This window comes from Cavia porcellus, unplaced genomic scaffold, assembly GCF_034190915.1.
Source record: "Cavia porcellus strain 051 isolate PalLab524CR breed Dunkin Hartley unplaced genomic scaffold, mCavPor4.1 scaffold_13, whole genome shotgun sequence".
NCBI lineage: Eukaryota > Metazoa > Chordata > Mammalia > Rodentia > Caviidae > Cavia > Cavia porcellus.
The window spans coordinates 10,508,106-10,621,827 of record NW_026947496.1 but is presented as its reverse complement, the minus strand read 5'-3'; the positions used below and the strand labels follow the sequence as shown (position 1 = coordinate 10,621,827).

The 113,722-nt window shown below is 46.7% G+C and overlaps 1 long non-coding RNA gene across 1 annotated transcript; it reads left to right on the top strand.

Annotated features, from left to right (window-relative positions):
- The first annotated feature begins 18,271 nt into the window (after nucleotides 1-18,271).
- Nucleotides 18,272-74,821, top strand: LOC134478482 (uncharacterized). Its single transcript, XR_010051117.1, has 3 exons — nucleotides 18,272-18,881; nucleotides 57,130-57,223; nucleotides 58,744-74,821. It is a non-coding gene; the product is annotated as an uncharacterized LOC134478482 (long non-coding RNA).
- Nucleotides 74,822-113,722: the final 38,901 nt, after the last annotated feature.

The following is a 113,722-nucleotide window of genomic DNA, read 5'->3' as shown; positions in this document are numbered from 1 at the left end:
GATGAAAAGAAATCCAAACCAAAAAATCGATTACTATAGCTCTGCGGAGCTAACACGCTGGCTTATTATCCAAACGCTTCTCTCTGAGATCCTTAGCATGGCAATGGTGAGTAAACGCCAGTGTTTTCGAGGTTTATTGCCCAGTGGACCCATAGACCAGCTGTCTCCCCACACAATTCTAACATTGGTGGAGAGCGTTTATTTAAAGAAATATTGTCGTTAACAATGATAAGCTTTGGCCAACTTTGCAGACAAAGGTTACCTTTTAATTTGTCTTTCTTAAATCTCTGTGACTTCAAGTCCTGTAACAGGTATCACCCTCTAAACTCCTCTGTGTATCGTCAATTTGTATTTCTCTTCTGATGAATTGCCTTTCCGTTTGCTTGTTTTCAATTAGTGCCTTTATCTTATTGACTTATGAGTAACTATATATTAAGGCTATTGATTTAGTATTTCAAGAATATTTCCCCACTTGCCTTTCAATTTTGAGGGTTTCTTTTTCATTTTGTGTTGTCAATCAACAGATTTTTCCTTTTATATCTGTGTTTGTATTATTCTGGCTTTATCCCCAGATCATGTTTACCTACATGGCTTTGTGGGTTTTATATGATTTCATAAGGCATGAAATAAAGCTCTTCTTTTGATTTCCCCCCGATTTACCACTTATTTTAGCAATATTTATTTAAAGTTGTGTTTTCCGCCTGGATTCAAGCCTGCTGCTTTTATCTGGACCTGTTTTAGAGTAAAGCTGGTGGACTTCCTGGTTCTGCAGTGTCCTCTAGAGCAGCCGAGCTCATCTTCCTCGGTGAGTTTCTGTTTCTTCATCTGTGAGTTGTACCAGAGAGCGACTGTGTTCTTGCTGCTTGCTCAGTTTTGCAGCCGTGGACGCTGTGACTCATCAATTTCACAGACATTTCTGGGCCTCTGTTGCGGCAGTGATGTGGGCTAGGACCATGGAGACAATGGTAAGAGGCATTCCGCGGTCCTAGACGGGCCTCGGCTATGTGGGCTTGCAAAGGATCTGGGGACCTGCTGTGGAATTTTAATCGTGGTCATTTCCGAGGGTGTGGTCTTGGTCGAATTTTTACTTCTTTTCTTTTTAAACTCTATTCTGCCTGGCTTATTTTTTATGAACACATACATTATTCCTATCATTAAAAAAGAAGAAAGAACACAAATCACAGTTTCACAGAGTTGGCTTTATTGGAATCCTTGGTTTATCATACTTTTTGTAGGTCTCACATTATCTTTGCAAATAGGAGACAAAGAGAAGAAATCCTCATAGGTGACAGCACATGTGAGGGAGACGGGGGTCTGAGAGATCAGGGTGCCCCTCGAGTGGACACTCAGGGAAGCCAGGACCGGCAGGGGGTGGCCTTGAGGCTCTGCAGCCTGAATCAGTCTGACTTTGGGGATCCATGAATAACTCAGCTCGCAAGAAGCTGTGCTCATATACGGGAGTGAGCGTGTGTTCTCTGGTGAGCAGAGAATGTTGGAAATGAGTACTTCTAAGCCTGTGAGAATTTGCACATCTAAGGATCTCATATTCCCAATTAAGCCAGTCTCGAGGGCAGCTTACCACGGTGGGGGATTAGAAATTCCTGCTAATCAAGAAACGTCATTAACTGCTTCTGCCACTGTAAGCCAGAGAACCCTTAAGTGAGGAGAAACAGAACAGTCAAACGCACCTGGACATGGATTATTAGCAGAAGGAGAGCGTCTACAAAATTCTAACCTAACCCGTGTGGCCCAGCACCCTGTTCCTGCCTCCCCACCACCTCCTCACCAGGGTGTACTCCACACCCGACTCCTCTCGGATCCTGGGGGTTGCATGGCTACCACTTGGGTTCTCTGCTCTCCTGGAGAGACAGCGCCAGGCCCACTTCCATCAGGCTATCACTTCCTGAAGCTGTTCTCACCAAGGTTCATGAGAGATCCTCAGCCTTCAGGTCCCATGCTTCATCTCTCCTCTTCACTGTGTTTTTCAGATATGTTGGGATGGCTGTATGTTGGCCATTTCTTCCTTTTGGGAACATTTCTCTCAAGCCACATCCCATCCTATCCCACCCCACTCCATCCATCCCCCTCCATCCATCCCACCCCATCCCACCCCATCCCATCCCATCCACCCCACCCCATCCACCCCATCCCATCCACCCCATCCCACCCCATTCCATCTCATTCCACCTCATCCACCCCATCCCATTCCACCGCATCCCATTCCACTCCATCTACCCTATCCCATCCCATCCCATCCCACTCCATCCCATCCCACCCCATCCCACCCCATCCATCCCATCCCATCCCACTCCATCCATCCCACTCCATCCATCCCACCCCATCCATCCCATCCCATCCACCCCACCGCATCCCACCCCATCCCATTCTACCCCATCCCATCCCACCCCGTCCCACTCCATCCATCCCATCCCATCCCATCCCTCTGGTTTCCCTGCTGCCTCACCAGCCGGTCCTCCTCAGCATCTCTCACTGTGGTTCATTTCTGTGTGTTGGAATATTCTAAGGCCCAACTCCAGATTCTCTCCTTTCTTCTGTTTTCCCTCCCGCCATCCACTATCATCTCTACACAGAAGGCTCGAGCAGCCTGATTGCCCCCAGCCTGCAGCCTGCTACGTCCGCCTGCTGGTCCCCACTCCTGTGGGTGCCTGGGGAGCAGCTCTCAGTTCCCTGCTTAGTAAATGGCATCACTGTCCGCCTCGTCTCTGGAACCTGCAACACAGGGGTCTCTCCTGAGGCTTTTTTTTCTCCTTTTACTCCGTCCAGTTTTCAACAAGTCCTGGAAAATCTGCTTGGAAAATGGATTCCAAAGGCAACCACTTCTCCGTCCTGCACCATCCTCTCTCAGCTCCTCCTGCCCATCTCTGCTGTGTTTATCCTCCTGATTCCTGCTCACCTCTCTGCAGAGGGGAGCCGTTACTGCTGTTGGGTGTTAACCTCCATCTAACAGCTCGGGTGGCTGTCGGAACGGGTCCACACCTCTGAGGCCCTACCAGACGCTTGGTCAGTCCCTACCTGCCTCACTGTCACATTCCACTGTCACAGAACCCGCCTGCCCTCTTCACCTTCTGCTTCCCAGCTCACCAGACTCACGCCGTCCTTAGAGCTCAGGGTTTGAGTAGCCCCTGCCTAAGGTGCTTCCTCTGTGAGCCCACACAGCTGTCTTGACATGCAGGCCGGCTGAGTCACCGTGTCCTCCGAGAGCCCTCCCTGTCACTCATGCTGTCTTTATCACTTGGTCATGTAAAAACATACCTGAAAAGAATTTGTCCTGATCTTTCGCTTTCCCTTGATGCTTGGTTTCCCAACCAGAATAAAAGTTCCAGGAGAGCAGGATCTGTGTCCGACTTGGTTACGGCGTAAGCACTAATTCTTAAGACACTGGCTGGCACTCACCCAGTAAATAAGCCTGTGTTGACCGAAGCTATGCAGCCTCCTCAGGCCACCACCACAGCCTTGGGGGCAGCCGGTCCTGTCTTCAGTGTACTGGGTGGAAAACCAACAGCACAAGGGTTAATGAGTTTGTCCAAGGTCAGTGGCTAAGAGCATGTGTGGGCATTTGATTCCCAAATGTTGAATTTTAATCCTCAAACAGTACATCCTTCTGAATTTATTCCTCTGGAATCAAGGAAGTATTTTACAAAAATGATAAGAGAGTTCTTAAATATCTGTGAGCAGATGAATTAGGAAGCTAAATTTACTAAAGATTTGAAAACGATTATCAGCAGGGCAAGAGGTTTAAACACTTATTCCTTTTTCCCATTTACAATTAACACTTGTGGTTATTATTATTATTATTAATATAAGAGCGAGAAGGTATCTCTAGGTTGCCAAGCCCTAGTCCTGAACTTCTGGGCTCCTCTTCTGCCTTCTGAGCTGGCGGAGCTACAGACATGCATGACATGTCTGACTCAGTTCCTTTTCATTAGTAGAGCTTGCACTTGGCGTGCGGAGCTATTGGGAAGCAGTCTGGCACTGTCTCCTCACAGCAGAGTCCACTCCCCGGTCATCTGTCCGAACGTTCCAGGGGAATGTGTCAGTGAGTGCTTCTGCTGCCCAGAGGCGGCCACGCTTTCCAGAGCCGGGAGCTGTGTATACATGCGTGTGTGTGGTCACCAGGTGCGGCTTCTCCTAGCCCTCCAGAACCCTGGCTCCTGAGACCCTTGAACCATGTGGCCACAGAGCCACACTGTGTCTGCAGTGAGTGCTTGGCTTTGCCGCTGACTTCTGCTCCCTGACTTCTTGGCCTGATCAGGCCACATGTTGCGTCCTGATCAGCTTCAAATTGCTGGGCGGGCCACCTTGGGAGCCACCATTCCCTGAAGCTGTATCTGTCCCTCTGCAGTGACCTCAGCTGTGTCCTCTACCTGCCCAGGTGAGGAGTAGACAGTGCTCCAGGACAGGTGAGCCATGAGAGACACCGTGGCACTGGAGGAGGTGCCATGATCCCGAAGCCAAACCCTGGGCTTGCACTATCAGCTGTCCGAGGGGAGCACAAGGGCCTTGGGGCTGCAGGACCAGGCTGAGACTCGAGCTTCACTGAAGGGACTATGAAGGTGAGGTCTGGCTTGTGATGACCCCACAGAGCCAGGGAAGCGCACAGAGGAGCCCCTTACCTGGGGGACTCGGATGCTAGGTAGTCCCTTGAGTACTAGAGGCCAGCTCTAGCGACTAGCAAGAGGATGTGGCAGAAATGGACGCCGCCTAACTTCTGAATGCACGCTCTCTCTCTCTGTCCTGTATCTCCCTGTCTCTCTTGCTCTGTTGCTCTGTCTCTCTCCCTGTTCCATCTTCTGCCATCACAGGTCTGGTGGGTGCTCCTGTCACAGCCCTGGTTGAAGCCCAGCTGACGGCCAGCACCTGCTCCCCTCCCACCCAGGGAGTGGTCGCCTTGCAGGTGTTTCAGCCCTCAGCCCCTGCAGCCCTTCTGGAAGCGTCCACCACAGTTGAGTCAGGCTGGAGCAGCATCAATGCCGTGGATGATTTGGGGCTGCTCCTTACATAGCAAAAATAGCTGGACACGATAATCATAGTTTTAATGAGAGAGATGGCATTTACTGTGAATTGGGCCCTGACTGTGTGCTCTGGCCCTGCGAGAGGCAATGGTCATGGCTATCACATTTTTTTTTTTTTTTTTTTTTTTGTCTTTTTGAGACAGGGTCTTGCCATGCAGTTCAGGCTGGCCTTGAGCTCACTTTGTAGCCCAGGCTGGTCTTGAACTTGCAATGATCCTCCTGCCTCAGCCTCCCAAGTGCTGGGATTACAGGAATGAGTCATCACGCCCGGCAAATTTTATCTCCCTGACAACTCTGTAAGGGGAACCGAGTGCACTGCGTCAAACCCAGATACTTTGTTTTTTATTATCCAGAGCGACTGGCTGGCAAGGTCGGTGGTGGTCATGCCGGTGTCCTGGGGCCAGCTCCACGGAGGGTCAGCAGGAGGTATCTGTGGTGACCATGTTACCTTGCCTGGTGGCACCCACTACCCCTTATAATTCAGCATCTCTGCCTCATTGCTGGTTCCCGGCCTGTGGGGCCCTCGGCCTGGTCTCTGGTCAGCTTCTGTGTCCTTTGGTCTTCACATTTGTACTTCTCAAAGTCCAGCTCTGTACTGCCTACCACCGGGCAGCCAGGTAAACAGGCAGAGCCCTCTAGGGCCCGCAGAGGGAGCATGTCTGGGGCTGCAACCTGGGAACCGGCAGCTCCCTGGGACTGTCCTACAGAAGAACTCTTTCATTTTTGCGTCCATTGGACATGTCTACAGGACACAGTGCTTATACTGCTTGAGCAAGTCCCTCCGTGGACAGGACACACCCTCATTCCTTTTCCTTCCCACCTTCCCCGTCCTCCCCATCCTGTCCTCTGTCTCTTGATCTCTTCCGTTTTCCTGCAGAAGAAATCATGAGACCTGTGGCTTTGGGACAAATGAGCCCCAAGGGAACCGAGAAGGGAAATGAAAGCCCTCAGCCCGCTCCCCTACTGCCCTGTGAATCGGGAGGTCACCAGGGTGCCTCAGGACCTGCAGCGCTCTCCTTGCATGACAACGAATGGCAGAATTTGCTCCTTAGGACTGATCTAGTGCATCAGAGCCCTATTTTTCGGTGGTGTTAGTGTGTATGTAAAGTCACTCCTGTGGAATTTCCTGGAGTGAGCACTTCCAAAGTGCTGGAATTGTTTTTCCTCGACTCATACCTGACTTTACAGGGCCTTCAAGACAAGGAGAGATTAACCCTAACTCTACCTCGCTCCACAGGAGAATTTAAGCAGCACATTTACCACAGCGGCTAGTCCAGACGGCAGACTCCAGGAGCGCCGAGTGTTTAAGCCAAGAGCCCCTGATGGTCACTGACCCTGCTGGCGATCTCCCAGAGGGGCACACACCGGACAGCATCGCCAGCTGGGATTCCCTTGGTGCAGATAGCGTGGAAGGGCACCAAACACTTCACCGCTCCTCTGCAGTGTCCCTTGATTGTGCCGTGTCCGGAGCCTGGGCCTCCTGGAATTCAGACGGTTAGTACCACAGGGATTCAGCATCTGGGGCCAGGGGACCGGTCGGCCACATGCCAAGGACACAGAGATGCAGCCATCCAGAGCCCCTTGCATCACTCTGCTGCCAGCGCTGAGAGGTACAGGTGTGGGAGATGGGGGACGGCACTCTGTGAGGTGCTGGCGGTCTGGAGGGAGAGATGGGTGGTGTCCATGCCTTGACAAGCAATGCACAGGTGCAGTGGGGGAAGTCAGGAATCTGCCACAGATAAAGGGGTGTAGTAGGGTCTTAGGGAACAAAGAGTGGTGTTGGTGGGTCCTCAGGGAAGGCCCTACGGAGGAGGGAGGTCTTGTGTAGCTGGTGATGGGCAGGTAGACTTTTGTGCTGTACACACACCAGCCCTGCCAGAGATGCTTCCTTGAATTCTGCACCCCAGGGCCACTCTTGCGGTGTCCTGGCCCATGTATTAGGGCTACAGGATGAGCTGGAGGTACTGGCACAGTGGGAGTGCACTCTGGGACTCTTGTGGACATCACAAACCCCATACTGAAGCCTGTGGATACTGTGCTTTCTCCACACACCTGTGATAAAACTTAATTTATAAGTGAGGAATAAAAAGCACAATTACAATGATAGATACACACTGTAAAAATGCACTACTCTGGCGCTTTGAGGCCATTATTAAGTAAAAAAGGGTTAAATGAACATAAGCACTGTGGCAAACCCACGGTCCTCCTGATAACTGGGGTGGCCACTAAGAGAGACGCACACTGTGCCTTGGATGAAAGTCACACACAGATGGACACACTGTGCAGAGGTGGCTCACGTTTCATGTGGGATAGAGGAGGACAGTGTGAGGTTTCATTACTCAGCTTTGCTTTGTTTCTGGAACTTAATATTAATATTTCTGGACCGCAGTTGACCTTGGCTAACTGAAACCACAGGACGCAGTTGGTGATCAAAATGAGGCCGGCTTTTGGTGTTTTGTCCTTTGGAGATGGGCACCCTGCTGGGCTCGTCTTTTTATCAGAAAGCATTTATCTTCTGCTTTCGACCTCTGTCATGGGGCCAGGTGTGGTGTAGACAGACAGGTCCTGGAGAACAGTGCTGGACCCAGGCGCATCCCAGAGCATGTGGGAGCGGGGTTCCAGAAGTCTTATTCATCCCCTGTTAAGACCTCTTTCCCTGCCTCCTTGAGGTGGAGGCTCATGTTGAAGGCTTTGCCCTGCGTGGCAGGGACTGAGCCTGCCCATTCACTGCCTTTCAGACAGAGCAGGTGCTGGACAAACAGCTTCATCCCTCAGAGCAGTGGTCGCAAGAGTGAGCCCTGCAGAGCTTCTCCTCTGGGGAGCACAACTGTCCAGGGCCCCAGCGGTGGCATGAATTCCTTTGCTGGGTTTGGTACTAAATCTCTTCCCAGTTTGTACCCCAGGGCTTCTGACCAAGAAAAGTGGGAAGCTCAGGTGTCTGGGTCTAGGAGACCTGGGACTCCTTTGTCAGTGGACTTGGGCTGAAGGATCCCCTGGCGTTTCCTGGAAGCTCCCTTCGACTGCGTGGTGCACTTGGAGGCCTCTCTCCATCATCGTTTCCTCTGGGGCAAACTTGGACTGCAGTCCAATGGCTTTCAACCTGCCCTGGTCACCTTCTTTTTTCAATTCATGAAAGTGTTTCCTCATACAAAATCCTCATCTGTTTACTTCCATCCTGGCCACTCCTTTTGGGGAGATCTGGGCTAACATAATTTGCAATTGCCTTTTAAAAAGCTCAGAGACTTATAAAGGTCCAGGCAAAGCAGCACTGGTGACTGAAGAGGTCAATCAAGGACCTGCAGGGGACTGGAATACACATGGTGGCCACAGACCCCTCCTGGCAGCCTGGGGCGAGGTGGCCCTCGGCCTGGATGCCGGCATATTTCCGGTTTGTGAGATGCTGGGAGGGAAAGTCGAGGGCGGCTTGGGGGCAGCAAGGAGGCTCTAGGTTGCCTCTCTCACCCCAGAGTCCTCCCAGCTCTGTCCCTGTCATTGGGGTTGGCCATCAAAGTAGGGGTCAAATCCATGGGCACCAGCCCTGGAGGGCTGTGAGATCACTGTGTGAGGCTGGGTCATCAGTGACAGAGAAGTCAGGTGACTCAGGGGCCACTGGGAGAGGCCCACGGAGGCCACTCAGAGCAGGGAAGTGGCAGCCGAGGCTGCGTCATGGACTGCCTCTCTCTTTTTTCTCGTCTGATTCCCACTGGGCAAACACCGTTAAAATCTCACGAATGGGCTTGTGGTCCTGGGCTGAGCCTCTGAGCTCTTTCCCTGGCTGTCTGGGGACATTTCTGTGCTGCCAGGTGCAAAGGCTTCCTGCTGGCATCGGGTCAGCTGGAGCGATGCCCACTGTGAGCGGGAAAACACTGAGATACCTGCTTTACCTTTACGCCGGGAGGGAAGTCATGGGAACCTCAAGATTCAAAGGATCCTGATGGTTTTGGGTTGCTATGTGGGGGCCCAGGGGTTTCTGCATTTAAAATGATGTGCCTGGGAGAACCGCATCCATTGTTTATTATAGCTGAGGCCCAAGGCCAGGGGCTTGGGGAGGTGCATCCCCTGCTGCTACTATGAGACTATTAAACACAATCTGGGCGCTGGGTTCCAAGTACACCACTAGGAAACCGAGGTCTCACACCTTCTCCTGCTCCGGCCTCATCACCCAGCTTTTGGACTCGGAACAGCTTGATTGCTAAGCTCCTGAGCTCACAGGATGGATAACTCATCTTTCACATTGGTGCATTTCAGTACCTCAGCTCCCCGCCCAGCCCAGGGACAGAATCAAGAAGGGTGGGTGGACAGAGTGTTCCGTATCCTTCGGCAAAGCTGGAGTTTTACAAAATCTCTCTGCAGGAAGACACTGAGGTGGGAGGGAAATGCTTTGTAAAGGAGAAAACTACCTTTTGGCACAAGAAAAGCTAACAAAACAGAACAAAACAAAAAAACAAAAACCCAGGAAACGGAAGGCGGATTCTACTTGTACTGAGTATTTCTCATTTCTTCCCCCATGTTTTCATTAGTCAGAAACTTTTTCCATCCTTTGGCAGATTTTCCTTTTTCTCACTCCTCTCCTTTTTCCTCCCTCGGAAACCTTTGCCTCCTCCCACGGTGACTTATTTTGGTAACTTGACTGCCTGTCCTTGAGCTTTCCCATTAGTTGTTTGCCCAGAAATAAATTTGGGGAGAAGATGTGGGCACAGTCGGATTGCAGGGGGGGCTGCTTTTCTCCCCCTGACCTGAGACACGGAGTCCCAGGCTGATTTAGAGTAGGGTGGTCTTAGGGCAGAGGGGCTTCATTCTAGTTCAGAGGAACGTTGGATGCTGAGGAATTCGGGGTGTGCACAACTGTGGCATGGTTATTTTGCGCCAGTCCCGCAGGGGAGAGATCAGGGCTGCACGCAAAGTCTGTTGTCAGGAAGCAAAGCCACCATGCCTTCATCTCCTTTGGGATGCAACGTGTCTCTTTCTTTGGAGTCTGGAGTTCGGAGCCACATGCCTGGGCCCTCTTGCAGGTGTGCCACAGTTTAGATATGTGATGCTGGGCAAATTACTCCGCTCTTCTGGACTTCAATTTCCATATCCATAGAGAACAGTAATACACTCCTGATTGAAGCTAGGGCTTAACAAGGGAGTGCATGTGAAACTGTGTCACACTTGTAAAGCATTGCTCTTGCCATCAGTCCTGCAGAAGAGGGGAGGCCTGGGGGCCATGATGGAAGGGGAGTAGCAGAGGGAGCCAAGTTGGACAGCTAGAATCACCCGCACCAGCTCCTCCCTGAAAAACAACCTCCAAATCCAGTCTCGAACCCACTTACTGTTTGAGTGTCACTTCGGTGCCAAGCACGGCAAGAGGTACTTCTTAGACACTCATCCTTAGAAGAGCATGCAAGCATGGTGGACATGAGTTCCTGCTTCGTAAATACAGAAGCCAGGGCTCAGGAGCCCACAGGCTAATGGGGAGGCAGAGCTGGATAAAAGGTGCTGCTCGTTCCCCAGAGCACACTGTCTTCTGTCCCAGTCCGGGAACCGTGACCAGCCATGAGCGGTTACACCCACAGCCCAGGACTGCCTCCACTCCGGCTACATGTGACTTTGCATAGGCAAAAATAATTGCAGGTTACACAACACCTTTGCTTGGAATGCACCCATGGTGCCTGTGGGGATTAACTCACCGACAAACAGAGTGTGTCCCTTGGATGCCATGGCCACACCACCAGGGGCTGGGGTCAGGAAGCGGGGAAAGACTGCAGTGAGGATGCGATCTTTCCAGAAATTGAAATGAATGTCCCAGTTGTGCTGGAAATAGATGGACTTGCCAAGGGTCTGGAGGGACCCAACGTCCCTGGAGCTGGGCATCTTTTCCTTCTGGTGTCGAGGCAGGGAGTCACCCACACTGCCACTCCCGGGACCCCATTCTTTCTGGGTCCATATTCCCATGTCAGGGACTGTGTGGTTTCTCTTGAAGAGTCCCTGTTATGGATAGTACCCTCATGTCCCCCAATAGCTTTAAGCACACAGAGGTGGTGTTTTTGGAAAGGGGTGGGACTGTGGGGCTTATAGCTGGGCTGCTATTGGGAGGTGGAGCCTGGCTGGAAACGTGGGTCACTGTGGGTGGTGGCCGGCGAAGGGACTGGTATCGCCCTTCTCTGTTCGTCCCTGATCCACTCTCTGCTTCCTGGCTGCCCTGTGGTGGGCAGCCCTCCTCTGCAGTGCTGCCTTGGCATCGGCCAACTGTGGACTGAGTCATGAGCCAAAATAAACCTCTCCTCCCTTACGCTGTGGGTGTCAGTTATTGTGTCTCTGTGAGGAAAAGGGAGCGGAGGCAGCCCGTGACACACGTGTGCGAGCGAGTGTGTACACATGCCTGCGTGTGCACAGAAGGAAAGGGCTGTGACAGCCTTCCCTGATGGGGTGGATCTAGGGAGCAAGTGCCAATGAAAGCACGCGAATGCCAGGTGGCACACGTCCTTTGTGCTGGATCGAAATGCCACACTCTGTGGCCACTGTCCTATTTCATATTCGTGCACTAAAACTGAGCCATTCAGATGCAAATTTAGACAGAAACCAATCCTCTGTTTAATGAATTTAACTGCGACAGAGCTGAGTGTAGAGCCGCCTTTCTGGTAAACACTTACCTGTCTCTCTCTGCAGTCTCTCCACCTCCTCCCATTTTGGGAAAGCTTTTTAATTCCTAAGAAAATTCAAGCCGGAAGCCAAATGTTCCTCTGGACTTAGTAACAGTGTGGACCTCGAATGTCCTTCTATCATGGTCCCTTGGAGTTAGAGTCTTCTCATATGTACCCACAAGAGACCTGTGCAGTACAGCACAAAACATTGGAGAGCAACTGCTATTTTAAAACTATTGACTCACATTATAGTTTGTAAATGTAGCAGGCATGTCTAATTTCTCTATCAGGCATGTTATGAGTTTGTTACACAGAACAATCACAGGGCAGGTTCTACAACCCTCTGCATTCTGCAGGAAGACGATGCAAGGCCAAAGGGGTCAGGGAACTCAGTGAAGTTATGTGGCTAATATTAATATGCCTAATAAGGGATATTAATCCCTCTGGGAGTCTCTCGCTTTGACAGTAAGGGTGATTATCATGTCCTTCACACAGCACTGGAACTTCACCATGTGAGAAGATCTGCCCCAAATTTCTCAGCTGGAGGTGGTGGCACCAGGAGCTAAAGCAGACCTTTGGATTCTGAGGTTTCACCTCATTCTGTCCAGCTCCCACGCCTCACTTGTAAAGGGTGAAGTGCCAGCTGCAGTCGCTGAGGTCCGTAGCTGTGGAGGTGTCCACGAGGCAGGTGGACATTGGGTCTGGAACTTAAGTCCTTGGTGACTCAGAGAAGAAAAGATTTTAGGAGATATTGGTGAGCAAAGAAAAGCCAGTTTGGCTCAGGAAACAAGGAACCAAGAAGCTGTGATGAACTCTGGGGATGTAGGTTGTGAGCTGGGGAAGGGAGGAGCGCAGGAGGAAGGTGTGGGGAGGAGGCATCCGTGGACAGAAGGGTGATCAGATGGGTTCCGGGAGGCAAGAGAAACAGAGAACCGGACATGTGAGGTTGAGTGGAAAAGCTCGTGTCAGGGTTAGAGCAAGTCCACTTAATCCTGGTGTGAACTAAACCAAGTCTCCTAACATCTCAGGACCTCTGTCTGCCCCTCTGCAAACTGGGAGAGTTGGCTCTGTGCCCTGTGAGTCTCACTGTGTAAGAATCACTTCACAAGCCTGTCCTCTGGGCCAGCTCAGAGATGTCCTTGTCTCCTGGTTTTCAGCCTGGCTCGTGTGTCCTCTCCATTGCTTATTAGCATTTTCTTGAAAAAGAAAAAAAAATCAATTATCATGTTAAATAAGCAGCTTGCTTGATTGAGGAACTGTGGGATGCCTGGAGCTGACCTCGCCTGGTTGTCCATGGTGGTCTTGTTTCTCCTTTGAGGGACAAACAAGGATTCTCCATCTGGGTCTCAGAAACCCAGGAGACTTCTCTGCTGATAGCTTCCAGGGACCAGCTGGGGAAATCTTGCTAAAACACAATGAATTTTCTGAACTTTATTCTCAATTGGAAGTGCGTACTTCCCTGTACGATTGCCCTTCCATACCCACAGGTTCCAGATCACTGACTTCATCTGGTGGTGGCTCAAATACATTGAGAAAAATGTCCCAGTGCTTCAGAAAGCAAAACTCAAATGTGCCATGGGAACTGTGCGGAATCCACATGAATGAAGTGGTGTGCAGGCCTTGGGTTAGATGCTCCAAGTAATCTAAAGATGATTTAACGTGTACAGGAGCGATGCATAGCTCATATGAAAATTCCACGCTGTTTACACAGGGTATGAGACATCCTCAGATTGGGGTATCAGAGAGGGATCCTAGCATCAGTTCCCATGGACATGAAGGAACAGCTGTGTCCAGAGATGAGTGGCCTCGGTCTGAGGGCTAGCTGCTGCCTATGTGACACTCCAGGCATATTAATGTGTCTTAATTTTATGTCTATTTGTGTTTCTCAATTTGCTTTACACTTAGTAAACACCTAGAACTTACATACAGGTCCTGGAGAGTCCTTGGCAGATTGTAAACTTTATTCACTTTCTTTGGAATAGAATAATCTCAGTCCTGAATTACAAATATTCGGTGGAGAGAGAAGATATCCCTTGTACATACATTATGTTTCCCAGCATACACTTGAAAGCATAAGTGAGGTCCCCCAATCCATTCCTGGAATGATTTGCAGGAAGGGAACAATGCAGTCTCTCTCATGACAGGAAGACAGATTTCTGCTTACCTCAGCCACCGGGAAGAGAAAGGAAGAACAGAGGCAGAGTACTCGGGAATGCCAATAGGGTCTCTCAGCTGGGAGGTTGCTTCCCACACCTTGGTATTAGTGTGCTAATGCTGTGTAACAAATATCGCAGTCTGAGCAGCTTACACACACAGACCTTTATTTCCTCACAGTTCTAAAGGCTGGAGCCTGAACGTAGTGTGGGCAGGGCTAGCTTTCTCCCCATAGCTTGAAGGTGTGCTCCTCTCTGTGACCTCTGTGTGCTCCAATTTCTTATGAAGACACCAGTCATCTGAATTTCAGGCCCACTCTAATGACTTCATTTTAACTTGATTACCTCTTCAAAGGCCCATCTCCAGATAAGGCCATATTATGAGGTTTTGTATGTGGGGACATCAAACAAATTTTGAGCTAGACGCAGTGCAGCCCATGAGAACCTGCTCCTATTAGAAATTCAGTGGTGTTAATGACAGCTTAGCAGGTGCCTGTCATTCATCCCAGGGACTGAATAACAGTGGTCTTTTGGTATCCATGAGAGATTGACTGGAAGACCCTCCAACCCATGTACACTAAAACACAGAACATCTGTGGATGTTCTTATATAAAATGGTACACTATTTGCATACAGCCTGTGCACTGCCTCCTGCACACTTAACTCAGGTATGTCCACCCTTTTGGCTTGCCTGGCCCACACAGAAGAGGAATTGTTTGGGGTCACATATAAAATATATAATGTAATATATCAGCCATCTCTCTGTTGCTGAGACAAAATACCTGACACTTAAAAGTTGGAGGAGCAGTCATGAGTCTGCTCCAAAGAAGCTGGTTTGGTTGGGTGACATCTAGACATGGAGAAAAACTGAGACCAGAGTGGAGCTTTGGTGGGGTCTGTCTTAGTTACTTTTTACTCGTCACTGAGACAAAGTACCTGAAGCCCAAGTTGGGAAAAGAAAAGTTTATTTCTTACAGTTTTTGGATCCATACTCAGTTTTCAATCCATACTCAGTTGGCTCCAAGGCAGGTGGGCATGGCTGGGCCGCAGTTCATGGAGGATTCAAACAGCAAACAGGAACCAGCAAAAAGCAAGACACATTTCTTCCTGCCATTACATCACATCCTGGCTCCACCCCTTTGTGGGTGGAGCACTGAAACCATCAATCCAAGCACTAGACAATGAACCAATCACAATGCACAATGCAAACACATGAGGCTTGGGGGCCACAGACATAAACCATGACAGGGTCTGTATTCTCAACTTGGTCATCTTCAAGATCATCTGCGCCCTGCCTTTCTTGTGGTTTGGTCTTCTGACTCAATACAATTCAATTCCACTTTAGCTGGGATTTCTGCCTCTTTCAGCCACAGGAGTCCAGACTAATTTGAGTAGAACTTGGGATTGTATAAATCTTGTAAAGAATAGCATGAGAACTGACAGGAGCCGAAAGCTATTTTCTGAGCAGGAAGGATGAGATAGGAATAAGCCCACAGCCTGGGGGAAATGGCACCCTCTGGTACTCGAGGAGAAGCGAAATAGTGTGCATTATTCTTGGCTTTTACTTCCTGAACCAGAATCTTCTTCAGATTGGAAAGGTGAAAGTAAACGTGCCTAGCAGGGAACTAGAACCCAGGAGAAGTGAGGAGACAGAAAGACTAACACTTGAGTAAGTCTGTCCCTGAGCCTGTGGTATCCGGGTAGTGGAACAGGCACGTTTCCCTGCATTTTGAGGGACATGTGCATTTGTAGGGATCGTGACAGTGGGACCACATGTGAAATCCGGTGAGCGTTAGGGTGACTTTCAGGAGCTGGTGGTCATCTAGAGTGGAGTTCTTAGACCCTGAAAGGGAATGTGGTCTCTCAGTTTTAGCAGGGGATTCTTAGAGCTCTTCATAGAGTGTTTGCAACCAAACCAAAGGTCTTAGCCCAACACGGAGAGGGAAGAGCACTGGTTGGTGTGATGGGTAGTGAGACGCAGTGATCAGCAAATGACTTTCGCGTTGCACAGGATATGGTAGGGGTGGCCCTGAGATACCTGTGTGGGCTACGCAGGTGGAAAATCCCATACTGACATCTGATCTCAGAGAAGTCAGAGTGCAGGAGGCAGCTCTGGGGGTCTGAGCAGAAGACAGTAGCCAGAGAGCAACGGAGACCCTCCACTCCCCAATTCCAAGCTTTCTGAGTTACTTTTCTCTCCTTGTTGAGAAAAAACACCCTGGAGCTCAAAATGAAGGAAGGAAAGGTTTATTTAGCTCACAGTTTGTGGAGGTTTCAGGGTCCATAATCAGCTGGCTCCAAGGCAGGGTGGCACTGGGGCAACACTTCAGGTGGCAAAAGACAGCAAAACCAGCAAGAGGAAAAGGTGGGTGGCATGGCGGTGGGGGGCAAGCCTATTTCTTCCTTTATATTGTAAGCAGCCTGCCCAGGGAAGGTGTGCCCTCCTCTTCCATGGGATAAGGATGTTTACCAAATGAGGGGCCTGGCCCTCTGCTGAGCTGCTTAAACTTCTCCAGTTGACACAATGTATCAGCCACTTCTTTCACAAACATAGAGAAAAGAGAACAGGCTCAGAACCAGAACTTTCAGGGTGACATAATTGAGATGGAAAAAGAAGAGAGAGAGGAAAAAAACAGGAGTTCAGAGGGCAGGAAGAAATTTGGGGGAGGTGGTGGTTCAGAGTGGACAGACTCCAGAAAGCAGGGCAGGCAGTGCTCCACAGTGTCAGATGCCGAGGGGGATGGGGCAGTAAGGGACCCCTTCCTTTGCTGTGGGTGAGAGCGTCAGGGTGGATCTTAGGACTCTGCTTCAACCATCTGGAAGTAGCAGTGGAGCAGGAAGGGGAAGTGGATGGTGAGAAACAGCTCGGCCACTTCCTTTCTTCCCCTCTCATCCGTTACAGCTCTGCAGTTCTTTCTTTGGTTCTTTTTATTTATATTTATTTGTTTTTGAGACAGAGTCTTGCTCTGTAATTCAAGCTGGCCTGGAATTCATGGCAATCCTCCTCATAGGTGGGATGACAGGGGTGCACCACCACGTCCGGCTTCCCGTAGTGTCCTAATGGGAGCTCTTCCCACTGGTTCATCTGTCCTATGCTCTTGCTGGCTTCTGCACCACCCCCGGGCTCCTCTTCCCGCTGCACAGCCCTCGGAGGCCTCGGGAAGACCGTGGAGCACCCCCTGGTTGGCTGCTTTAGCTGGAGGAGCGTGACTTTGGGGTTCGTGCTGTTGCACCTGAGGTCTCCCCTCACTCTGGAAACACCCATTGGGAAGCAGAGTCAGGTGGCCTCCTCGCAGGAGAAGCTGGGAGCGCAGTCTGGCGGAGGCACAGAAGGAAACAGACGGTCTCTGGCTGACACAGCGTTCAAAATCCTGCAACACTGGACGTTGCCCACTTCCCCTGACCCTTTTGTCCTGCAGTTTGACCCCATGCAAGACATAGGACTGTATCGCTGAGAATTCCTCTTATACCGGAATATTCCTTCTCCCAGCGCCTACCCACTTCTTGGAGGCCCATTCCTGTTACACGCTAACCAAGAGCTCCACCTCTTCCTCAGACTGACAGTGACTTCTTTCCTTCCTCGTGTAATTTCTTGGCCCCAGACCGCATCCCTCTTGGCCTCGTGCTTCGGTGATAGTTGTAACAGCTACTCAGCTTCCCATATCCCTCTGCAGGGTGAAGTGATCGTCACCTCCGTGCCCCGTGTAATCATGCTGACCAGAGGTCCCAGCATGTCGGGTCAGGCGGGGTGGCCTGAGAGGTCTTTGGGGATGCACGAGGGCATCGAGTGGAGAGAGAGTGGGTGTTGGCCGTCTTCGGGAGATGGATGCTGAGACACAGGAGAAACCGTTGGTCCGGAATCATTCAGTATTACTGTTATCATTGAGTAATAGAGAGAGAGAGAGAGACAGAGAGAGAGAGGAGAGATCTAGGGGGAGTGGATGGAGCCGTTTCCCTGGACACTGGTTTTCCCAGCTCGGCTCCTCGCATCCTGAGTCTTTCCCAGCCAAACAGAAACGCCTTGGTGCTTCCTTGAAAAAGCACAGAAATGAAATGAAGCCGACCCATGCTGTGTCATGCGTGGCACTTTGCGCTCCTGTGTGACCGTTGCAGTGCGGGTGCCGCACAAGTGCTCCTGTCCCGAGATGATGTGACGATGAAGGTTTATCCGGTGTCTATTCTGGTTCCTTCAGCAATGGGAAGCCTGCTCACAGCTCTGCGGCTGAGAGCCCGGGAGCAGTCTGGGGCTTATTTTGTCAACAAGTCAGCGGGAGATGACTGGCTTTAGGTCTGCCTGTTGCATGTGTGTCTGAGTTCCCGTTATGAGGCGTTAGGATGAGAAGACATTATTTTAATAATAAAGATGTTTGTGTCTATCTGCTGCTTTCAGGTCTGAGATTTACTGGGATGCATCTCAGTTGAATCGAGGCTGCCCAGATGGTGGTGGCGGTGGCCGGGCCCCAGCCGAGGCTGCGCAGTGGGAGACAGCCCGGTCGCCTGCCGGCTGGTCTTGCTTCTGCAGGCCCCGGGGAGCCTGGCGTGGGGCCCAGCCCGGGGAGGATTCAGCGAGGATTTCTCACAGCACCCTCCCTCCAGCCCATCCTCTGTGCATCTTTTTCCTGCGTCTCTGTCCAAATGGCAGACGGTCCAGATCAGACCTCTGCGCCTCTGTGCAGATCCTAGGTCTTCTTTCCTGAGTGTTTCTCCTTTCTGCAACCTGTCTGGCCCTGCAGGCTTCCGGAGCACCCTCTAATCCTGTCCGGGGGAGGGAATACCCTTCACTTTGTTGCTTTTCTTCTTCTTTTTAAAATGACTTCAATCAGTTGTGAAAGCTGAGTTTTGGCTCGTCTTTTGGACCGGTAGCTGCTGCTTCCAGCTGCCTCCCAGCTAGGCCAGCTGCTTTCCTGTGCCACCTCTGCAGAGCCCAGAGCTCCATCTGTCTGCTCACCCCGCCTGGCCCTGCTGAGCTTCTGAGCTCCACTGTGGAACAGGAAGCTCCTGGCTCCTGGTGCTGGGCCTGAAAAGCCGAGGGAGGGTCAAGCCTTGGAAGACCCCGTACTGACTATCAGGTGCGTGCGGACTGTCCATGCAAAGCTCGGAACTCAGACCACTGGGGATGGCTGAGGGAGCCTGGGCGGCTTGGTCCTGGGGAACCTGAGTGCCCCTGGGCCTCTCCTGGTACCCCATGCCCGCCTTGGTGGGTGTGTAGAGCTGCGTGTTCCCATGATTGACCTTGGCAGAAGCTCCTGGTGGAGGTGCAGCTGAGGTCTGAGGAGGTGAGAGGGGTGGATGCAATGTCCTTGGGACTTGGTAGCAGGAAGGGCTGTCCCCCGGTGGTCAGGGCTGCTGGAGGAGAGGTGTTATGGCATCTGTCTCCAGAGGTCCCACCACAGGCTTATGCGGTCATAGGTGGGGCTTTTGGGAGTGACTGCTTCATGGGTGTGTGACACTGGATCATGGGTGGGTGGTACTGGCTACGCCTGATGCTTGTGTTAGCCTAGTTCTGGGTGTGGGTGATGGATTTACTGAAGACAGAAGCCCCACCCTTAGTGTGGGGGGCACCAGCCACAGAGGGACAGAAGGAAGTTGAGCAGCTTCCTGCTTACCCTGCCATGGACTGTTTCTCCTCCGCCACCCCCCTCTCGGTGCTGTGCTGAGCTGGACCCAGTGGACTGTGAACTGGAACCTCTCCAGACTGTGAGCTAATATTAACCTCTCCTCCCGGAACTTGTGGGTGTTGGGTGTTTTGTCCAGAAAGCAATTAAAACTGAATGAGCTGCTCACAACAAGGGGTCCAGGCCTGTACGAACTGAGAGGAAGCTCCGCATCCACAAATGACCCTGAATGGTGTCGTGGCTTACATCTGGATGTCCTCTTAAAGCCTCCTGTGCTCGTAGTCAGGGCTTTTTGGAACATGATTGGGCCACAGAGATGTGATGGCTAAATGGGACATGAGGAGGTGGGGCCTGAGCAGAAGAGGTGGGTCACTGGGGCGGGGCCTGGAAGGGTTTCTCTTCCTCTCTGGCTCCTCCCCCGCCTTGTAGCTTCCTGTGGGCCATGCCCTGAGCAGCTCTGCTCTGCCAGACCCTCTGCCATGTCTTCCTGCCTTGGAACCAGCTGACTGTAGACCGAAATGTGAGCTTTTCCTGTTTTAAGTCGCAGGTGCCTCCGTGAGAAGGAAAGTGACAGACATAAGGCCACTGTGAGCGTGGTCACAGCTACCTGGCTTGGCCACAGGCTGCAGGAAGGCTTGGTCATGAGCTGTACAGTGGTATCAAAATGCAAACATCACTGCAACCTAGGGCTTTGCTTTTTTTCATTCTTTTGCTGGTGGAAGTTGCAGCCCTCCTGCGGGGTTAAGGAAGGGACTAGAGGTGGGGTGGGGAGGGGGAGAAGAGGTCGCTTGCTGATGATGCAAACATTTCTGGGAACAAATGACACTGCCTGCTGAGGGTTTGTGGGCTCTGCTTCCCTCTCGGGCCTGCCAGTGAGGTCAGGTGCTTCCCCACCAGCACAGATGGGGCTCGCCCAGGACAAGATCTGCATGTCCACACGGGGTAGGCGTGGGGTGGTGCGTGGGATTGGCACGAGGTGCCCAGTGCATGGGAAAAGACCGGCAGGAAGGCAGCTGGCAGGAGCGCCCCGGGAGAGACTGTTCCTCAGCAGGGCTATTTATAAGCCGGGCACAGCCTGTTCTGCATCCAGGGCTTCAACCTCTCGGGCACAGTGCGACCCAGAGCTCCAGGCTGCATGACAGCCGCTCCGGGCTGGGGTCATCAAGTCCCTTGTCCTGGCCCTGACAGCCACACGGGCTGACAAACAGAGCTGAGTGCCCCAGGGTGAGGGGCCAGGGTTTATCTGGTGTTCAGAGGGGGGATGTGGAGTTCGCATCTTCCCCCATTTGCCCAGAACTTTATCCTGAAAGTATAGTCACAGTGTTGTTGATGGGGAAGCGAGGAGAAGAGCTGCGTTACTGTCAGAGAAATCATAGCTAGAGGCAACCCTAAAATAAGTGGATCCTGCAAACAAACTGCAGAACAAAACTAAAAATGAGAGGGAGAGGGAGGGAGGGAGGAAGAGGAGAGAGAGAGAGAGAGAGAGAGAGAGAGAGAGAGAGACAGAGACAGAGACAGAGACAGAGACAGAGAGACAGAGAGGCAGAGAGACAGAGAGACAGAGAGACAGAGAGACAGAGAGAATGGCTAATGGCCTCACCAGAAGAAACCAAGCAGCAGGATCATAGCAGAGTGGGTGGCAGCCTGGACCCTAGCTTGGAAGACCTGAATTTGGCCCCGTCTTTGCCACTTACTAGCTGTGTGTGCCTGGATCACATGCCTACCCTTTCTGGGCCTTGGGTTTTCCATCCATAGTTTAGTCTGATCACCCCGGTGCCTCTGGCCTCAGGCGGTGCTCTGGTGCATCACTGTCACTGGCTGGCTCTGCGGTGTACCGTTCTGCTTCCTGGGCACTGGGACCCACATCTCCTCCATCATGCCTGTCCATATCATGCCATTGTTGTGTCCCTTCAGATCGCCATTTGGACTAGAATCCAGCCCAAGCTCAGAACATACCAGCCAGATGTTGATTTCCTGTGTTGTCTTCTGAGTCTAGGTCAAGGAATTAATTATCCCTCCATGTTTCCTCCTACCCCCTCACCTACCTGCCCACGTCTTACTCCGTGGGCACTTCTAGAGCCATACTTTACCCCAGGGCCTTTGCACCTCCTGTTTTCTCTCACTGTGCTAATCTTTCCCTACTCAGTTGACTTGGTCTTTCTTACATGTGAGGCTCATCCTGTCTATTCTGTATGGAATGGTGAAACCCACTTCCTTCTCAGTTCCAGGGCTCGGGACCTCATTTTAGAGTCCAGCCTAATGGCACTAACATGGTATTTGGCTTTTTTTTGGTTTATATTTGTCTAACTTGCCATTTTTCAACCCTTAGTTTTTGACCTTTGCCTGTCTTTATGTTTACTGAGTTTCCCTTATAAGTAATACATGTGTGGATTTAAAAAAGTATCCAATGTCATTTACTTAAGTGGTAAATTTTATCCAAATATATTTATTTTAGTGATGTTTGGACTGGTTTTGACTTTCTTTGTTTTGGGTTTTGTTTCTTTTTATTCTTTCTTTACTTTCCCCAAAACAGAGGGCAAAATCCCACTGAATAAGACAAAAGCTTTAGCAATCTCTGTTACCTCCGACCTCTTAGAAGAAGTTGTTCTCCTGGGTTGTGCTGTTGATTTGGCCTCTAAGCAGGTTTTCCTGTAGACACTGACTTGTCCTCTGGTTCCAAAGAAGAAATGCAAATGGCAGATAGTACATGGGGGAACTCTCAGCATCTTTGGCCTTTAGAGAAACACAAATCATGACAACACTGAGATTCTGTCTTCCTCCAGAAAGATGGGTGTCATCAAGAACTTGAAAATGAACAAATGCTGGAGGTTGGGAGAAAGGAAGCCTTCTACACCGTTGGTGGGGATGTAAATCAGTACAATTGCCAAGGAAATCAGTAACAAAAAGCTAAAAACAAATTTCATTAGACCCAGCTCTTCTGGGTATCTTCCTGGAAGAGCTAAAGGCATCATGTGAAAGAGGTCGTGCACAAAATGACGCGCACAACGTGTTTATAGCAGCACAGGTCACGACAGCTAAATGGAAAGCGGCCTGTATTCCCGCCAACAGACACTGGGTAAAGGAAATGTATTTATTCACAGGCGTGTACTATAGCCACGAAGCAGGGTAAATGTGTTATTTGTGGAAAAATGGATGTGCCTAACGCTAAGTGAAATAAATTAGACACAAAGGGTTGAATACTGCATGTTTTCTCTTATGTGAGAAACCCAAAGTACAAATAACTTAAAGAGCAAAATAAAAGATGATGGGAAAGGGAGACACACGTGAGGATGGGAAGCAGTCGGGGGCTGGGAGTGCATGGGAGGCAGGCAGAAGAGGTAGAAAGGATCAAAACATAACATGCATATGGACCAAATTCCTTATGAACGCTATTCCTGTACTTATCAATATATTTAATACATAAAGATATACTAAGAAGTATATCTTTATCTTGAAGACCTGGTGGTTATAAGGCCACAGGAGGAGGGCGTGGCGACAGGGAGCTCAGAGTGGAGGCGTGGCTACAGGGAACTGGGTTGGAAGGCAGGACTTTAGGGAACTGGGAGAGGGCGTGGCTACATAAAGCTGAGGGCGTGGCTAAAGGGAGCCAGGGAGTGGCTACAGGGAGCTGGGGGCGTGGCCATAGAGATCTGGGGGCGTGGCTACCCGAAGCTAGAGAGAGGAAGTGGCTGCAGGTACTCAAGGAGGAGGCGTGGCTACAGGGAGCTGGGGCGTGGTTACAGGGAGTTTAGGGAAGAGGCGTGGTGGCTACAGGGAGCTGGTGGAGGAGGGCTTGGCGAGTTGTCAGGTGCTGAGCTCCTGGTTCTGAAAAACAGCTGAAGTCCGGGCTTGACATTTGCCCTCCAGGGAGGAGGCAGCATTGGGAGCTGCTGTTAGAATGTGATTTCCCAGCCCCACCTAAGGAGTTAGAGGAGGGGGAGGAAACTCTGAGGGTGTTCAGTCCTGAACAATATTTTTTCATTTCCTGATCTACAGTGAACCTCTGCAAGACCAGAGGCTTGGGGCTGGGAGCAGAACCCCGAAGTTTTCTCTCCCTCTTTATCCTTCTGTAGCTGTTTTGCGCGAAGCTGAAGTGGCCTCTTCCTCCAGACCCAGGTCCAGGAAAGCGACCCTGAGCTCCGGGGTTTCTCCAGGGTCTTGGTGCGTCCTCTTCTGAGGTCCTGGTTTCCCCATGTGAGACGGAAGCCTGCGCTGGCGACTGTTAGCCTGTGGGAGTAAATCCCACCGGTCGGTCTCTGCTGTGTGCACCGCTCCTGCAGGCGGATGGCCTCGTCAGGAGCTCTGTCTGCACCTTGGGGCCACCGCGCTCCTGAGACTCTGCTGACAGTTTTTCCGCTCCGCTTCTCTTATCCTCAAAAGTTGCATTCTACTCCAACTCATGACTTATCCTGGAGAGCTTTTTCTTGAATCACAGCCATTCTTGATCTAGCACACCCCAACCTGACCCAGATTCGCACTCCTGCATTTAGGAACGAGGCCGGTGGAGCTGGACAGCCCGCGCCTGCTGTCTTCTGGGTCTTTCAGGGGGCGGAACGGTTTTCTTTAAAATCTGGATTTGATAGGTTTCAAACTTGGGGATGCAGAACACTGTGGAAGGCAAGGATGAGATGAGCATTTCAAAAAAGAAGTATAAGTGAATGTTTGAAAAATTGATGGAAAGACTACCAGCCTGCTTCCCTGCTTGGGTTCTGGGGTTTCCAGCTTGGAACCCCAGAATCAGGGATGCCCCTCCCACCCAAGGGGATGGAAAATTCATCCTTGGAGGAAATGTTAGGCCTCAGAGAAAACACTCTCAGCTGCCTACAGTGCGATCATTTCCTGAAACTGACCAGTTCAACAAGTTCTTCCCGTGCTTCTAGGATGGCTAGTCAATCCAAAAACTTTCATGTTAAAACATGGGCCATTAGCTAAGGGTTATCACTCATCCAAGCACAGGTCTCATCGCAGGATACTGAAACTACCATTCTCTACACACACGACCCTGGAGAAAGAAAAAATTAATTACAGTAATATCCTTGACTAAAAGAATGACCTGGTTATAGGAAGGAACTCACTGAAATTAAAAATATAGAAGCTGAAACAAAAGTTTCAGAAAGACTTGGAAGATAAAGACTTTCTCCTAGAAAGTACAACAAGACAGAGAGACAGCTGTGAGATAAAAATGAGCAAATCAGAGGGTGTGTTTAGGAAGTTTAACATCTTTCCTAAGTTCTAGGAAAAGAGAATAGAGAAAATGGGAGGGATTTAAAAATAAATCATACACAGAAGTTTCCTAGAACTGAAAGACACAAATTTTCCAGCTCGGTTATTCCCCAAAGAGCTAACTTAGTGAAAAGTGTGGATAAAACTGGCAGGTGGGTGGGGGAAGGCCACAAAGTTTCAATAATTAAAATTGAATCAAGGTTTCAGTAGCAATGTTGTGTATTAGACAGCAATAGAATAATGTTTCTAAAAACCTGCATAAGAACAATTTCAGTAAATGCAGGGCTCTAAAGTGATCACAGTAGCGTACATACAAAATAGGAAAATGTGAGCTGATATCTTGTGGGTGTAAAGGATGCTGTCCTTGCTGGGATGATGCAGCATGGCTCTAATGCCAGCACTCAGGAGACCGAAGCAAGAGAACTTCTGTGAGTTCGAGGCCAGCCTGGGCTACATAAGTGAGTTCAAGGCCAGTGTGTACTACATAGTGAGACCCTGTCTCAAAAAACAAAAACAAAACAACCCCAGAAGAATGCTGTCCCAAATGACTTCTTATATTTTAAAAATCAGTTTTACTGAGGCATAATTTAGGACCAATAAACTCATTCATTTCTATAGCACACGTCTGGTGTTTGATGGTTTTTGACCGGTGGTTCTCACCAAAAGCAGATCTAAAACCCTCAGGAGGAACCCGGGATATAGCTCAGTAGCTCGGCGTCTGTCTTGCAAGTGTGAGGTTCTCAGTTTGATTTCTAGTACGAACCCCGCCTCCCCCCCAAGAAACATTCAACAAAATCTGGCAATATCTAGGCCATCGCCGGGGGTGTGTATGGATGCCATCCTTGGACTTGAGGCCTGGGCTGGTACTCAACATCCTTTGGAATGCACAATGGTCTCCTGAAGCAAAGAGCTGCCCTGCTCAGGGTGCCAACAGTGCCAGGCTGGAAAGCCCTGATTTTGAAAAGACATAGCCTGGCAACTTCCCTGAGCACTGCAGCTACCTGAAAATGTTTCACAGGCTCCTTTCCACGAGGCTCAGGTCCCTCTTTCTTCTTCCTGGCCCCTGGCAGCTACCTGTGTGCTTCCAATGGCTGTGGTCTTGCTTTCCCTGTCTGCATAGGTGCGGAATCATGTCGTGTGCCGTCTTTTGTGTCTGGTTTCTTTTGTTCACCATGGTTTCGAGGCTCATCCATGTTACTGCATACATCTGGGATTCATTCTTTGTGTATTGCTTTGTAGAATTTTATTACATGACTGGCTCATAGCTTGTTCATGTATTCAGCTGTTGAAGGAAATTCAGGTAAGTTATTTCTAGTTTGGGGGAATTAAGGATAGAGCTGCCATGAATGTTTGAGAGTATGACTTTATGTGAACACAGTCTAATTTCCTTTGGGTAAATATAGAGGAGTAGAATTGCTAGATCATATAGTAGTTTTGTCTGATGTTATAAGAAGCTGCCAAATATTCTCCAAAATAATCGCACCATCTAAAATATAGAGTTCTAGGTTGATATTTTTGCCAGTATTCGGTCGTATCCCTTTTAGAAATGTTAGCTTATGTATTGAGCTCATTTTGTGTTGCCATAACAAGATGAGTGGTGGACGTGGGGGTTCTCACCTTGTTCCTGATCTTAGGGGAGACGGATGCACACCTGAATCCCAGAACCTGGGAGGCCTAGACAGGAGCATCATTCCAAGTTCGAGAGCACTGTGGACTGCATAGTGAGTTCAAGACTAATGTGGGCTGGGTAGTGAGTTCAAGCCAGGAATACATAATGAGACCTTGACTCAGACCAAACCAAATCAGAGGAAAATAAAAGCATAATTTATATCTTTCATGAACATAAATGTGTAAATCTTTATAAAATATTAACAAAAGAAATCAAATGATATTTCAGAAGGGTGCCAGGTATAAACATGTGGGCACCTATATTGCTGTTGCATGATATTTTTAATTCTTCCAGAAAGATACCCAAAAGGGGAACACCTGGGTCAAATGGAACCTCTAATCCTATTTTTTTGAAGAATCTCCACACTGATTTCCACAGTGGTTACACCAGTCTACACTCCCACTCATAATGGAGAAGAGTTCCTTTCCCCCCACAGCCCCTCCAGTATTTGCTATTGCTTAATTTCTTGATGACAGCCATTCTTTCTGTAGTGAATGAGATGGAATCTCAGTGTTGTTTTAATTTACATTTCTCAAATTACCAGTGGCGTGGAACATTTTTTCAAATGTTTATTTTGTTTGTATTTCTTCATCTGAGAAGCATGTTTTCTATTTCCATTTCTTTTTTACAAGAGGAAATAGCAATGATAGTTTAACTTTTTGCCTCAGCTGCATACAATATTAGTCTAATTTGTAAAGTTAACACAAACTCAAAAATATACAGCTAAAAATCATGTAGTGCCATTTGGATTATTGGAAAGTGGAGAATAGGAAGGAATTGATGAAAACTTTATCCTTATCTTCATAATAGGAAGTCAGTAATTCACTCAAATCATTAATTAGTAAATTGCAGTGTTAATATATTTTCAAATAAAACAGTAAGCACAGGAAAAGCTAAAGGAATAAAAATGGTGTTCAGGACGTGCATCTGGGAAGTTAGTGCAGGCAGCTATTTTTCATTACAAATTTTTTTGTGCTGATGATTTGACTTTTAAAAATATGTGCATATTATATTGATAAAATAACAATTAATTTAGTACATCAATATCCGAACATGAAAAGGCACAGCTGTAAAACAAGGTCAGAGAAGTCACTGTGCTTCAGACCATTCCTGGGTAGAGGAGGTCAGTGAATCAGGGAGGCGGGCAGGGTCAGGGAAGGCGCAGACTCGTCTCCAGGGATGTGCCCTTGACTCTGAATATTGCTAAAAGGTGCTTTTTATTTTCTCCTGGTTAAAACACTTCTGAATGCATTCTTATTCTGAAGGAATCTGTGGGGAACCACTCAGATTGGTTCACAGCTCAGGGGAGTCGGAGGACACCTGAGAATGTGACACTGCTTGTCCAGCACAGGGGCGCAGTGGGACATGGTTGTGTAACCACGACTCAGCGTGGGTGAGCAGGCACGTGCTGGTTTCAGCGCCATGTGGGAATGTAAACGTGTGATAGCAGCCTGTGTGAGAATTACACAAGAAAGACACCTCGGCTCTTGGCGCGTACACCCTTGTGCTCTGCTCTGCTTTGTGTGCCTCTTGTCTTCGTGGATGTTTTGCACATGTGCATGCTTTAACCTGGGGACCTCGCCCTCAAAAACCTCCCTTGGGGCCCCTGAGCAGGTTAACAGTATCATAGAATGAAATTATAAAGCCCCTTCCCCCAAAACCTAATCTCGCCACGCTCAGTAAGACAAGAACTAAGGTTGTATTAGGAATTAAGGACAGCAGCCCCTTAATGAAGTTGAGACACCCAAAATAGAATCTGCTGGACCACCACCCTCAGAGATCTTACAAAATCACCTGCCAGGTGTTCCTCAGCTGTCTGGGATCTCCAGATGTGGGATCAGGCAGGACATTGGCTCATGGACGGGCCTTGGGTGGAAACTGTGTGAACACTGACCCAGTAAGTACGTATTTTGGAGTACAGTAGAAATTATACTGCTTACACAATGACCTGAGCCCCATTCTAGTTTCCTTAAAAACCCCAGACAAGGATCCCTGCGGGGCTCCCTCAGAAACCCTCTCGGCTGGTGGGAGCTTTACTTCCTCTGGACCTCTTTTACTTTCTTGGCTTTACGTCCCTTAAGTCAATTTGTGCACACCCTAGCTTCTCAGTCTGCAGTTTCATATTTGTCATGTGGGAAATGACCCCAGTCCTCTGGCAATATTATGATCACTACATTAATATGTCTTTAATATGTAGATAGCTATAGTTTTCATGGAGCATCTTTATATGCATTGCTTATAGATCTGCACACCCAGCGTTATGATAGATTGTATCTTTACTTTGTAGCTGCATTTCAGTCAAAAGAGGGTCAAAGTCACTTTTGTGTTCATTGCCTGGGGTCAGGGGTAGATTGTAAGATCATTACTTTCACTGATGACTCCATAACATACACTGTCAGATCACAAAAGAATGTTAAACACATCGACCTATTTATCTGCATATTTTCATAACTATAACTTGATTCCTTGAATGGTGGGTTGCAGAATGGAACACATTATCCACTTCACTTTGGATAATTTGAAGTAGACTGTAGTGTAATTGCTTCTGCATGACCTTGGTGACATTAACAGTTTATCTCAGCCTCTTTCTCTACACCTGAAGGATGTTAACATTTTCTCTGTAGTGTTGCCCGTAAGAGTTAACATAATGCAAAATGTTTATGGCAGCATGTATTTAGAAATTAGCATGAACTTCATAGTTGCTTAATATTACACCACTTTTGTTAGCAATATAAATAACTGTAAGATTATTATAATTCATGGTTTTTTTCATATAGGAGAACAGCAATATCAACCCACCAGCAGAATGATAGTGAGTTCCCAGTGAAACAGTTAAAAAATGAGAGCTCACCCTGGGGCACTAAAGCTAAACTGACATTACTTTAAAAATTAATTTACCTTTGAAGGTTACCTTTCTAATAAAGCGAATCACTAAGAATGGACTATGTAGGTAGATATCTTGCTTTTGTAAAGTGATATCCAGAGAAAAATGTGGATTAAATAGGTATTGAACAGTTAACAGTGACTACGACGGGCAGGGCATTGGCATGTTTTATTCATTGTTTTCAATGTATAGTTTTAAAGAAGGGTCTGATACTGTGTTTGTTGACTGAAAAAAGAAGTAAGATTTCAAAAATAATTATGCAAAAACAAGCCTTATGAGAATCACAGCCTTACAGAGAAAAGTTTGCATGCTGTGGTCTAGAACGGCTGCCAGTGGTGACTCCTTGCCAGATGAGTGGACCTTGCTGAGTGGACAGGGGTCAGCTCTGCATCGGTGGAGCTCTTGCACAGTGGGATTTGCATCTGATTTGCACACGGGAGGTGTGAGCCTGAGTCAGAGCACTGCAAGATCCCAGAACTCTGTTCACCTGGCAGAAAAGATTTCATTGCCGCCTTCCCAGCTGGGGCCTGGGACCTGCCCCAGACACCGTGGCCACCAAAGTGACTTTAATTACGCACACTTATATGTGGGAATCGAAAAGGGGCTCCAGCTGCTACCGCACACCCCAAGACGGCATCTGAGTTTTGCTTTTTAGATACTTTGTCACCGTATTTTGCTCTGTCCCTTTCTTCCTGGCTCTCCCTGACTTCCCGAGCTGGAGGGGGCCAGGAGAGCAGCAGACAGGCGGGCTTCCCTCTGCCAGGGCTCAGAGCTGGCTGTGCAGCGCCATGACAGGGTCCGCAGCTGCAAAAGCCTTCAGAGCTCCTCGTATGAAGGCCCACGATGTCGGCGTCCATGGCAGTGTCTCCTGCGGCGCTGACTGGTACTTGTGAGTGTAAACGAAGCCGTGCAGGCTCCCCGTCCTGCGGCACGGTGCGCTTGGCTGCACAGAACCTGCCCCGGGACTGCAGTCCGGCTTTGGCCTCACAAATGCTCGTTAGCTGTTTGGGTGACAGAGCTGTCATCTGTGTCACCTTCACGCTGACCTTCCTGACGCTTGGTTGGAGTCCAGTTTACACCGCCTTGTTCTCTGCAGCCTTAACACTTGTCAGAATGTGAAACTTTAGAAGCAGGGACACCGTGAAGACTGTCCTGTCCTGTCCCGGAGGCCGAGAGACAGACAGCGAGGCATGTCACAGGCCCTGAGATTATGGATGACGCAGGTCCTGAGGGTGAGCTGCACTTTCTGACGTGGATGGGGCCAAACATTGCTGCTCCCAGTCTCCCGGGCCGAGGCCACCACGCAGCTCGTGCAGTGTGGGGATTCGGTGGCGGTGATCAGAGCCGCTTTGAATGAGTCTCTTAGGTAGAGCGGCTGTTGTGGGCAACCTCTGTGACATGAGGAACTGCGGCTCAGGTTTTAAGTGTCTGATCTTTGCATAAAGGCCGTATCTACAAAACAGCAACAGTGCTATACTGAACAGAGAAAAACTGACCTCTTTCCTCTAAGACTTGGGAGAGGACAAGAACGTCCACTTTCACCACATTTTACTGGAAGTGCTCACCAGAGAAGCTGGGCAAGAGAAGGAAGTAAAGATCACCACGTTAGAGGAAGTCAAACTGTGGCTGTTGGCAGATGACATAATCTTATATGTGGGAAACCCCAAAGGCGTCACCAAAAACCTCTTAGAACTAGCAAATGAATTCAGCAAATTTGTAGGATACAAATCAACATACAAGAGTCGGCAGTTTTTGTTTGTTTTGTATGCTAAAGTGAATTGTCTGAACTCTAATCATGAAAGTAATATCATTTACATTAGTCACAAAAAACCCAAAAATATAAAATATATAAAAATATACAATATTCATGAAGAAAGTTAGAGATGATACACACATATACTCATTACCCAAAACATCGCACAGATTCAAAGCAATCTCTAGCAAAGTATCAATAAAATTCTCTACAGGACTAGAAAAAAATTCTAAAATTTGTAATTACAAAAAACTCACAATTGTGAAAGCCATCTGGAGCAAAAACTGCATAGTAGGAAGTTTTATACTAACTGATGTCAAAATATATTACAAAACTATGGTAATCAAAACAGCATGGTATTTCCATAAAAATACAAAGGTCAATAGATAGAATAGAGAACCTAGGAGTAAACTCATGCATCTAAGACAGCTGGTTTTGGGGAAAGGTGCTAAGAAGCAGGGACATGGTAGTTCAGTCTTTTCAGTAAGTGACACTAGGAAGATTGGATTGCTGCACACATGATAATAGACACCTATCTCTCTTCAGTCACAAAAATCAACTCAAAGTGGCTTAAAGACTTAAATGTGAGACTTGTAAGCATGAAACTACTAGAAGAGCACATAAGTAAAATGTTTTAGGACATTGGAATGGGCAAGAATTTTAAAAAATCTCAAAAGGAAACTAAAACAAAAAGCAGACATATGGGAGTAAATCAAACCAAAAAGCTTCTGCTATGCAAAAGAAATAGCAAAGCACAGAGATAACACATAGAATGGGAGGAAATACAACAATACCTTGGTTTACAAATGCTTCTGTTTATCAGTGATTCAATTCACAAAAAGAAGCATTTGATAACGTTTTGCTTCTGATCCTGAACTGCACCTCAGGTGACCAACATGACCACAGCTATCTTCCCCAGAGTCATGGAACAAATTAAGTTCATGAACCAAGGTACCAGTACTGGTAAAATATGTTCAGACCAGGAGTTGATATCCAAAATACGTAGGCATCTCCAGAAAGTCAATTGCAATAGCCAACAACCATCAAAAAAAGCCTGCAGACCTAAATAGGCATTTCTCAAAAGAATGCATAGGTTATCAGAAAAAAAGCTCAATATCATTCATCATCCAGAAAATGCAAATCAAAACCCAGCCCATTGCTGCCTCACCCCAGCAAGACTGCCTGTTGTCAAGAAGACAAAAAACAATAAATGTTGGCTGAGGATATGGAAAAAATAGAAAATTTGATAAATGTTGGCTGAGGATATGGAAAAATAGAAAATTTGAAGGCTATATGTGAGAATAGAAAGTAATATAACCACCATAGGAATCAGTGTGGAGATTCCTCACAGTACTAAAAGTAGAAATTCCATTCCACCCAGCGCTGTCTCTCCTGGTAGATTCCCAATAGAGTTAAAGACTTCCCCACAGGGACACAGACATGCCCTCTTTTTTTTTGAGACAGGGCAGTTCAGGCTGACCTTGAGCTCACTTTGTAGCCCAGGCTTGTCTTGAATTCCCAACGATCCTCCTGCCTCGGCCTCCCGAGTGCTGGGATTACAGTTGTGAGCCCTCACACCTGGTTTGCACGCCCCTCTTTATAGTGGTGAAATTCACATACCTCAGCTCTGGAAAAGGGCTGGAATCCCGGAGTTCCCAGTGAGAGCGTGCACAGCAGCATGTTTGAATTGCTTTCTTAATGGCTAAAGATGATGAACACTTTTTGTACTTCCTCTTTTTAGAAGCATCTGTTCAGTTCATTTGCCTTTTGTTTATTGGTCATTTGTTTTGGGGTGGTTATCTTTCAAGTTCTTTATATATTCTAGGTAATAGATAATAGTCCTCTATCAGAAAAGCAACTGGCAATTTTTTAAACCATTCAGTGGGTTGATTTGTCACTCTGTTGATTGTTTACTTTGCTGTGCAGAAGCTTTCTAATCTGACGTGATTTCATCTGTTGCTTCTCAGTATTATTTCATGTGTTATTGGAATCCTGTTCATGAAGTCCTTGCCTGTGGCTACAGCCTCAAGTGTTCCTTGGTGTCGTTTTTATAATTTTTTCTTTTCTTTTTTAATTTTAAAAAGCAAAACAGATAAAAAGCATAGAAATGATACAGAATTTCAAAAAATAGAAAATCAACATTAGTTAATATATTGCTTGTTACCTTAGGTGTAGTTATTCAGGTTACAAGATCCAGGCTTAAAAAATGATCAAACAGTCAAACAGTGACAGCATGAGCTATTCTTTCCAGTGAACTAGCAGAGGTTGGTAGTGTAGTTATCTATCTTGCATACATGTGTATGTGTATATCTGTACCCCTGCTGTCATTTTTGAGCAGTTTCATAGTTTCTGCTTTTATTTCTAGGTTTGCTCCATTTTGATTTGATTTTAGTACATGGCAAATGATATGGACCTTGTTTTAATCTTCTGCAAGTAGATAACCAGTTTTCCCTATGCCATTTATTAAAGAAGCTGTCTTTTCTCCAATGTATGCCTTTGGTCTTTTTGTCAAAAACCAGATGGCTGAAAGTGCACAGGGCTGGTTTTGTGCCTTCTGTTCTATTCCATTGGTCTACACATCTTTGCCAATGCCATGCTGTTTTTGTTATTATGATTTTTGAGTATAACTTAAAATCTGAAATTATGATACTTTCTGGTTTGCTCTTTTTGCCCTGGATTGCTTTGGTTGTTTTGGGTCTCTTCTGGTTCCATATAAATTTTAGGATTTTTCCCTAGTTCTTGAAGAATGTTGTTGATATTTTAATACAAACAGTAAATCTGCAAGTTACTTTCTATAAATGGCCATTTTATAATAATATTTCTGCCTTTTAAGAACAAGGGATACTCTTCCATTTTCTCAAGTTCTTTTCAGTTTGTTCTTCAGAGTGCTGTATTTCTCATTAGAGAGGTTTTCCCCTGCCTTGATTAGGTTGATTTTTAGGTATTCAACTTTTTGAACTATTGTGAATGGAATTGTGTCCTAATTTATTCCTAAGTGGGTTCACTATTGGTATACAGAAATATTATTGATTTTTGTATGTTGATGTTGTATCATGAGTTTTAATTTTTATATATTAGTTAAAGTAAATATAAAAGAAATACTCATAAAATAAAATTCAGTAAAACAAACAATGAAGGAACACAACAGAAAAAACTGGGACAATTCAAACATCAAAATAATTATTGTAATAAATTGTATACCAGAATAAACAGAAATCCAAGTTGGGATAGATACAGATAAATGGGAGGAATTGCCAAATTATATGCAAAGAGTAACAAATGCAGTGGAATTTAAAAATCACCACTGATAACCATGCTACATAGTGTTAGTTATTTAATTTAATTTATTTTCAAACCCATTTTATTCATAAATAAAAAGAAAGAAAGAAAGAAAAGAAGGAGGAGGAGGAGAAGAAGAAGAAGACCACAACAAAATTATAAAACACATCAATCAGGGGTAACAATGGTACGTATATTGCACGTTGTCAAGTGATAGTTATTTTAAAACACCAGTGCTTCTGAAACAAATGGACACAGTTTTGCTGAGACATAGGATATCCACAAAGGCTCAGAGTATCTCTCCATAAAATTATGTACTGAACCGAGAGGGTCAAAATCAACTTTGTAGAGGCCAAGTCTGGTAGATACCATCTTCTTCACGTTGTCTACGGGAATGCCAGTTTGACGGGACAAACTGACATCATGTCCCCCATGGGACACCATGAGAAAGACACAGCAGCACGTCTGCATTTCTTCCAAAAGCTGTGTGCCCTAAGTAGAGAATCATCTCACAGGCGTTGACGAGCATTCCACAAAAACTACCGAGTAGCCTTAAGGAATACACGGCTTACTGTTAGCCTGCTATCTGGTGCTGTGATCGAATACCCGAGAAAAGCAATTTAAAGGAGGGAAGCTTTATTTTGCTTACAGTTCCGGAGGTTTCAGTCCAGGGGCAACCGCTGCTTCCAGGTTTGTGGCAAGGCGTAGCATCATGGTGGAGGGCAGCCATGGACAATGCTCACCTCGTGGTGGCCAGGAAGTGGAGGGGCAGGGAAAGAGCCAGAGAGGAAGTGTCTGGGGCCAACACAGAGTCTCCACGGTTCGGACACCATGATCTCCTGTCTTCATCCAGACCCTGTCTCCCAGTCTCTATTGCTTCCCAGTAAATCCACCAATTTATGAGTCCCTGAGTGCATTAATCTAATGGTGAAATCAGAGCCCTCGTGACCACCCTCCAAAACTCCCACCTCTGAACAGGTGGGTCTTTCGGGAGATGTCCTAGTTTGAAACCATAACGATCACGAAGATCAAGGAAGAAAATGTTCGGATTGAAGGAGGAGAGCTAATTGCAACTCTGTGCCATGCCAACGGACCGTTTTACTCTGACGAAGTTACAGGGACAATTGCAAAACTTTAAAAGAGTTCATTTTTAGGGATTATTTGAATTGTGTGTGGTGGTGGGGTAGCAGGAGCTCCCTGTACCATTCCTGCAACTTTTCTGTAAGTTAATTATGAAACCATTTTGAGTTTCATCAGGGAATGCATGAAAAAATTTTTTTTACAATGAAAGCAGTAATACATTAGTGAAAATACACTGTAGGGTACAAATAAATTTACAGGGTTCGAGGTGGTTATGCAATGCTTGTAGACACGCTGTGATGATAAGATCAGGATAGTTAACATTTCCATATCCTTAAACATTATCATTTCTTGGTTTTGGGAAACTGCAAATCTCAGTCTTCTAGTTATTTTGAAATATACAACAAATCATTCTCACTGTAATCACCCTGCCGTGGTACAAGCACTAGAACTTACTTCTCTTGTTTAACAGGAGCTTGGGACCTGCTATGCAGCTTCCTCTGTCATCCCTTCCTTCTGTCCTCTGTTAACCACTGTGCTACTCTCCACTTCTGGGAGACGGACTTTGTAGTGTTCCACACATACGTGAGAACATGTGTCACTTATCTTTCTGTGCATGATATCTTCATGTAATATAATGTCTTCAATGATGCCACAGTAGCAGAATTCCATTCTTTTTAAGGGCTGAATAGTATTCCACTGTGTAACACATTTCTCTTATTAATTTATCCACTGATGGATACTTAGGTTAATTCCACATTTTGACTTTTGTGTAGAACACGGAATAAACTTGCAATAAACATGGAAACATAGATGTCTCTTTGACAAACCAATTTTATTTCCTTTGGGTATACACTCAGCAGCAGAATTGCTGGATCAGCTAGTAGTTCTATTTTTCATTTTTTTTTGGTTTATTTATCTATCTATTTTTGAGGAATGTCTACACTGCTTTCCAGAATGTCTGTATTAGTTTACAGCTTCACGGGCTGTGTATGAATGTTCCTATATCTCTCCATTTCACTTACGTTTGTTACTTTTGTCTTTCTGATGGGAGCCACGCTAGCTGGAGTTAACTAAGAGTTAATTTTTGTAGCACGATTATAACCTGGATGTCTCTGTTTGAATGTCTGGAGTGTGTGAGTCCCCCAGCAACCAGCCAAGGGTCCTCACCCTCTGACAAAGGTGTAAATCCTGGTGGGTGACAGGGAGTGCTGCCATGTGCCACTGTCAGCCTTTACCATCCTGCTGCCCAGTCCTCCCATCTGTAAAGTGGGTACAGCAGTGTCTACTCCTAGAGGCTTGTGAACAGCAGTGGCAGAAGGGCCGCCAAGCTGGCCAGAGTGGTGCTATGTGGGAGCCACAGTGGGAGCAGGGGTTGCTTCATTATTAGCTAAAATTTTAAGTGTTTGCCTCCTGCCAAACTCTGGGGCGTACATGGACCTTGTGAACCATGAAAGTCACTGGTTTACTCATCTGATCACCGCAGCCTGAGAGGAGGCGAAGCCCCTAATGTGCCTTTCTTCATCCTCTATTTCAGTCCTTCACAACCTTCAGGCAAAGCCGAGGGGTCTCCCACAGCTGTGGGTGGGCTGAGACCTTTAGCCTTCACTGCAGGTTGGCGTGGGAGACGGCCACCAGACAGACATCTCCAAAGGTGTTCGTGCTGTGACTGAATAGGTGCGTTTTGTTGTCTCGGGGCCTTTATAGAAACGTCTCAGATTCCGCTCAGAGCTGAGAAGGTTGTCTTCTCTTGATGATTTCTCGTTGCCTTTTATTAGACAGATGTCTGGCCCTGACGCCTAGGGATTCTGGCTCACACAATCCGGTAGGGGTGGATAATGTACTTTTAAAATGCTTCCTCTCCACGAATCCGAGGCACAGCCAGCCAAGCTCAGGCAGCCTTAATGGGACTCCCGTCAGCTTTTCCCGAGCATCAGGGGGCTAAGATGTGAGTTCACAGGTAGCTTCTTTTCCCCACGTTCTCTGATAAAATTTTTTGCCCATTTCATTCATTATCTCTTGCCTTATTTATATAGTGTTTTATAGTCTGCAAACCAGTGAGTGAGTTTAATTATGCGGCTAAAGTTTCCAATAGAATTTTCCTTAGAACACTTCATTATTCTCTCGCTCTCTCACCTGCTTAGTTCTCTTTGACGGCACAAACAGTGATGTTTATTTAGGTTAGAAGAGCACTAGGTATTCCAAAGGGAGGCTCCGGCTCTCTCCAGCGTCTCGAGGCTGCATAATTGTGGAGCCACCATCTAAGTGGAGTTCAACCCAAAGGAAATGAGGCTGTCTGGGGAGGGCCGTCCTGAGTTCAGAGGAAGAGGCTTGTGTGAATGCATCCATGGAGGTTTTTAGATGTAGGCAGAGCGTGTTTCACTGCCGCCTTTCCCACTGCCTCCCCAGGCGAAGGGTTTACATGTGTTCCTTTCTCACAGTCTGTCAACAGGCAGAAGTCGCCCTGCGTTAGTTAGCAATACGGTAGCATGTTAATAGAGATGAAGTTGGCCTTGTCCCTGAGTGCTGCATTGGCAACCATCTTTGGTTGCTTAACAGCAGCCTTGGTGGAGTCAAGATGAAGCGATTGCAGAGGTCGTTGCAAGGTTACACATGGCAGGTCCAGACGGGCGCACCGTTCACACCAGGGAATGTGGGACGGGGGCTGACTGGGCCTGGGAAAGAGATGTTAGCGTCAGGCCGGCACAGGGTCTGGACTAACACAGCAATGATGCGATGTGACCAGCCACAGGCATTTGTTTGATCCTGTCTGCTAGGTAGAGAAATGAACTTCCACAGACTCACTTAGTGTGAAAAAATTTCCAGTAGCCCTGGATTAGGTTCCACTGGTCCTACCGATGGAATAGCTTTTAAATTAAATTTTGAGTGAGTCCGATACACCTCTGTGTTATTTTCTCTATTGTTAATCAGCAGAAGTGACTTTACAACTAAGTTCCACCAGGCTTCCGGAGGTTGATCATAACCCAGCTATTTAATTTGGGCTCTGCTGGCTCTCTTTTCCCTGGAAATCAATTGTGTCATTGATTCTTTTCAAGCACTTGTTCTGTGTAAACTTTTGGACTAGATGTTCACACTGGTCTTTAAAAATCTGCCATCGATTTGGGACGGCTCACTCGTAGGGACAAAAGTCACTAACAATGCACAGCAGTGCAGTCCACAGCCATGGCGGAAGAGTGGGTGACAGAAACACAGGAAGTCAGAGAGCCGCGTGACCTTGAGGTTGGTGAGAGAAAAGACCCCCCACTTTCCCCGCTTTCCCCACGAGATGAGCCCAGCGGAGGCTCTGAGGGCCGGAGCAGAGGGCCCTGTCCTCCAGCCATGGCGATGCTGGGACGGACCCCACCGGCTCCTTTCGCCTCTCACCCTGCCTTTGCCAGTGTCATTGCTGGAAGAATGTCTGTCCTCTGTCTGCTTAGCGTGATTCTCCAGGTGTCCAAACCCAGCTTGTGGTGGTCCTTGAGGACGTGGCTGGTGAATGTGAACTGCTACCCATTTTTGAGTGGGGTTATAACGAGGTAAACCTAAACCCTAGCTGGGCTTATGCAAAGAGATTCATCTCCAAGCATTCAGTGTAACGGGGTTTATTGTTTTTCCCTAGTACTTTGGAGAAGGGGCTGAAAAGAATTAAGTAATCAATTAACCAATCAATCAGCTTCCAGGAAATCGAAAGCTCTCCAGTGATTCTAGAGCCCGGGACAGTGTCTAGCACTGCCACTGGTGTCGTAACCCCGGGAGGTGCGTTACCACTGGCGTCTACCTGATAGACTAGAGCTGCTGCTAAATTCCCACAATACACAGCAGAGCCCCTTGCAGAATTATGTGGCTGAAATGTGGATAGCATTGAGGTTGAGAAAACTTTTGCTGGCAGAACTCAGAAGTTATTGATTGACATTCTTTTAAGAGGAGGTTGCTTGAAAATAATTCATCTCAGAGGAAAGGAAAACAAAGTAGTAAATTTGTTTAACTTACCACATTTTGAGCAGAAAATGATGCCAGGGGAAAAATTCGGCTCAGTCTCTTTAAACGGCTCCATTGCCAACCAGCCCTTTGATTTGCCTGTTTGGTATGAAGCTGACAGTTCTGACTTCACTGTGCCACAGCGATGCCAAACAAATGACTGCAGGAAAGCACACTGCTGAATCCCTGCCAAGGAGGAGTCTCCGCAGCGCTTTCATGGTCTCCTGTCTCCTGGACGTGTGCAGAGCCCCGGCCTGCAGGTGTGACCTGGCAGCTCTTCCTGGCTCTTGTTTCTCCCCGGAGGGAAGGTAGGATGTGAGGTCAGGGTCAGGAAGGGAATGGGGCTCTCAGAGTCCTCAGGGGCCCCGGGAAACTCATCTGGATTTTCCCTTCATAAGATTTCCATCTTGGCTGAAGAGAAGCTACTGATGAATCTTAGCTCTCATCTTGTATTTGCAATACATTTATTCTGGGGACCAGGGTTCAGAATTTTATTTTGAAGATTGAAGTGTAGTACTTCATGTATATATTTACTAGCAGAGATGATTTGAACACTTGTGTGCTAGTTTTAAAATTAAGCATATTTAATCTATGAAAATCCTATGAAAATCCATCCATCCATCCATCCAACCCATCCATCCATCCATTCATCAAGTGTCTGTTGCCTGCTGATTAGATGTGGCACTAGGAGCAGTGTCAGGAGGATTCACAGTCTGGTGGGGAAACAGCCAGGCGCCAAGATCATCACAGCCCTGTGGGCTCCCTGCCAGGATGGGTTCTTTACTCAGTACCTCGGGGACACGGGTGAGAAGAGGTCCCTTGAGCTGGGTCTGAGGCTGGAAGGGGCTGGCTGTGCGGGAGGAGGTGGGGATGGGAGGCGGTTTTCCCCTAAGGGTTCCAGCATGGGAGTTCACAGAACTTTAAAATATTTGCAGAGGTGCTTTGAAGACACTGACTCAGGACTGAGGAGCATCTACAGCGAGAACTCCATTCATTGGATTGGGTGACCTAGAACCAGGACGGAATGGCACTCCTGGACAACCCTGGCAGGACCAGGAGTCCCCCAGAAGTCCTCACGACAGGGCTGGGAGTGCCGCTTAGTGGTAGAGCGCTTGCTGAGCAGGATTTGATCCCTATACTGAGATAAATGTGCGCACACATGCACACGTGCACACACACACAAGTTGGCAAGATAAAGTAAAAAGACATCATGACTGGTGGGAAATATTTGTGACACCAATATATGAAGAGTTCTGTGAAATCAATGAGACAGAAGGGAACAAAGGATGGAGAAATCGCTGGAGGAAATAGAGGTTCTTCCTAAATAACAGGAAGAATCTCTTCCTTGTAGGCAGTCTGTTCTGTACTGATGAGATTAGCAAAGTACAAAAGCCTCATGATGCCAAATATTGGTGAGAATGTAGAGCACTGAGAACCCTGACTGCTGTTGATGGGAGTGTAAATTAATTCTCCACTCTGTATTACAATAATTGACAGTCATTAAATATGAAAATACGTACTTCCTACTTGTTTAAGGATGCTGGGAAGCATGTGGCAGTGTTTCCAAACAAAATACTGGAAAGATCCTCAATTCCTATTGTCAGTTGGATGGGATAGTTTGTCTCTTCACATAACGAGATACCACAAAGCTGTGAAATTAACAAACTACAAATATATGTATGTTGAAGGTTGAATCACATTCTTTCAAAATGCTTATCTTGGAGGTACACACGTGTAATTCCAGCACTAAGGCCTGAGGATCACGAGTTCATGCCCAGTGCAAGAGATTTTAGTTATTTACTGAGACCCTGTCTAAAGATAAGAAATTAAAAAAGAACAGGGGTGTGTGTAGCTCACTGTGATGGCCCTGGGTTCAATTCCCAGGACTCAGTCTTGAGCGCCATTATAATCCCTAAGCCTCAGACCATGGCTGTAGTGGAGATCAGTACAGTACAGAGATGGGGAACCGACTCGAGGTCGGGGAGAGCGTGGCAGTTCGTGAGCCACCGAGAGAGGCTGTGGAAGGATCCAAGTCAGCTTGGACTTGTAGCTTTCAGAATTGAAAGAAAATACGTTTCTTTAGTGTTTGCATACCTCGTGTTCCATTTTTTGAAATGCCACAAACAATGGAACATAACAAAAATATTTTTCTTCAAATTTTTGTTCCTTGAATTTTTCCAGGTAACATACACGAATTTCATGCAACGACATGAAAACATTTGGTCTTTCACAAAAATAAAGCTCCTCAGTCTGTGTTATTTTGTACGGCCGCTGGGAAAGGTAGACATTATGTGCCCCCATGAGTGGGCATCAAGGTGTAATGTGAGGGGAAATGGCAGGGCGCAGACCGCAGGTAGTGTGACTACATTGGGCGGGATTGACAAAGAGTACACAGCTTGGGGACACACACACACAGGCAACAACACACACAACAGGCCTAGGTCCTGTTAGAAAAGGGTGCACAATTCTGCTCGCCTTGATGGGGCTGGAGGTAATGACTAACCTCTGATGGACAGTGTGACATCTCAGCACAACTGAGGCAGGACCTCTGAGACCAGGCCATGAGGGATGGCAGTGTGGCTTCTTCCCTGCTCCCCATGGACCACTTGATCCGAGGAAGCAAAGAACCATCTTCTGAGGACCCTCAAGCAGCCCAGTAGAGCAGGCTTTGTAACAAGAAACTGAAGCCTCTGACCAGCAACCAGCAAAGAGCTGAGGTCCTGCCACTTACCATGTCCAAGCCTCACCTCGGAGCCAGCTCTCCCACCCCCCATCCAGATTTCTGACATCTGCAGCTTCTGCCCAAATCTTGATGGCAGGCTCATGAGGAACCTGGCTCTAGGGTCATCCAGAGAGGCTGTCCTCAAGTCTCTGACTCCAGAGCCTCTGAAATAATACATGGTTACTGTTTTAAGCCATTAAGCATTTGGGGTAATTTGTTACACAGCAATGGATAACCAATGCAATGTACTACAGTTAGAAAGCAGGGGGATGATAAACTTCAGGGTGGTGGTATCTGTTTGAAGGATTGGAAGAATGGGAAATAGTTATCCAGGGGAATAGAGATAACTGCAAAGGTACTGAGGATGGTTTATCAATTTTAAAATTGGGTAGCAAGCACATGAATATTGCCTTTGTTGTTTTATATAAAACTGTAATATATACACTTATGCACTTTGTGTATATGGGAGCTATTTTATTTTTAAAAGCATGACCAGGTGTGTAGAAAGAAAGTGTGAGATCTCAGACAGCAGGTAGCATGGAGAGGGGTGCTGCCCAGAAAGCCCAAAGTGTTGCTGCTGGACCCTTCAGTGTCCAGTGTGTGTGCAGACCGTGGCTGTGGACTGGCTGCCAGCCAGATGTCCAGCCTGTCCAGCCAGATGACTTCACTTCTGCCACACCAGTGCCCCCGGTCAAACACGTGAAGACCCCAGAGGGTCAGAGTTCAGCCCAAGGGCCAGGTCTTCCGTGGTGTCCCCCTCCAGTGTCCTTCCATCCCCAGTGAGCCTTCATCGAGTGGCAACTGTGACCACTGCTCACATCGCCATGTGCCAGAGGACCAGTGGTCCTCACGCATAACTCAGGCTCCGCCAGAGACCTGCAGAGCAAGTTCTCTCATCAGCCTTTTTTGCGAAAGAGATTTGACGGTTGTCATAGGGACCGGCATTTGTTCACCTGCATGGACTTGGGCATGAGCAGCGCTCTCCATGGCCTCCTAAGTGACAGGCCCAGACATCCCAGGCCCTTGGGAGTCGATGGCAATGAGGACTTCACGTGTTTATGACCAGGCTCTGAGCTGCTGGACAGTTTGGAATCTGCCTAGATTCACCTTGATATCCTGAGGCCTGGTGAATACCATGAACAGATGAGCCCCGGGCCGAGATGTGGGATATTCTGTGGGTTCAAATTCTCTGTTCCCCTGGTGGCAGACCTTACCTGTGCTCTTTGCTCCTAGAGCCTGGATGCTTTTCGAGGTGCACATACACCTGCTCCCCACTGCTTTCCATCCCAGGGTCAGCACCTGTGTCTCTCACAGGGCTGCCCCAGGTGCCGGAGTCAGCTGTGCATGCAGCCTTGTAGAGACACAGTGTCTGGAAATGTGCATCCTGCCCAGGTCAGCCTGTGGCCAGCAGTGGACGGGCTTGCGGATTGCTCAGAGTCCAGCTCCTTTGTACCTGTGTAACAACTCTAAGGTGGGGAACCCCCTCCCCAGGGCTCCCCATGTGACACTGAGCTACAAGTACCTTCTGTGGGATTCTGTTTGCATTGGTGGTTTTCACAGATCTGCAAGCAGTGACCCCTTTTCACAGGCTCCTCTGCAGCCCATTACTGGAGTAAACCCATCAGGACTTGGAGCCAATCTCCTCCTCTTGAATCTCGACAGATCTGGGTGATGGTTTGTAACCAACAGGGTGCAGTGAATCAAGAGACTTTGAGCTGACCTCTGGAAACAGGTCAGAAAAACGTCTTGCACCTTTGGCCCTGGCCCCTGGGAATTCCTGTTCCCAGCCCCTGCTTCTTGGAATGCTTGTTGTTCGAACTCAACAGCTTTGATGTGAAACATCCGAGCCGAAAGAGCTGGGTAGCTGGACAAGGACGGGCCTGGGGGACAGGGGTGCAGCGAGGCCGGTCACAGGTGAGGGCCCCGCGAGGACGGAAGCTTGGAGAACTGGAAAGAGCCAGGGACAAGTGCCACAGACAGCCGCGGGGACACGGCACTCCGAGTGGTAGGGACATGGGCCTTGGTACAGAGGCTTGGAGGGAGAGGTGGCGGTTTCCTATCACAGGTCAAGCCGCCTAGGAGGCTGCTTCACCCACAGCAGCTGCCTGGCTGGCTGATCCTGTGAGTCCAGCCACAGCCCCGGGACAGAGGAGCCCAGGGTAAATATAGCCAGGGAAGCCTGGCATGCGGGAAGTAGCTGGCAGGAGGCTGTGGGGTTTGCCCTTGAAAATGCCAGAGAAACTGGTTACAGGGAAAAGCTTACTTCATTTTTCCAGGAGCCATGAACAAGCAGAGCCCAAAGGAGAAAAAGAAGGCCAGACAAGGCCATGGGCCACAGCTCCGGGGCTGCTCCCCGAGGGCCGGCTTTCCATCTGGGGGCACTGCTGATTCGCAGGCTTGCTGCGGGCCCCTGGGGCTCCTCGCCCAGGAGAACCGCAGCCTGGTGGACGTCCTGCCCTGCTGGAGACAGCCGGGCCACTCCCCCGGGGCCAGCAGGGCCAGAGGGAGATGCAGGAAAACCGGATTTCAAAACTGGATTGCGAAAGACTGATGGGAATCCGAAGGGCGATACAGGCGTATGATAAAGAGGAATTCATGCATATTTGCATTCTGTGAAAAAAACAACAGTAAAAAATAAATCTTCATCCCACTTCAACTCGCAGGCTTGCCATTGCCTGTTGTGGAAGCAACAACTGTTCCCAGCTCCTCACGCCCCTTCCCGAGATCCTGGAGCCTACGGAGAGTGGTGGAGCTGCACACTGCCATGCTGGACCTGTGTCCAGCGTTTTGGCCAGCGCGGCTTAGCCAGTGAATGGAGCCCCTGTATCTGCTTGCAGGAGCCAACCTTTAAATTTTTGAAGCTTCATGAGTTAGTTATGAGTCATATTAAAAATTAAATTTTATCAGCTGGGCCTGGTGGTGCGTGCCTATAATCCCAGCTCTCGGGAGGCTGAGGCAGGAGATTGCTGAGTTGGAGGACAGCCTGGACTGCAGTGAAATTTTGCCTCAAAAATAGTTTTTTTATGAACTTTATGTAAATTATAGTAAAAACAAATAGTCCAAACTTTGGCTTATTGTTTTCCCACGTCTTACCATTATCAGTGTTCTCGAGGTTATTACATCTCTGAGATGGAATACATTGCAGCTTGTAGCTTCTATGCCATCGTTCTAGGTCCATTTTTCCCAGCTCTGCTTCCCGGAGGACTTCTACGTGGCTTCAGGTTCGTCATGGTCGAAGTATTAATCTGTGCTCTGGGGATTAGTGAACACTGAATCAGGCGTGGCTTTGTGTTTTGCTGATTGTCTAAAACAGGAGTGCGTGAACGTTTTCTCGCAGTAAGTATCTTACGCTTTGTGGGCCTCATCGAGGTGACACACAGAGATGTCACATGTACGGATGGAGGCGGCTGTGATGTGGGTTGCATTTGCAAAACCAGGCAGCAGCGAGGCTGGGCTGGAGGGCCACAGTCGGCTGACCTTCAGTCTAGGTTTGAGGCAGGGAATGATGCTCTGATCAAACACTGAAGCCGCGTGTCTGCCGTCGTTACCTTGTGGAGAACACGCCGCCTTGAGGAATTAACGCTTCCTGTACTCAAAATGATCGTCTCAGGAAAGAAGCTGCTCACGTCACTGATACACAAGCGAGGCTCCAAATAAGTCTTTGTGGTTTCACTTTCATTTCACTGATTTGAAAACGTGACCGACCACCAACATTTGTGTTTGATCCACATTCCTCAAACTCACTGGTGACTTCTTTCTGATCAGATAGTTATCAAGGTTATTCGTAATCCAACTTTGTGATACGTGTGTGGGTGATGGAATTATTAAAACCTTGGTAATGAATTTTTGAAGCTAGCGGGAGTCACACTGATGTTATGAGTGGCATTTACAATGAAGAGTAGTTGTATTTTTATTATTTACAATTTTTTTGTGATACATATTTTATATTAGAAAAGTTTGTATTAGCTCTTATATGTACAAACATATTTACAACGTTTTTAACTTGTGAAGTATCCATCAGCACGGTGCTATATAACACCCTGGAGGACTTTGCCTTGGTTCACGTAATGGTTTTGCAGAATGTTTCTCTGCATGAAACTGCCCCGTCTTTGCAGAAGCGATGGTGTTTGTATCAGCTTGTCCCATTTTGGATCTGCTGCGTGTTTGTGTAACTATTCTTTTGCTGCTGGATATATACGCCTTTGGAGGCTTTGCTACAGCAAACGTTCTTTTTCACATTCTGTATCCATGGTGTGATAAAAAATACAGTGGACCTTAAAATTAAAGGAAAATTTGTCACAACAAAAGACACATTGTTATTATTTCCTCTTAAAATACTGGCTTTTGCTTTGAACGCACTCTTTGATGTCTTTAGTTGTACAGTCCCGACCGCCTGTATGTTCTGAAACGGTTCCAAACATTTACCTTTCGGGGTCATGGTGACATGGAGAAGAGCCGGAAGGATGAGGATGAGCGTGAAGGAGGGTGAGAACTCAGGGGAGCGTTTTTACGAGGCTGCCTTTCCACTGGACGGCACTCAGCTGCAGAGTTCGCCGCATTAAAAACAATCAGACCTTATAAAGACACTCATAAAAAGATTTCCAGAACTGCTTCAGAAAGTGGCAGGAATGGCCGGGCAAGTGTGTTTGCAGAGAGACGGATTAATGGCAATCTATCTTTTACTGTAGTAGATTTTAAAAATTTAAACGCACACCGTATTTTTTTTTTTTTTGATCACCCTTATATAGCTGTGTCTATAGCATAAAGTTTTAGGAGCAGACCCGTTGAGCCAAAGAGTACAAGCATTTGCAACTGAGATAGATATTGACGGATTGTATTTCAGACATCAAATCAATCTCTACACTCTCGTCCAAAATGCAAGAGCATTCATTCTCTCTGTCTTTGCCAACGTGGTATATTATCACAGTCTTTGATTTTGCAAAATTTGATGAATACGAATTACATGTCACTAAAATTTAACTTGCATTTTATTTGTTTTGAGGGAGAGAGAACACTTTTTTGTACGTTTAAATGCTGTCTGTATCCCGGCTTTTGTGAACTATGGGTGTTCTTTGCTCATTTTTAAATTGTGCTTTTTATACAAGCATGCCAATCCCTTTACGTTCCTCAGCAGAATACAAACTGCATGAGGCAGGGAGTTTTAATGGTTTTGAATCCCCAGATGCTTGGCATGGTGCCTGGCACATAATAGCTGCTCATTAAATATTTGTTAATTAATTAATTATTCAGAGATGTAGGACCCTGTCTATCATCTACATGCCATGTTCTCTCACAGTTTGTCATTTGCCTTTTACTATGTGACTTTTTTTCTTGCAGGAAATTTTTAAAAAGTGAAATAAAAGAGATTACTATTATTACTGGTACTGGGAATCAAGCTCAGTACCTTGGGCTTGCCAGGCAGGTGCTTGTGCCGCTGAGCTATATCCCCAGCCCCGAGTGTTTTATTATTGACTAGCATTAAACCAGAATGTGACACATATTATAGCACCTGCTAAAGGGACTATAAAAACAGAAAGAAACCTCATTCTTTTTACAGCCTAGTGGATAACATCTATTGTAGTGAATAGGTTCGCTTATGTATTTACTTTTAATTGATATTAATAGCTGTACATATTTATAGTATACATATGACAGAAATAATAGGCATTTGAGGTGATGACATACTGGTTACTCAGACATGGTTATTATACATATAAACAAGCAGAATCATATCTATGCTACCTATCTCTATAGCTGTCTATCTAACCTATCTAGCTACCTATTATCCTCTATCTATGTATCTATATATCTATCTACCAATGTATCTGTCTATGGTCTATCCATCTATCTATAAATAACACACTACAATCCTTGCAGAAATTTTTAATTGTAGCACATGCTCCTGAGTTTGATTCCCTGTACAAAAAAGAGAGAAATTTTTAATTGTTATATAGTCAAATTTAGAATCTTTTTCCCTAAGGCTTTTGGGGCTTGGTGACTTGTTTAGTGAGATACACATTTCTAAAATAAATGAACAAATAAATCCTCCTCCACTTTCCAGGCATCTCTAGCTTGATTGTTTTTACGCTAAGGTGTGGGAGCATCTGGAGGTGACGTTAGGTGGGTGGTATCGTTGGCATCCGCCTTCTTCTCCCCCCCCAGGCTGCCCAGTTGTCCTGACATCCATGCTAGAATCCCGCGTCCCCCAGTGAGTTAATCCCACCTTATCATAGGCCCAGTTCCCACACGCGGGTGGTCTGTTTCTAGTCTCTCCACCGTTCCGTCTGTGTGTTCAGATGCCAGCCCCAAGCTGTTGTGATTATTAATGCCTGCTTTTTTACATGGTGTTTATAGCATCCGAGTGATCAAATTCACATAAATACCATGGTGTGGTTAAGCCATCTTTGGCCTTCGGCCTACACACACATCTCTAAGGAATGTTTTAAGTGCTTTTGCTAACATTCATCTCACTTGACTTCTTTTCTTTTTTGCAGAGCTGGGGATCAAACCCAGGGCCTTGCACATGCCTAGCAAATGCTCCCCACTGACCTGCACCCCCAACTCCCCAAGGAATGTTTATGATACCACCGAGAGGGAGTGGGAGAAGTTGTACCCATTTTGCAGAAGACGAAGCTGAGGCCTAGAGAGGGAGGGGGAGGGCGCCACTCACCTAATAGGTGCTGAACAGATTCTTCTCTTTCTTGAAAGGAAATGTTGATTTATGGCAAAACACTTTAATAAAATAATGACTAGGATAAAATGTGACCCCAAATCTCAAAACCTTTCTGCATTCTTATGTTTCGTATGATGTCTTTTTCAGAGCTAACCGAGGAACCCAGGTGATTTCATATCATGGAATTTTAAAAAAGCACAGTGATTCACGTATTAAGGGACCCCCAGCACAATTCTTAGCATGCAGCATGTTTTTTGCATGCATACTGGTCACACAGACTAGTGTGTGTCATTTTGGTGCGTTTGTTCATGCATACGGCATAACTGGCTCATCCCCAGTACTTCCCACCCCTTTTCAGTCTTTTCTTTGGACTCCCTTCCTTTCTCTCTAATACTTTCCTTCTCCTTGCACGTCCCCCCATCTCTCTCTCTCTCTCTCTCTCTCTCTCTCTCTCTCTGGAGGTCTCACATGAGAGAAAGCACACACTGTATTTCAGTCAGCATGGGGGCCTCCACTGTCCTGCAAATGTGTGATACTATTCTCCTTTCTGGCGGAAGGACACTCCACATGGCTCACACTGCGCTGTCGTTAGCCCTTCCTTCGTAGAGGGGCATCTGGTTGCTTCCACAGCTTAGCAAATTATGCTTCAACCAGCACGCGTGTGCCGGGGTTTCCGCGGCATGCCGATTTTAATCCCGCATTCAGGAATGTCCCGAGGAGGTTAGAGCTGGGTCAGATGGTAGCTCTAGGGTTTGTTTTTTTGAAGAACCTCCATAATGATTTCCAAAATGCTTGTACTAATTTACATTCCCCCTCAGCAGCGTAGCAGGGCTCCTCGCCCCTCGTCCCACCAGCATTTGCTGCTCTCGGCACCCGGGGCCAGGCGTTGGCTGGGGTGACACGGGATCGCCACGTAGTTTTGACTTGCACTTCCTTGCAATCTTAACACATGGTTTTAGCTCAATAATTGATAGCTCTTGTGGGTAGTATTAATCTGATTTTTAATTTCTATGACTCAGAGTATTAGCTTTTAAGACAAACTTGACTTCCAGCTTCCACGCTTTCATTTATGAGTTGGGGGATAATGGGCAAATTAGTTCTCTTTGTGTGTGGGTTTCCTCATTTGTAACCTGGAGGAGCTGTTAAAGGCCCTGCGGGGGGCGGGTAGTGATGGTTCCCTGAAGCATAGTGTCTGGAATGTAACAGACTCTTAATTTGATTTTTGCAGCACTCGGGAGGCTGAGGCAGGAGGATCATTGTGAGTTTGAGAACAGCCTGGGCTACAAAGTGAGCTCAAGGCCAGCCTGAACTGCACAGTGAGACGATGTCTCAAAAAGACAAAAAAAAAAAAAAAAAAAAAAAAAAAAAAAATCAGTGATTTTCATTGGCTAATTTCTTCTAAAGTTCCTAAACCTATTTCACCACACACGAGTGGTCCTCATAATTTTCCCCACAAGAATATTGGGTGCTGTTAGTCCTCCCGTGACCCTGCACGCACCCATCTACTCTCCTGTGCCTGATGGCTCTCTGTGGCCCTATCTGAAAACAGCAGAGTGAAAATCAGTGCAGACAGCTAACTTCATTTAGATTCCCCTTATTTTCCCTAAGTCCTGCTGGACTGTTGGCATTACTCGCTAAGGAAGGGTTTGTGGGATAAATTAATCGTGGCAGGAGGACTGGGGAAGCGTGTGGGAAGCGACCAAGGGAGCTGCTTCCAGGCTGCTCGAACCCTTGAGCAGCACCGTGTAAACGCAGGCGGTTGGAGACCGTCACCCGCCCGAGCCCTTCCTGCTCTGGGGTCCACCGCGTGTGCACCAGGCTCTCTGCCCTCCGAGCTGAGCAGAAACCCTTTCCACGCCTCTGTGGTTCTCACTGCGGGTGCAAGACTTTTCTTTTGAAATTTAGAAGTTGAGCAATTCCCAAAGAGATGTAGAGGGAAAAATTGATTTCTTTTTAATTCCACTTAAAGATCATCTGTGTCAGTCGTTTGATACGCATCTTTTCAGATTTTCACTTATGCTTATGCATAAATATAATAAGTTTTAAAAACAAGTCATTCAGTACATGTAGTCCAGTGAAGAAGTGGTAGTTCTTTTCGGAAACGGAGCTGGAACAGCAGGATGTCAAACGGAATTTGTGAGCTTCTACCTTAGTTAACGACAGTAATAATGATAATAAGAATAATGCAAACAAATCGCCCACTTGACACCAAAATTACAGTGAAACAGGTTATACACCTAACTGTAAAACTTTTGAATTTCTAAAGTAAACATCCGAGGACATTTTCACTATCTTCATGCAGGCAATGATTTCTTAGAATGCACAAAGTGTGTCATAAACACTTGGAAAGTTAGGATTTATCATCGAAGTTAAAAATATCTCTAAGGAAATGGAAACATAGATCAGTGATTGAAGAAAACATTTTGTACCTATGTCAGGAATGTGTAAAGAATGCTTATAACCCAACAGTAAGAAGACAATCTGATTAAAGAAAATAACACAAAAGTCTTTGGCAGTTCATAAAATATACACAAAGTATCCAAATTGTCAGTAAATACAGGAGTGGAGACCTCTCATTACTGTCATATAAAACCACAATGAGATCTCACTGTATCCCCAGCTGAATGGTTAAAATGTAGCAGACTCACAATACTAAATGTCAGCAAGGCTGAGGAACAACTGGACACCTCGCACACTATGGATGGAGAATCGCTGGGCATTTCCTCACGCCATTCAACACTGTAACCACGTCGTCCAGGATTTCTTAGTTACCCAAGGGAAACAGAAGATGTATTTGTTTAATGACTTGTGCACAAGTTTATATTAGCTTTTGTGTAATAGATAAAACCTGGTAACAACCGAGTCATCCATTAATAGGTGATTGTGCATATTTGCACAGGACAATAATCTCAGACATATGAGTAAATTACTAACACTGGAAATAATCGGAATGGCCCACAAAACGTGTTCAACAAAAGAAGTCAAACTAAGTAGGAAGGCACTTTGTACTTTTTGTTTGCATTAGGTTTTAAAACGGGCAATAGGAATAGAAAGCCACTCAGCGGCCTGGGACAGGCAGGGGTTGGCTACACGTGGGCGCAGGTGAGTATTTCTAGATGAGAAGCGTGTTCCATGCTATGACCATGGTGGTGATGAGCCGGAGCGTGCATTTGTTGAAACTCACTGAAGAGTACATTGTCATTGAGTATGCGTTTTGTAGTCTGCAATTATGACTGAGCAAAATCTAAAACTCCAGCAAGATAAACATGTTATTCTGCTGCTTTTTCCTTAAGCTTGTACACAGACGTTGCTCTGGCTCAAAGGTAGGTTGTAGCTTGTTCTTTTTCATTGTTGCCTAATAGTTCACAGTGTGGATACATCCTTGGTGGGCATTTAGAATGCCCTTCCCTCTTTTTTTTTTAAATTTTACAAACGTGGCCATTACAAGCATAATTGTACATGTCTTGGCCTGTTTTCTGTGGCTACAACCAAAAGCTGAGACTGGGTACATGATATCAAGAAAAGGTTATTTAGCTCACGGGTCTGGAAGCTGAGAGTCCAAGGTGGGGTGGCCTCACTGATTTCAGCCTCAGCTGAGGGCCTGCTGGGAGAGACACAGCTGGGCAGGGTGGACAGCACCGAGGTGGGCGTCGCCAAGGGGGAGCACGTGTGAGCAGGGAGGAGCCCAGAGGGACACAGGAATCTGGAGAGCGCACAGCAAAGGCAGGCTTGCTCCTCCGAAACTGTGTTCTCCCCAGGACTAACTCCCGGTGGTGATCGTGGTGAGTTGCTTCCGAGGGCAGCGGCCCCAGTGACCTAATTCCAGGGCACCTTCCTCTAAGCCTCCTTTGCTGAAACTTCCTCTGTCTCTCAAAATCGCCACACTGGGGGACCCAGCTTTCTTTTTCTTTTTTTTTTTTTTTGTCTTTTTCATTTTTATCGGTACCAGGGATCGAACTCACGACTGCCTGCCTGCAAGGCAGGCGTTTATGCCGCTGAGCTAAATCCCCAGCCCCAAAGGGGACCCAGCTTTCAACACAAGCACCCTCTGGGGGCCAGCAACACTCAAGCCATCGTGATATGTGTGTTCTTATACACTAGGGCTCTCGTTTCCGAGAGGGAAGGTGCTCAAAGATCGCATTGGCGGTGACAGCAGGGTGGACGCTGTTGCCACAGGAAAGGTGACCATACCGAGCGGCTGAGGACATTTGCTCTGCAGCCAGTTGACAGCTTCTTGCCGTGTAGTGCATTGATTTAATTTGCATCTCATCTCTGGAAGTGTTGCCTGTCTTTCATTTTTTCTTTTTCAGTGAGGATGCTTGGATTTTATCATTAGTAAGTAGCCTGTTCATAATTCTTTGCCAATTTTCCGTGGGGTGTTCTTTTTAAAAATTCAATTTTCCTATCACTATCTTAACAGAGCTCTTTGTGCATTTCTTCTTTTGTTATTAGAAAATTATTTTTGTTGTCTTTAAGAAACACAACATGAAACTAACATAGCCTGAACCTACCCTGTAAGTCCTAGCTCTCTCTGAAAGCAAATCTCCACAGGGAATTTACAAACTTAAGAGTTATCACAGGATACACGTTCACTTTCGACTTTACATAAATTTCTGATAATTTTGATATGCTTGCACCTGAAAATAGATCAACAAAATTAAAAAGTCAGGAACCACATCCACTAGAATAGTTGCTTCAATGTAGTATACTGTTTTCTTTTGAAAATTAAAAAAAAAAAAAAACCTGCCACAGCATTGCCACAGAGCACCAGTGTTAGATCAATGTCATTTCGATCTGTCTAGGGAAAAATTCTGTTCATTAGTAACAGAGTGAAGTTTGAGTCATTTATCCTGGGTCCTCCAATCCAAATCTCTATTAATCTGTGTGCATGTCTGAGCTCGCGGCTCGGCTGGCTGATGAGACTTCACTCATGGAGCAAGGTGTTCATGCAACATGCTCTGACGCACTGGAAAACCTGGCAGCTTCTAGCATTGTTGCTTATCCCAAAGAGTCCCGATGGGATGTCATACATCCTGAGGTGAGGAAAAAGCCCCGAGTTTACAAGGTTTGGTGCGTTGAATCAGCTTTGGGTTATGAAATAAAATCCTTCCATTGTGAAGGGTGTATGGGGGGGTCCCCATCCACTGACTGTGTACCCAGAGATTCTCAGGGCTGGGGCTCAGGCTTGACTGCCATGGGCCAGTACGTAGACGCTGGACAGCTGCACACAGAGGATCGCTTCTTCTGTCTCCAAGCCCAGGGATGGGGGGGACAGTCCTGCATCCCCAGCTCCAGCCCAAGGCGAGGCTCCCAGGAGCGTGGTCCCTTGAGCGTCCCTTTGCCTCTGTGGGAAGACGGAGCTGGCCTGTGCTCTGGGCTGGGTGACTCATGGCAGGAATCTCCGGGTCATAACCTCTGCCCTGTTTTGCAGACCACTCTGTCTAAGACTCTTTCTCTTTAACAACTCTGCCCAAACACCCGCAGCTCCTGCTGTCTCTGCCAAAGCTCAGAGGTACCTCTGGGCACTCCTTGTTCCCTGTCCAACTCCACGCTGCCCTGCAGGCAGGCAGGCAGGCGGCTCAGTCTCTCCTGCACCTGCAGGATGCGCCTGCCCCTGCCTGGAGGGCCTTCTCCTCCTGAGACCTCACCTCCTTGCCTTCCAGGTCTAGTTCAGGTCTGAGCTTGTTCACAAGGACTTCCCGGATTCTTCTGGTCTACACTGATCTCTCGAGCTTCTGAACTTTACTAGAATCTGGGTTCCCTCATTCCAAGTTTTATGTCATGTCATGTCTTTTCTTTTCTTTCTTTTTTTTTTTTTTTTTTTGTTGGTACCGGGGATCGAACTCACAGCCATGCACTTGCAAAGCAGGCGCTTATGCCGCTGAGCTAAGTCCCCAGCTCCTATGTCATGTCCTTTCCTGACGGTGGGAGTGGAGAGAACCTTGCTATGAGTGTTTGTTTTCTTCTTTGTACATTAGCACATGGTGCGTGATCATTGTCACTACTGCCTGGGGACACAGACCCTGTCCAGTGTCCCTCTGCCTCTTTCTTAGCCCTTAGCGCTGTGGCAGTGCTGAACACATGAAGGCAGCTCCTGGGTCTCACCAAATGGTTTGCATGAAATCATTAGCACCACCGCGTTTCATCGAAACTCGACAGTTCATCCTAACCAATTCTCATCCAATCATTTCCAGAGGTTCTGAATTTTGCATCCATTCATCTGCCTTCTTAGAACTTCTGATTTGCAGGGGATTTTGCTACATACAGGGGAATGTAATGGTGCTTAATCTATTCAGGGTGCTGTTGTAAAGTGCTATCAGCTGGGAGGCTTTTAAATCACAGGCATTTATTTCTCACTGATCTAGAGGCTGGAAGTCCAAGATTCAGGCACTGGTGGATTTACTGGGGAGAATCCATTTCAGGCTCATAAACGGGGTCTTCTCACTGTGTCCTCAGGAGGAGGAGAGAGTTCCATGGGGCCCGCTTAATGCCATTCACAAGGGCTTCCACTTTTATGACCTAATCACTCCCAATGGCTCTACGTCTTAATAAAACCACTTTGGCAATTAAGTTTCACTTTATAAACCTTCAGCTCATTACACATGACAATCAAAACCACAACATCAACAGCAACAAAAACAAACCACAGTGCCTGGCCTCGGTGGCCAAAAGTCTGACAGGAAAGGCAGATTCCAAGAACCCCGGAAAACGTGCAGATTTGCCATAGCAGTAGACGCCACCCCCGAAGGCTACACGGCTCTACGTGAGCCCGGAGGAGGAAGCCATCCTGGCTGAGAAGCTGGTGGGCAGCTTCCCCAAGGAGGTGACCATTGTACTGAGGACTGAATGAAGCTAGGAGCTGACTGGCGAGGGTCATAGCAGGATTCCTGGCAGAGGGGGTGGGCCCACAGTCAAAGAACAGCAGGAGGCTGCCGCAGGGCATGGACTCAGCTGCAGGGTTTTGCAGATCTTGTGAAGGGCCCTGGATACTGACGGGTGCCCTTATGGTGTGGGGGGACCAGAGCACAGACTGGCACTGGGAAAGACCACGCTGGCAGTGATATCAGTAATGGAGAAAGGGCACAGCCCAGAGAGGAGGCTAACAGCAGCACAGCTAGGAGAGGGGGGTGCGGTGTGCTAAGAGGGGCCGAGGGGTGGAAAGAAGCAGCTGCATGATTCAGAACTAGCAGGGCCCAGTGACTGATCCAGAGCTGGATCTGGGGTGAGGGAGCGAGAAGGGGATTTGCACCTGAGGTTTCCGGGATCAATAGAAGGGTGCATGGAGACCCCAGTCACCAGCAGGAAACCCTGACCGAGCACAGACCTGGGAGGGTGGATCGTGGCTGCGAGTCTAGACATGACAAGCTCAAGGGCTATTGAGATGTCTGAAGTGGCTACCGGCAGCCATTACCCTCTTATTTGTTAGAAGAAATCCTCCTGAATTTACTTGGGCTGAGAGCTGCTCAGTTGGAGCTGCCGTTCCCAGCCTGCCGTGCCTTTGAGCGCGTGTCTGTGGAGTTAGCTCGTGGCCTGTGTTGCATGAGATGAGGTGATGCACAGGGCCTCCGGGTCACATCCCGAGGAGGAAGTGAGTATGCTTCCCCAGCCTCTCGCCCTTCCTGCTGGAGGAAATTGGGTAGGGGGTGGGAATTAGCATGACCACCCTGGATCCCTGCTGGGAAGTTTGCCTGGCGCTGGTTTGCAGGGAGGGCTTGCTCCTTGGGGAATCCTTGTTCTTGTCCCCCACAGTCAACGAATGGTGCTGACTCATGGGAGAAGGCTGGTGTCTGGTTCTCCCCCAGCAGCCTGCACGTGGTGCCGATTCTCAGGGAGGGCGGGCTTCTTGGTGACTTCTTGTTCTCTGCCCCTGCAGGCTGCAAATGGCTGAGTTTGAGAATTCTTAAAACAGACAAATAAAAGCCAGGAGAATGGGTCGTCCAGTGAGACAGATTAGAAAACAGGAGGAGTGGCCTGGGATATGGCCTCAAGGAATTTCTACATTTAATGGCTGGATTTGAGAAGGCAGAACAATGAAAGAAAATTGAGAGGACCCCGTGAGAGCAGGAGATAGAAACTCAGGACAGAGAGGGAGCACACAAAACCACAAGCAGAGGGAAAACTACGGGAAGAAGGTGATAGAAGGGAGCAGGTTGAACCTGACTGGTGTCTTCACTGGCCAGCAGGGCCAGCGGAGCTGGCGTGTGCTTGTCAGCCCAAGGGCTCGCACGCCCATCAGCGTGATCACTGGAAGGCAGCTTCATACCTGTTGTGTGCCCCTGGGCAGCATCGCAGAGACCCAGTTACTGTGCCTCCGTCTGACCTTTATGCTGAATACCCAGAGACAGTAAAAACTTCAAACTCAGCCTGATGCTTTGTATGAACACACAAGCCTTTGTACCATTCAGATGTTAAAAATTAATGGTGACATGTAACTTTTTTAGATGAGGCTTCACCATGGTAACCCAGATTGGCCTCAGCCTCCTAGGCTCAAGCGATCCTCCTGGCTCGGTCTTCTGGGACTCCTTGGGACTCCAGGTAACCTCCACTGCTCTGGCTAAAACGTATTTTTAAGCATGATAAAACTGATGGTAACAAAAAAAATTTATCATCTTAGTATCTTTAACAATTCAGTTATGGTAAGTATACTTAAATTGGTGTGAAACAGATCAGCACGGCTTTGCACTCTGGGAGTTTAAACTATTCCCATTACACGATTGCCGAGCCCTCGCTCCCCCTGGCCCCTGGCAGCTGCTGCCCTTTTTCCGACTGTGAGTCCGGCCATCCTAGCTCCTTCATGCACGTAGAATCAGAGCGCTTGCTCTTCTGCGACTGGCTGACTTCACTGAGCATAATGCGCTCAAGCTTCCATGGTGAGGCACACGTCGCAGTTCCTTCCTTTTAAAGCTGAATAATATTTCACTGTGTGGATGTACCATACTTTGTTGCTATAAATTCATTTAAAAATAATCAATCTTGCCGGTTCTTGTTCCTCTGCTAAGTTTCTTCTGCCAATGCCTTCTTAGATGGCTTGCAGCTGGTAGATTAGCCACTAACCTTCCTAAGGAAAACTGCCCTCTGCATGGGCACTGGAGGGCTTTCCTCGTAAAGGTCAGATCATGAATATCTCTATCTTGTGGGCTATTCAGTCCTTCCTCTTCTTTCTCTCTATATTTAAACTTCTTTCTTTCTTCTTTCTCTCTCTCTATTTTTCTTCCTTTCTTCCTTCCTTCCCTCCCTCCCTTCCTCCTCTCGGTGCTGGGAGTTGAATCCAGGGATTTATGGATGCTGAGCACGCACTCCATCCTTAAGCTGCACCCCAGCCCTATGCACAGTCGTCTCTTTCACAATTATTTAGCTGCTCGCTCTGCAGAGGATGCCCCTTGCATTTTTGTCATGATGTGTGTATTGTTCACTGTCTGACTTCCCTGCCAGACTGTAAGTTTGGAAGACTTTGGTGAGCAGCGCTGCTCCCACACTCAGTGGATTCCTGGCCCTGCCACAACAGCAGGAGTGAGGACTCCATGCGATGCACACGCCCTTGTGCATCATGTGACTGGTGACCACTTATGAGGGAGGAAACAGCGCTCCTTGACTGACTGACTGACTCCGTCATAAGCTGACGAGCTGTCCCCGCAGTGTCATGCACCTCGGGAGAGTTAGCCTACATATATTTGCCTGGAAGATGCTGTCCAGCTACACTGAACATTGGTGCCTTATTTTCGTCTGTGGCATCTCACCAATGTGACATTCTCAGCCAAGCATCTTCTAACAGTTTGGTGGTCAGAGTGCTCAAACCAAAGATCAGAATTCCGGGGAATTTGAAGGCGTGGAGAGGGAGGGGGCACAAGAGCTCCCCGGGACGAGCCAACAGCTCACACTCAGCATGATGCAAACCTGGGGTTATGCCTGTTGGTCACTACCCCACGGCCTGGCCTGAGGGAAAGTGGTGACCTTTAGGTCATGTGAGGCATTTCCCCTTGTGACATCCTCACAGCACTCAAAAAAATGTAAGATTTTCTGGGTAGGAATATTTAACTTGTTGTCCTATCTTTCAGTTAAAAGCACGAGGCCCAGAGTTATTAAAGCACTTCCGCCAGATCGTATGGTCCACGAAGACAGAAGTTGCTCTCAGGCCCCCACGGTTGTTCCCTGAAAAGGCTCGTGCTCTGGAGTAGGATCTGGACCACAGGACCTATCCAGAGAGCTCTCTTCAGCCGACTCGGGACACGACCCAGGAAAATTTGGCTAACTTGATTGCAGGTGTTTTGTGGGCTGGACTTTGAGAAACCTTGTGCTAGAATCTCCTGCTCCAATACTGAATATTTACCTCTTCCTCGGGGTGAGCAGTGTTGGTACACATCCTGCCCCGGGAGTGTTTACTCCGCCAACTCATCAGCGTGGAACAGGACGCTTCATTTTTTTCTTCCTTATAAATCATAATTCTGTTTTATTTACCTTACCTTCTTGCCTTATTTTAAAAGTTTTATTTATTTTACATTGACCAGTAGTCTGTGTATTTATGCGATGTTCCGCTCAATTCATGGCCTGTGTCATGTCTGGTGAGTTCTCACAATATTTCAGGTTTTCATTGTCACTGTCACTGCGGTGGTGACCTGTGGCCGGGGGTTTTGCTGCTGCTGCTGTGGGGCTGAGGACTTTGTCCCTACAGAAAGGAGAAATGTGTGCGTTCTCACCTCTCCACTGACCAGCGCTTCCTGCCCCCTCCCTTTCCTGGGCCTCCTTATTTCCTGAGAATACGGTATTTAACTGAGGTCAGCTACTAACCTTGCAGTGGCCCTTAAGTGTCTAAGTGGAAAGAAAAGCCCCCATCTCTCCATATCCTAAATCAAATATAGACCTGATGAAGCTTTGAGGAAGGCCTCTCAGAAGCTCACACAGGCTGGAAGCTAGGCCACTTGTGCTAATCAGGTAGCCAAACTGTGAACAGAAGGAAAGTTGCTTGAAAAAAATAAGCAATGATATTCCTGTGAACCTACGGATGACAGGAATGTGACACAGCCTTTGTTACTGCCGTGGAGGGAGGGGCAGTGGTCTGGATTGAAGACCAAAGGAGTGGAGGTCTGAGCCAGAGCCAGACCCCAGCTGTCTTCAGTTCTACAAAGGCCGAGGGTCCCGGCAGCTCCGGAGGGAGAGTCTGAGGATGGTAGAGGTTGGATCAAAAGACTTCAGGAAAGACGCGGTCTCTGTAATCTGTCTGCATAGACTGAAGCACGTGCTGATGTAGAAGCTGTGGAAAGTTATGCAGGAGGCTGAGCTGGGATCCTTGATGGAGGAAGCCATGCAGATTTTCAGGGCAGCTGAAAAGACTTTATGTCTGCAGTCATCACCACTGTGGACACGCCCAATGTCCTTGAAAAGAAGATTGTTCTAGACCTTCCCTAGCTTGATAGAAGTCATTGCTTGGTTTCTAGGCCTCAAAGGACTAGCTGACTCTTTTGTTAGGGGCTGCTGTAGCTGGTGATTTCAATTGAAACTGCTTTTCTACCCTGAAAATCCTAGGGCCTTTAAGACTTTTCCTGAATCTGCTCTGCCTGTGCTCAGACCTACAACTGGAAAAATCAAGGCCGGATGACAGCAGGCTTGTCTATCATGAGTCACTGAATATTTTGTGCCCACTAGGGAGATCTGCTAAAGATCTCGTAAAGAGAGATTCCTTTCAAACGTTACTTCTCAGAGGCAATGAGCTTGGTCATCCAAGAGCTCTGATGAATGTGTACAAGATTAGTGTTTCCATGTCTACTAATGCAACATTCATTTTCAAACTTTGGACCAAGGAGGATTTTGACTTTGCAGTGTTTTTCTTTCCTTTGGGTTCCGCCATGCTGTACAAGCTGACCTTGAAATCACTGTCTAGCTCAGACTGACCTCAGGCTCACAGTGATCCTCCTGCCTCTGCCTGCCAGCGCTAGGATCACAGGTGTGCACTACCATGCCTGGCTGTAGTATTGCTTAAAAATCACCTTTCCTAAGATCTCTGACAGACTGCAGGGAAGTACACCTTGTGGAGAGGATTCACCATCATAGACCTCATTAAGAACAGTCATGATTCAGGGGTGGAAGTCAAGATACCAATATGAACAGGGATTTGGAGGAATTGGATTCCAGTCTTTGTGGATTGCTTCAAGGAGTTCAGGACCTCAGGGCAGGAAGGAACTGTAGACGTGGTGCAAATAGCAAGAGAACTAGAATTAGGGACAGCCCGAAGATTGCTGAATTCTAAAACCTCAGGATGAAGCTTTAATGCGTGAGGGGTTGCTTCTAGTAGAGGAGCCAGGGACATATTCTCTGGAGCCGGAATTCACTTGTGGTGAGGATGCTGTGGACGTTGGTGAAGATACAGCAAAGGAGTTAGAGAAGTGGATATAGCAGCAGCAGAAGGAGCACTGACACCAGCTTTGCAAGAAGTCTACCGTGGGCCAAGTGCTGTCAGACGCATTTGCACCCACGGGGAAAGCTTTTGTGAGTGCTCGAGGCCACTAGGGCAGCAAACTTCACCGTGACCTTAAGAAATCGCTGCAACCACCCTCCACTCCGGCGCCCACCACGACGCAGACCAAGGAGCAGATCTCAAGAGCTAAGAAAATTAGGACCTCCACTGAAGACCGGGATTCAGCGAATGCTCAGGTGATTTTTAGCGATTTCCTGTATTCCTTCCAAGTGGTTTCTAATCAGTGCCTGCCTGTGATACACACTAGCGACATTCTCTGTGAAGGGTCGGTATGTACACATGCCACATCTCACTTACTTTCACGTCCCCCCCTTCCCTTGGCCCCCTTCTCATCTGCAAAATTCTATCTCCCAGCTCCTATTATCTGTCCTTTGATTTGCTCTTTCATTTATCTCCATTTGGATGTGATATGAAGGGAAACCGTGTAATATTTAAAGGCGTGTGACTTTTTAAAAGCAATAGCACTTAAAAATTAGGGTTTGTACACTTTAGACATAACGTTGTACACTTACTAAACTATGGTGTAGTACAAATACAACTTTTGTCTGCACTGGGAAACCACGAAATGTGTATACTCGCTTTCCTGTGGCATTTGGTTCATTGCGGTAATCTGGAATTGAATCCACAGTAGCTCCGGGTTATCTCTGTGGCACATTATGAAGAGACTAAATCACGTGAATTTACATAGATGTCACTTCATACTGTTTGTAGGGAGGTCATTTAAATTCTACTTTCTTTAAAATTTTAAAGATGAACCCATAATTACTCACCATGCTCAGCGTGCTGTGTAGCAGATCCCTGGAGCTGAACTAAAAACTTATTCCCTTTGACCAACGTCACTTATGTCTCCCCTTTCTGCATCTGTAAGTTAGACTCTTCTAGATCCCATGTACACGTGACATCATGCATTATTTGTCTTTCTGTGGCTGGCTTATTTCACCCAGTACAATGTCCTCCAGGTTTATCCATATTGTCCACGGTGATGTATTTTCTGTTTGCTTTGACAAGAGGAGACCCATTTGTTTCATCCTAAAGACTCCCGGAAAGCCTCGACTATGGAGTTAAGGAGCAGAGCCCAGCTCCCCTTCACACCATCCGAGTCACAATCTGTTCTTCACAAGGACGGTGCTTCCCACCCTGGCTCTGGAGCTGTAACTGAAACAGTGTTCTGAGAGTATGGCAAGCATTGGTTCCATGCTGAGTTCCTGTAGCTTGGCTGAGGCTGGATCTGTATGTGCTTTGAAGAGTCTGGATTGCTGCTGATTTCCCTGCTAGGTGTGACAGGGTGTGACACGGGTCAGTGAGGGACTGGGCGCTTCTGCTGATCACTGGTCGCAGATCCAGGCTGCAGGTGCCGAGAGCAGACTCAATGGACTGTGGACCTACATGTGCAAAACCACATAAGGACTCCATTTAGGACCATTCCTCAGGCATTAATTGAGGGTCAGGGCATTAATTGAGGGACAAGGCCTTTCCTATGCTGAGATCCACCACAGAGTGCAAAGCTATGAGTGTTGTTCTCAGTTTCTAACAATGAGCAAAGTTTACCCTGTTAGGTTTCAGACTTGCTAGGGACCTGGGACCCTTTTTCCATCAAATTCTCCCTTTTGAAGTAAGGAGACAGAGATAGGATAGACATTCCTATTCCAGAAGCAGAGAGTTTGTCTAGCACCACAGGTTCATAGATGGAGAGGAATTTTGCCCAAGGGTGAGTCATATCCTGAGTCTTGCCTGTATCTAATTTAAAGACTATTTGGATGCGATTTTGGACTAAGAGCTGATGTTGGAAAAGTTGAGGCAGCTGGGGATGTTGGGACGGGATGACTGTGTTTTGCCTGAGATAAGGGCATGCATCTTAGAGGGTCAAACAGTTAATTACATTTTGATGTGCTAACCCCTAATACCGAGTATGACCTTATTTGGAAATAGGATAGCTGTAAATGGAATTAGGGAAGATGAAGTCATCCTGAGTAGGATGGGCCCTAATCCAAGGTGACTGATGTCCTTGGACAAGGAGGAAGTTTGGACATTGACTTGCACACAGGGAGGACAGTATGCAAAGATGAAGGCGGCGATAAGACCAAAGTATCTCCGGGCTGGGGAACGCCAAAGATGGCCAGCAAACCGCACGGGCTAGGAGGGCACCGTGAAGGAGAGTCTCCCTTCCCTGCCCTCCTGACACCTCGAGCTCAGATTTTCAGCCTTCAGAGTGTGGGAAAATAGATTTCTGTTGTGTAAGCCCCCACATGTGTGAGATTTTGTCATGGCGGCTCTGAGAGACTAACATGGATTTAGTTAGGAATTAAAGCTTCCTGGATGCAAAACTTCTGAGCTACCTTTATCTCTATCCCTAATCATTTAATGACTCTATTTTGAGAAAATTATGATTCAGAAAAAGATAGCATGGAGTTAGAGTTTAATACCGGAATGTCCACGAGGGTTAGTGTCTGCAGGGCCTTTCTTTGCAGCCATAGCATGGAGGGGTGCAGCTCAGAACCCACCCCCACTGCGAGCCTGGGGGATAGTACGGTGCATGTGCTGTGGCCTGTAATAGAGTCAGTTGAAAAACAAAAATGGCCCTTGAATGTGATGAATTTCTTAGTGATCTCTCCAGAAGTCCACTTAGTGATGTTCTCTTGTTAATGATGCCATTTTGTCTCATCCTCTGTCTGGGGCAAGCCAGGAGTCAGGAAGGGAAGACTTCATTTCCCTGGTTCCCAGGGGCCAGGTAAGTTTTCATTGCCACCATCTGCCTTTTGAAGACAGCAGATGAGTGGAGAGCTGAAGATTCTTCATGTCAGAGATGTGAAGTTTGTGCCATACACTGCCACCTGATAGGATTTCATCCAGTAACTGTTTCTTTCTTTGATCAAAAGGCATATTTCTAAGGTAAGGTGTGTGGAATAACAATATGCCCAGACCAGTTATAGAGCCACTCCAAATCTTTGCAAATATTAAGGAAAGTGTGTTGGGTTGTATTAAAGCAACTATGTGGTTGGTATCGGGATCTTCGACAAGGGAAATGTGGGCATGGAGCCCCGTCAGACTCCTCTGTACAAGCCGCTGACCCTCACTAGGCAGGAATGCACCCTGGTTGTCCAGGGCCTGGAAACCCTTGCACCATTGCTCAGGATGCCACCATCAGCATCAGCTCGCCTTTGTCTCAGTGAAGACACAGAGTCAGACAGAGTAAGTATCAGATACGGGAGTTTACAAACCCAAAGCTCTCAGAGACGGAAGGTGCTAAACCTCTGTTTCCAGGCAGGAAGTGTACAGCTGGGGCTGTGTTCAGTTCTCCATCCTGACCACTTTCCAGACAGAATTCCTAGCTCCTAGTCGTCAGGATGCACGGGCACGGCCTACTGAGAGCTTTCCACATGAGTGAATGAAGTTATTTGCTTTCTGAGGCTTAGCACTGCCTCAGATGCTCATGTGCTGCATCCCTGGCCTTGGCGGACTGATTTGTCTGCCCAGAGTGTGGTTAATGTTTTATCCCGGTGGAAAATGGTTAAGGCTTCCCTCGCCAATAAAGGCAGCAGGGTGGGGTGTTGGCAGAGGAGGGAGAGCAGTCAGCAGCAGTGGAGAAGGTGGTTTCTTGTGGGGGAGAGGACTTAGATGTGTGTGACTTAGATCTGTGCATTCAGATGTAAAGTGCTCTTAGGATCTGTGAGGTTTGTAATTCTTCAGGACAGGTTTCATCCCCACAACCTCCTGGTTCAGCCAGGAGACAGAAATCCTTCAAGATGTCTTCAACAGAAAGCATTTAATACAGGGAACTGGTTACATGGGAAGAGATGAGAAGCTACGCAAGCGATGATTACTGCAGCAGGAGGCTGCCAGCTTTAGGATCAGAGACACTGATATGACCCAGAGCCCAGGAGCTGGGCACTGGGTGGAAATGAGAACCAGACTATTGGTTAGAAGCTAGGCACCCCCACCATGCCACCACAGGAGAAGGAGCCACTTTCCAGGGTGCCGCCTGATGAAAGTGGCCAATTCCCACTGATGTGTACTCGGAAGCCACTCAGCAAGGGAACCCAAGAAGAGGAATCAAGAAAAAGGGCTCAGAGAGGCCTGAGAGCAGAAGGCAAGTGGCCAGCATGGCCGTGATGGAGGAGCACATTGGCAGACACCTTGAGGAAGTGTCTCTGAATGTGCATGCTGGCGCTGGGAGTCAGACACATGCATTTGCTGGCCAACATCACACCAGGGCAGAGCCAGCACTTCAGCCTGGGTTATCTGGCTCAGTTCTCTAATACCCAGGTAAAGAATGGGCTCTGGCCTTTGGAGGAAGAGGTTTTCTGGGGATGCTTGGGTAGAGAGGAGAAGAGTCGACAGACTGGACAGGTGATGGTTTATGAGGTGGCTGATTAGTCCAACGTGAGCTTTAGAGACTCTAGCCTACCTGAGGCCAGCTCAGTGCCCAGATTACAGGGAAAGAAGAGCCTGTCCCTTTCAGTGCCTTTTCAGTGATTTGGTGACTATATGAGTCTTATGGTCTGGATCAAAATTAAAAAGGCAACTCTCAGTGGAAGGAGGCCTTGTTGACAGGCCAGAGTGAGAGAATAGGGTTGGAGGAGCTGTCTGTTTAGCAAGTATTTCACCCAATTTAGATTCCCAGTGGCAGAATTTTAGGAGCAGCTGCATGAAAAGTGAGAAAAGTGATTTTAGCCATGGTTTGGGTGGTTGGTAGGATTAGAGAGTGGGGCAGTGTTTTGGTTTGAGTCTGGATGTCCCCCCAAAGCCTCATGCAGTTATAGAAACAGGCTGCTAGGATCTGTGACTGATTCATGGTCCAGTGCTGCGATTATGGGTGTGGGTTCCACACCCCAGTGGATGTGGCCTATAGACAATATAAGGGACTCTCTATGCTCTTCCCATTTTGCTCTTGTTGCTTGTGCTGTTTTCTGCTTCCATGAGCTGTTGCCCTCTGCCATGTGCCACTCTGCCTTGGAGCCAGCTGAATATGGACTGAAACCTCCACAAACTGTGAGCTAAATAAACCTTTCCTTCATTCACTTTGGGTGTTGGGTATTTTGTCCCAGCAGTGATGGAAAAGTAACCAAGACAGGCAACTTCCAAGCCAAATTGAGATTTCAAAGCAGAAGCAGTAGCCTGCAGATATGTCCCTGCGCCCACACTATTTGCCAGGCAGCCAGCAACATCCTGGGAAAGCGGAAGCGAGGTCGTCCCCCAAATCCAGCAAGGCCGTCCATTGTGACTCACAGGGCTCTGTGGAGTTTGGAATGGAGTTTTGTGTCACAGCAGTGTTTTCGAGTTAGTTGCCTAACCTAGGTGATGGGTGTACAGAATACAGGGGAGAGTTTGGACTCGGGCAGCAGAGCCATACGTATTGCAACATGATCAGTTTATGCACAGCACTGCTGATTGGTCACAAGTTTGCCAAAAATGTTTCCAGACGTCACTAACAGGTTAATCCAGGCACTCATTGGGTGAGACATAATTTCCAAAAGGCTATGAGTGCTCCATGTTTTCTCTAGACTCCATCATGTCATCACCAGGTGATGGAAGCTACATTTCCGAGCCTTCAGATTTCCCCTCTCCTTTTGTTAGTGGCTTCTGGAAAGATGCATTTTGTTCTTCCAATGGCATCTAAGCTATCATGCCTCATGCTCAAACCCCCTCCAAAGGTGCTTTGCAAACTCTTCCAAGCTAATTGAGATTTCAAAGCAGAAGCGGTAGGCCTGCAGATATGTCACTGCTAACATGGCTGCTAACATGGATGATAAGAAACCTTGCTTTAAGGATGCCAAACTGAATGCAAAACCATTTTCTTAAAATAAATGATCATGATCAAAAGAAAAGGGAAAATTAAAAATGGTACTTTGACTTCATATTTCTTGCTATCACAACCTGTATTCTGTATTTCCTGATGCCCAGGGCTTTGAGCATCGAGGTTCTTTATCTGACCCTGGATAAGGGCCACCCATTTTGGCTCTGAATGGCCCAGCCTGGCATTTGATGATCTCATTCCACTGGCAAGTTTGATCCAAAGAGAGCACTTCATTAATTACACTCAGCACAAGTACCTGGGAATCTGCCTCTGTGCTTGGAGAATAACCTCACTTCATAAATAATCCAATTTATTTAGCACAGTGTACTCATGACCTTCAAGAAAATGCCAGACACTGATGGGACCAATTGCTGTCCTGGAAGGCAGGGTGGGTGCGACAGGGAAGGAAGGCAGCACTTGTTTTGTTTATGGGAAGGCAACCACGCAGCTCTGCTGGCGCCTGCACCTCACTGTGTAGGAAACCGGGATTCTGCAGCTTTGCCCCAGCAGAAGGAGCTCTATTGAGTCCTGAGTTGTGATAGTTCCAGAGAAAACCCAGGTTTTATCTCTGTAGCCATAGGAATAACCAAGGGGGTCACCCTTGGTGCTGTAGCCCCACTATTGGGTCTCTGTGCTCATTCATTCAATGACTGTTTAACTTTGCCTCCTCCAGCCAATATCAGTGTCAGGTGCCAGAGACACATGACAAGAAGGCCCTTTAATAAGTGCATGATTACAGAATCAATGGCAGGACCGGGGAGCTCACAGCATTTTTTGAGAAAATAGAAGATGAATATTTGCTGGAGGTGGTACTTGGATGTTATGCTCCTTCTTTAGGATTCCACTGCTGCTGTATTTGTGCACAGGAAGTCCTGACTGTGGCTTTTGTTGGGAGGGGGGACATTATCCTAGAGTTTCCTTCTCTTTCTCAAGCTTTTTTCTGTCTGTGTCTTGTCAATTTTGTCAGTCTTTCTACACCAGGAGTCTACGAACTGAACATTTTCTCAAAGTCAGTGCACAGAATGAGAGACTAAGCCAGGGGCACCTCCTGGGGTTCTGAGGGGCCAGGAGAGGGCAGTGTCCGAAGAAGATCCGAGCCTAGGTGGACACCAGAATCCCGGCCAAGTAGGGTAGAAACAGAGCATGGGAATGGTGTGAACCAGAGGATGACTGGTGGGGAGACTCCCCGGAAACCCAGGAGGCCGGCAGAGGGGAGAAGAGCACAAACGGTGGAGAAATGCCCACCCCAGGAAGACTTTCTGGACACTGTGGCAGCCTCCTGTCGACCTCAACCACCCTCCCACATGCTGCAAGAGTGACGCTCAGCAAGGGCTTCACTTATGACCTGCAAGTGAAGTCAGGGAAGGATATGTTATGTTAGGAGCCATTGGTTTGAGGAGCCCAGAGCCGAGGTTTTCCCTGTGCAGAAGTCCAGAACCTGAGCACATTGCTAGGACTCCGGCCAGCTGGTGAAACTTTCTTGCTCTGGGATTTCTGCTGGCTAGAGGCTGTGGAAGAAGGACCGTGAGGAGCCTCTCAAGCCACACAATGCCAGAGGCATGCCTGGGGCCAGCCTAGACACCGTCTCTGCAGACCACCTCGTGGGACCGGGGAACTCCAGCCAGAGCTCCCACCTTTCCTCCCAGAACCTTGGACTACAGTGGATTAACTGTGCTAGCTTGAAGAGAGATTTAGAACGCCTCACCCAAACAGAAGATCTCAGCAGGCTCTAGTCAGTGTGGCGAGTATGCCTCTAACATAGAGGTGTACAGTAGGTAAATACGCCAGTAGTAAAGCTCCCTCCAACTAACTGTAAGACCTTGCTGAGTCTGACAAGAGTGTGAATGACTTCTTCCTGCACACAGAAAACATGAGGAATGTGCCAATAAGGACTCCCCCAAATTGGAGAAAATCAAAAGGGCTTATGAGATACACAGGCACACAAAAGGGACACAGTAGGGCCTCTGCTGACACAAATAATACAGACAAGGAGATTTGGTGACCTGGAATAACCTGAAGATAAAGAAATAGCAGAAACTACAAGTTGACCTACATCATTACTACCAGGCTTGACTGCCCAGGAAGAATACTGGACTCACCCAACAGGTCCTGCAGTGGGGAGTCAGATGATTGGCCCATTTATTCATTGTGGGACCCAGCATTGGACAAACATCAACCTTACATTAGGACCTCAAGATACACATTACCAATAGTTGACTCTAGTGGGACTGAAGGACCAAATACTGACTCAAAGAGGGAAAACAGCAAAATGAAAAAGCAAAATGCAATCTCAAACATCTAGTCCACCAGGAGCAAGTACAGGACACACTGAAATAGAGGAGTTCAAAAGTAACACATCAGAAATCTCTGAGAAGATAGTGAGTGAAATAAAAAAACAACTTCATGAGGCTATAGAGGAAATCAAATTAGAAGTACTCTCCCATGTAAAGAAATAGCAACCTTAGTAAAGGAGTTGCTGAGCACAGCTAAAGAAGAAATAGAGAAAAAAGTACAGGAGCAGGGGAAACTGATTGAAACCTTGAATGAATGATATAGAAAACAAACAGAATTCATGAAACAAACTCAAAGAGACATCCAAGAAACAAAAAATTCTATTCAAAGCTGGCAAAACCGTTTAAATGAGGCTGGCTGAGGATAGGATTTCGGACCTTGAGGACAGGATCACAATTAGTGATCATGAAAGGGTAGAACTTTTAAAAATAACAAAGCAGCATGAAATAACAATCCAGCAGCTTCAAGATGATGCCAAGAGAAAAAATATAGGATTAATAGGCATTAGTGAAGATGCAGTAGTCAATGCAAATGACATAATCAAAATATTCACAGAAGTAATAGAAGAAAATTTTCCAAACATGGAGAAAAATCTGATATGCAGATAGGTGAGGCATATAGAATGCCAAGCAGTCACAAGCAACATAAATCTACACACAGACATATAATAATTAAGGTCTCAGACATACAGCATAAAAACAGAATATTAAAAGCTGTTAGAGAAAAGACACAGCTCACCTACCAAGGAAAGCCCCTTAGAATAATGACAGGCTTTTCAGCACAAACCTTCAAGTCAAGAGGAACTTGGAGTGAGGTATTTCAAGCCCTGAAAGAAAACAACTTTCAACCCAGACAAACTTTCATTCATATTTAATGGAGAAACAAAATACCTCCATGACAAAGAAGAACTGAAGAAATTCACATCCAGCAAGTCAATCCTAGAAAGAGTATTGAAAGAAATACTAGCTAGAGATAAAAGTGACCACAATCCCCAGAACAACAACAGGAAGAAACCACCAGGTAGGACAAACAATTAAACAATGAGGAAAAACAGAAAGCAAAGAACTGGAACATAACATGGCAAAGTGGAGCCAGTACATATCAGTTATATCCATAAATGTAAATGGCCTCAATTCACCTATCGAAAGAAATAGGTTGACAGAATGTATCAAGAAACAGAATCCCACAATATGCTGTATACAAGAAATACATCTGACCTAAAAGGAAACTCGTAGATTAAAAGTCAAAGGATGGAAAACAGTGTTCCGTGCAATAAGAACCTAGAAAAAAAGCAGGGGTAACTATTCTATTTTCAGACAGTGTGAACTTCAAACCTAAAATGGCTAAAAGACATAAAGAAGGTCACTACATACTTGTTAGTGGAAAAATTCAAGAGGATGAACTAACAATTTTAAATATATTGCACCAAATACAGGAGCACCCAACTATACAAGACAAATACTAACGGACATGAAAAACCAAATACATAAGAACACAATTACAACAGGGGACCTTAACAGCCCATTGTCACAAAGAGATAGATCAAATAGACAAAAAGTTAACAAAGAAATAATAGAACTGAATCATACTTGCAAGCAATTGGACTTAGTAGATGTTTACAGAGTGTTCCACCCAACCATGTCAGAATACACATTCTTCTCAGCTGTGCATGGGACATTCTCCAAACTAGACCATATATTATCCCATAAAACATTCTTAAGTAAATGCAAAGGTATTGAAATTATCCCATGCATACTATCTGACCATAGCGCACTGAAATTGGAAATTAATGGCAAAAATTGCAAAACCTGCATAAATACATGGCAATTAAATAACAACCTTTTGAACAACCAGTGGGCTACAGATGAAATTAAAGAAGAAATAAAGCAATACCTACAATTCAATGAAAATGCAGAAAAAACATACTGTAACTTGTGGGATGCAATGAAAGCGATCTTAAAAGGGAAACATAAATTGTCATATCAAGAAAACAGAATGAGCACAAATAAACAACCTAATGCTTCACCTCATGCTTCTAGAAAAAGAAGAGCAAGTTAAACCCAAAGCTCATAGATGAGAGGAAATTATAAAGATCAGATCACAAATCAATGCAATTAAAACTAAAAAAACCCCCAAAGAATTAATGAATCAAAAAGCTGGCTTTTTGAAAGAATAAACAAAATTGACAAACCTCTAGCTAATGTCATAAATAAAAAGAAAGAAAAAACCTAAATACATGCAATAAGGACTGAAAAGGGGGAAATTACTACAGATCCCACGGAAATTCAAAAGATCATGAATATCTACTTTGAAAATGTCTACTCACATAGAGTGGAAAAAACAGAGGAAATGCACAGATTTCTAGAAACACATGAAATACTAAAGCTAAACCAAGAAGATATAGCAATTTTAAATCACCCAGTATCAGCTATGAAATTGAAAATGTAATTAAAAACTTAGCAACAAAGAAAAGCCCAGGTCCTGATGGATTCATGGCTGAATTCTACAAGAAATTTAGAGAAGATTTGATGCCAATACTCCTTAAACTCTTCAATGAAACTGAAAAGGAAGCAATCCTCCCTAAATCATTCCTTAAGGCAAGTATTACTCTCTACCAAAACCAGAGAAAGATCCCACCAAAAAGGAGAACCATATACCAATCTCACTAATGAATATTGGTGCAAAGATTCTCAATAACATACTGTCAAATAGAATACAGCAAATCATCAAGAAGATTATACATCATGACCAAGTAGGATTCATTCTAGGAATGCAGGAATGGTTTAACATATGCAAATCAATAAATATAATACAATATAATACATCGACAGAGACCAAAACAACAACCACATGGTCATCTCAATAGATGCAGAAAAAGCTTTTGATAAAGTCCAACACAAGTTCATGATAAAAACCCTTCAGAAACTCAGAATACACGCTGTCTACCTCAATCATATAAAGGCCATCTATGACAAACCGACTGCCAACATGATACTAAATGGACAAAAACTGAAAGCTTTCACACTAAAATCAGGAACAAGACAAGGACGTCCTCTATCACCATTCCTATTCAATATAGCTCTTGAAACACCAGCCAGGGTAATCAGACAAGAGAGAGAAATAAAAGGAAAAGAAGAAGTTAAACTATCACTATTTGCAGATGACATGATACTCTATATAGGAAGACCCAAAAAAACTCCATTTAAAAGACTACTAGAGGTAATAAACAAATTCAGCAGTGTAGCTGGATACAAAGTCAATGCTTAAATATCAATAGTATTGCTGTACACAAACAAAAAACTCACTGAGAGAAATTATGGAAATATCGTCTTTCACAATATCATCTAAAAAAATCAAATACTTAGGAATTAACCTAACCAAGAGTGTAAAGTCCTATATGCTGAAAATTATGCTATGCTAAAAAAGGAGACTGAAGAGAATATTAGCAAATGGAAGGTTATTCCTTGCTCATGGCTAGGAAGAACCAACATTGTGAAAATGGCCATACTCCCAAAACTGTTACACAGATTTAACACAACCCCAATCAAAATACCATTAACATACTTCACAGATCTAGAGAAAACACTCCTAAAATTCATTTGGAAACAGAAAAAGCCTAGAATAGCAAAGGCAATTCTGGGCAAAAAGGCAAGCCAAGAGGCATCTCAATTCCTGAGTTGAAACTATACTACAAAGCCACAGTAATAAAATCAGCATGGTACTGGCAAAGAAATAGATCTGAGGATCAATGGAACAGATTAGAAGATGTAAACACAACTACAAAGACACTCAGCCACCTGATATTTGACAAAGGGGCTAAACATGTTCACTGGAAGGATAGGCTCTTTAATAAATGGTGCTGGAAAAATTTGCTCTCCACATGCCGAAGACTGAAACTAGATCCATGCCTATTACCATGCACAAAGCTAAAGTCTAAATGGATCAAAGATCTAAATATTAAAATGAAACACTAAATCTACTGGAAGACAAGGTAGATAAAAGTCTTGGAGACTTAGAGGTAGGCAGAGAATTCATGAATAAAATGCAAACTGCATAGTAAACACTTCAAAGAATCAACAACTAGGATCTCTTATTATTAAAAAGTTTCTTCCCTTCAGAAGAAATCACCAACAGAGTGAAAAGAAAACCCACAGATGGGAAAGAATTATAGCCAGCAACCCCTCAGACAAAGGACTTATATCCAGAGCATATAAAGAATTGAAAAATATCAAGCCCTCTAAATTCAAAGACCTTCTCTAAAAATGGGCATCTGAGATGAACACATTTCTCAGATGAAGATATACAAATGGTAAATAAATACATGAAGAAATGCTCACCATCACTGGTCATTTGAGAAATGCAAATTAAAAACAGCATTAAGATTTCATCTCACTCCGGAAAGAATAGCTGCCATGAACAAATCAACTGATAACAAATGTTGGCGAGGCTGCGGGGGAAAAAGGAACACTGCTCCACTGTTGGTGGGGTGTAGACTGGTGCAGCCACTATGGAAATCACTATGGAGATCTCTCAGAAGACTAGAATTGGAAGTTCCAGTCAACCCACTATTCCCCTCCTGGGTATTTTCCCAGAAAACCTGACAAGGTCATACCACAGTGATGTATGTGCACCCCTGTTCATAGCAGCACAATTTGTAAGAGCTAAATCTTGGAAACAACCAAGATGCCCATCAACAGCAGAGTGGATGAGTAAGATGTGGTATTTTTATACAATGGAATATTACTTAGCTATATTAAAGGATGATCTTCATAAGCAAATGGAGACAACTTGAGACTATCCTGATAAGTGAAATAAATAAGAATCATATTTATAAATATCACACTGTGTAGTATAAAAAGTAATAAGAAATGTAAGAGTAATATAACCCAAAATGTGTAATTGCTATTGTGAAAAAGACAGGAAAAGAAAGTGCTCTAAAGGATATAACTGCATGTATGTTTAAGTGTGTAGGATTGATAACCATATTAGCAGGTTTTTTTGGATAGTTGAACAGAGGTGGTTGTAGTCTCGATGTTTGAATGTCCACTTTATGTGATTTACTTTTGTAACTTAAACATCTATTTCTTTTCTTTCTTTCTTTCTTTTTTTTTTTTTTTTTTTTTGGTACTGGGGATCAAACTCACGACCTCACGCTTGCCAGGCAAGCGCTTACACCACTGAGCTAAATCCCCAGCCCTTGAACATCTATTTCTAAGAGGACAATATGTAATTTATCAACTAGTGATTTCTTACTGTTTATTTTTTTTTAAATTACGTATTACTTCTACCCTTTTTCTGTTTTCTTTTTCTTTTTCTTTTCCTCTTTAAATAAAAAAAAAAAGACAGAGCCAACACCTGGGTGGACTCTTTTTGGTTTATTTCTTAGAGTGTGGACCTAACAAGGACGTCCTATAAACCTTTGAGGGAATTCATTTTTCAAGGCGATTCCACGAGCTCAGGACATCAAAGAACCACCTCTCCTCGGAACATGGACTTGCCGGCTGGTGTTCCTCTCAGTTTTCTTTAGTGAGTTTCCTTCCATGGGAAAAAAAAAATAAACGCGATGCTGATGTTCAGACAGATGGAATTGTAATTTCTGGGCCATGGAAGAGGGCCACTCCCTGAGATGGGGGCGAGGGCAGGGGAAATTCCTTTCAACACCCACCCTGAGGGATTCTCATGATCCTGGTTTCCATTTTTGTCTAAATGGAGATGAAAGGACTTGGCCCAACACTGAGGAGAACTGTAATTCTAATTCTAAGGGAGGCACAGCTAGATGGAAAACCAGGTTAACCTTTAATCTTTCCATGAACGGAGACAAAAATCCTGTAACAAACCAGACAACCATTGGGATTAAGCTTCTGCTTTGGGTCTTGATTCTTTTCTTTTCTTTTTTTGTTTTGTTGAGGCAGGGTCTTGCTCTATAGTTTAGGCCACCCCTGAGCTCACCATGTAGCCCAGGCTGGCCTTGAACTCACAGCAGTCCTCCTACCTCAGCCTCTGGAGTTCTGGGATAACAGACGTGAACCACCACACCTGGCTTGGGTCCCATTTCTAAAGTCAACACCTTGTTGGATGAGAAGAAGCAACTGTGAGAGACCATTAATTTATTTTTTCACCCAAATATTATTAGCTAATATTACCAGTTACTTACCACCATTGGGGCTCTGTGTTTTTGTAATTGTTTTATAAACACAGTGAGGAATAGCTGCTTTCAAAGTGACAGTCTCCAACTGGGAAGAGCAGCAGAAGCTGTTTTGGGTGATCACCGATAGTTCTATTGGAAGGGTATTTTCTTATCCCCTTCTCTCCTATATGTAACGCCATGAGTTTATTATGTTTAGGTTTGGTATTCTTTTTAAAACTTTTGAGAGCTTTAGTTGTGGTAATGGATGCATGCATAGAGTACGGTTTACTAAACCATCATCACTATTTCTAAGTATACGTTCGGTAGTGTTAAGCAGCTTCCCACCACGGCTTCAGAATGCTTTTCTCTTGTAAAACTCTGCACAGTACCCATGAACCCGCGTGGTCCCTTCCCTCTGCCCCCTCCCTCCTGCCAACCACCGTTCTCCTTTCTGTTTCTGTGACTTTGACAGTGGCATCACGACACGACTGTGTTTGTCATTTTGTGACTGGCTTTACTGATTAGCATTACACCCTTGTAGATGGGGTGTTCTTGGTCTTTAGTGTAACATTTCCTCTTAATAGCTGAGGGCTAACCCATTTAAACTTTGGAAAGGTCACTGATGGAAATTTGAAAATATCCCCCAAGCCTGGAAAATTTAAAGACAAGTCCATATCTGGAAAATACCGCATGGCTCACAGCAGAGCGCAGGTCCCTGAGGTGAACAGTCAAAGCGCCCGCTCCCTCCCGGTGCCGGAGAGGCCGAGTTAAGTGGCACCAGCTGGCCACCTCCTGGATAGCAGGGCACGGAGCCCACAGGCACGAAGCCAGGCACAGGGGACGCTCTGCAGATGTGTCCTGCTCACTCTGGTGCCAAGGTCACGCTGCTCTCCCGGGGGTTTGGCAACAGCTGCCAGTGGAGTGGGGCTGGCAGCGGCTCCACAGGGCGGCATCTGCCTGGGCTGTCGCCCGAGGGGAAGGAAGACAGGAGGCCGCTGATATGGCAGCGAAGAGGGCACAGAAGGAGCCGTTTGACCCCTGTGCTGTCTCTTTCTCAAAAACAGTGCCTGCACCTCGCCCTTTTGCGTTTGCCTTTGTCTGCCTGATTCCTTTGGGGCAGGCGAGGCCACACCTTGGCAGCTCCCCAGCCATGTCACACAAACGATGGAAGGAGAGGGGTCCTGGGCGGGGACACAGGCCTGCGCATCTCACCGTCCTGGCCTTTAAAAACTCCCGGGGGCTTTCTGATGTCGTGGCAAAAAAGCAAATAATCTCCAAGAACTGTGACACCCTCTTTTCCAAAGAAATGTAATTTGCTGCTGTCAATAACACAGATTCCCCGCTCCAAAGAGCCAGTGTGTTTGCTTGCTATTTATCAAGTCTTTTAAACTCCGATGACTAATGGGAGATACATCGGCAATTTGTTACTGTTGTGGCATTGTTCGCTATCAGAAATGACACTGGAACAAAGGGGTAATCAGTTACGATTGCATTCAAAATTTATTCTCTCCTGCAGGAGTGCGCGGGCTCCCATATCACTAGGGGGTGATAGGCGTAATGGGTGTAGCCTCTAAATTATCTGTGTAGTAATTTTCACTTTAAAAAGCCACGCTCACATCCATCAACTCATTTCGGTGCCACGAGATGTTTATGATGTTGCTTCGTGGAAAAGGATACGACTTAGAGGAGAAATGAGTATCTAAGACCATGTGGCGAGTCAACGGGGGCTAAACTATAGGTCTCCTGTGTCTCCAACCAGGGCTCTTTGCAGTAAACTGCCCTTGAGAAGAATGAGCCAGAATGTAGGAAGAGAGGCAGGAGACGGCGCATTTCTTTCTGTTACTGGTGGGCAGCTCAAGCTTACCTGAGACGTTGGACTAGGGAGTCCCTGAAGTCTAAGGGACACGCTGTTAGGCTGAACTACATCAAATTGTCATTCCATAAAAGTTAAACATATTCAAACAGCGATAATTACTTATGCTTTTTAGAGTTAAGTGCTCTCCTAGATTCACATGGGATCCATTTCCCAGGTTGTCTCGAATTGGTCTTTTCGGTGGCTAATCAGGCCAGTTGTTTTGTTTTCAGTTTTGCTGACCCCGATGGTCTGAGTCAGCAGGACCTCTGATCATCACTCAAGTGGCCTTTGCAACCGAATTGAGCCAATTATACAGGCAACCGGCCAAACCTTGCAATTAACCCCAGCCCAGCCTACGCTCGGGGCTGTGTACCTATGACTCACAAATGACCAGTTTGCAAGAATTTTCAACAGGTCTAACCTGTTCCTGGTGACTGCATGTTTTGCCTGGAAAAGGAATTTGATAGTATTCAGGAGTTCTCTTCATCTGTCCTTGTTTGTAATGGTCAGTGGGAAATTTCCAAGGTTGGGACGAGGGGATCATTAGAAACTCCAGAGGGCGTCTTGGCCCAGTATCAAGAATGCGGGAGGGAGCGGAGAGTCAAGTGGCTAAAGAAACATTCATGAAAACCATTCATTCTCACTGTCCAGGGGCGGCTGGTGAGCCGCTCCGCTGGCCCGGCTTCCGCCATCTGGACTGAAGTCTCCCAGGATGGGCAGGCTCCCAGCGGGGGCCACCTGGCAGGAGTGCCACAGCCGCCACGGCCAGAGGACTGGGCCATGTGTTTCCCATAGATGGCAGGGACACCACACAGTGCTTTCTGTGTCTTTTGGTTACAAGATACTTTTGTGACCCACTTAATGGGGCACATGGAATCCTGGGAAATGGGGGGCCTTGGGCGCTGTGGGTGTGTTTCCCTTTGCGCGTGAGGACTGTGTTTCCACTTAGCACTCGAGGTGTGAATTGTGCCCGGAACAGCAGGGACCGGGAGCCCTTTTCCCTAGAAAGACTGCAGATCTACTGGCGAAGGTGACAGGGAGGTTAAGGGGCTACAGTTCATGATTTCAGTGAAAACTTTGCACGGCAGTTGGGAGGGAAGTGGAATTGTCAGTGACGTTGGGGGGCGCAGTGTAAAAGTAAGAAGCCAGCCCTCGGGGGGAGAAAAAACAGAATTAAAACTAAAACAAAGCAAACAACAAAACAGAACATCCCTGGACTGTGCACTTTGCTGATTTTCATGGTGCAAAAATTCCTCCACTGTTGCCAATTTCTAACCACCATGGGCTTGCAAAATTTTTGAATATTCCACGATCTTCTCTCCAGAACCTGGGTGATTTCACTGTAAAGTGCACCAGTGCAGAGACTTCAAAACGGAAACTGGGTGCCCACATAGGCACAGGTTAAAATGTAAAGATGCGGGGGCCGGAAGTGGGGGTCTCAGGGCAGATCCATCGGCTACTCTCTCCTGCTCTCCTTTTTCCCTTGTAAATGCTTGGAAGAGCTGCACCCCTTTGTAAGATGTATGGTTTGGGTCTTGCATGTCCTCCAAAACTCATCAGGTGAAACATTGTGTCTAGCTGATAGAGTAACTGAGAGGCAGTGCAAATGCTAGAGGGCTGATCCCAGTTGGGGGAAGTGGGTCCCTGGGGATGTGACTTGGAAGGGAACATCCTGTTCCAGGATCTCCTCCTGCTCTCACTGCCCCACAATATGCTCCTCTCCAGGACCTTCTGCCTCAGTAGGGACCCAGGAGCAATGGATCCCATGGCCATAGATGGAACTCTCTGACACTGTGAGCCAACACAAACCTTTCTTTCTTTAAGCTGATATTCTCAAGTATTTTGTCACAGTAATGCAAAGCTGACACACTGCACCATGGCATGAAATCCAAGCCACAGGTTCAGGGTCCAGACACCCTGACCAAAGACACTGTTCCTAACCGATCACTGCCTCACAAGCACCCAGTGCCCAGTATCTTCCTAGAGATGCTTCCTCTCCACCACTGTCATCTTCCAAGTGCTCACTTCAGGCCTGCCTGCCTGGCCAGGGAGGCAGAGACCACCATGCTGCTGGATTCTTGGAGCAAGTTATGAGGGGCTATCACTGCGCTGGCCATGGATTAGTCTCAGATTCCTCCCTAGTGGGCCATGCATAATTTAAAACAGCCTCTGCCAAAGTAGAAATCCACTTCAGTTACGGAGTGGAACCCAGCTTGTAAATTGTATGGATTTACAGAACTATGGGATAGGTTTATTCCCAAGGAAATGAATAGATTGCCACAGACATAATTCAGCATTCAATAGTAAGTTCTCCTAGTTATCAAGCAGCAGGGCTCTGCCTGCACTTGGGCGACCAGCTGTAAAGCTGGACCTCAGGTTCCTTATGTGCAAAAACGAGTTGCAGAGCTGAGTTGCTCTCTAAGGCATCCATCCGTTCCTGAGCACCACGCTTCTGGGATGCTCCTGGTCTCAACGCCCATCTCCCCACCCTTTCCTATGAGGTCTTCAGTTCCTTTATTTGACTCTGGTTTTCCTCCTCTGGAGACGTCTCATGCTCTGCTGCACAGCATTACTCAGCAGTGCGGCAAATAAGGCAGGTTGTGAGTAAACAGACTCAGGGGAGGGGACCTCAGATTAAACTAGATTTACTGTGCATCTCCTTCAGGAGCGCAGATGTTTTAGGGCAGGCGTCCTCAGCCACGTAGCAGGATGTGAGCGGGAAAAGCTATCAGTATTTACAGCCTTGCAATATGCTTGAATCATTCTGAGACTGTTCCCCTTTTCCCCCCAGTCCACGGGAAAATGCTGTCAGTGAAACCTGTTTCTGGTACAAAAGGTCAAGGACCGCTGCTCTAGGGTTGAGTGTGCATCACAAACAGCGACATTGAATGCTTAAGGGGTTCTGAGTGTTTCACTTCAAATCCTTCCCACCCCGACATGGAATTCTGTATTAGTCTCCCAGTACTGGCACAGTAAAGTGTCACAAATTGGTTGGCTTGAAACAACAGATAATTGTTTTTTCATGGTTTTGGAGTCTGGAAGTCTGAAATCGAGGCGTTGGAAGGGCTGTACTTTCTTGGAAGGTTCTAGGGTTGAACCTGCTCTGTGCTTTTTACTGAGCTTTTGGGGTAGCCAGCAATCTCTGGGGGCTCCATGTCCCATACAAGTGTTTTTCCAGTCTCTGCCTCTCTTCTCACATGTTCTCCATGTGTTTCTGTGTCTCCTCTTCTTGGATGCTAATCATACTGGATTAGGGGCCCCATCCTAAACCAATATGACCTAATCTGAACTTGCCATCTGTATGCAATGACCCTCTTTCCTTACATGGTCATACTCACAGGGACCAAGGATTTCAATGTAAATTTTGGAGTGACATAATCCGATCCACAGTAGTCACCTGTTAATATTTAAAACCCGCCCTCTGATGAAGACATCTTGGGAAATGTCCCAGAAATTTAAAATGTGGGAGTAGGATTCACTAATCAGTTAGTGGCTAAGTATTTCTTATCTAAACTGTTTGGAATCAGAAGTATTTCAGATCCTTGATTTTTAAAAAAATTTGGAATATTTTTATATGTATTATTCCTTAGGAACATGAAATTCGTCTAGGTTTCATATACACCTTGCACACAAAGCTTGAAAGGAACTGTATACAATGTTTTCAGTACACCTGTGTTCTTCCTGATGTGTCACAGGAGATCAAGCGTGCACCTTATACTTGTAGCATCATGGTGGTGGTCAAAAAAGTTGACTTTGGAGCATTTTGGATTTCAGAATTTTTGCAGTAAGGCAGCTCAATCTGTATTATAAAGCTGTTATGTCAGAGGTTCTTGACCTATCAGAAGTTCATGGCCTTCCTTGAGAAAAAAAAATTGTTTTTATTTGTGCTAACTAATCTTTAATTTATGTTAAGCATTTCCTTCATTTGTGAGTATAGGCAACTAATCACAGTGACAGCAGGAGGATCTGTGACAAGCACGGGTGTTTTCATCTCACAGGACGCTGCTGCAGACACTCAGGGTGTCACTCAGACTCATCACCATTACAAAATCACATTGGTTTTTGACCTGCACTAGATTTTATTTAAAACATACAATACTACAACACAAATATTTCCAAATTTATATTTCAACATCACTGGTTTCCTCTGCAACTCTTTGTGTTTTCTTTTATATACTTGAGAACAGTTTCCTGAGCTATGAGCTCTACCAGGCAGTCAAATGCATGAGTGGTCCAGAAAAGGAAAGAATCTCTGTCCCCTCCCATGAACCGATCTTGTGACCCCACCCACCAGCTTCCCATGGAAAGGTTAACCTACGAGATAGATCCTAGCCGAACATTTCCATTTCTACAATTAAAATATAATCAATAAATCAGCCAAACATAGATAGAGTCATGTGTGACTTAATGACAGGGGTATGGACTGAGATATGTATTGTTAGACAGCTTTGCTGTTTGAGCATTCTAGCAGCCTGTGGGCTTTTTAACCACCTTTGACAAGTGTTCCTTGAAGACCTCAATGCACCTGCTCCCTCTGCCTGGGCACATTGCCCCAGCCTCACCCACTGGAAAGATATTCCTCGATACTGTGCCATCCTCACCTTCAGGTGAGAAAGCTAAGGCTCAGTAATGTTTTGTGCAACTGGGGAGCCACAAAGTTGTGGTTTAAACAGAAGTCATGCACACTTCCTCCCTGGAGCAGGGCGGTGACTGGGGAGAAGCAGATGGTTCTGGCTGAGACCTGGGGCTGTGCTCTGCCCTGCGTTTAGACTGGATGTCTCCACCTCTGTGTTCTGCTGTAGTAGGAAGCTGATTTGATTTCTTGGGTTGGGAGAGGAGGTGTCACTTCTGTCCTCCTAACGCCTCACAGCTGGAGCCCGTGCTTTGCACACTGTCAGGGAGGGAGGTAGGACTGTGCTGAAGCCAGAGCCCTGCAGGAGCGTGCGTTTCCCACAGCCTTGCTCTGCAGTCACAGTCCTGGAGCCTCATCATTGTTAGGAAGTGATGTGGGTCCCGCGCTCAGAGCCCAAGAACTTTCCCAAGAGAGTTGTGTTAGTCACTTTTTTGGGTCACTATGACAGAATACCTGACTTCTGGTACCTCAAGGAGGAGAGATTTATTTTGGCTCACGGTTTCAGTCCACAGTTGACTGGCTCAAAGGCAGAAACAGGGTCCAGGGGCCCAGTGGAGGAAACAGTACCCAATTCATGGGAGCCAGAAGGCAGAGAAGGAAGGGAGGAACCAGGGACCGGAACACATCTTTCTGGGTCACACCTCCTGCGATCCTCCTCCAACTAGGCCCCACATTCTAACAGTACATTCAGCTATGAACTCGTCAATGAGTGGGCCCCGGATGAAGATAGCAACCCCAGGACCCAATCACCTTGCACACTTACCAGATTTTGGGGAGCATTTTAGATCTAAATCATAACAAGGATATTACCTTATTTCCTTTGATAAGCTCTGATGCCTTCTTGAGTTTTAGACAGCTTGTGTGTTGGAATTAGAAAGACCTCACAGGAAGGATCCTCCTAGTCTGGCCAAATCCCCAGTGTTGCCAGCTTTGGAGAGCTGTTCCTTTGCTCAGCTGTTCCATTCCTGAGAGTGCTGGGTTGAAGTGATTGTGGCTGGTGAAAACCCATCTGTTTCCCTGTTGTCTAAGGTTATCGCATTGTCTGATATTACCTTGAGCTTCAAAAGAGATCCTGAAAGTGCTCTGAGGCCTGGAGTGCTGGCCATGAGTTCTCTACACAGTTTTCTTGAGTGTCAGTGTTCTCCTCCATGGAGTGAAGGGTTTTGTCTTTTCCTGACATATTTCTGCAATACTCTGAATGGGATCGTTTGAGATAATGGATAAGAAGTTGGTATTTCAGTGAGCCACCATACTGGAAAGCAGATATTTTTCCTAATAACAGTAATTAAACTATCTTACATGTTACAAGTTTGCTGTCAAAGTACCAGTTGTCTAAGACTTGAAAAGAAAGCTCCAAAGGGTGAGTCTGGAGATAACTGGCCTTAGAAGTCACAGTGAGCTTGGAAGCTGCAGTGGGGGAGCCCCTGGCAACCCAAGGATGACCTCAGAGTCTTGAGAATCTACAGGAGGCAGCCAATGTCAGGAGGGGAGGATATTAAATTGAAACAAAAGAAAATTTAGTTTGCATTTTGCCAGGGGCCAACTGGACCCACCACAGGGACAAGAGGACAAAGAAACAGCAAACCTTTTACAAGATACTCTGTGTGTCCAGGCTCAGCAGGACGAGGGGACATGCAGGAAGAACAGTGCAGACTGGCAGATATAGCAGGTGCCACAGGAGACTCTGAAGGAACTCAAGGCAACAGGCAGCTGGACCCAGCCTCCTCTGGGGGACTGGCTGGCTTGCACCAGGCAAGCTAGGTTGAGCGTGCAGTACATGGACAGCAGGCCCATGGACCATTCACCAGGCCCAGCCCCCAGCTTTGTGCAAGAGGGCAAGGCCATCCCCTCACACCCAGCCTGGTCCAAAGCCCTTTCCTCTTGGGGGTCACATGTTCCTTGTGATCACCAGGAACTTCAGATGATTCTGCTGTGAACCAGGGGATGTGGCACTGGGCACGGTCTGGGCTGTGGCCTGATTCTTTCCCGAGCACACTGTGTGGACAAGACGGGTCCACAGTTCTCCCCGGGCCACCACGTTTCCTTTCTCATGGCAAGCTTGGCTCAAATGACTGTAGGGCTCCTTCCAGCCTGGCCTCATATTTCTTTCTGATCCATGACTGGTTTCTAAAACAGTATCAAGAGACCAGATGGCATCATTGTCTGGGGCCTGGGGAGTTGGTTTATAAACTTTCTGAAGCTATAGTAGTTTCATATGAAAAGCAAATACTGGAGTATAGAATCCCTCAAAAAATTAAACAGAATTATCATATAATTCAGCAGTTTCACTTTTAGGTATATACACAAGAGAATGGAAACACAGGATTTGTACAGACAGCTGTACATCTATGTTCCTAGTAGATTATTCATAGCCAAAAGTTGGATGTAACTCTTATGTCCACTGATAGAGGAATGGATACATAAAATGAAGCGCGTGTGTACCACTGTGTAGGTGTTTGGCCTTGAAAAGGAAAGAAATCCTGCAACATGCCACAACATCGACAAACTCTGAAATGTGCTAAATTCAGTAAGTCAGACACAGAAGGACAAATGTTGTATGATTGCACCTCTATGAGTGGCCAAATTCCAGAAGGCAGAAAGGTGATTAAGAGGCGCTGAGAGAGATGGTAATGGAGAGCTACTGCTTAGCAAGTATAGAGTTTCAGTTTGGGAACCTAGAAATGATGATAATTGCACAATAATATAAATACATGCAATGCCATTGAACTATACATTTAAAATGGTTAAAGTAGCATATTTTGTATTATGAATATTTTAACACATTAAAATCTGATATTTTAATATTTACATGTGCTAATGTCTTCAGTTTGGTACACAAAGCAATGGTAATAAGGCATGACTTGTGCTGGCCGGTCACCTTTTTATAGAAATGAAACTAATCCCTGGATAGTTCATTTTAAAAATGAACTGAAGTGAGAGAAAAGTCAGCATCCCCTGAGAATCGGCCATGCTGGGACTTGGAGGATCCAACAAGAAGCTAACCAGTCAGCCTTTCTGGTAAGCCCTGCAAGCCACGCAGCTTCCAGGAAAAGTGGGCGCCTCCTGAGAGCCTACGGGTGGGCGGGCTAAGAATACCACCACCACCCCACCACACCCACCGCTGGTTCAGAGCACAAGCTGAGTTGATAGCAACTAAGGTACATAAAACAACTGAATGCTTGTATTGTCTGGTTGATTTTGCAGGCCTGGGGCTAGCGGTCTGAGCATCTCTTGGGAGGATGACAGTATGCAGTATATAGCAAATATGGGGGATTTCCTTCTGTCTTGTCTTTGAAATCCAGTATTGTTCTCACTGCTTTGGCTTGTTCTGATTGTGTTGCTTTAATTCCATATTTTGTTTTGATTGGTTTTATTCTGTTTGGTTTTGGTTTAATTTAGCTATACCTGATAGAACAGACAATATAATGAAGATAACAAGACCCACTATGGTAGCTACTGCTGTTTTCCTAGTATCCTGCTTTGAAGTTCTGCACCAGTTTTGCTGCTCTGTTTTGATTGGCTTTGTAATTATCTTTAAAATAAAAAAAAGATTATTTAAAGCAAGATCACTGTCTGATTATCTGTTGAGCTCTTCGTGTACGGTGTTCAGGGAAGTGGGTGTCAGAGTCGGTACAAAGGTCCACACTCAGAACCAAGGGAGACAAGCACGGGCGTGCCTGTGAGTGGCTTCCGTGTTTGTTCTGAGCCTGGTGGCAGGCTTTGGAGGGAACAAGGAGGGGCTCATCTGGCAGTACGGTCACGTGGAGCTCCAGTAGTTGAGATGAGGGATATCTGAGAAAACAGAAAAAAAAAAAAATGAAATATCGATATATTAAGGCAGGAATAGAGGTTCTCAGAAGTTATAATAACAATTCCCTTTTCCATTTCCCATTGTTTATTTCCTAAACCACAATATGACAAATCTAATACATTTTCCTCTTCTGGTGGCAGTTTGGCTCAGTCATTTCTCTGACATGGTCTTTATATTTGGGAGGGAATGAGTATTTCGTAGGCATTTTAAAGTATAATTTGAATATAGGCAGAGAGAGGGATTGGATTCAGAAATGATCTTATCACAATATATATAGCACAAAAAATGAAAATAGTCATCTCGCAAAATATCCAAATAGCCTGCTTCTATTTCCAAATGTTTTCCTAGAACCTGGGCAAGATCCCATAGAAACCCCAGAAACATTAGATCTGTCATATCATGGTTTAGAAAGGAGGAAGGGATGGAGAGAGAGACAGACACAGAGACAGAGAGAAATAGATGGAATCGGTGATATCTCATCCGCTAGGGCCAGGAACAGTCACTTTATTTCTTAGACAACGAGGAGATAGAGCTGAGTGGATGTCAGTCTTGTGGCAGTCCGCAGGTAGCCTGGACAATGACTGACTGGAATGAGAGGACTGCTTGGGGCTGACCAAGAGGCTTAGGCTGGGGTGGAAAGGAAGAGACACACAGGGCTCGGTAGCCAGTGAACAGTGCAGGTCAGCTTAGTCCTAAAAAAGGAAACTCAGGTCTGCAACACAGCAGACTGAAGGTGCATATGGGGACAAGGACGACCTGGGCTCTCAGTACTCAGGGACAAGATCCTGAAGGTAACACCAGTGGGGAAGTGGGTGTGTATGGACGATGAGCTGGTGGATCTTCTGGGTGGAAACATCACACAGCTGGCTGGAAGCTTGGGACTGGAGGCCAGGAAAGAGGCTGGGCTTGGAGCTGTGATTTAGAGACAGGGGCCGGAAGGGACCTGTGGGTGTGGATTAGCCCTGGAGAGAAACCAGCTCACCATGGAGAGAACGCAGGAGACGGTGATGCCTGTTTAGGAAGAAGGTACAAGAAGCTGTCACGAACTGGATTAAAAGGATCAGACCGAGTGCCGTCACTTGTAGATGAAGACATCACTTCTTTTGGCTCTGTCTGCTAAGCCCTGCGTTTCTTACAGCCAGGGTCCTGACATCTTTGCTTCCCCTTCTGGATTGTGCCTCTCCTATTTTTGTGGGAAAGCTGTGATTTCTGATTTTAAGCGGCTCTGGTATGTTCGCTTGGTGTTGAAGAGGATCTGCTGCACTGTTCACCAACATTTCAGCTTGAGCTTGTAAAGGGTGGTGGGAAATGCTCGTGAACTTGCAGGCTTACGATTCTGCATCAGAAAGAAGCTGGACCGTCACTGTGGTTCTCTTAGTATGTGTCAGTCACTTTGCTCAGCATTTTGCAAGACTCATTTCCTTTAATCGGCCGCCCACTTGACTAAGTATTATCATCGCATTTACGGGACAGGAAGCGGGTTCCTGGAGTGGGTCAGGTCCCAGAGACAGGAGGTAGCAAAGGTTGGAGTCCAGGCATAGCAGCCCCAAGGCCCCAGCTTTGAACTGCTGCCTGGGCCTGAGAGAGACACAAAAGACAGAGCAACGAGAGTGAGAGAATTTTCTAGAAGATGAATCAAAATGTGGATAACTAAAGATGCCTTGAGCTGATCTTAGGAGAGGCTCCTACGGCCGTCACAGCGGTGGGAAGCCTAAATGACATTTTAGGGCTTCCTGATGGTTCTACCGTCTCCTCACCTAAAGACATGCAGACTACTGCTTCTCCAAAAAGAAGTCATGCAAGACACCAGAGAGGCGGGGTTCCTGTGCAGCGGCTTGGGGTCCTGTTTCTCTTGGACAGGTCTTCACCCTTGGCCACAAGTCTTTTCATCACCGTTTACTTGGAGTGAGTGGGCGTCTGATAGCCTGGCCCCGGGGCTCTGTTTGTCCCTGACACCTGCCACAATGGTTTGCAACTGGAAGAGCCGGTCATGTGCTGGGCTCCAGTGGCTCCAGGATTCAACAAAACAGCACATGGGAAGAATTTAACTCAGCATCCCGATAGGATTTTCTTGGTATGCTAGAGAAGCAGAGGCAGGAAGAAGAGAAAAGGCCTTTATTGTGGGCACAGGGGGCTACAGAAGAGTGCAAGATCGCTGTAAGGCAGACGAGGAAGCCACTGGGCCTTCCTTAGGTTTGATTGGGGGTGGAGTCTGAAGGGGCGGGCAGAATGACAACGGACTCATTGGGGAGATGCTGGCCAGCGCGAAACGCAGGCAGTTTATTTTGGGCTTGAAAGAAGAAAGCAGAAATCAGTATTGGAGGGACACAGTGTCACCACAGGGCACCACGCTGGACGAGAGAAAGTTTTATACAGGTGAACCCATCATACCCGACTTGTGGCTGCAGTGACGGCTCTGAATATTTGCTGCAGAGCCAGAGCTGGAGTTGGAGTCATAGTTCCCTGAAGCCCCCGGCACCAGGATGCCAGGATGATGGCATCCTCCAGGCTCCCCCACACTTTCCAGCTTCTACCACACACCAACCACCCTGTGCACCACAGAAGGCGGGCAAGTAACAGTGTAAACACGGGTGGGTGACCCACGTGCTCAGGGAGTCCCCCGCCTCCGTGCTTTCAGCCACTGAAGCTATTCTTGTGCCCATGAGCTGAGTCCAGCTCACTGGAATGGTCTCTCCTCTATAAAGCCACCAAGTCTGGGGAGGGAGCTAGAATCCTAGCATGCTGCTCCCTGACAGGGAAGCAGCTCCTCACCTGGGGGCTGGCCTTAGAAGCAGTGGTGACCTGGAAAGTTAGGAAGAAGTGAGTGACAGAGCTTGGTCAATTTCCGTAGGCAACTGCACAGCCTGGATAACCTTTGTCAATCTTGGGGCTTCCTCTGCAGGGCAGTAATGATGATTATTTGCAGGGTGGCCCTGAAGCCAGGATGGAGCGCACGTGCGATGCCTGTGACACTGAGGGCTGGGGAGTGGGTTTGTGGCCTCTTGCCGCCCCCTCCTCGCTGTGGGCTAGGAGACTGGGGCACGTGGTCCTCTCCTGACAAACTCAAAAGCAAAATGCAGAGCTTGCTGGGCAGAGAAGGGGCAACTTGGAACACCGCTTTGGGTTTGTTACAGGCATTCCTTTTGGGTATGTGGAAATGTGGGCTCCTTGTGGGCATCAAGGATCACAAAAACCCAACAGAGACAGTGAACTTGACCTCGTCAGATAGATTAGGAGAGCAGAGGACAGAATCATCAGAGAGGGAGGTGCTGATGAAACATTCACAGGATGGATGTGTGGCCTTCTCAATGGTGGATAAGGGAAGTAGCCAAGTAGGAAGAAAAGACTTGTCCTGCAGATCCCGGGGGCCCTGTCTTTACTTCTGGTCACTCTCATCCTGTGTCACTGAAGTGACTCCCAGTCAGCCTGAAGCCCTCGACAGCAGAGACCGTGTTAAACCCACCGACCCCATCACCTGCATTGCTATGGCCCGGCACGTGGTGGGGCTTAGTGTAGTCACCCTCGGTGTCTGCTCAGGATTGTTCCAGCACCCTTGTGGACACCAAAGTCCACAATGCTCAAATCCCATCTATAAATTCCTGCAGCACTTGCCTGGAACCTACACCCAACCTCTATTCTACATCATCTTTAGATGACATAAAGAGATAACACAGGGTGAATGTTATGGAAATAATTGTACTATGATGCTTAGGGAGTAGTGACAAGGAAAGAAGTCTGTACATGTTCAGATGAATTTTTATAGCACCGGGGAGAGAACCCAGGGCCTGAACCCACTAGGAAGATCTACATGCGAGTGGTAGTGCTTGCGTTTGCTCGAACACTGACTGAGCTGTACCCCAAGTCCTGCAGCACTTTAGAAGAATATTTTTGACCTATTGTTGGTTGGATCTATGCATGTGGCACTTGTGGCTAAAGAGGCTTGAGTGCAGATGTGCGACACGTAAATGAGTGCATGAGAAAGTGAGAGGACACACTGGGCAAGGGAAGCTACGGTCGGATGATAGAAGGTCTTGGGATGGGAGGGGGGCCCACTGGGTTGACTCAGTGGGAGACTGTCTGTCTCTCCCAAGGAGCTGCTTCAGGAAAGTGTAAGCAGAGCGCTATGCGAAGGATGGACTGGGAGCGGGCTAGATGGAGGCCCACAGGGAGGAACGGGGTCATGGAGGCATCAGAGGGCGGAGTTCTGGGCTCATCCATGAGGTGGTGAAGAAGACACAACCAGGAGGTGAGCCCCCCAAACATTTCCATCCTGTAGCCTCTTCCGGTGGCTTCTGTAATTCCTGAGATTGTTACACACTTTTCCTCGCCCAGAATACTAATAGTTAAAAAGTCATGAACGATCCCCAACAACAGAGACCAGAAGCCACAGGACCTGCAGTTTCAGCCTCTGACTCGGACACGGAAAGGTGGTGGTGGGTGGGCCCGAGGAGAGACAGGGTGAGGGACTCGGAGGGCACTGGGTCAGGGAGGGAGAAGAGCTGGGCTGTGGCAGAGCTGACCCTGGACAGGCTGGCCTCTGCTTTCTCTTTCTCAGCAGATGTGGAATTCCTGTCTTTGCTGCTACAAAGAATAAAAGAGGAGGAAGAAATACTACCTTTTATTTTTTTGCCCAGTCAAATATCTTGACTGCTTTGGCTCTTTGAAATGGTTATACACAATGTTCTAAAAATTTTATACATTCCCCTCTAAGAACCAGCCACCAGAGGCAATGTGTCCCGGGGGGACATTCTCACAAGAACAAGGCCCCAGCGGAGTTTAAAGGCTCCTCAGAAGCACACAGCCCTCTGTGGATGAAAGGCTCTCGCAATGGCTGAGAGGTGTTCAGAGACCAGTGGCGAGATCAGATCTATCGCCAAGGATAGATCCAGACAAAAGAAACCTGGAATTTCCAGTTACCACCTCAGAGAATCTGATCGGAAGGGATGGGAAGAACTCAGCGGGAATTCCTAACCCCAGAATCCCTCCATAGGGATGGTTTTGCTGTGCCTTGTTTATTTGTTTCTGGGTAGGACTTGTAGCCAAATATTGCTGAAAACATGGGCCTGCCTGCCTGTCTGCCTGCCTGCTTCAGTGTGGCCTGTGGAGGCTGGGTTCTTCCTTCAGCCAGGCTTGGAGGTTCAGCCCCTGAGAGGTGAGGAGTGCCTTCTGATCCTGGGGCCGTTGTCAAAGCAATTAAAGGAGCATGTCTTCCCTTTATGTGCCCAGATATGTAGCCACGTGTTCTAGATGCTTCCATGAGTGTGTTTTAGATGGGATTAACATTTGAATCAGTAGACTCTGAGTGAAGCAATTGCTGTGGATAATGTGAGTGGCCTCACCCATCACTTGCAGGCCTGTGTAGATCTCCCTCAGGCGAGTGGGGGGCTCAGCCACAAACACCCTTGGGTCATGAACTGCAGCGCTGGCTCTTCTGATCTTCAGCTCTCGGACCCGCAGATCTTGGACTTGCCAACTCTGTAACTGAGCCAGTTTCCTAAGTAAATCTTTCTTCCTTACATGTCTTGTTGGTTCTGTGTCTCCTGAAAAACCCTGACACATTTAGGCACTCAGCGATGGCGGCTACACGTTTTCTAGTACCTCTGCCCTCGGTGGTGGGTCCAGGCAGGAGAAATCAGTGAGAGTAGGAGGTCCGCCAGACTCAGCCCTGCTGGGGAGGAACGCTCCAGTTTACCTGTGGTCATCCACGCCATTAGCACAGCTTCAATGTGTGCAAGCCACAGATAATTCCAAGCATGCTGAAAGTTCAGAGGAAGGCATTCACTGCATCTGCTAGGGAAAGTTTGACGGTTATTTAGAGCATGTTAATTATGGGCCAAAGAGGATTCTCTTGGCTCAATATTAAAAAATAGATGAAGAACTGAATACACAATATTAGAGAACATTTATCGTAAAGAATGAAGCATGCACTTTACTCTGAACTGGATGGTCAGCCCCCAAGTATTCTAGTTGATCTTAGACTCTAGTTCTACAAATGTCAGCCAATTAGTGTTCCTAGTTTGGTGTCATGTGTAGAGCTTTATGGTTTGGGACATTCATGTTACATAGAGGGGGGTTCTGATAGTTCAAGTGAGCAGAGACCAGGGCTGGGCAAGCCAGGCAGGGAAAACAGAGCTGATACCGAGGGCTCAGTGGAGAAGATAAAGCAGGTATCTTTCTAGCAGGGAGTCATTTGTGAGAAACAGAGGCATCTGGCCATATGGTCTGAGAATCATTTTTTAATAGGCGACTGTAATTTCAGAATAAAAAGAATCATGATCGCACCTGTGGCTGCCAAGAGGTCCAGAGGTGAGTTAAATCTCAGCAAACAGAAGCGGTCTTTAGCATTATTTTTGGCCACAGCCCTTTCAGTGATGGGCTCATAGGTGAGTGTGAATTCTAACATTGTCCCGTGAGGTGAGGGAGGGGAGGATGTTTAGCCAAAATAGAGAAGAGAGCTTCATAGATTTGCACTGTAATGACACAGTCTTGAAAATATGGTTCCAAGGCTAGGAGTGGAAACGAAACAATCACCCGGTAGTGAGGTTTTTGTGGGCGGAAGATGTGCAGTCCCTTCTCATCCAAAGTAAGCTGAGAAGCCATTTCCTCTCCCTTCTAGGTCTTGCCACGTCTTGGCTGGTGACTGTAACCCACTACCCTGACTCCTCCGTGACACTGCCGGGGCCATCATGAGGAACCACTCCACCTGGAAGCCTTTCTTCTTTTTCCCGTGAGCCACACAACCCTGTCGCTTGCTTGTCTCAGCTCTTTGCACCCAGGAGGATGCAGATGGTCTCCGATTCACAAGGGTCTGGCTAATGATATTTCTTTTTCAGCCTTATGATGGTGTGAAAGCAACACACATTGGGTAGGAATCAGACTTCCCACTTTGCATCTGGATCTTTTCCCAGGCTAAAGGGGTGCAATATGATCCTCGCTGGAGACACTGGGGAGCAGGAGGGAACGGAGAGGTCACAATGGGACCTAATTGATACTCCAAAGCCTACAGTGCTGTGTGGCTTAGGTCTGGTAAGTGCATTTTGGACTTAGGATATTTTCAGCTTGTGATGGGTTTATCAAGAGGCAACCCCAAGAAGCACCTACCTGTCACTGCTAACTAGACTACACCAGCCCTGAGGACAGTGCTGTGACTTGTGCAGCTTGTGACTCCAGTGCGTGGAATAGGGCCAGGAAGTCCTTCCTTGCCCCTGGCCTCCATGAATCTGGTTCAGTCCCAAAGCAGGGACACTGTTGAGCGTCATCAATCTCATGTGTGTAGTTGATTCCGTTGTTAAACCTCCTTTGACAAGGACACTTACTCTCTGTGTGGACTCCTCATTGCAAGCCCTTGGGCTGCTACTGTAGTGCTCCCAGAGACAGTGTCTCCTTTCTTGAGCTGTGGCTTCCCCTGTCTGTACCACACAGCTGCCACTGGGTCTCCTCGGTTCATGTTAGAGATAGAAGTTGGTGACCTCCATTAGAACTTGTGTCCAGTCCTGGTTTATGGGCAGTTGGCCTAAGTAGACCCTTGGTCCCAGCCTTTGGTTGTGTATCACAAAATGGTTTTTTTTCCCCTTAGCGTACATTTTTCAGCCTACATTTTGGCCTTACTTGGAGTGTATCTCTTTTAATAGCTGATGTCTGGTCTAGCTTTGTTCTGTATCTAATACTGACCCCGAGGGAACTCTTGGACTCCATACGTGGGCTTTCAGTGGTGCTGTATTCCAGGGGCTGGCTGCGGGAGCAATTCCCCAAGCCTATGGGTGGTTCAAAATGTGGCTCAGAAACCGGCTCAAAGGCCTAGATTTTCTATATTTGGGAATTTGAAATTTTGTCCTGCAAATTGCAAATCAAAGACCAGCTGTACTCTCTCAAGAAAAAGCCCAATTATACCCCTGTCAGGCAGAGTCCCATTCCTGTGATGTAAATGTGAGGTCATGGCCTGGGACCAACATGGTTCCCCAGAGATGTTCGTGCCCTGAGACCTGGATCCTGGGCTTGTGTCACCTTTCCTGGAAAAGGAGGCTTTGAAGTCGGGGGGCCATTCAGATCCCATGAGCCTTTGAAAACAGTGAACCTTCACTGCCTGGGTCAGAGAGCTGCAGCAGAAGGCGAAATCACTAAGATTCCAGTTGGTAGATGGATTTAGTGTGTCCTTGCTGGTTCTGAGATGTAAATAAGGCCCATGTGTTTTCTCTAGAACCTTCCATAAGCAACATGGTCTTGCTGTAAGCTCAGTCTTACCCTAAAAAGAGGATGCAGTAGAGCTATGCTGGACTCCAGAGCTGTCAGAGATAACAGAGGTGTTTTAAGCCATGGAATTTGGGGAAACCCTGTTCCAGCAGCCACAAAGAATGAGTACAGCCCTTCCTGGCGGTCAGATGGGCCTTAGGCCGGAAAATGTGCCATTTCCTCGCCTCTCTGGACCTGTAGGAAGCAAAGCGGCTCCATGCATGCAGCTCCTTGCAGTTGGCACTGGATGATGAAACCCCACGGACTAAAAACGTTGGGATCTTCCTTGGACCTAGCAGCACTTTTTTCTTGGGCAGGAGCCCCCGCAGCGAGGCACACGGCCTTCCTTGGAGCCGGAGTGCGGTCATTCCATCACCTGGCCCAGCCAGATTCCAAGGAAGCCACCATCCAGATTCAAATGCTCATTTCATGCTGACATCACCCCGGCTGCACCACAGAGCAAGGCTCTCACTCACCAAGCAGCGGTGGAAGCCAGGCACAAAGCCCAGCGTTTCTGAGAAAGACCTGGCAAGCGGGACCTCACCTCTCTGAAGCCTGCACCCTGTTCAGTGATGGGAAATTCGCTTCTGCAGAAAGAAACAGGGCTGGGACAAAAGGCTCTGGTGGCTTTGCCCTGGATTTGCTGTGAGTGACTGGCTTTCCTGGGCAGCAGCAGTGCTAATGAGGCCCAGGGTGGAGATCGGCTCTGTTTGCAGGCCAGTTAGCTGTAGCTCGAGGGACGTCCTCTGATTCACAGCACCTCATGTATACTCAGCCCTGAGGTAGAGACAGGGGGACAAGCGAGACCAAGAGGCCTCTCCCCAGAAATCTGTGCTGTGACAGGAGAGGCGCCGGTGGACAAAGGCGTATCCATACTAGGCAAAGGTATGTCAGAGGTTCCTGGGTGTCCAGCAGCAGGAGATGTCAATCCTGCCTGCGTATTCCAGGTCACTGAAGTGGCAGAGATGGCACAAGCCAGGCCTCCAGGGAGGGACAGCAGGTGACACCATTTGGTACTTTATGGTTTATAATTGCCCTGCAGTGGAATTTTGGTGGGTAGAGTGTGACAAAGGTGGTCCCACACAGGAAACTGCTGGGCCAGGTGGCAGCAGGCATGATGACATGGAGGTCTGTGTTTTTAGCAGAAAGAGTACCCGAGTGGTGTGCTTCTGGTTCCTCTTAGTGGCCAGGGAGAATGTCCTGGTGTCTACGGGCAGCCCTCTCCGTCCATGGGTTCCATATCTGCAGACTCAGTCAGCCATGGATTGGAAATATTCAGAAAAAAATCGCACCTCTGCAGAACACACTCAGAGTTTCTTTCTTGCCATTATTCCCTAAACAATAAAACATAAAGTTATTTCCACTGCATCTACAGTGTACCGGTGTGATAAGTGGCTGAGAGATGATTTATAATAAGTATAGTGAGGATGTGTATAAGCAAGCACCGTGCTGCTTTATCTAAGAGACCTGAGCATCCAGGGACTCAGTGTCTGCGTGGTATCCTGGAACCAGTTCCCTGCAGATACCGAGGGGTGCCTGCATCCGCCTGCATTTGTATGCATTTCTGTCTTCTCTGTTCATATCCAATTCTGCAGTTTCATGCCGGTGTCTTCAATTCCAGACCCTGCCTCAGGGTTTGGTCTAGTTTCCCTGCTCTCTGTATTTGTAGTTTCCATTCCCTGCAGTGGAAAGTAGCCGCAAGTGGCCGATGCTCCTGGATAGGTAAGGCTGTAGAGAGATGGGCCAGAGGTGGAGGTGACCTTGGCTCCTGCCACAGAGGGTCTTACAAGCCGCCATCAGATGGAAGACCATCTCGTAGGCACTGGTGAACAATTCGAGGTTTTGGAGGAGGATAGAAGACCAAAGGTATCAGATACTTAAACAGAATGAAGTACAGTTTTTAAGTAACAAGGGAAGGACTGGGGACATTCTTGCAGGCTTGTGAAGACTCTCTAGCAGCAGGTTCAACTCGGTTGCAAGCTTGCTTCTCCTCACAGTGGGCTCCCCGCCTACTGAGGTGGCCACTGAGACCAGCTCAGCAGACTCTGCCAGTCCCTGCCTGGGTCTTCGCTGGACTCTGAGGGTCACAGTGATGGTGCTCTGTGTGATAGGATTTACCCTTCATCCACATCAGCAGCCAAGGACACGTTGTATTTACCCATGAGCAAGATTTCTACATACGACAAGTTTCATAAGGGGGTGACATTTGTCGTAATGAGAGTAAAATCCATTGTCGTGGGGCCTTGGCATCCTGCCTTCAGTGATTCTGTTTGAGTCAGGGTGCTCTGTCTGTGGCATGGTGCTGAAAACTCCACGTGATTAGCCTTAGCAACAGGGGCTTCCATGCCTCCGTGACTAGAGGTCCAGAAGATGTCCAGGCTCAGGACTGGCTTGGTCTACAGCTCCAGCTCAGTTACCCCAGGCCCTTCCTCTCCCACCCCGCCTTGCAGTGAGAGGGTCAGATGCTGCTGGGTCTCATCTCCAGGAGGAAGGGGCTGGTTTTCTTTCAGGATGTCTGCAAGAGAAGAAACAAGAACTATTCCAGAAGTTTTCAGGATTGGTATCCTTGTATTTTCAGAAAAAAATGTTTTTCATTTCTTTTTATTTTCTTGAAAAAAATCTTAAATTTAGAGAAAAACTTCAAGAAAACTTTATATAAACTATTTGAGAGAAACTAGCCAATGTGAAATGCAGCAGAATGATTTGGCATCTATTTCAAAGACATTCTCCTACAAAGCCAAAATTCAGATCCACAGATTCCATTCGCATTTTGTCACTTGTCCAAAAATGTCCTTTATAGGGACCCTGACTTTCACGACCTTGATACTTTAAAGATTACGTTGCTGAATGCTCCTCAGTTTGGGTTTACCTGGTGTTTCTGCATCACTGGATCCAAGTCTGCATTCTTGGCAGGAATACCACGAGTGACACTGTTTGTGTCATATTGTCAATCTTCTTGTTTGGGACATGATTGCGATTTTGTCATGATGGGAGATGCTGATTTTGATTATTGGGTTGAAGTGATGCTCTCCAGACTTTTCTACTGCAAAGATACTGTACTTCTCTTTTGTAATTAGGAGGTACAGTGGCTCCTTGGGATTCACGAGGGTTTGGTTCCAGGGTCCCTCGCAGACGGGCAGGTCCCTTACAAACAGTGGCCACACAAATCTTGTGGTGCACTGGAAACCATCTCTAGATTACTTACAATACTTCAAATAGTGTGAATGTTATATAAATAGTTCCATTATTTAGGGGGTAATGATGAGGCAAATGTCTGTACATGTTCAACACAGAAGCAACTGTTTCTCCAAATAGTATTTTTTTTTCAGATGAGATCTCACTATGCTGCCCAGGCTGCTGTTAAACTCCTAGATCAAGAGATCCTCCTGCCTCAGTCTCCTGAGTACTGGGACTACAGGTGCAACCCACTGTGACTGGTTTTGAAAGTTTTTGATTCAAGGTTGTTGAGTTGGATATGAAACCCAAAGATGCAGAAGTCTAACTGCATTTTGTAGGGGGTTATTTTGTGATATTGTAAAATGGATTATTTCTCTAGTTTTAAAACACATTTACTTATCTCTATGTTAATTTTAGTGTTAAATTCCTACTTTGTCCAATGGACTATGATTATGTCGTTGTTATGCTCAGACGATCCCCAATTTGGCTGCGTGGGAATCCTTCGAGCTGGCTTTGTGTCCTCTTGCCATGCCCCCTGATTATTTGGGTGCATCTTCAGGTCCTGGAAGAATAAGATTGTTTAGCATTCTTTTTATTCTTACTCAGCCCCAATCTTGAGCTCACCCATTTAGGGGAGAGAGCAGTCAGCACTTAGATGCTAAGTGTTCTCCTTGCTCCTGGGTGGTCATCACAGCCAGACTGGCTCATGGACCGGAAATGCATCCTGTGGACAGGTCTCCACTTCCACAGCGTTACATGGATTCCAATCGGCACACTGACTGGTCTGTGCATTGCTATCCCTGAGGCCACACCAACAGCCCCACCTCCACCCCAGCTCCACACGGTTGAAGTCTCTCCCCACAGTGGTATTTCCTGTTCTAGTCATGAGGGCCCTGTCTGCCTTTATTGCCATCATATTTGTGCCCTTGATTAATCCCCCATATGTGATAATTTTCTTATAGTCCCTCCCCATGGTCACCATCCTCATCTCACTTGGGCTCCAACAATCTGCTCTCCTTTTTAAAAATCAATGTACACAGTCACAGCTGATCCAGCCCTTGCAAAGGGGATGCAATAACCTTTATTTGCACCAGGCGAGCCAAGCTGCCTCTGCAGATGGGGTAGGGTTCTCTTTCACTGAAGCACATGGTCTCAGTAGATACCTAGAAAGAAAAACAAATCAACAAACAAAAAAATCCAAGTTCTCCTAGGAAGGAGGAAAGGAGAAAAAATGTTGAGTTAGCAATGGCTGCCCATGGAAAGATCCACACACACACACACTCTCATGCCTGAACACACACACACACACACACACACACACACACACTGACAGCCATGTGAGCACGGACGCAGAGCCCTCTGTAAGCTTCCTGATGATGGGACACTCAGCTCCCCGATCTGGAGCCAAGGAATACTGTCTTTGGACTCTGAGAAAAGAGTCTGTAACGTAAACAGCCCCCGGAATAGCAGACTATTCACACAAGGGTTTTGGAGTACAGCCCAGGGCTTAAGTCATGGCAGAATAAATACATTCTGAAATCACAGCCCGGCTCTTCCCCACGCCAGGGCCCTCCCTCTTCCCTCTTCTGTGTCACTGTTTGCATCAAAGCTATGCGCATGTGAAATGTTAAAGGCACTGACAACTCTCTCCAGGGAAATGTTGTACATTTCCGCTGCCACTGCGTTGTTTATGAATGTAAGTTCCTGGATCCCCCGGCCACCTGGTGTGAAAAACACCCAGCGCTGGGAACTGTTAGACCTGAGAATTTTTGCCAGTCTGAAAATCAGTGCTTGCTGTTGTCTTGATTTGCATTTCTTTTAATCATGACTAGAGCATCTTTCCACATGGTTAAAAATCATTTATCTCTTCTGAACATTATTCTCGTTGCATGGATAGTCTTTTTCTTACTGATTTGTAAGAACTCTTTGTATATTGAGAAAATTAGAATATAGTGATATAAAGTTCAAATATATTTTCTCACTTTGTCTTTCTTTCGGAGGGAGTATTTTTTTCCAGATAATATATTTTGTTTCTAGGATATGAAATATATTAATCTTTTTCTTTTAGGTATATTAGTCTTATTTTATTTTATTTTTTGCTTAAGACTTCACTGTCTCAAAACTTAAAGTCTGTAAAGAGAATGTTGTGGGTGAAATCTATCACCTCCCCTCTGTCCCCCAGCCTGGGCAGCTTGATGTCCACCCTGACACTGAGGCCTTTAACACACTTTCATTTATCAAAAGCTGAGAGTGGTCACATGCCAGGTGCTATTTAGGTGCTCGATACAAAGGTTCAGAGGCGAGTAAGACCCAGTCCCCGAGAGCTCAGAGTGTAGTCCTGTGCGCTAAGAAGGCATGTGATTAATGTCTGTGCATAGTGTAGTGGAACCAACCTCCCTTCCCAGTAGCCCCTCAAAATTTCATGAATGTGGTGACCTTGGATTTGCATGTTGAAAATGAAACCGGTTCCCTACTAGGTAAATCAGTAGTGAGGTAGAGAAGGGTGTTCCATACAGAGGACACATCTGAAAGTCTAGAGGACACTGGGCTTGGGCTTTGTTCCTAGAGCTAGGAAGGCTTACAAGATGGGAGAGACAGTTTTCTAATACAGTGCTTAGACATGGTAGAGTTAGAGACCTCGAAACTAGATAGGAGGAGCATAGTTCATGGGACTCTCGGAGAAATTCAGGACCAAGGTGAAGCACTAGGGGAGATGCAAAACTGAGGATGGAGACTGCAAAGGCTGGAGGGAAGTTCTGTGAGCCTTAGGGAGCAAGGAAGCGGGGGGCCCAGGACTGGCCAAGGCAGGATCTGAGGTCCCGAGCCTCTTCCTGAGCAGTGGATGCTGTCGCTGACCATGGAGGAGAAGCCGCAGGAGGAGAGGCCTGTGGTGGGACTGGGTGATTACTTCTGAACTTACCTCATTTATGGTGCTGATGGACATCTGAGTGGAGACAGGCGTGGGCGTGTGGGAACAAACAGGGGTGATTTATGCGAGCTCACGCAGCTTACACCAGCTGCTTTCAGCCGCTGCTCGAGGTCGAGGCTCTGACAGCGGAGGGTGTTATAAGCTGGTTCCTCAATGTCCCCAAAGGGCCCATGGGTGAAAATCGGTCCCCAGAGTGGACCTCTTGGAAGACTATTATTTATTGTTAATTATAATTGCTAAAAATTTAAGACTAAAAGTTAAAAAATGGAATGCAATATATGCCTTTCAATGTAGCAAAGGACTTGAGGAATGAAGAAAACATTGTCGGAATGGAGGAAGTTAGCAGAGGAAAAAAAAAAGAAGCACAGTGATCAAAGAAAGAAGAAAAAGCCACGGTGAGCCAAAATCTCAGGAATACCGTGGTGGAAGTGTCTGTCCAAAACGATCTGTAATTATGGTAAATGTTACCACCTAAAAGCCTTTTGGCTTTTAAAAGACACAGACATCCACATTTGAAATTAAAGTAGAACTCAGTTTTGTGTCATTTACAAGAGGCACTTAAGAAGCATTGATATCATATAGACCAAAATTAAATAGGAAAAGTTACATTAGACAAACGCTAACAAAATAAAAACACATAGCAAGCTGAATACCAGACAAAATAAATGTTAGACCAATGTTTATTGTTAGGAATGAAAAGAAACGTTCATCATAAGGACAGAACAACCCAGTAAGTAGAAACAGTACCCATAGATCTGTATGTTCTTAACATTGTCTCAATATTTATGAAGCAAAATCAATATCATTACCAGAAAAATCTGTAAGGAAATTAAATGATTAAGCTGTGAATGATTGCAGCAGCACAATTAAAATTTCTCTGGTGTCTCCACCAGAGGAATGTGCATTATTTTCAAGCACACTTTCAACATTTATAAAACCAGAATCTATTAATAATACAGTCATATCCTGATTGCGATGCAATTAAATTAGAAATCCACAATTACTATCATGTGACAGCGCATAAGCCCAGCTGTTTGTAAACGATAGTGCAGAGGCGATCACAGTGAGTGTTACTGCAGGAGCGCCTGTGGCTTTCGGCATGTGCCAATTAGCTTGCCACCTTGGTGAAGCAGCTTTTGTATTTTCATTCTTGTTCTTTATCTTCAAATATCTTAAAATTATCTTAAAATAATAACCCTATTTTAAGAGTTTAGTCCTTGCGAAAAGTTTTATCCGTATCTTTCCCAACTTGTGTCCAAAGTTCTCACCTTGTATGTATTACTGAACCCAAGTATTTTCCTGCTGTGATCGACTCCACTCACTTTTCCTTCTGAATTTCTAGAGGAAGAACTGTCCTTGGAAATGTGGCCCCAGGATGGCGGCCTGGGGGGAACACATCGGTCCAGGCGAGTGAGCTCTGATTCTGCGCACAGTCTCCTCCTCTCCGGCCACCGCTGAACTTCTGGCTCATGCATGGATCGAGTTGGCTAGCCATTCAGGGAACTCCAGAAACTCCTGGATTCACTGCTCTCAGGCTTTTGGCTCCCTCTGGGCAGATCAAGGGCAGTCATGCTTAAGGGACTATCATCTGAGAAATGAATCCCTGGGCAAGTTTGTGGTGCCAACATCACAGAGTGTGCTGCTACCAACCTGGAGAGCCCAGCCTACTGCACACAGAGGCCACATGGGTTGGTCTGCTGCTTCTCAGTGATAAACCTGCACAGCAAGTTACTGTACTCAATGCTGTAGGCAATTGTGACATAGCGATATTTTACATTTAGTCATTTCTGGACAAAGATGTGAGTCTAGGCAGTGCAAGGTTTTCAGCTCCCGGGTAAGCTTCCCACTGTCGTATAAATAGTCCATCAATGGCAGGTCCATCATTATTACCCGGTGCCTGGCTGAACTTGATTTACTGCTCTAATTTTTCTTCCTCTCTCTGAGGCATCATGCCATGTAGCCCTGGCACTTGGGTTGTCCATGACAATGGCATGCTTGAGGTTGGAGGGACTGCAAGGACACCAGGGGGTCTTGGTTACTGACCGTGGCCTGGGCTCAGGCAGGTACTGGGTGGCCTCGAGTCCCGTAAGTGTCCCCGTGCTTTCCCGAGTTAGGCTTCTGTATTATTTGTGCTTGTACTTCATTTCCAAATTGACCCACTTCCCTTCTCCGTACAGAGGTAGTTTTAAAAATTTATTTATTTTTTATATACAGTTCTCCTTACCTTCTTCTAGTATTACAGCATTCAAGAAGAGCTTGGTTAGGGCAAAAGTCTTTCTATCTTTGGGTTTGAATCTCAGGATTACCACCTTCCTGCAGGATGGAAAGGCTTCCTCCAAGTGACAGGACCCAAATGGAACCGTCAGGTGAACCAGCATGTCAGGCCCTACAGGATAGGAAACACATGTACCTCTTCCTGGAGCCTGAGGAGAATTCTCAAAGCTCAGAGAGGCTTCTTCCTTCTGTCTAAGAGGATGCACTTCAGCAAAGGCGAGAGTCTATCAAGAGGATGGGACCAACCTCTGGAGCTTTGTAAGGATAATATCATCGTTGTTATGAATGAACCCTGTCATCTCATTTTCTCCTGTCACAACTTTGCTTTCCTTGAGTCTGCCACTCAAAAATGAAGGAAGGGTTCTCTCCTGGGGGTTTGGGGTCCTGTGATAGAAAACAAGGTGGTAAGGGCTAAGACTTTCTAGCATCAGAATGCGGCGAATGGGAGTGGGAAGACCTGAGTCACACCTGCTAAATGGTTACACCACAGAGTGTCCCTGCAGACTGGGATGATCCATAAGTCACTCTCCACCCGCCATCACATCTCTTAGCAGGGAGGGCCTTAATTACCTAACCTATGGAACAGGATTTCACCTCAGCCAATGAGTCGCCTCTGAAAACAATGACCGTGGAAAACCTCCTTTGTGCTTCCCTAGTGGGACACTGTTCAGCTGCCCAGGTTCATTGCACCCAAATCACAATTCTTTTTTTTTTTTTTAATTTTTTAATTTTAAAGAGATTAAGACAAAAGAGGACAGAACAAAGCAGATCAGAACAGAACAATGTAAGCAACACAATATTGTGGTGACAAGACAATCCCTAATTAACAGTAACTACCACAATGTCTCTTTCTTTGAAATAGTTGAATATAACTTCATATACAATGGTATCAAACATAACAAAATAGTATGAAACCATTCAAGAGAATGAAAGTATTACAGGGCATTCAGAACCGAATAACAGAGAATGAACAATGGCTACTATATTATCTCATTTTCCATAGAAAATTTGTTTATACTATCACACATCATAAAATCCAGTAAGATGCAATTTGATAGAACCAATGGAAACAGAAGAACAAGATAGGACCTCAAAGCAAGATGATATTAAATCAGCACTGGATATTATAATGTCTTGTTTTCTTCAAAATAGCTGTTTATACCATCACAGATAATAAAATCAAACAAACCAGGATAAAATCATTCCAATTAATGAATGCAAACATTATAAGGCTTAAAAGCAATGTAACGGGGAATCATGATTACCATAAACTCTTATGTACCCTTACTATTTCTTACACTAGAGAGAATATACGGTAGTTATACATGTGAGTTTGATTTATTTCACTTATGAGTATGGTCTCAAGTTGCGTCCATTTATTTATAAAATCGCAATGTGATCATTCTTTATAGCTGAGTAGGACTCCATTGTATAGAAATATCACAATTTTTGTATCTATTCCTCAGTTGATGGACACTTAGGTTGTTTCCAAGATCTGGCTATTACAAATTGTGCTGCTATAAACATAGGTGCGTATATATCACTGTGGCATGATGCTTTCAGTTCTTCTGGGAATATACCTAGAAGTGGAATAGCTGGAACAAATGGGACTTCCAATCCCAGCTTTTTGAGGAATCTCCAGACTGACCTCCACAGTGGTCGCACCAGTCTGAACTCCCACCAACAGTGCAGGAGAGTTCCTTTTCCCCCACAGCCTCTCCAGCATTTGTTGTTGGTAGTTTTCTTGATCCTGGCCATTCTTTCAGGAGTGAGATGGAATCTCAGTGTGGTTTTAGTTTACATTTCTCCAATGACCAATGATGCTGAACATTTTTTCATGTATTTACTTGCCATTTGTATTTCTTCACCTGAGAACTTCTCAGATTCTTTGTTTCCCAAATAAATGCTATTTTCTTTGTGCTCCTCATCAGTATTCTTCTTGTGAGTTATCAATCCTAAGCTGGGTACGGTATGAGAGTGCACGCTTGTGTTCCCAACCCCCTTCAAGGATGAGGCAGGAGGATCACAAGTAGGAACCCAGGTTGGGCAACTTAGCTACTGAGCAAAGCCCTATCGTAAAAAGAGCTTAGAATATACTGAGTGTGAAGGTCTTGGGTTCAATCCCTAAGATTCAGAAAAAAAAAAAAAATCTGTTCTAAAGTGAAGAGTCTTAGTTTGAGACTTTTATGGAAGATTTTAAATATGTCATTGTGGGAGGTTTTCAGTTATCACTTGTACTTCCTATTTTTGAGAAGGTTTGGATTTCTTACCCCTCTGATTATCAAGGAAAAATAATTGGAAACAGAAAAAGTCCCTTCCTCCCCTGCCACCTTGGTGCCCTCGGCCGAGCTGGCAGGAGTACCTTCTCTCCAGTCCTGATCTGCTTCCCTGGCAGGGCTCCTGCTTTCCTGACATATAGGTTCGCCCTGTCAATGGGCTCCTCTCAGCTCACATGTGGTCCCGGGCGATCTTTTAAGTGTTTATTCATTCCCCACCGCCTAAGGCAGAATTAATCATTCTGGAGATCTGAACATGGAGATTGCCTCACTCATTCATTTAAAAAGTGGCTGTGATGTCTCCACTGTGAGCCGTATCAGAATGCCATTATGAAGTGGCTGAATTGCTTCCCTACGAACCATTCTTTTAGAGGCAAATGTACTAGCCTAATGGGAAATCTCAGTCCGCGCTTATGTAAAGTACTGCAAATATATTCTGCCTGGTGCCAGGGCTCAGAGGTTCATTGTCCTCCATGTGTTTGTACCCAACCAGTTAGGACTCCTTCATTGGGCTGGACGCACACCCCTCCTCCCAGGCTGTGACAGCCAGCAAAATGCCTGGCAGTGGGCACCGAGCACCTATTTGTCTGATAAATGTGTATTACTACTAAACAGGTTTGAAAACTGTTCTTTGTAAAAATTGCTTCCAGCACTTTCTAGAACCCCTTGCTTGGATTATGGGTCCAGCAGTATTTCAAAGTGAGATGCCCAGTTGAAGAGTTTACCTTTGTAGGCACGTAGGAAATATACGGAGTTAACTGTACAGACTCTAGCAATCGTGGGGTGCTGGGAAAGGGGAAGGAGAGAGTGTGCTCACCTTATCGGCAGGATGGAGAAGCCGATGTTAATTCACCAAGATGGTCTGAATGGTGGCATGTAGTGTGTTCGGGGTGCTGTGTGGGCTGTTAAGGATGCAATGCTACACGCTCTCTTTGGGGTGTGCAGAAGTCTTGGGAGTTTCTTCCAGCTGTCTGGAATGGGAATAGACTTTCTCCAGGAGGTGGGGATACCATCCCTACCTGCCCCTCAGCTCTGGCTTTGGTGAGAACAGAGTCAAGAGCGCCCTTAGAATGTCTGCTGTTGGAAGGATTCATTGCAGCTGTGTGTTCCCGCAGGTTCCTTCCTTCTCTGTTCTCCCCCTCGTTTCCTCTCGGTGCTGAATGCTACACAGTGAAGCAGGTTTCTACGAGTGCTTTAGTTCTCTCATCCAGAAATGACAGCACGCTGGTCAGTCTTCACAGCCCACTCTCTGGGAGAAGGGAGGAAACGCTCCTGCGTTCTGCTTGGCCATTTCTGTGGTGCGTGCACTCCCAAATTTGGATGCCTTCCGGCTACCAAGCTCCACTTCTGGACAGAGCTAGGAAGAGATGCACACGGTGGGTTCTGTCCGCTGCCAGTGGCCGACTGCAGCTCATCACCAATGCTTCCCACTCAAGGAGGCCTCAGAATAGGACCTTCAAGCTGGACATGGTGGTCCCAGTGGAGCCCTTCAGATTTTACTCTGGGTTTTTCCTTACCAGACGCTGACAGGGAGCTGGGGGTGGGGAGCAGCATTAGGCAGAGGGAGATGCCAAATGGAACTCAGCCCTCTGCAAGCCTTGGAGTTGTCCTGGGTTGGCTGAGGCGGCTGGGCCTTTGCACCGGTTCTTCTCAGGCTCTGGGCTCCTGTAGCAGCAGTGGACCCTGTGAGGGAGCTGACAAGCCCTACTCCGTGACACTGGACCCCACAGCTGGACAGAGTCCTTTGCACAGCGAGACTCACATGTCAGCCACGCCTAGATGCATCAAGTTGAGTGTGGAGGCTTCCCCATCCCAGCCCCGATTCCCGCCCTCAGAGAATCACCTGGAGCGTTGCCCCAGCCTGCTCTCCGGAGCTCAGTGGGGGCCACAGGCTCCTGCTCATGGCTGAGGCTCCTTCTTGAGTCCTGCCCGGGAACCCCATCTGCCTGCATCCTCCCAGCCATCTGACCTCAGTGCGTGCAGCTGCTGGCTTCTCCTTGGTGTGACAGCCTGTTGTAAGACAGGCAGGGGTCTCAGGGCTTTGGATTGGACCTTGGCTCTAGGTGCACAGGTGGGGTGAATAAAGGCAGCTGTGGCACCCCAAGGCAGTTGAAGGAGAGGATCTGGTGTACCCACATGGGGACGGGGTGCCCCTTTCTTTACTTCCTAGGGCCCTGGGGCACAGAGTCTGACTGAGGTCCTTGGCTGGTTAGGGCTGGGATAGGAGCCAGTATTTCCTTCTCCCCAGTGGAATCATGGTTCTGTAGTGGTTTGTGTTTAGAAAGAGCCTCGTTAGCAGCTTTGCTCTTCTCCTTGGTTAGCTCCTCTGACTGAGGCAGCCCGTCCTGGCAGGTGGCCTGTCTGTTTGCGGAGGAATCATCCTGCCTGCCAACTGGGTGTTGGATTTGCATGAGCCGGGGCCTCAGGGAAATCATCTGGAATAGCTAAGGCGTTCACTGTCCAGACTTCTCAGCCTCTGGTGCACATGCAGGCGGCGCAGGCTCTGTGCCCTAACAGGAAACCACCTTGGGCCGCAGCCGTGTCCAGGCCGCGGTGGTGGGGGAGGAGCTCCAGGCTGGCCACGCACTGCAGTTCCTGGGGCTGGGGGTCCTGGCTCTTATTTACCCTCTTTCAATGCGCTCTCTAGCAAACACTGAGTTTAGAAAAATGGCATGGGCTAGCTTTGCCCTTTTCATGTGACCCTTTAGCACATCATATGTAGTTACTGATTTTTAGAACTTCCTAGCTTTTATCTCTAGTTACCGATTTTGTCCTGCCTTCCATAGTGCATTTGCTATCTTTCTGATATATTCTTTCTACTAATTTTAATCTAAATATTTAATTGATCTTCTCCCTTAATGAGCAGCGGAGGCTCCTGGTGGGTAGAGGTGAGGATTTTTCAGGTACAGTTTGTGTCCCAAGTGGGGAGACCCAGAGGCTCTGGGCCTTGCTCTGTTGTATGACTGTGGCCCTCTTTTGTGGAATTCTCCTGGGATAGCTATTTGGATTCCAGAATGACTAGCAAGGAAGGACTGACTAAGCTCTGACATGCAATGTACATAAAATAGTTAAACGGGGCACGGACGGGAGGTGATGCATGACCCCATGACGTAAGAGGGATCATCCAACCAAGGAAGCCTGAGGGACAATAGCAAGTGGTTTGACAGTGGGGGACAGAACCTAAACAGGAAGTTCCTGTCTTTGCCCAAAGTATCAGGATTGTATATTTCTCTTCCCTCCTGCTGCAGAGTCACAGGACTGATTCAGAACGACAGAGCCAGGAGCATGAATAGAGGGAGAGGCCTTCAGCCAGCTAATGAGCGGCGGCTGCTGGATCAGGGAGCAGGGAGAGACTCAGGGAGAAAAGCCTGGTGTGTTTCAACGTCAGATGAATCTTGCTTTCAGCAGAGGCTGAGTAGCTGATGGACAGCGCGCTTTGAAGAACAGCAAACTACAAGTTGGAGGATTCCATGCAAGCAGCACTGAAAAAAATCCCAGTTCACAGAGGAGGAGAGAGGAGGAAAGGATGGATGCACAGGGGGCCACTTTGCTAATGACGAGGAACTGCAAGACAGTCACAGAGCACAGAGATGTAGAAATTATAGTTGATGCACAAAGAATTATGCTTCGCTCCTTAGTCAACTGCATCCCAGACGTCTAGGTTCAATCCTTGTAGTGGATTCGTTTGCCCCCCTCCAAATCTGTATCAGTTTGATACCACTGCCATGCACATATTACTGAAGCTCAGGCTGCTTATAGATCAAAGCTCAGTCTTTCTACAGTTGTGGAGGCCAAAGTCCAGGATGAGGCTGTGGGCAGGGCTGAGTCCTCCTGAGGCCGCTCTTTGGTTTGCAGATGGCTGTCTCCTCCTTGTGGCCCCACATGATTGTCCCACCATGCATCTTCGAAGGACACAGGTCCTATCAAATTCGGCTCCACCTTAAACACTTCAGATAATTAATTATCTTAGTCACTTCTTCAAAGGTCCTAACTCCTAAGGCAGGGATATGTGGAGGACTAGTTAGGATGTATGAAATTTTGGTGGTGGTGGAGCATAGTTCATCTGATCATGGGACCTCCTGGGTATCGATAAGGATGGATATCTGGCCAGGCTGTCCCCAGCTAACAGTTCCTGCCACTGTCCCCATCAAACCAAATCAGAAGCAGCAGGCTTCGTGTTGATCATCCCCACCTCCTGGGCTCCAGGCGCCTTTGCTGATCCCTTGATGGGCTTCTTCCCTGGAATGGAGACGCTTCTGAAGGATTTGCCCTTGTGACACCAGCGCTTCAAAGCTTTAAGAAAACCCATCTCTCCATAGATAAAGAATAAGTCACAACTTGATTTCAAAGAAATCACAGCAAGAACTTTTGTATCAAACCACATACATTTCTACCCCGCCTGCACCTGAGAGGTCACACACTCTTTTCCTCCCTTCACGCTGCGCTGTAGCTCAGTACCCCTGCTTGGTGCTCGGTGACAAGGATGTGAGACGTGGAAGTGACGGCGTCAGGAGCCTGAGGTGGGAACGAAGTAAACCTGGGTTCACAGACGCCCCCATCATGGGTCCGCTGTGGGGCCTTGGGCAGAACGCTTCACCTCTCTGAGCCTCACTTTCTTGGGTGCAGTTGGAGGAAGACTTAGAGGGCGCTCCGGGCTCTTATCCTTAAACACAGTGTCAACGTGTGGCCATCCTGCTGTAATGGTGTCACTAGAGCTGCGGGAGGAAGACCCGAGTCTGTGCATCCGACCCATGTGTCCAGGGCTGTTCTTTTTCTGTCTCTCCCGCGAGGCCTGCAGGGTGTTTCTGATTAGCTCTAGTGTCGGTCTCTCGCTGTCCAGCCCCCAGCAAGCGTCCCTTTGAGAATGCATTGTGGTGCGCTCTATTTCGGAACCTTTGACTGCTAGCTCATGGTACTGGTGATGAGCCAGGCCACGTCACACCACGCCTAGCACCTGGCCTGCTCCAGGTCACCTCGTAGCAGGCTACATTCTGCTGTGCCATGCATTGCACTGGGCTATGCCACTGCTGCTCCCCACCAACCCCTGCCCACTCTCGGGTCCAGAACTGTGCTCCTCAGGGCCCATCCTGGCTCCTGCCCCTTTTAGTCGGGGGGCTTATTTGAACTCCATTCTTGATTTCTGCCGTGTGTGTCCCATTTGGCTCCTGGCTCTGCTCCCTTTGGCGATGACTTCTAGATCCAGCGGAAAAAATATCCCCCTATCTCCCAGCCTGCAGAGTCTGAGGAAATGCTCTGTGGAGCAGAGAAATGACTTCTGCCTTCCTCCCCCCACCCCTACTGAGCTGAGTCGCCCACCGCTTTTTGCATGAAACAAAAATTTTCCTTTACGGTAATATAAAACCGCATGCTAATATAAGACTTCAATATTTAAATTTAATTTGTTAGAGCTCAGTGCTTATGAACCTACTCAGTTATGAGATTTACTAATAAGTTTTATATGTATCACTCTCCATGCACCTGTATGTGTTTATGCATTTTCAGGAAACAGGATTATTTTTATGGATGTACTTATAAAACACATGTAAAATATGTGGTTCCTTTACATAAATTTTTTATGAAGAAATAAAAATGTATGATCTGCAAAAATCCAGCCCTTAGTGATGGCCTTGTCATGGCTCAAATGTTTAGTTGTTGTCTCCCTCGTAGTATCTGCAGAATCCAGACACCTAGGAAGGACCCACGACTGAGCATACTTCTCAGGGAGAACACTGCAAGCTGCTGGTGGCCCTGCAGTTCCTTCCTGCTTCTGACCAAGGACGTGGGGAATTATCATGTGTGTTAGTCTGTTATGTGTACTGTAACAGAATACCTGAAGCTGACTGCCTTATAAAGAAAAGAGACTTATTTGAGTCATGTTTCTGGAGGCTGAAGAGCATGGTGCTGGCTTCTGCTTGGCACAGTGATCGTCTCTCCTGGGGCATGTGTGGAAGATATGGCATGGGGAAACAGGAAGCCAGAGGGATTCAGAGAAGGTGTCTGGCTTGCTTATAATAACCTGCTGTCATGAGGCTGACTCAACTGGCAAGATGATGTTAGTCCCTTCAAAGGGCAGTGCCTTGTGACTGAATTACCCTCTTCTTCAAGGTCCCACCATACTAATTTTGTCTCAAGGACCAAGCTTGGGGGGACCAAGTTTTGGGATGTGAACCTTTGGGGGATACGCTCAGACCACGTCCTACCCCAGCGCCATGATAGAACCACTGTTTAGGTACTGTGTGTTTCCCAGTATTCCCAGTGATGTTGGCTATGAAACGGTCCAGAGCCACAGTAGGTACCATCGTATACAGAGACAGAGGCGAAGTGTGTGCATAAGTGGGCATGGTTGCATCAAGCCTGGCATTAATGAGTGCTTTTCTAAGGCGGCAATGAGCACCTCCTACGAGCAAGGGTCCAGGAAACTTCTGCTGGTATAATCCCGAGGAAGAGGCTCAGGAAGGAAGCTCATTCAGAAATGGCCCCATGTGTTACCATTTTCCACGTCGATCTTTCTTGAGACCTTCACAGCCTTTGGTAACTCCTCACTGTTTTTATCCATTCACTGTGGCAGGGCTGTTGGAGTTGGGTAAGCGTGTGCTTTGGAGAACATGAGGAATCCATCATGGGAAGGTTTTGCAGAAGGGCTGGCATTTGAGGGGCTTCCTGAGGAATTGTTGGAGAGTTTGACCCCTTGGGTAGGAGTGGCCTGGAAGAAGGTGTCTCTGGTTTGCAATGAAAGTGGTCACTGAAGTGGTCCACTACCTTTCATTCTGGGAATCAATTCTTAGATTTATCCCGTTTCTCCCTATGGACACCCGTCCTGGCTCAGTGGAGTGTCACACTTCAGCCTTGGGCTGCAGCCCCCATGCTTGGCCCCCTGCCCCTGTGCCCATCCTGCAAGGCCCCTCCAGTCCAGCTTAGTACCTGTACTGCCCAGGGCTAACTGATCACGGCATTACGAAACACTGCCCCTATTTCTTCCTGGTTCCCTGTGTTCACATGGTACCGGATGAAGCCCACACGCTGTGTTTCTGCCGCTCAGTGTCTGTCCACGCTGACCCCCACCTGGCCTTTCTTCTTGCTTTCCCACTACTTTTTGAAACCAGTTTTTCTTTTCCTGCCAGACAATCTGCTTACTGGCTGTTACATTCACACAGATTTCAGGTCTCCTTGCCTTACTTTGCAGATTACCTGCCCTTTCTCCATAATGATTTGGATCTTTTCTGAGGGTAGGGTTTGGAAATTATTGTTTTAAATTCACAAAAGATTGTACATATTTATGATTAAAACATGCTTTGAAATATGTACACATTGTGAAATTGCTAATTTGAGGTAATTAACCCTCCTGTCATTTAATACATTTACCATTTTTGTGGTCAGATGTGAGTCACTTGATCTTGAACAGCTTTTGATACTCTATCCTGTCTTTGCTTGTCACAAGCCTCTCTTTTGCTCCACCTTTCTATATTAGTCCTCTTTTTGTTCCATATTTATACATTCTTTTTTTATTTAAAAAAAGATTAAGATAAAAAGGACAGAACAACGCAGGTCAGAACAGAACAATTTAAGCAAAATAGTGTTTTACCACAAGACAACCCGACATAACAGTAGTTACCATAGTGTCTCTTCCCTTGAAATATTTGAGTATACCTTGATATACTATAGTATCAAACATAACAAGACATGTAAAACCATTCAAGAGAATGAAAGTATTACAGGGTATTCAGAACCAATTAACAGAAAATGAACAATGGTTTCTTTATTATCTCCTCATCTATAAAACATTTTGTTTATACTATCACATATAATAAAATCCAATAAGATGCAACATGATAAAACCAATGGAGACAGGAGAACAAAGCTTGGTGGGGCTTCAAAACGAGATGATATTAAATCATCACTAGTTATTATAATGTCTTGTTTTCTTCAAAATAGCTGTTCAATATTTATACATTCTTTTACGGAATTGTAATAAACATTTAGCTTCATATTGAATAGATAGCAATCTATTAATTTTATTACCTAAAATAATTTTAAATTAATATCAAAAAGAATTTTCTAAATTTTAAAGAATGCATAACATTCCCACTTTTATGTATAATAGAGCTATGTATATTCACCCTTTGTCCATCTTTGTGTTCTCTTTCTCTCTCCTCCCTCTCTCCTCTCTCTCTCTCCCTTTCTTTCTTTTCCTAATGTCCCAGTTTCTCTAAGTTGCTTTCTTCCTTAAACTCCTAATTTGCATTATTTATTCACGCATTTTGGAATTCATCTTTCTGTTTTGCACACAGATTTTATGATTGCCAGTTTTACAGCAAATATGTTTCCATGAGCATGAACTTTACAGAAAGTTTGTAAGTTAACTGAGCGCAGGAATTGTGCATTAGTCCTGTGCTCTAGAGAACTTTCTTAGACAGTGGTGTGAAGATCAGCGTCCATTATCAAACTGGCACGGCCCTGAACAACGTCAACACAGCACCCAGAGCAAGAATCCAGGAATCTTCCTTGCAGAGTGATATTGCAGAGCGTGTGGTGGAGGGGAAGGTGCTCAGCCCTTGGCGGCCAAGAAGCAGAGACAGAGGGAGGAGCCAGGGACAAGAACGCACTCTTCCAGGTTATGCCCGGGTCCCACCTCCAACCAGGCCCCCCTCCACTTAGCTACTGACTGGCTTATCCTTGCATTGATCACCTTACCAACACAGGAGACTTTTGGGGGACATTTTAAGTTCAAATCGTAACAGGGAGATAGCGCAATCTTTGTTCCACAGAGGCATCATGTTGAGGAAGTGATCACTCCACAGTTTCTCCACTTGCAATGCTCCCGGGAGCTTCTCCAGAGATCGACTTCCCGTTCCTTTCCTCATCTGCGTTGGTCTTCTGTGGACCACCAGATTGGTTCCTCTACCTTTTCCTGAGATGTGGTGCTTCAGAAGCTCTTACTGGATGCTTTAGTTTACTCCGTGGGGTGCAGTACCTGTCTCTGGTGGCTTAGATTATGCAATTCATGGCTTTATTAGTCAACCAGAAAATTCTTAGAATTCTTTGCACAGTTTCACTGTGTGTTGCCTGTTCACAGGCAACAGGTGAGGTTCAGTAAAAGGAGGGTACCCCTACCTCATGAATACCCCCTTGCTCATCTAGCGGATCATGCATGTAGAGGTCAGACACAAA